The 114070-nt window shown below is 39.6% G+C and overlaps 1 protein-coding gene across 3 annotated transcripts; it reads left to right on the top strand.

Moving 5' to 3' along the window:
* The first annotated feature begins 1205 nt into the window (after positions 1–1205).
* On the top strand, positions 1206–89225 carry JPH1 (junctophilin 1). 3 transcript variants are annotated; one of them, XM_082498984.1, is made up of 6 exons: positions 1206–1683; positions 8327–9083; positions 55094–55212; positions 77395–78056; positions 86584–86679; positions 88544–89225. In XM_082498984.1, the coding sequence occupies exons 1-5, from the start codon at positions 1305–1307 to the stop codon at positions 86662–86664; spliced, it is 1998 nt and encodes a 665-aa protein (XP_082355110.1). In that variant the 5' UTR covers positions 1206–1304; the 3' UTR covers positions 86665–86679; positions 88544–89225. The 3 variants fall into 3 exon arrangements, with proteins under 3 accessions (XP_082355110.1, XP_082355109.1, XP_082355108.1); XM_082498983.1 differs by having other exon boundaries at positions 87235–89225; XM_082498982.1 differs by having other exon boundaries at positions 86846–89225.
* Positions 89226–114070: the final 24845 nt, after the last annotated feature.

The following is a 114070-nucleotide window of genomic DNA, read 5'->3' as shown; positions in this document are numbered from 1 at the left end:
AACCGTTTCAACTTCTGATGGTTTGTGTTAGAATCTGTAATTTCCAATTAAGTTTCTGCTTTTACTCATGGCTACTAACATAGCCATTGCTAGTTCCCCACTTTTCCAAATCATCTGTGTCCAGATAGTACTGCTCCCCATAATGAATAAGCATGATTCATGCTTTTAACAAAATCCCCATTGAAGAGGAACGTTATTTTCAGATTTTCTTCCAGTCCTGACCTATAACTGCAAAAGAACAAAAAAGTTAAGATGCCCCGCGACAACAGCTTTCAGTCCCTTCTCCACTACTCTATTTCTACGCTTCCAGTGTTTCTCCTGTCATTTGCCCTCATATTTTTATCTGATTATCAAGTATCTGGCAAAGGAGCGCTTGGCAGGATTTAGAGCTGTTCAGTCACCATTCAACAGCCGTGGGGCTGAAGGCATAATGAGAGATTCTTTACAAAGTTCCCAGCAGCGCTGTCCTTGGAAGGCCTTGATACCACTCGTGTCCCCGTGCCCTGTGTTTCTCAACCCGTGGAACTGCCACTTCGCCCCTTCGGGAATTTGGGCTCCATATGTGATTTGGACAAAGGGACGAAGCACAACTTGTCGGCTGTGCTCTACAGCCGACACAACTTCAGCTTAAAACTTGCCTCAGAGCTCAGAGAAAGTAAATATAAAAAGTGAAATTAAAAGTCACCAGGTACCACTTGAAAGCGCTCTCCTTTTCCCCCACTCGTTGCCGGCGCTGGCAGGTGCAGCACCCACTCCTCCGGGGACCGGCGCCCGGGCAGGGCAAAGGCGGCGCAGCCCCGGCCGTCCCCCGCCATCCCCGGGGCACCGCACGCCGCGGGGGTCCCAGCGCGGCTTCCGCGCCCCCCCCCCCCCCCGCCTTCCCCCGCCCCGACACAGGCGCGTCCTTGTGCACGGAGTGAAAGAGGGGGAGCACGCGGAGTCCTCCCCCCAGGGGAGGGGGACACCCGCCTGCTCCCGGGTCGCTCCCGGGGGAGCAGCCCCCCACCCATCCTCCGGGGCGCGCACCTGCCCGCCGGCGGCGGCGGCCCCGTCCGGGGGCGGTGCCGGGCGGAGGGGCGGGCAGGGAGGAGCGGGGGGCGGGCGCCGCTTGCCGCCGCCGCCGCGGGGCTGCGGCTGGGCTGGGCGCGGGCGGGCGGCCGGCGGAGCGCTCGTCAGTCGCGGGGAGCGGAGGGGCGGCCGGTCGGTCGGCCGGCGGGGCGGGAAGGGAAGAAGGGAAGCGAAGGGAAGAAGGCGGGCGGGAGGGAGGCGGCGGCGGCGGCGCCGCGCTCGCCCCGCTGCCCTGGATGACGGGCGGCCGGTTCGACTTCGACGATGGCGGCACCTATTGCGGCGGCTGGGAGGACGGGAAAGCCCACGGGCACGGTATCTGCACCGGGCCCAAGGGGCAGGGCGAGTATGCCGGCTCCTGGTCGCACGGCTTCGAGGTGGCGGGCGGCTACACCTGGCCCAGCGGCAACACCTACCTGGGCTACTGGGCGCAGGGCAAGCGCCACGGGCTGGGCGTGGAGACGAAGGGCAGGTGGATGTACCGCGGCGAGTGGTCCCACGGCTTCAAGGGGCGCTACGGGGTGCGGCAGAGCCTCAGCACGCCGGCCCGCTACGAGGGCACCTGGAGCAACGGGCTGCAGGACGGATACGGCGTCGAGACCTACGGAGACGGAGGTGGGCGCCGGCGGGGGGCGCCCCACGCGCGGCGGCGCCGGGGGTGGGTGGGGGGCGCGCCTGCGTGGGCGCGCACGCCGTGGGCAGGGCCCATCCCCTCTTCCCCTCGCCCCGCCCGCCCTCACACCGGCCCCGGGCGCGGCGGCCCCTCAGCGGGGGGGGGGGTGTCTCGCTGCCTTCTCCCGCCCGGCTCCCGGCGCAGGGGAGGGGAACACGCGCTTATCAGCCGTCGGCCTCGCCGCCCCGTAGGCCCCGCTGGCGGCCGGGGAGCGCCACAGGTGCCCGGCGCCTTTCCCGCCCCGCTCTGTGAGGAGCCGCCCGGCCCCGGCCGAGCGGGAGCGGCCGCCCCGGGACGCGGGGCTGGGCTGTGGGGCGGGCGGTGCTGCCGGGCTCGGCGTTTTCTCCCGGCCAGCTGGTAGAAATCCGCATTACGGCTGCCTGCGGGCCGCTTTTCCTTTTCACCCTGCTGAGGCGGCTGCCCGGCTCCCCGCCCGCCATAACGATAACCGGGGCCGGCAGCGCCTGTCGGGGAAGAGGGAGCGGGCAAAGAAGCGGGCCCACCCCCGCACCGTTTTCTCGGTGAAACCGCAATAACTGAAGAAGCCAGCCCTTGTGCCGTGTGAGCTTGGGTAGCTTACTCGCTCCATGCGCTCGGCTTGTAAACAGGGCGCTGGAGGTGACGGAGTGGGCAGGCAGCTTTGCACAAAATCAATGAAACTTGGGTCCGCCCTCATGTCATAACTCGTATCTCATTAAAATGCGGTGGAGTTCTAAGACGCGCTGCTCGAAGTACAAGCCGCGTCGTGAAATTATACGGACCTGCCTCTCGCACTCTCCACCACGAAAAAAAAAAAAAAAAAACCAAAACAAACAAACCCCAAAGCGTTTTCTAGGGCTGAGCTCCCCGGTAAGTGTGCGGATAGAGGACTTGGGCACGCTGCCCTCGGCTTGAGGTTAGGAGCCGTCAAGAAGTCGAGGTTCCATAAGGTCAGTGGGGACTGGACCTTATTTGAATGGTCACAGTTATTGAGCCTCCGTCATTTCGCGCGCCGCACAAAAATAATACACCTGTTATTTTTGAATTCCTCTTTTGCTGCTGTAATGTCATTGGCATTGGTGGAAGTGCCACCTGCGACTTCTGGGGAGTTGCTCCTCGACTTGGCTTGTTTCATTGTAACAGGAAAAACTAGTCTCAGTTTCAGGACTAGAGAGTTGTTGGTTTGTGGGTTTTTTTCCCAGAAATGCTACTCACTTCAGCTTTGAGCAACGTGCTTAGGTAACATGCAAGAAATAGAATACACCAAAATCAGAGGTAATATTCACATGATACTACTAAAGAAGTAATCCATGTATCGGATCTCATGGTTGATGCTGTTGCTGGTTTCTTTAAGGAATTTTGGTCAGAGATTTGTGGTCAAACTTTTAAGAATTGTGTCAGAGAATAGGTATTTTTGTATTAAGCAGAAGAAGAGACATTTACAGTTGGGGGTCCCTTTTTTTCCCTTTCCAAAATACAAAATGTAGCGAATTGAGTAACATTCATTTCCTTCAGAAAATGAAATGTACTGTGGTTTTTACACCTTGAACTCTTTTAATCCCCTTGTTTAGCTGTCTGAAAATTGTTTCCTGGTGTGGAAAGTTCTGATGCTCCAAGTCAGCTATGTGTTTGGGGATTTAGGAAAAAAATAAAACCAAAAAAAAACCACAAAACCAAACAACAACACACACCCCCTAAAAAGCCCATAAAAGATCGGAATTTTAGTTTCACTTTCACCACACAATAGACTTTTCAATTATTATTATATTTGTTTTGGCTAGTAAGTTAAAAGCTGAAGAATAGCTGAATTTGCAGTGGCTATCTTTTTTTTTTTTTTTCTTTCCAGAAAAGTAAATTGCTGTTCCAGTAAATCTTCTAGAAGTGATTTTTCTCAAACTGAAGTTCCTTTTATCTTTTTCTTTAGGCTTCTTGTGGAATTTTTAAAATCTCTATAATACTGATAGTTGGAGGTAAATTCTCTAAATGTTTAGACTTAGACCCCACAGGAAATTCCTTGTCCGAAACAGCATATGAAGTGTGCAGTTTACACTGTGAGATTTTTAGTCCTGTTAACTGAAATCTGTTACCATGGCCCCAGTCTTTTACATGTTGCAGTTCATAAGAACAGAGGGTGTGAAGTCCCATCGATTTTAATGAAAGTATTCTTGAATAAAGCAAAGCAGTACGTCATAGATGTTTGTAGATGTGTTTTTGGTTTTGTGCTCTGGGAACAATAGCCGTATTTGTACACCAGAAGAATGTCTGAAATGTTTTTACAAGGAAACCAGATTTACATATGTGTCTTTAAGATACTGTGAAATATTTGCAGGAAAGCTCTTCCTTTATTATGACCTGAGAATACCAGCATGGGGAAATAACTGTTTAGACTATGCCAATTGCCAGTGTGTTTTCAAACTCACTAAAAAACAGGCCTCTTTTCTGCTATTTTTTTTCTTCTTTTTTTTTTTTTCTTTCCCCAATATGTTGTTTTAAAATGCATTGGTGATATTAGGAGATGTAGTTGCGGGAGGGAAGAGGAACACAAGCATTGACAGTGTTCCTCAGTGTTTCTGCACACAACACTTTGCACGACATGAGTAATATATGTCATGCTGTGTTTAAATGCTTAAAATTGTCACTCAGTCAAATCTCTGAGGAAAAACACTGTGAATTACAAACCATGATCCTCCATTCATTGCATGTGCTTGTGCTAGGCCTTCCAAGTGGCCCATCAGGTTGTTTGCCACCTGGACTTTTATGCCTCCTTTAAACTCCCTAGATTTTTGCTGATTCTGTGTGAATCTCTGAGCCTACCGGAGCACTTTTTTATGGAGGGAATAAGGCCTAATTTGAAACTTCAGTATGTGTAAGTTAGTTAGCAGTTTATGGTCCTGCCAACAATAGCAGTAAGAGGCATCTTGCTGTAAGGTTGTGCCTTGTTGTTCCACAGAGCTCAGTCAGGTGCAAGTGCAACGTTAGCAAAGATCATCATTAGTACATATGTTCGTTGATTTCTAAGTAGTCGTCTTTCTAGATGTATGCTTATCCAACATTTGAGTCAGAAAAGCATGCAAAAATCTTGACGTAACAACAATTTGTGGAACCACAGAAGATGTAAGTAAAGGGTGAAAGCAAGTAGAGTAGTTAATTAGGTCCTTGGCCTCTAAGCTTTATTACACAGCGTAGTTTTAAATTTTAGCTGCAAGTAGTCAATGACATTTACAGCTGTAATATATACTGAGGGTTTTTTGGAAGGGATGGCACAACGTAACTCTAAGGAGACAGGTTAGGAAATTATACCCTACAGCAACTTGCCAACAAAAACAAAAGAAAGAAAAAATAATTTCTCATAGTTCTCAGGCTCAAAATATGAACACCTTTTCAAGGGAACCAATTAAACACCAGATGGACAGTCAGTAGAAGTCGTGGCTGAATATTTCTTCAGTTACAAAGGATACCAAGCCTAGCTTTTCGAAAATTAATGCTGAACAATGTTATTGTTTTATGGTCAAACACAGTTTTAAATTAGCTTGGTAATTACATTGTTAATTAAAATTTTAACAGTTGACCCTTACTGGTACAGTCAATCATAGTATAAGGTGAAACGGGAAAAGGTGTGTTTGTTGATATATCATCCATATTTATATTGCTATATAGGTAAATATTGCATATATTTGCATCTTCATATATGGGAAAAGCTGCTTTATCGCGTCTTCTGTCATATGCTGTAGTATTTAATTATGTTGCAATCTAAATCTAAAATTTCTTTTGTTGGAAGAAGATGATACAGTTAGTCTGATATAGTCAGTCAAATTACTGTACAAGTCCCTTGTGTCTTCATTCTGGACACTGCCCTCCATATACCATTAAAATGTTTTTCCTCTGAAATAGTAAGTTGAAAAATCAAGGCAAATAAGTCAGCTTTCTAGCACTAGTATCAGCAGCCTTTCCCTTAATGGATTTGTAATGATAGAGGAGATAGTTGTTACCTGCAAGACTGCACGAAATTCCAACTAAATATCTTTGATACTTTCTAAGGACCAATTCAGTGTGAATCTTCCATTTCCTTATTGACTATTTTCTCTTTAGAAGAAGCTCACATTGATTTTATTTCCCCAGTAGAAAGAAAAATCAGACAAGTAAATAGCAGCACATCAATTGTCTTTGTTTTAATGCCCTTATGGGTAACATCGACCACTTCCACTTCTTTCTACAGAGTAGTGAAAAATACAAGTCCTAAATGAATTAAGTATTTTTGAGCTTTCCATGTTTATTAATTAAAACAAAATATTAATAAGAAAAAAGGCTGACTTTTTGTACTTTTTAAAAATTCCATACTGAAATAAGTTGGTTCTGGTTTGAGTCTGACACTCAAATAGCAACATGCAGAGCCATAATTATGAGTTGGTGCTCTAATGTAATATTGTGTGGTATAATTAAAATTAGAATTAGATTTATTATTTTTAAATGAAATTAACTGGTGCAGAATGTTAGGCAGATTGTTGTATGTAGCAGTAAGTATACGTAGCCAGATTCATAGCTCCAGTGTATCATTATGATACTAGGGGGATCCGAGATATAATTATGGACAATATGTAGTCATTTATGCTCATAAAATATTAATATATTTCTGGTAAATGTCTCTTTAATAAAGAAAATATTACCGTATGGGTGTATTTTTGCAGTATTTACAGAATACGTCATACCAGTGCTTTGTGCTCATGTTTCTATTTGTTCTTCTCCATATGCTGAGTTTTTTAAAATAATCATGTTTCTAGATTCAGCACCCTTACAACCAGTGCAGCAGTAGGTATCCAGGATACAGAGAATGAGGAAGAAACTAAGAAAGTTGTTTGTTTGTGTCAGCAGCCATCTGTTAAAACAAAAACCTTCCACTTGGTAGAATTTTCTACCAACACAAAATAGTTATGTTGTGGAAACTATCTAGTATTATATAAAAAAGAAAGCACACTTGGCAAATTTAATTGCATGTTAACATTGAGATATAACTTAGCAGAAGAGATAATACCATCAAGCAGTAATTGATAGATAATTGACATGTACATGATCAAAATAGCATGCTTATACGAAGGAGATCAAATCTCAAAGCAAATGAAACGTCGAGCTACCTCTAAAACTGCAGGTATTTCACAAATATTTTCACAAAAATTTAGTCAATCACTGAATTTGACATTTGATGTTTAGTTCCCTGAAGAATAGTTTTTAATTGGTGGTCCAATTAAAGCAGCCCAAAATCAAAGATAGATATTTTAAAGATTGCTTATTCATCCTTCTGTGAGAATATTCAGTCTCAAAATAGCTTTTTTTTTTTAAAAAAAAAAAAAGGCAATGCTAGGTGGGTGAGAGACTTCATTTTGAGGAGCTTAAAGCAGTTTAATGGGAATTAGAGTGAAATGATCTTAGAAAACAAATTATCTTGTATTTGCCAGTTGTGGCATTCCTGGCACCTTCCTTTGGAACATCTGGTACAAATGGCTTTCAGAGACCAGGCACTGGAGTATGTATCTTGTGAAAATGAAAATGCCTTTCGAGAATACAAGAAAAAAATTGTCTGCAGTAGTAATCTGATAATGCTGGGGTTTGGCTCAGATGCAGCTTTCCATGTACTCTGTTACATGGATATCCATGACTTCTCATATCAAATGTCATGTTGCTCTCCCTTATCTTGCTGTTTTTTAAAAAAGTTGCAAAAACAGTTATGGTTGCAACAATGAAATGTATTTATGATAGAATCGTGTGCAATATTCTAGTTTTTATGGCCTTGCCTTTCTTACATACTGCAGAATAAATGAAAGATAAAGAAAGCACTAAAGGATTCCTGTTTCTGATCTTTCTGTCACAACATAATGCAGAATGCAGTGCCATGTGTACGATACTGGGGATACCAAAAAGTGTTGATATCAAGAGTTCATAAAGAGTAAGATATACCGAGGGTTTGTTTTTCCATTCAAGTACATGCAAAAACTTTAAAATCTTTAATTTTACAATAGAGTTTTATAACAGTGGATCCAAAGGCCCATCTGAAGACAAGACAACGTAGTGGATTGTCAAATATGTCCTGACAAAGAGAGGTCTGTAGTCACCTTAAACTCGGGATAACAGAGCGTTTACCACTCCTGTTTGCTCTTACTGTGAGCAGCTGGAGGCAAGAGCCATGAGCGTCCTGTCCTGCTCCCTCCCTCCCAAGCTGACTGCATGTAACGTGGCTCTGCTTCTGCTGACCACCTCCCCATCTGACCACCTTAAAAAAATGTTGAGGGAGTCTCACTGTAGAAATTTCTCCTGAATTTTTTTCCATGGACAGATCCATTCAAAAAATGCTTATGATTACAGCTACTGTGTCTTAGTTGCCAAAATAAATTACTTCAGCTGGGAAAGTGAAGGCTTTGTTAAGAGGAAAAATAATTTATGAGAAAAACAAGTAACAAAATTAGTTTATCTGCTGTGTCTTGTGCTGCGATTTTTCTCCATTTCTTCTTACCAAAACCAGAGCTGACAGCACAATATTGCCTGTAACATACTGCATGTAGAGTGCTAGGTCTCCTACAGCTTCCTAAATTTGATTTCTCCCTATTGCTTTAAAAGGTACATACCAGGGGCAATGGACAGGAGGGATGCGACATGGATATGGTGTACGTCAGAGTGTACCCTATGGCATGGCAACTGTGATCCGTTCACCCCTCCGAACATCTCTAGCTTCACTTCGAAGTGAGCAGAGCAATGGCACTGTTCTGCATGATGTCACTTCAGACAGTCCGGCTGGAACAAGAGGAGGTTTTGTGCTCAATTTTCACAGTGATCCAGAAGCGATGGGCATCAAGAAAAAAGGAGGCTTATTCAGAAGAGGATCCCTTCTTGGTAGTATAAAACTTAGAAAATCTGAATCTAGGTCATCGATATCTAGCAAACGGAGCTCTGTCAGGAGTGATGCTGCTATGAGCAGAATTAGTTCTAGTGATGCCAACTCTACAATTAGTTTTGGAGATGGTGACTGTGACTATTGCCCTATGGAAGACCATGTTGATGCCACCACTACAGAAACCTATATGGGTGAATGGAAGAATGACAAGCGCAGTGGTTTTGGTATTAGTGAGCGTTCAAATGGTATGAAATACGAAGGAGAATGGCTAAATAACAGGAGGCATGGATATGGATGTACCATGTTTCCAGATGGCACCAAAGAAGAGGGAAAATATAAAAATAATGTTTTGGTCCGTGGAATAAGAAAGCAACTTATACCAATACGAAACACAAAAACTAGAGAAAAGGTGGATAGAGCAATAGAGGGTGCACAGCGAGCAGCTGCCATGGCAAGAACCAAAGTGGAAATTGCAACTTCAAGGTATGTTATCGTAAAATAATGTTGTTCATCACTGAATTTTTAGAAACAAAAATGTGTTACAACATATGGGCTCGTATTGTTGAGAAAAGACTAAAAAGTGCATGGGTGTAAATGTTGTCTTCACTGAGTACTTGCTTACCTTTCACTTTCACATGTGTAACTCCATTGACTTTAGTGGCATTACACATATGAAACTTAGAACTTCAACTCATTTGAGTAAATATGTTCATATATGTTCCGTAACATACTGTGAAAATAAATTTCTGTTCTCATACATTTGTGCATTCACTCAAGAGCTGCTGTGTTATGCCTTTAAACCTGTTTGGAAAATAAAACTAGTGAGGAAAGGTAGAGAATGATTTGGGGGATGAAGTGAAGATTGAAGATCTTCCGTAAGCATGCTCCAGTTACATTACTGTGTTGTTGACTTTTGGCGTAGCATCTGACACTCACTGAAGTTGTCCATTTGACATTGAGTATCTTATGATGCGTCTATTTATCTGAGAGACTGGTGTGAACAGTGTAAGAATAATGGTCGAGGCTTTTGTGCTTTGAGGCTGTTGATTTGGTTGCCAGGGCAATATCTGCCCTGTGTGAAGACTCTTTTTGTTTTAGAGCATGTTTCTCCTGCAGTCTGAATTCATCCAGATCTTATGACCACCACTTCAAATAGTGGTGGTCATCTTCTCCCCACCTTCTGCCAAGTGTTTGAGGTACGGGTACCGGGGTACGGGTATTAGTAGCGGGGAAAAAAATGTCATTTTCACTTTGAACTCCTAACCAACAACCAAGCAAATTTATCTGAAATTGAATTGTTACAAATTAAATCAGTATAGACAATTTTAATAGGTTTTACTATTAAGTCTGAGAGCTCTTTAAAAAGCTATTTAATTTTTAATGCCTTCCAATACGTTTCTGTGGCAGTTTCTCTGTTGTTGGTTTTAGTTTGTTTCCTCGGGCAGGCTTTTCTTGAAATATGCTGTGGATCAAAAAAGAGCTCAGAAATGTGCAGAGAAGAAAATCTTCATGCTATTTTAGAAAAAGGATGTCACATTACACTTAGAGGTGAACAACTGATTCCTGATTTCATGTGGTCAGTAGTGTGTGCTCAGCGACTATCCTTTTTCTGACAGTCATAAAGAATACACAAAAGACCAAAAACTGCATAAGTGGGAAAGCTTGAATACATGAATGGCTCATAACAAAAAGTAGTTGAGACACAAACATGAAGTATTTAGCATACTGTTAAAGAACCTTTCTGAGCACTGGTCACCCAAGTAACTAGGGGGTAGCGTATACTCAATTACTTCTATAAATATATGTAAGGCATTATATGGTAGCATACCATATTAGCAAAGCAGATCAGTAATAGCTAACTTCAAGAAATTACTGGATCCCACTCATGTTCTGTCAGTACATAATAAGCCCTAGTTCTGAAAAAAATGAGGGGATGGGATGTAGGGATAGGGGGAGTCACTGCTCTTAGTCCATATAAAACTATTAAAAAGCTGTAGTCTGTGACCATTAGGTTACAAGGCACAGTGTATGCACTTCCTCTTTAAGAAGGGCTGGCGCTGAGTCAAAGGCAAAGAGACCTGATACCTACTCAGGCAACATCAGGCATAAAGATTACGTTAACTTCACTTGTGAGTGCTTGTTGGACTCTCCTAGTAAGGATGACACAACCCTTGCCATCTCTCAAGTTTTCAGAATTGCCTCTAGTGTCAGCCAGTGGGAGCAACATCATGGCATTATGTGAACTAAGGGACTGTCATACTGGCAGAGTCAGTAGCGTTGACTGTCTAAGAGACAGATCATCTGGAGGAGATTTTATAAGAGCACCGAGGAAGAAATTTCAGCTTCAAACAGTTGCTAAATTCTAGGCTGACTGGAGTGGTGCAGTTTCAGGATGAAAGAACTTGCTTCTGTCCCACTGAGACTTGAGCACCAGTATTGGTTTGGGACTGCTTTTTTACCAAAATAATATATTAATAATATATTAATCCTTCAGACAGTAGCATTCCTGCAATGTCTTAGATGAATGTGAGGATGGTGGTCTTGTCTGTTTCCTAATGATGACTACTACACAAAAAGTCCAGGAGGAGTGCTTTTTTTCATTTTCTAATGTGTAATACAAAGATGGTTGCGCCCATGTGGCATAACCTCACTGCACATTGGACTGTAAAACCTTCTGTGTTTCAGACCTGGCAGATGTCACCAGCAATGTGTGCTTACTATAGATTTCCATTCCATTAGTGGAAGAACTCTCTAGCCAGACCTCTTCTCACCCCCAAAACCACCAAATGTCCAGGTTTCCATTCCAAAGACCTAGAAACCCTGACTCTGAGCCAGATACCTTCCTTTTCAACGCAGCTTTGAGTTGTATGCTGTTCTTCCTGTATTGTTTATTCCCAAAATGTTTGCTCAGCCAAATGAAACCAGACCATACTCTCCTCTTCATAGCTCCCTGCTGGTCATGACAGATTTGGCTGGTAGTTTGACCTGTGGCAGATGTCCACACAGTCATCAACAAGACCAACCACTGTTCTGCTTTATATTCCTGATGTCTTCTTATGTCTAAAAGTCCTCCTTAATAATCTGTGTAGTCTTCCTTTATCTAAAATGGCAGTTTGGTGTACAAAGAAAAATCTAAAAGTTGGTGTAAGTGGTGCTTCGCAGAACCTGAATTTACATTGGCTCTCCTGACTCAACCTTTGGGGTTTTGAGGCATTTTTACTGAGAAGTTTTACATGTAATAGCAGCATTTCTCAGAAGACAACAGATCACAAAACTGCATGAGGTATAGAAAGCTGCTCTATCAGGGAAATAGTTACAAGCCTCTGCTACACAAATTTGTATCCAAAACAGATTATAAATTAGCAATGAGTAAAAATGTTTTTAAAATGATAAGGCAGCTTAACAGTCTTGACTGTGTATTATAGTCTTACTATCTATATTTAAGACAAAAGGTGTAAATGTAAAAGTCACAGACTTTGAGGAATTTCAGAAGTATGGTCAATATTTTTCCCTTTTAAAATATTAAAAGGCTTTTTTAAATCATTAGTATAGGCAGTAATTAGTTCAAATTCATCTTTAACCCACTTCTGCTAAAAGCAGTCAGGTTTACTCTATATGCCTTTTTTGGGTTGCTGCCTAAAAGAAAAAGCTGCATTCCAAAAATTTTTAATAAATTCTTTTCTGTTATTTTAAGCACATGTGAAATGCTTCAACCACTGAGAAGATGTACATTTGGAAGAGCCCTTTGGAAAACGTTAAAAAGCCCCAAATGTCCACTAAACCAAGAGTCAAATAGAAACTTGTTTTGAAGATGTCAAATAATTCTCACTGTAGGGATTTTGAACTTTTCATCGCTGTCATGTGTCTTATTCAAAGGAGGTATCCCTCTGCAGTTCAATATGAACTGGAATGACATTAGCCCACTTCTTTCCTAGTATGCAGATCACTTGAGTTCTCATTAAAGGAGCTATTTAGTGTATTATATTAACTTTGCCTTTATCAATACTTATAATGGTATAAACTGTAATGTTTTTGGAATTCATTTTCAGAGTTTGAACATAAACCTACCTTTTAATACTCAGTATCTTGGCTGTTTTTAAATGTATCAGTCCTGTAAGCAAACATGTAGCACTGAAAGCAGAAGGAATGATGTTTGTTTATATACGACTCTTCATGTACCAGATTCTTTCTAGAATAAAGTCAGTATTATGGGTTCAGAATTGAGTTCTCGGAGACAAGGAGGCAGGCCTTTTTTTTTTTTTTTTTTTCCCCTCTTTTCTCCCTTCAGATTTTTTCTGGCTCATGCTCAACAACAATTCTCCTTTAAGTGCTGAGTCTCTGAGGAAAAAACTTTGCAGGGACACAGAGGGACAAGATAAAAGTACAGTAAGAGTAAGAAATATGAATAAGAAGATAGTGTGTGGAGGAAAAGGGAGAAGGAAACCAAAAGAAAAAATTGTTTCCTTGTTATTGTTTTCCTTATACTCCATTAATCTTTCAGGTCATGAAACAAGCAGGTTAAAGAATTGCATCTTCTTTTTTATTTTTTTTTTCCACAGAAGCTAAATACTTTTAATTACTCCAAAGCTGTCAGTGAGTTTTAAGTAAGGTGTACTGTCATAATATGCTGTGGGAACTTTTGACCACAGTAAAAGCAATATTGTAGTGGGTTTTCATTACATGAGTACCTGGGGTTTGGTGAAGGATAATGGTGCCTTTGTGTTACGCGCTGCACAAACAAATTGCCCTGTCTAGAGACCTTGCAGTCTGGGAAAAGGGCAGTGCCCAACAAACAGAAAGAAACGGGCAAAAGACTGTGAAAGGACCCAAGATCAAGATAACAGTAAAATTAATATCTTGCAACTAATAACATAGAGCAGTTCCCTCTTGTTGACTAGCTGTCTTTGCTCAGATAGCAGTGACTAGCAAGCCTCTAGTCAGGAAGACCTTTTAAGGGGAGTGCTGAAGGGGGATTAACTGGTGTCTTTTCTGCAGTGATTTCTTTTTCAGAGTAGCTTTTTTAGACAGCTCACTTTTATTTTTAACGTTTGTGTCCAAGTCCACAGATGCTACGGCTTAGTTTCAGCCTTTATTTTTTTTAATAGAAACTATCAAAACTCTGGTTGTGATCCTGTGTCATGAGCAGCCCGCTTTGCTCTGCGCAGCTGCAAAAGAGCCTCAAGTTGGTGGAGGGGCCGCAGGAGGATGGACCGGGTAGCGGAGACCCAGTATAACAATTCTGATTTTCTTTGGGAGGGAGCCTGCTGCTACAGCCTCGACTTTCTTGGGTCCTTGCTCTCCCTCGCTGTCATAGTGGCCTCCTGGAGCCAGTAGCTGGCTTGTGTAGTGTTCAATGCTGAGGACGATTGAGAGAGCTCTGATTTACCCTGAGGGCTGGGCCCGGGTGCTTAGCATTGGCTTCAAGTCACTGGGCAGCAGCTCCTGCTGAATGGCATGTCTCAGTTGTCCGCCCCAGAGCACTAGTGTTTGCAGTACAACAGTTATATAAGAAATCAGTGCTTATAATTTTCATAACCTTAACCTCAGAGTAAGCTTCAGTATGCTGTACTGCACGTGGTGGGTTTATGTGAAGTGTGTGGTACTGTCAGGAAGGAGCACTGAATGGTTTAGTAGCCAGTTCCTTTGTTGCCTTCATTGCCTTGTGTCTCATCTTGACCTGAACAAACTGTGATTTCTAGGGAGAGGTGGAATTATATGCACGTGGGAGTATAGTTTGTGTCCACACTAGATGGCAGCTGCCAATCATTCCAAACGGCACTGAATTATGTGCGCCACACACAGCTTTCCATGATGGATTTAGCTGACTCTACCAATCTCACTTTACTCAAGAAACTAAACTGGACACTTGCAAGACTAGTGCCTCACACGTCTTTGAGATGCTTTACTTATTATAGCTGAAATATGAACATTGTGTTTAGGAATAGGATCCAACAAATACCAAAGGTATTTATATAAGACTGCTTGCTTCAGTACGAAGAGCTGCCTTAGGTTTAAAACCAAATCAGTTTTAATCACTTTACGACACGGCCTATTTGAAGATAAAAAATAAAATCTTGTGCTAAAACTTAAAATAAGTCTTCAGCTACTATGGATAGTAATTTTAATGTTAATTCTGCATTCTTTAGAGGAAACCATATGTTCCTTGAATCCTGTGGGAGTTATACCACTAGCTTCAGTGGGGCACATTTTCACTCAGATTTCACAAACAACTCATTGGTAAAAGAATATAGTCTTGGACCCTTCCTCTGTTATTTGCTGGGGAATGAATAATACATCTGTTTGAAATATATAAATTGTATAAACATCGCTACACAGATTTGATTTCTTTTCTTAGTATTTAATGCAGTAAGATTACATGCCTGAAAATATGCAAAATTACTCCTGTACTTAAATTTCCTTAGCTGGAAATTTAAGAAAGCCTCAAGTATTTAACTTTTTGATCAAATTACCTATATCAAATACACCTACCTACAGCCATAAGTCTGAATAGGGATATATTTTTTTAGAAAAGGTGGTTCTGGAGTATAGCCAATCTTAATTTGTCTTTTTATCAGACATAGAATTGTTACCTCCAAGTTGCTTTTCTAACTTGTTTAAAATTAGGAGATTGCTAATGTAAGATTGAAAATATTCTCTGTTTTCAAAACATAAATGAACCAACACTGCACCACTGCTTTTAAAATAACCATCTAAGAAAGCCTTTTTTTAATATACCAAACCTGTTTGAAATATTTCTTTGTTTAGATGGGTGAGGATTTTTTTCCCAGTTTCCAGAATACTTAATTTAGGACCTGAAAGAATCTTTACAGTGGCAGCCCAGCAGATGTATGTGAAAACACTAATGCTTTTTTTTTTTTTTTTTAGGATCCTGAGGTACACTAGCAAAAGACTAATTTTTTTTTTTTTTTTAGCCAAACAAGATGAGCTGTTATGCAGATTCTTGCCTTAGTTTTTGCACAGCATCTCAGTTTTGATCTGTATTACAGCAATTGTTCAAAACTTAAGCCGTAAACATCATCTGTCTCTACTGACTTTCAAGAGAGTTTCTGTGATAGAAATAAATCTCTATTTTAAAAAACAAAGTCTGGATCATTTGTACTGGTTAGTCACGTATGAACCATAGTGTAAAGCCATTAGACTTACATTACTGATTGCTATAAAACTATTTTCAAAACCAAAAAAGATATTTTATATTTCTACTGTATTTAGTACAACTACATACATATGGCTAGTAGTACTAGTCAGAGCTTGAATAATTTACTTGGTGTTTTGTTCAAAGAGTATACCAATTAATACAGAACCTTCCCAGCTTCTTTCTTCAAAGAAATAAGAAAACGTGCTGTCATCTAACTGTAAGATTGTTGATCAGTATTCTACAGAGTAGGATGTTTTTCAGTGAGTAACTACAGCAGAAAAAATACTCTTTTAAATGATTTAGTTAATGCCCCCTATGTTGATCTAATTGTATATTTCCCAAATAATAATTGATTAATTTTCTGAAAACTAACGTAGTTCAATGAATAATGCTGTTTGTTTGAATACTAATTGATCAGCGATACATATTATGACTTCTTTCTTTCTGGTGATTAATACATTTTTCTGTTTTATACATCTAATACACATTGGTACATATTTTCATACACTGACTTGCTTTCTTTTGCCTACCTTGCTGTGATTTTCCTCTTTTATTACTGCTCTATTTGTACTTCGTTATGTTTTCTGCTTCTTGGTTCTTCTACAGCTCTCTGCTCTCATTGTCCGGGGAGGCAGACGAACGGTCTCTTTGCGGCTGGTGTCCAGGAGTAAATTTCTCCTTATAAGCTTGTCTCCCCTCAAGCCCATGTAAATGTTTAATGTCTGAAACAACCTATTGATTATTCTTGTTGTCCTCTTTAGATGTTTTGCCAGTTCTGCTATATAGATGTAGTCTCCCAAGAGATCATACCTGAGGTCACCTCAAAGCCACTTACTTTATGTATGAAGTTAGGGTTGTTCTGCCTTGCATGTAACTTTAGCTGAACTTCATTTGCCATTTAAGAGTGACCAGTGAGCTTTGTGCAGCCCTAACACTGACATTCACAAGTTCTGGCACTTAGCTGTTCACACCTTTTTCCCAACATTTATAAACATTGTGGGTTCTCAGGCCTGAGGATATCCAGTGGTGAACCTTCCTAGTTGGTAAAAACGATCAGTTAATCTATGCCATTATATTCCATTTCTGAACTATTTTTTTATTCATTTAAGCATTTCCTCTCTTTTTCTTTAATCTTAATTTCCTTCACTTAGTTTCCAAAGAGTTGCTGGTGGGGAACGATACACTTAGGTCCTACATTAAAAGCAGGGATTGATGGGAAAAGATGGTATTACTGGTTTGTACTTGAAAGCCAGAAATTTCTTTATTAGCATCTGCCTAATATGAAATCAGTTAAATGCAAGTTGTCAGCTGTTTTGTCCTAGGAGTTTAAGAAAGGCATATATTTCTCTTTTCTCTTACCACTCTGAATCTGGTAGGCTGCTGCTAAGGCTTGCTTAGTTACCTTACTGCTTACTGCAGCATCTCCACTTTGTGCTTGCCTCAGTTTACTGGCATATATAAAATGAGGGAGAGGTCATTTTGCTGCTCCTTTTACTTTGCTTTCTGGTTTTGGTGTGAGTCATTACAAAGATCTTTCTTTCTCTGATTTTTTATATCACTTTATAAATAAATGTGATGAATTATGTCAGTCTTACAGCTACGCATAAGGGCTTAAAATCTAAATGTGGAAACAAGCAAGACTCAAAGATTTTCACTGTTGAGGTGGTCTTTTGGCAGATGTGGACATGCATCATAGCCTGAATTTGCTCTTATTTGGAGCTAAGGTTTTCATACCTGTTCATGGTTAGGAACTTGACTTTCATACGGGGAAGAAATAACACCAAGAAATCTTAGTTATGACTAAGCTGAAGTGACTTCATAGGAAGGGACTCTGTGTGTGTATTCAGCCCAAGTTCACTTTTTAAGTTCTGTCACTTACAGAAATTTATGATGTCAATTGTATAAGCATCTTGGGAATATCTTGAAGGCCAAGAACATGTTGCCAAACAGTAAGATACAAAATCTATTTCAGGAATAATAAGGAAACCAAAAGTTTAAAGTGTGAGTCAACAGATGCCAATTGTCAGAATGCTTTGTGCAGATGCAGTGGTGTGAACCATCTTAAGCGTTTAGGAGTCTGTTTCTTGTGTCTTTGGAGTCCTGCTTTTACCTTAACATATCTTCATCAAGGGCTTAATTTCAGTTTTACTAAAAATCCAGTAATTACGCACATTCTGTAATGTTCATAAATGTATTACTATTCATAGGATTGTCTTGTGCTTCAGAGAACAGTATGTTTCTGGAAATTACAGATTAGTAACAAAGGTGGGAATGACATTTGTCAGTTCTGTACATATCAACAGAATAGATAAGCTGGTGACCTTTTCTGATATTCAAAAATGTTTAATTTGTACAGATCTATTGAAGTAATAGTTGATAGTTTCTGGTGAAGAGGCTTTCCCTTTCTTCTCATGGTGGCTAGATTCCTTGTGTAAAACTAATTCGTTTGGGGAGGTCTAATATTGCCAGGCATTCAGATTTTCTTAATGGTGCAATGTAAAAGTAGGAATATTGATTGTTTTATATTGTCAATTGATAATATATTATCAGAAAAAAATCACACTGGATGTTTGTTAACTGGATGTTAACATGTTGATGTTAACAACATCAACACAACTGGATGTTGTTATGATATGGCATATCGGTGAAGAGTCTGGGCTTTTTCTAATGCAGAGGTTAGACCTGTTTCAGAAATAGGTTTTGTTTAAAGACTGAAATGGGACACATGAAAATTGGGGTATATTTTGTATGCTAAAAATTCAGATCACCTGCAAAAAATCTAGTCATATTACTTGTTCATAATTGAACTTTATCAAAAATATAATTTGCTGTACTACTACTACTTGTTATGAAGAAAAGACACTGAGCATTTTGACGTCAAAGTCTGTAGCTGTGATATGCACAGATGCAGTGCATTTCTGATGGAAAAAAACTGCTTAGTGGAGCTCTGGGATGAACCTTTGTTAGCAGAAGGATTAGAAAAGTGGATAGCATTTAGCTTTTGGCTTTGCTGGGTCTGTGGACAGTGAATGCAGAGAGCAATTAGTGAAAATTGTGGTTCTGAGTAAGTTCACCAAGGAGACTGTACTAAATTTGATTTGGTGTTTTCTTTAAATTTTAGTTGATCAGAATATGCTCTAAATGACTTTTAACAGTTCGCTCGTAAGTTCTGACTTTGATATGTAATGGATATTTCATTTGAATTCAACTGCTCTTTGCACTTACGATGATTAAAAAGCTATAAAAGTTGTCTTGAGGTCTGTATAATATGCAGATAGCCTACCTATCAGAAATCATGGAGTTTTCAGAGTTGGAAGGGACCTCTAGAGATCATCTAGTCCAATCTAGAAATCTCTGACACTTTGTTGTACACCTAGTTTTTTGCTGTTTCCAGCAATGATAAAGCCAGACAGGAGTAATTTTGATATAAAAGTATTAAATTTTGGACCAGTATAAAAAAAAAGTCCTCTGAAATGTTGAATTGCACCCTGGTATTTGAGTAGGTGTCGTACGAGCATTGGTCTGGCAAAACCTGTGAGCTGGCTTCCATTTATTTGCTATTTCACAACATATTTAATCAGCTGTTTGTAATAATGCAGGCATTTTTTGTTGACAGTTCAGAGAACACCCTGACTGAGTCTCCATAGGCCAGTCAGAGAAAAGTCAGCTTAAACTATCTTCAGAAGCCTTGCTTGCTTGTTCAAGGTCCCCAACAATTTAAGGAATTCTGTTCTGCTTTCAGTGTATCTATTTGATACTTAAAAGGATATTTTTCTCTGAAAAAGAGAATGAATTTGCCTTGAATTTGCTGGTACATAAAAATGCATATTCGAGTGGATGTATAACCTAGCACTGCTTAATCCGGTCAAGAAAATAGTTCTGTGCACAGAAATTCACTTTGCAGAATTATGGTGACGGTTTCCTCTTGGATTATCTGCTTTTACACTCTCACTGTTACACTTAAAACCATTTGATATCATCTGTCTGACTCTGAACCCATTTATTGTCTTTTCCTTAGTAAAATTAACTCCCGTCTCCAAGATGTTCTGATTTTTCCTGTTCTTTTTTGACACTGAATTGTCTCATTTTGCAAGTAGAAGTTTCAAGGGAGATGGGAATTGAACTTGCTGAGGTGCAAGTCAGCTGAGGAGACAAGCATTTTGTATGCAACTTTGACATTTCCATCTATTAATAAACAAAACTTTAAAGCAGATTAAATAAGAAATTTTAACAGTTAAGTCCTCTGTATTTTGTTTCAGATTACAGTAAAGAGGGGTTTAACTCAGGTTATTTTTTTCAAGGATATTTACTGTTTAGAAAATTGTTTGATGTGCTTTGCCCCTCCTCTTCCCATGCTTGCTGTTTAAATATGTTTTCCTTCCAAGATGAATATGAAGCAGAATATAAGGGGAAATGAAAGCAAGATTCTGTTAATATTCCTAATAGCAAGCATTGTAAACCCACCTTTTCCTAGTTTCATAGTCATATTTTTTTTTTGTGAAAGACTTTAAATATGATATCAAGAATTTATTACTTATTATATTAAGCATTAAACATTACTGCAGCAACAGTGTAGTAAAAGGAGCTGCGAGAAAAACAATGGAAGTCCTGAATTTTTGAGCTATTATAAAATTATATTAGTATCTCTTTATGGTTGCTTTACTGTCTGTTCTCCAAAAAGTACTATTTTTTTCAGAAAAAGGACAAGTTGCTGCAGCATTTCCATGTAGCATAAACTTCGTAAGCCATTCAGAAATTGCCTAGACACTAAATTTTCTATTTGTTTGATTATCTTGACGTGTTATCAGGTTGTTTTGCATTACGAAATTGCTGCTTGAAGCATTTTTGTGAGTTTTCCTTCTTTGTTTTAGCTCTTCTGTTCAATTATTTAGGTATAAGTGTCATCCATTCCCAATCACTGATAAGTCTTGCTTAGGAACGGATACCGTTAAAAATAATTTGAGATACTTTTTTATTTTCTAGAAAATGTAAATTCCTTGTCAATATCCCTGTGTTTTGACCCTGTTATTGCTATCAGCGTAATGCATTTTCTTCTCTTGGAAAGAAATGCATTAGATGGATTAGCAAAGCACTAAAAATATCTTTGCTTAACCACCAAATTATATAACCATCCGATTTCTGTTGGCTGCTGGTCTCATGCTGTGGTGCATTTTAGAAATCTGCATTTTACAGCACATCAAGTGAAAACAGGTTTTGGTTTACATCAGATCTTCTTTCAGAATTTCAAATATATATTTTTTTAATATCATTTTTCATTCAAAATGTTAAAAAGTAGGATTTACTGAAAGCTTCTGATAACTATTGTCACTTCAAAATTTGAAAATGCTGCTGCCTTTATACGATATATTCCTTCTTTTTTTTGGTCACCCAGGGGTGGTATTTCTGATGTTTTCTTTGGGTTTGTGGTTTGTTTTGGCAGAGGGGTATTTTTTAACGAATAGTAATTTAGATCAGATCCACTGCTGAGGGCCATGGTACTCTCAAATAAGATGACTCATTTTTCTAGAAAGCTCTTTACTTATGCAAGGGAAGAATTGGTCACAATGACCAGCTGTAGAGCTTTTTTCTGCAGTTCCTGTATCATTTGAAATAAAGGATTTTCTAGAGTTAATCTATTCCAGAGACCTCTGTAAGGCGAGAACAAGAGTAAAATTGTTTGTCTCCCTCAGATTAATTAAATCTTTGTCATTTCAAGATTTTTCTCTAAATTTATCTTAAAGATCTCAAATGATTTATCTCTCAGTACACTATTCCACTACTTGACTCCGTAAATAGGACTAGTAGTAAGTTGATGCTATAACTCAAAGAATTCTCTTTGCATTGGTGAACGGAGGAGAAAAAGAGGCTCGATTTAAATGCATAGATAGTTGACTGAAATGCTCATCAAAAATGTTTGTGATGAGGTGACTTTGTAGATTGCTGGCTTTTTTAAATTTCTCTGTGGCAAAAAGCTCGAGTATTGCAACGGAACTGTTGCCTGTGGTTGAATTGCCTGCGATAGGGCTGCAAGATTTTGTTCTTTGTGAATGTGACAAGTCCACTTGTATCCTAAGGTCAACACAGTGTCACCTTAGTCTGCAGTTACATCCTTTCCTGCTGTTTGTTTTTCTATTGTGTAGCTGTAATGAAAAAGAAAAAAAAATGAATGCATGAAAAAAGGAAATGATGCCATCAGAGCAATCCCTTTGCATGCAAGGGAAAAGACTCTACATATTATCAGCTGGCTAAAGGGCATGAGAACATCCTGCAAGGTAATTGGGCACTTTTTGTTGAAATACTTTCATATATCCCATTAACTTGTTCAGTGTTGCTCAGAAACAATGCCTGTAGACAGGGGCACAATACTAGGACTTTTTCCCTTTATTCAGTGCCAAAAAAATGCAGTTATCATAGTATACAGCATCATCTTAAAGCTAGCATTGTTCATGTGCTGCTTCTGGAGGAGTATGTGTACAAAGGGTTCAAACTTTCCTCGGCAAGCTTTTTTGTGCTTTCGCCCGTGACATTCTTTGCAAGTGAGTGGGAGAAGTCTATGCCTTTTTCAGAACCTCCTCAGAGTTCATCTGAGACTCATCTCGGAGTCGTGTCTTGAGGAGTACAACTAGAGAGCTGGAGTTGCTACTATTTGTTTCTGATTGAACAACATACTATTGCTCTTCTATTTCCTCTCGCTCCGTTCTGTCTGGAATATTTATCTCCGCACCTTCCATCTCATCTTTTAAGTTGTATGGGCTCTAGGGCCTGTTCATCATATATGTTTTAAATGATTGAAATGATGGAACCTAGTCTACTTGTCATCTTGCAAGTGTTAGCAAAATATACGCACTAATAATAACAGGACCAATGAGGAGATGATTTCCTGTGGGGTTTTTTTAGGACTCTGTTGTTTTGTTTAAATCCAAGAATACAGTCTTCAAAAGCACTGTACTGGTAAGAATAAACAAGGGGTTTTTTCTCTCTCTCTTTTCCTTGTAAATTACAAGGAAAGAAATCCCAGGCTTCTAGTCTTCAAGTCTTTAGTGTCTCCTCAAAAGGAAATAACTAGTCTCTGCCTGTGGATGTTGGGGTGTGTGCAATTGCTGCTAACCACTACCGAGAATGGTATCAAGGCATTATGACTGTCCATTCTGCCTTTCTGCTGCTGAAATATTACTTAACATTTATGCCCAAAGGAAATAGTCATAGTTTTTTATAATTTTTTTTGTTTAAAAGACTTAGTTAAGAGGATTATGTTGAACCTAGTGAATAAAGCAGTGAGTTCAAGCACAGGCATTTTAAAGTGGAAGACCTATGTTCTTCAATAGCAAGAACAAGGAAAGATTGGCATGATTCAGATTCTGGTATTTCTAAGTGAAAGCAGGAAATGGGAGATCCTTGTCATGTATAGGAGTGTATTAATATTATTGATATGAGAAAATTCTTTTCTTATTAAATTGATCTAAAAAATACTGTAAGAGTGGAGAGAATTTTGTGGAATTTTAATATGAAAAGACTCAAATGCTTCCATGTTATAATTTGAAATAACCTGCCCTTTCGTGACCCTGAAGGACACCATAAAGTCCTGAAGGACACCTTTATTAATCCTAGAGGTCAATTATGCAAAAAATGATAATGAAACTATGGTAGCAATAGAAGGTGTTTGTTTTGCTGCTTTTTATTGTACCTTTCATTCTGAAGGAATGAGATGACTTTACATGCTCTGATCAGCAACTCATCGTTGCTGCTACTAGGCTAATTCTGAGGTGAAGAGAAGCTGGAAAGGAGCATACAGCTTGCTGCTCAGCAAATGAAGGGGACAAAATCTGGTCAAGAAGTTTTAAAAAGTTCACCTTACTATTAAAATACTTCCTGTGAAGTTACTCTTTTTAGGAGCAGACAAAACATCACTTTCTAAAGTTTTAACTGAAGAACAGATAAATGGGTTATAGTCCATTTACCCTGTAGCTTTGGAGAATAAAAGTGTGAGCTGAACCTGGCAGGTTTTTAGTTTATTCTTCACATAATCCATCAGTGAAACACTAAATGTTGGCCATGCTGACATCAACAGCAAAACTCCCACTGTTTTCAGTGATAGCAGGACATCACTGATGGAACAATGTTCTTTCTCAGTTGCATGTTTTGTGGGAGTCGCGGGTAATTAACAGGCCAAAGCCAAGACGCTAGAAGTTCCCAGCTGGACCATAAGTACAGAAACGGCCCAGCTACCACTGAAGGAAACCTTTAGGTTCTCAGTATGCTGTCTTAGGTGTCCTATCTTCATGATTCCCAGGAAAACTAAAATTCCGGGCTTATTTTATGAACCTCAAAGAAACTAAAAGAACCTTTTAGTCCTATCCCTTTAGAAACAATGAAGCTTCTGTAATGAATCCATATGTCACATTCTGTCTGCCGTTACTCATGCTGAATGCTATGCCATTCTACACGCTGTCCCAAAAAACTCTGAGATTTGAGTATGGTAAGCTCAATATGAGTAACAGTGACAGATAGAATTTATTCTAGAAAGACAGGTCAGCTCAGTTGCTCAGGATATCGATATTTCTGGAAATTGAGGCAGGGGGGTTGCTTTGAAAATCTTAACTGAGGATACAGTTTTGTGTTTTATTGAGATCTTATTGCAGCCTTCCAGTACCTAAAGGGGGCCTACAGGAGAGCTGGGGAAGGACTTTTTACTAGGGCATGTAGTGACAGGACGAGGGGGAATGGCTTTAAGAGGAAGAGGGCAAGTTCAGATTGAACATTAGGAAGAAGTTTTTCACTTTGAGGGTGGTGAGGCACTGGAACAGGTTGCCCAGAGAGGCTGTTGAGGCCCCATCCCTGGAGGTGTTCAAGGCCAGGTTGGATGTGGCCCTGGGCAACCTGGTCTAGTGGGAGGTGTCCCTGTCTATGGCAGGGGGTTGGAACTCGATGATCTTCAAGGTCCTTTCCAACCTAAACCATTCTATGATTGCTGTACTTGAGAATCTGGTTTCTGGATTTACATATATGTGAGAAAAATTATTAATAGATTACATGGGTTTGCAATGGAAATAGCTGATTATACAGGTTGCTGCTTCTTACTTCTTTTTGCGGTGCAGCTGATTTTGTATTGTAAAGATGTTCAGTGTAGTAGTTAACCAGATAAAAGCATCTTATCAAGCATAATTTGTTTTCCTCAGCTTTGCTTGTTCGGCATGTGTTTCTGGAAGGTCATCTAGATCACAGTGCCAAACTTCCCTGGCTAGGTGCACGTACCACTTACCGAGTGGCAGGGAATGCTAGGTGGCTTTTTGCACGTGCAATACAACAGTGGCTTCCAAGGAAAAGAGGGTGCTGGAGCCATTCAGACAGCTGGCTCCCAGCTGTGCTTTTCCCCAAAGGATCTTTAGAAGCGGGCATGGAATGTGCTGTGAAATTCTGGTTGGGGCAGCCGGACAGCCTTGTGATAGAGGCAGCAGCTCTGGGAAAGATGGTGATCAGGAGTGGGCTGCTACTACTTCCAGAATAATTCTATCAGCAATCTGCCTGTGTGCTACTCTTCCCAGGGTATTTGTCCAGCCGGGAGCCAGCCCTGGGTTTGGTGAATTGGCCTAGTGAGCTGCGTATGCTGTCGGGCCACAGGCTGGATGTTAGTCCAATGGATGTTGTACACAGCAGAACTTGGTTATGTGAGTTTACTTCCCAAGTATGCCACAAACTTCAGTGTAACCTTTCAGCAAATTAGTTATGGTGAGGCTCCATGTTAGAGATATGTGACCTGGCCATGAGTACGCTGTTAGGTTTGTGTGATAGAGAGCAGGGGTATGCGGTGAGCGTAGAAGCTCAGATTCTGTTCAAGGCTGTGACCCTATCGCACTTTCACTGTATTGTGGAAAACCAGCCTTGCTTCCCCGGGCTCTCACCAGCTGAGCTAACTGGCTCAGGCCCAGGTCTGTGCTGATACAACTACACAGCTTCCAGCTCTGGAGCAGACTTGGTCAGTGTTTCATTGTATGTTGTCTATATTCTTCAATCAAGCTTGTGCGCAGACTCTCCGCATGTTGAAGAGAAAGTACTGCCTAATCAGGCTGGTCTGCTCTAAGGATAAAATCTGATGAACACTCGTGTACATCTGGGGCAGTGAAGGCCATATAGCGTCTACTAAAAAAAGTAGGATATGAACTGAGTGCTTTAGCTAACATGATTAATGGCATTGTGCAATACAGAGTGAGTTTTAATAGAATATATTATCATAGTTCCAAAGGAAACTAAATATGTGACATTCAGTGCATCTCCTGTGTTCAAGAGCTGACCTTTTGGCAGTAGCTGTGAAATAATATACAGCACAATCTTGTTAATTCATGCTAATGACTTAAGAGACCCATCACGGATTACCTGATTTTACAACTTAGCGAGTAACTGAAACATGATGACAAAACTTCAGAGCTACACACTTTAACAGTATGTACTCTGATAATTTATTTTGATAGTAGCAGTTTAGTTGTAAATATATTTGCAATATATGAGTTAATGGACACTAGTATCATTAATGAAAGCAACAATGATTTCCTGAAATGACTTCAGTAAAGCAGCCTATTATTAAGTATCTTTAAAGAAACAAGACAAAACTACTAGTTATGAGAGTGTGAGGCCAGTGCAGTGGTTCTGAAGATGTTTTTGAGCGTTAGTAAAAATGTTCTTTTCTCATATGTGTCGTACCATAGAATAAATGTAGCTAAAGGTATTTGGCACAAGAATTGTCCTGACTAGTATAGTAGTACTATGCAGGTATATATGTAGGTAAAAAGTGCATGAAAAGTTTTATTTTCAGGTTGAATTACTTGTAGAGAGCTAAACTGCTAACTTACGTGTATTCTTAAAACAGTAATTCCCAAACTACAGGCTCATTGAACATCTTCTCATATGTTCCAGTAAATTCCTTAGTCTTCAAAATAAAGAGTAAATATCTCCATTATGAAAAAGTCTGCAATTTTTAATGACCTTTTTTTTCAATCTACATTGTGTTTCCATGTTAAGTACTATTAAGAATGCAGTTTCATTACTGGCAGTGTGTTTTTAAATGAGCAAATAAGACTTTTTCAGTCTGCCGTAGAAAATGACACTGAGCCATTTAATATTTGTTATGCTTTTAGTAAAAGAAGGAGTTGAAGCCGCTCTGTATTGGAAACATCATACGCACTTGTTACCGTGCATTGGTGTGTCAGCAGAGAAGTCTGACTAAATAAGGCAATGCATGAGTAGAGCTTATCAGTGTTTGACAGGAATATAGTCCACCAACAGCTGATACAGTAGCCCATCTTTTCTGTGCTATCATCGGCTTCTACGCTGCACACAGATGTATGTTTATTGTCTGCTCGGTTGCTGATTGTGCTCAAAACTTGGCCCTCCACCTTTTCAGTTAGTTTATGCCAGAAGAAGTCATACAAGTGAGCTGAAACCCTTAAAAAGGCAAATGTATTTATATTTGTCTTTATGTAAAAGGGTATGTGGAGTTGTCAGCTTTCAGAGTTTAGGGAAGAAGTGTACTGTCCCTTCCACTTCTTCTCCCACCAAATAGTCTAGAGTGAGTGCATATTGTTTGATAATATAAATAAAAAATAGGAAACAATGCATATGGGTGCCCTTGTGGTACTGCTGTGCACTAAAAATGCTTGTAAAAAGTATCCATAACATTATGAAAACAGGTCCTGACTGATTTTGCCTTCCTCGCTCTGAGGGACTGATACTGCTTAAATGAGTAGCTAAACTCCCAGTGGCCTTTCTGGGAATAGTATTACACCTTGCATGTTTGTAGGTGCTTTTAAAAAAATCCTGAGTAAAATACCCTTAACATTGCTTCAGTATCAGTTTTCCTGTTAAACTGTGTTTGGTTGTCAAATTTTGTCCCTGTGTTGTGCAAGAGTTTGGGATTTGAAGATTTTATGAATAAAGTTATTAGGTCAACAGATAATCTTTAAGATCTGATGGAACCTGGCCTGCTACAGAATGGCCCAAAACAGTCAAACTGGTGACCTGCAAATATTTTTCGATACTGAGAATGAATCTATGGCCTTTTTTTAAGGGATTTCTGAAAAACATCAGACATTAAGTTCTTATCATTCCTTCTCGAAGTTGGTTGTTTTCAAAGTGCCTTTTCATCATACCCAATGCAGTGCTTAAAAAAGCAAACCCTGCGATTTTAGTTGAGAGATCCATCTTCTTCGATTCAGTAGCCTGGCTTAAATGTCCTAATGTGAATTCACAATTCAGTAGCATTGTTGTATGCAATATATTTAACAGAGATGTCTTTCTGTCCTCTGAATCCATGTCTGACGATGGTAGTGAAAGAATAAGCAGTTGATTGGGATGCTTGCCAGTAGAGCACGTGCGAAGGGTTCGCAGTGGATGCACAGTGTAATGGACTGTTTACCATGTGTGTAATAGCTTTTGAACACGGCTTTGTATCTAATGCCCCTCCAAAATAAAGACCACTTTTACAGAGCAAATAAGGACACTTTCAGGCTGCCTTTTTGACACTTTTCTGGTGTCACCAAAATACTCTGTTAGTTTTCTAGAATGTGTCTGCAAACTCCCAGTATTGAGCTGGACGCATTATCATACACCTGCATGAGCTGCATAGAAAGCAATAGGATGTATCCATAGAGATACAGAAGCTGTATATCCCTGAATTTAAGCACAGTGACTATGCAGAAAAGTATGGTAAAGCCATTAAAATTCTTTAGTCATTCAGGGATGCTTTATTTTGAGGAATTTTATTAATGGATTTTATCTTTTTAATTTCAGAAAATACATTTTGCAAATATTTAAATTGTTATAACCATATTAATTATGCAGACTTACATTTTCACATTTTTGGGTTTTTTTAAAGATATTGTAGTCTTTATATTTTATCATGTTCTAACACTGCACAAATTTACTGGCTCTGTAATGAAGGCTCTCACTTTAAGAAAAAAAAAAAGCTTGAAGCAGTTAAGAGCTCTGCAAAACATGCCTTGTACCACGTGAATATCTGTTCATATATAATAGCAAAAGTTTGGCAAGTTATAGTATTATATTATATATTATTAATTATATACTATCATAGAAACTAAACCTTAATCAATAGTACTTGAACTTTAAAAAAATAACCCATTTAATACCTGTCTTTTTAATTGCTAAATGAGACAGCATGATTAGCTTTTGTAGAAGTTTGGTTAATCATGTCTACACTGAAGTTTCAGAAAAGCATTATCTTGGGTTAGAGGCTGTGCCTAGTTACAAATTTTTATCCTGTGTCAACTTTCAATGCATTTTATGGCACATGTGTTTGGCATGCATCAAAGACTAATAGAGAAGGAGCTTAACTTTAGTGTGTCCTAGAGATGTATTCAATCTAGTTTTGTATTGAACAGTAGCTGAAAAATAAATTCTTCTGAGAAGGAAGCTTAGTCATATGAGGTGATCTACCTGACCCCACCCACACTATCATATTTTTCTTTTTAATAATCACTTCAGAATTAAATATAAATGTTTTGACTAAAAAGCCAAACAAGTATCTGAAAATATCCAAGAATGATTTAATCTTAAAAAAAAAAAAAAACAACTTTCAGTCCCTCTGCTGGGAAGATTTGAATTTGAATGTTATTGGCAGAGTATGATGCCCATAATAACAAGAAAAAATGGCAGTTATTAATCGTGGGAAGACATTTTTATGCTGAGGTGAAACACCGAACTTTGCTATGATGAGGCTGTATTTTCAGCATCTCATTAAAGTTTATTCCGTACTTTTATGCAGTTCATGCTTCTAATGACTTCTAAATTCAAACTTTTCTTAGGTGATTTTAACATTATTGTTCATTAGCTAGGATTTATTTTTTGGATCACATTATATGTTAATGAATGTCCGGCACATGTGGTAGTTCATCCATTCATAATTTGCTTCATCAGGATCCAGTGTTTACTATTCATCCTAGAACTCCAGAAGCAGAGCCTGTGATGTGCAGGTGTGACTTCATCTTCTTAAAATGAACCAATTTGAAAGCTTTCAAACTGAAATCTATTAAAAAAATAGATTTTTACTTCCAAAGCTGTAGTTCATAATCCTTTATCTTTTTGCATAGAACAAATAAAAGAAATTTGACACAAAAAAATCTCTTTCAATACATTTTACCACCTGCTCAGGCACATTATTGTCTCTGATGAAACTTTTAAGCTTTTGGTGGATGCTGTTTTCAGGTTGTAAACACAAATTCTGCTTTGGGGCACAGAAGCATTCCTTGAAGGTGCCGAAGTGCTGCTTTGTGTAACTAAGGCTGAGACATGGAAATGGAATATTCTGCTGCATATATTGTAAACTGTGTCTTCTTGTAAATGAGAGGGACAGGTCCTACGTGTATGGCCTGTGTAATAAACAGGCCAAGAACTGTTTTCTTTGTGCAAATCTGTACTTTTCTGAAGCTGAAATTACTCCAGGTGTGTGGTGACTTGCCCTCATTTTCTCATATAAACCGGCTTAATTTGAAATGTTTTCTCTGTTTCTGGTAGTGCTGAATTTATCGGAAGAAATCCCATTGCTTTTGTGATAAAAAGCATAAACTTCTATAAATAAGTAGCTTCCTTGGAGTAGTTTATGTTGTGGGGGGAACCTCCTGGTATTTTTCGTAAGGGCTGTGAGGGAAGATTAAGACACTTGGATAGTTCTTTTAAATGTCTACAGTAGAGGTATTCTCTATGAAGAACTTATTCCTTCTAAGAGGAAGAGCAGTATGCTTCTCTCCTTTGCTATGAAAAGTATGTGAAGTTTGTAAGGGTTGTCTATAGTGTGCTAATACAGAGGGATGCTTTTTCTCTCCTATGCTCAAGTTACAATATACTAAGCAAATATTTATTAACAGACCTTTCAGAGGCAGTGCAATGTCAGCAACTGCACTTGACACATCCTGGGTAACGAGGAAGCGTAGTTGCTTCCTGCAACTCTTGCAAATGCCACCTTTGTTGCCTCATTGTATGGGAATACAGTACATTCCCTCTTTGCTTCCATCCCTGACGAATAAGCCACAATTAAAGACAGTGATGTTTCTCGTGAGCAGGAGCATTAAAGTCAAAATCTGCTCCTCGGCTCTGATTCTTTCCTTGTGTTTCTGAGCAATTTTTTTTAGCACTTAAACAGCTGCAGCACTATCTAGTAATTATGCTTGTAGCTGTGTTGGTTGCTGCTGGGCTTTGCTGAGTGTATGACAAATTATTGTAGGGGGTTTTGCTGCTCTGTCCTGGCATTTCACACAAGTGCAACAGTTTCTAATTACTTCTTTTCCGTGTTTAATCCAGTGCCTTTCTATAAGATAACATTTCTGAGGGTGACGTTTCCTTTGTGGAGCCTTATTTCCTCACCTGCCCGTTGTAGTCCCTTCCAGCCTTGGTGGGTGGTGGCTGGCTCTTCTGCCAGTTCTCTCCATTGTAGAGGTTTTAAATAACCAAGGGAACTGGGGAGATGCTTACGCTATCCTAAATTTGTTCATTTCAAAAGATTCGTTGCATTGTCGTTCTGTGTTTCTGTCACTATTTCTGTTAGCTTATTTGTAGACCCTGGTAAGATTGGTACTGAGATGTGCACCTGTTCCTCTAAATCTTTCTCCTCTTTTGCATCTTGTCCTTTCATGAAAATGCAGGGTGAGAAGGGGTGAGGGAAAGAAGATCTGCCGCAGGAATTTCTCTTTCAGGGTTGTATTTCACTTTCAAGTTTTTACCTTTGTCGCTGTAAGATCATGTGCCGAAATCTTGGCGATGCAAAAGCTAGAAGTTGTTAAGAATATACTCGGGAGTGGGGGTGACCATTCAGCTTGTCTGCAGCTGGCTCCTCGGTGTCCTTGAACAAGAGAGCTCGGGCGTAGGCTGGGTGGATTGTCTTCCTGACAGCAGCCCACTCCTGACTCCTAAGGGTTCTCAAACGCAGCCAAGAGTGGGTAGGGATTTACTGGATGGAAATAATGCAGACGGGAAACATCAGACTGGATGAGCGTGTGTGTCGCACACTGACTACCTCTGTGTATCCAGCAGAGTCATGGTGGTCATGGACCACCACTGCCAAGCACCTTGGTTATGCGGTTCCCGCCCTGCCACTATTGCTCTGTGGCAGAGACGGTCACTTAGCAGCAGTAGGAGAGTGGGCGAAGCCTTTTTCTCTGTCTCACCATTCTCCATCTTCCCAAGTATGGAGAGAGGGGCAGGCAGCGTGTTGTTGCCAGGTGGGCAGGGACAGGGGCTGCATGGGTAGCTGAGGCCCTGGCGTGTCCTTCGGCCATGTGTGGCGCCATGCTTACCTGCCTGGAAAGAAAAACGGGCTTCAAGCACAGCCAATGTGGCTGTGTTTATTCTGGAAGATCTCAACTGTTATGCTGCAGCCATATCTATATCTGTAGCGTTCTGGATATCTGAGTGCTGTGACAGATAATGACTTATTTGCATGCAGTTTTCGTGTGACAGCGTGAGCACCATTGATCCCTTTCCCCCTGGGGTGCATTGCTGCAGCCCTGCTACTCACACTCATGAGTGCTCTATATTGTCTCTTTTCTGTAGTGGGTTTTTTGTAGTATTTTGTTTAGCTTTTGGAAGTGATTAAACCCTTTGTACGTGTAAATCCTCTTTAGGTTTCTGTAGTAGTACTGCTTTTTTCCTTAAGGCACTTTGATCAGCAAGACTGGTCTGGCACCTCCTTCTTGTAGGGAGATTGCTTTAAGAACTGCTTTACCATTTCTTCTGTACTTCGGTGTATCATTCCTGACTCTTTTGAGCTGTGTCTAGAGTAACTAACCAGCTCTGCACAGATTTGCATTCACTTGTAGCTGAATTTCGAGTTGTACTCCCTGCATATCGTAGGTAATGTTAAAAGATTTTTTTGCCAGTTTTGGATTTACCTGAAGTCGTTCATTCTATTGTGGCACCATGTTTTAAGCACAGTGTTGGGAATGGTACTTTCATAGTTTAGTCACATGTCCTACATGTGGTATGTGGTGCAGTAAAAATTTGCTGGGAAAAAAAGTATAAATGATCATTTGTTTTTTCCCCAAATTAGGTACATGAATATAAACTCAGGTCACATTCCTCTCTTTTTCCCTTTCTTTTTGGACCAGCTATTTTTGTAAACCTGGCAGCAGAGTGGCCCACCTTCAGCCAAAAAGGTGGTATCTGATCTCCACAAAAGAACTCTTAAGCCGTTCTCCTGGTGTGTGGGTAGCACAGATTCAAACTCGGAGAAGGCACCCACAATGCAGGTCTCACACTTCCCAGTTCAGTGTCCTAATTACCAACAGAGACACAAAGGACGTGGGATACTGCAAGTAGGAAATACTCATCCGTATTTAAATGCATGAATTTAGAGCTTAAATTCTTGAAAAAAAAAAAATCTGACCTGAAACTTGTTATCACTGAGGCATTTATGTCCAGATGAGAGAATGTATTTTAAATAGGTCTCTTGAGCGTTTCCTTTCGGCAAGTTTAAGCTTCCTGGTGTTTAAACGTGCTGCCTGGTACCTAATCTGTACATCAGACTCTCTCCCATTCACTATGAGATGACCTAAGCATTATTTCTAAGCATTAGGATTTTTACTCCTCGTATCTAAGTAGATCATTGCTGAGCTTCATAATGCTTTGCTGCTGACCACCGTGTAGTGTAAACTGTGAGCAGTTTAAATTTCCCTATTTTACCAAGGCACTTTGAGGATAAAGTGTACGTGCTGAGAGATGGGGTGAAAGTACCCAGGTAAAATAATGAGTGGGTGGGCGAGCTTAGTGCCTGCTTCAAAGGCTGAGTACCTAAACTAGTTAATGAAGACTCCAGTGTCATTCAATTTACTTCAGTAGCTGCTGAACAGTGAGTTCCTTACTGTGCTCTTTTCATCTTAATGCATCTGAATAGTGTGACAATACTGAAGATGACTGAAGTAAACTTTAAGGTGATGCAAGTTACAGTTGTTGAGGTGTTCTTGTGTGCACTGGGGAGGGGGCAGCCGGGCAGGGAGCAGACACAGGAAAAACAGTTAAAGTGTATTTTAATTACACACACCCTTTCTGTGGCATAGGACAAATAACTCCAAAGAAGATTAGGAAAGCATACTTAAATCATACTTTTAAATTAGCCAGAGCAGTAATAGATAATGTTGTTTCGGTACATATGTAATCTTTGATTTCTTTTAACCAAAATATTTATTTTAAAATAAGTTAATAATATCATTTAGGTTTTATTTTAATACATGAATTAGATTGCTGAAAGCAAGCAATTTATATTTTTGATTCATTACAATTTCACTGGGATATTTTATTTCTCAACAAGACAAGATTTTCCATGATACCTTATGCTACTAAGGAAGATTTTTAATTAAAATCATCATTATTTTCTTTTACTGGTACTGGATTTCTTATCATTGCCAATAGGACTAACGTGGTGCTGAATGAATGCTGTAGTACTAATTAATACAATTTTTTCACTGCACGTCTTGCTGAAAGAACAAAATACATAGATGAACTTGGAGATTTTGAACGAATACTGTTTACATGTGCAAGTAGGAAAAGATGATGCACCCTTCCCCCTTCATTGTTAAGTGGTAAATTGTTGCTATGGTGATCGTTCTTTCCATCTCATCAGCTATAACCTGGTTTTCCACATCAACTGAATAGCTGCAAGCAAAGCATGATCTTTATTAATATTTTTTTTAATATCAGTTAATATTGTTTTGCTACATAGTTATTGTCTTGGGACTTAGTGTCAACATCAAGATGCAGTGAATGTAAGCAAGATAGTTCTAATTTTATAGTACATAAATCTGTGCAGTCATTAAAACAATCTTCATATAACTGCCAAGAACTTTAAGTGGATTTCTTAAAGGAAGCTTATTTTTTGTGTGTACAGTTGACTTATTTTTTTCCATAGTAAATACGTGAAAAGCTTGGTAAAGCTCTGAATAAGGTCTCAGTTAAGCAATTTATTGTTTGTTGGCTAAGGTGATGAAAACAAGATAGTTGTAGTAAAATTTCACAGGATGGCTTTATTTTCTTGTAGTGTAAATGGGTATGCGTGGTTCAAATGCAGAGATGCCTGTGCTGTGGTGAGAGTAAGCCAGGTGGCCTGGTGTAGAGTGACCAAAGGGCAAAACAGATGAATATGGTCTGGATGTGGTCCTATACATATACACAACAGATTTGTGTCAGGATAAAGGGCAGAATGAGCGTGTGGGCCATCAAAATAATGCCCTGAAGCAAGAGTTATCCTCTCTCAGCACTGCCACGAGGTTTTTCAGGAAATAGGCCAGATGTTACGGCAAGCCTTGGAGCCATAGGTGGGATGCTGTGGTGTAGCACGATAAACGTGAATTTTTAAATAATCTCTTTGAACTTAAATTGATGCTTTTGAAGGGCAGTATTTGTCTAAACTCATGTATTGTTCATTACAATCAGTCTTCCCTTTTCATGTAAGATTTGAAGCATTTATAAATGTAACTGTATCAAGTTGTGTCCTGTATTGCTAGGAGCAATATAGAGCTAGAGCAGCTATTTGTGTTTCTGATTTTGCTCATATTCCCGTATATTTTAATATTTTTTTTGAGTAACTTTTCCCCCTAAATTTCATCTGCATTATTCCTACCCGTTTTAAATTGTGTGCCATGATAAGTAAAGAAGCAAGATCATATCTGTCTCAAATGACATTTTCTATTTATTACCTGTTTTATGGTCTGGAAGAGAACCTGCACAATAGAGAAGTGTTCTCAAAGACTGTACTCAAGTCTATCATTTCATGTAAAAGCATCCTAATTATCATTTATGAAAATGTAAACAAGAATCTTGCTTTCTTTGTTAGTAGTCTTTTTGCATTCGGTATAAGAAACGGTATTTTTCATGTCTCAAAATATTGTGCTGCCATAGGCAGACTTCCCATTAGATGTTCCTGACCTATATTTGCAGTGAGGGTTGTTTTGCTAAATAATGTCAAAGATCATCTCTCAGTAGAGCAGTCTCTTAAAGGATATGGTTAGAGTTATAATACAAGCATAAGTGCGCTACCTATGGAGGCAAACTAAGAATTGGATTGATCCTTCAAGGATATCATTGCACAATTTAAGTCTAGAGGAAGATATCTTGAATTAGTGAATTGCTTAGATCTTTTGGAAGTATTTACTGCTTTACTACCAAAGGATTAGGATTGGCCAAAATACAGTTCACTAAGTAGCCTGACAGAAACTACTCCATGCAAGTGAGGAATGCCATATTTCCTTCTAACAGCAGAGGATGAGAAGTAAGTTACTGAGAAAGCATATTGTAAAGTTGCCCGAGCCAAAACAGCCATTACAGTGTTCTTGTAGTATCTATTTGCTTTGCCTGACTTTATCAGGTATGGTATTTTAGCTTGTGAATCTGCTTATCTTTGTTTCATAAGCTATCTCGTTGCTGTATTTCCCATCACCAAATCTGTATGATTGTACAAACTGAGCACCTGCAAAAGAATATACCAAACCATGAAGTCCTCACGCATATTTCACAATCGCATGAATAGACCACAGAAAGACTTTGTTGTTATGTACTGATCCTTTTTTGTTAGGGAGGAATGCAAACAATTCCAGCATTTGGAGCAAAAACTGTTTGTGAAAGAGAAGCAGCTGCTCCATGTTTTGTTGTCTCATTTTCCCAAACCTAGCGTTTTCTACAAACCCAGAAATAATTCCTCACTGAACAGGAGCAGAGTGACCCAAGGCTCAGTGGCTCCTAGCGCCAAAAAAAAATAGTTGAATAGTCTTTATACCAAGCTCTTTACTTACTCAACCTTCTCGCTTCCTTACTTCTTTCCTGAAGACTGTAGTTTTAAGTAGGTTTTTAGACTGCAGTACCAGTGAACCAGTACCAGGGATGAGCAGTAAACATGAGACAAGGACTGATCTGAGTGCCGGAATAACTGGCTGAGAGTAGGGGAAGAGAAGGTGGTTCCTTTCATAGAATCATAGAATAATAGGGTTGGAAAGGACCTCTGGAGATCACCTAGTCCAACCCCCCTGCCAGAGCAGGGACACCTTAGAGCAGGTTGCACAGGAACACGTCCAGGCAGGTTTTGAGTGTCTCCAGAGATGGAGACTCCACCACCTCCCTGGGCAGCCTGTTCCAGTGCTCTGCCACCCTCAAGGTAAAGAAGTTCCTCCTCAGGTTTAGGTGGAACTTCCTATACTCAAGTTTCACAGTTTCAGCTGTGCTCTTCTTCAGATTTAAACACACATGAAACTATAGCCTTGCTTTGCCTGGATTTTTTTGTCCTAGACAGTCCCTTAAAGGGATCTAGTGTGTTCCTTTGTTGTATGAGTGTAATCGGGAATTTGATGACCTGGAAAAAATGTATTCAGGCAAAATGCCAGCCAGAGAAGAGAATCCTCTGAACACTAGGACCGTGCACATGGGATCTAGTATTTCTTTCTGTATTATTTCCCTTTATAGTAATTGTGGGTGTGTGTGTGTTAATGCTTCATTTGCTGTTGTTTCTGAAACCATGTACACATTTATATAGTACAAAAAATGGTTCAGTAAAAGACAAACATAAAATCCCAACAAAACCACATTTGCCATAGAAAAGGCCATAGATAACTATTCTTCATTCCACTTGAATGTGTGAAAGTATGCACAGATTGCCCCATTTAATCTTGCTAAATTCTGCTTGTTTTCTGTAGCCAGTATTGTGTTTATTTTACCATCCATTAATTCAAATAGCTAGCTCTAAATTCTCCTGTGTGTAGTGGTAAGTAGACTTTGTGGCTATTGCATGTAAAAAATAATAATCCTAACCTATTTCTTAGTGGTGTTGAAACAGATTAGAAAATACAGCTACAATGATCAACAAGTCCTATATTTGAATTTATTGTTTGTGCAAAAAAGTATAAATCTAAAAAAATTTAGCTTTGATCATCTGAAGTATGAATGTGCTGGCAAGGAGACAGTGTCCTCTCGTTGCCACTCATATAATGAAAGACAGACAAAGAAGCTGTTGGTATAGATTGAAATGTATAGCATCAAAAACAGTTTAAGTTAGAAATTATAAATAGTGCTTTAAAAAAAAACAACAAAGCAAAACAAAAGAAAAACACCAAAACCCCTTTCCATCTGGATTCCTCTGGACCTGGTACAGAATTGCAATTCCGTCTTCTAACCTCAGTGTCAAGGATGCAGCGTTTTGTCTGAGTGAGTATAGTTCCATCCCTGAATTCAGGCACTAGCCTCAATGTTTTTCTTACCTTCATAATTCACAAGGAAAAAGACAAAAATTACCCATATCAAAGATCATATAGGTACCAAGGAATTTTCTAAGGTGTGTTCTTAAATTTTACCAATAAATCTAAAAAATAATCTGAAGATACATTTTTCCTATTTCTAATTTTTATTTTCTTCACCTTGACTTAGTTTCTCTACAGATACTATCAAATACTTTTCATTTCTTCTCTCTTTCCACTGTGTAGCAGCTACCTGCTTTCACAGCTTTAATGCAGCTGATCGTATTTTATTTCCTTACTAACCTGTGTTTGGCTTCTTGCCTTTTAACATTTCTGTTCTCTGACATAAGCCTGCTGCTGTTAGGAGGCAATACCATTGTTCAGGAACTTGCTTAAACAACATGTGCTTTGTTCCTCTTAAGGACTCTGCAAAAATGTCATCTGAAGGATAACAGAGAGAAAAACTGTCAGAGCTTTCATAAATATTTTCATCTGAGATTAGTGACACTGCTTCTGTGTCACATAGCCTTTCATCCCAGGAAATTATGAAACATGATTTGCTCCATCCAAAAAGCATTATAATAAGGGAAAGAAAAATAAATGTTTTAATAAAAAAAAAATCTGATTTGTAGTAAATAAATCAACAGACAACACCAATGTAGAGCTTGTTCTCCTTAGCTAAATTACATTTTAGCTGTGTAAAATTTTCTATATATAAAATATTGTGGATTAACTATTCAAAAATTCTCTCATGCACTTTCAGAATAACAGTGCTTTTTCCTAGTGTGGATTGAAAGTGGATTGAATTTTGCTAAATTGGAAAAGGTGCTTGAGGCAGAAGGCAGCTAGCTTCTTGGATTCACTCCAAACTAACTGGTATATTTTACATGTAAAACAAATCTTATTCTGGAATCGTTTTCATGCGTAGGAAAAGAGACCAGTGAAGAGAATAGATGGAAAGCATTAATTACCACGAAGAGCATTGGACTGTAGAAGGGTTTAGAGATAATATGTTGATTTACTTGAAAGGACATTACGAGAAAGTAGGTATAGCCTGCAAAGAATTATTTTGAGTAATTTTAGTTTTGATGTTGCCAGTACTAAGAGACAAGTAGTGAAGTTTGCATTGATTATTAGACATTATGCCATATTAATTGACCCAAATAACAGATCTTTTTTTCTTTAGTTTATTTCAAGGATATATGGATACCAAACATCTCAAAAAAAAAAAAAAAAAAAAAAAAAAATTAAGGGTATTTAAGTTTCTGAATTCCAAACTTCATGTTGTCGAAGTTTTTAAAGCTTGTGTTAGATGTAATTCATATGCTTTAATGCAGAGATATTGTGGGAGGAAAAGTAATTAGCTGGAGGTGGACACTTCTTTGCTTAATTATCCCATCTCCAACTGGGCTAAATTCAGCTCTGACATACGCTGGCAAAAATCTCATTCACACAGAAGCAACATTCAGTTGCAGCGCTGCAGTACACCATGCTCCAGTCTCACCAGATGGCATTTCTTCTTCAGGTGTGTGTCACTCTAGGTGCGTATGCACTTCAGGCAGGTTAAATTAGGGGGCTGTTTTGTTTGTTTTTAATAGCAGCATACTTTCTGGACCTACACCTAGCGTAGCCTTTTCACATTTCCATGTAGAATAGCATAGTATAAGATGTATAAGGCTTCCATGTAGAAGGATAGCATAGAAGGGGCTTCCTTATTTCCCTCTCGCTGTCAGTGAGAGAATGGTGCGTGTTGAAAATACTTGCTCTGAGCTCAAACATTTCCAAAACCTTTTAGAATATCCAGAATTCTGTCTCTATCCTGATCTGGTATTCTCTGGTTCAGATGCCCTTGCCCAGAAATTCTTAAACTGAGCAGATAAGAATCTACGTGCTTTAAATTTAGTCCATCTTGCAACTAACATACTCTTCCCTGCACAAGGTTAAAAAGTCAGTGTTTCTTTTGCTAGAGAAACTGCATGTTTGGATATTTCATATGCCTGCCCTTATCTCCTGGAATGGAATGCACAATATGTGAGATTCATGACTGAAACTCTGTCTTCTTCAGCAGTTCAAACCTTAAAGTAAGCTCCAGCATTTCTATTGTAAGCAATTAGTGTCCATTAAGTACATCACTGAGCAGACTAATGCCCAACTGCTGTAGCAAAATGTCACAGAATAATAGTTAGCAACATACTGATGCTCTTACAGCCTGCTGAGATAAAAATTTCAAAATGACAGCACTGTTACTCCAGAATAGGTCTCAGTGTTGCTCCCAGTTACAGATAATGAGATAGAGCCACTTGATCTGGTCTATCACTGGTTTTGAGATAGCAGTTAGCCCAAATACAAACTGTAGTACCAAGTGCGCTTTATATCCATGCAATGTTTCTGGAAGAGGTTTGGTTCTCTGGTCTCTGCCCTCCTCACTGAACAGGGGGGCGTTCCCCCATGCTCAGTGTTGTACCCAGCACCAGCCTACTTGGCTTCTTATGGGAGCGTCTTGTTAGTGATACGCAGGACAAGAGCTGGCAATTCAACTGTCCTCCAGTCAACTGCTATCACACTTTTTTCAAGCATTGTCTTTACATATTGGTCTGCACCAGTGAGAGACAAGTGTTCTCCCTGTCACAATCTGAGGCTTTACCATTGAGGAGTGTGTACGTGGAAGAATTGGGTAGCAAGGCACATCGTTAATGTGTCTGGAGACTCAACAGACTGAGGCATGTGTGGATGGTTAACATCTGGGAAGTCATGTCACATCATGTCCACTTCTTATTCATGCCAGATCATCTTCCGCATTAATGAGTGACTGCTGAATTCAGTGAGAACACTGTAGTGGACACCAGCCAGAGAAAGATGTGACTAATTATAAATAGAGCAAGGCAAGAAAAAGAGCTTGAATATATTTACAGTGACTCCAGTTGAGCCTTCTAAGTGGCGTTAGCTGTACAGAGGGATTCTGTCCAGCACAAGCACACCTAAGGACAAAGACCCCCAAAAGATTTGACCTTACTGTGAGGAAACTATACCTCAGCTTTGCTACAGCTGTTTGGCTGACTGCCAGGTCTTGCTGGCAAGGAATCATTTTTTCATATACGGTGGGGTGACACCTTGTTCTCGTGACAACAAAGAACTCAATTTTAGTGAAACAAAAGGGTCTACTTTTAGTCAAGTAGCTTTGAAGGAAGAAATGGACACATTGGATATCCTGACCATTTCTGGCCTGGAGTGTGTAGCTAGCTGTGTAGCTTCAGTGCTCTGGAGGAAGCGGGACATTTTTAGAGCTCATGGTTCTCCAGCATGTAGATTTGGTGCCACGTACTCACCAAAAGAACTGGGACCTCTTACCCAGGGCAGTGGGGGACTGGCACATCTGCTCTCTAACACAGACTGCCAAAATAATTGTCCCAGCATCACAGAGAGTCTTATGGCAAATGCTTCTGAGATGCTGCTGTGGGATTCAGCCTTCCTTTTTCTTTGACAATATTCTTGCTTCTGAGACAATCCAATAGATATAGCAAGAACTCCTAAAAGCTTTCTTTGTATTTCTACCTGTTCTGTGGAATTGCACCTTGATTGTCAGATAGAAATATAGTTTCCATGTTGACTCTTCAAAAAGTGGTCATTTTCTATCCTAGTTTCTCAGCAACAATTTGAATACTCAAAACAGTACTATGCTCCCAGACAGTTTAGCCATTGAAGGAAAAGAGTAAATTGCAAGACTTTATAGCTGGACTTACTTGCACAAGAGTTAGGAAAAGAAACTGATAAAAGCACATTTCAAGTTATGTTGAAGGAGCTCCACAGAATTCCTTGCAAACTAACCCATTACAGTACTTTAGCAAGTCTTTATAGCAAAAGTTTTCTTTATCTCAGCAGGCCTTTCACTGCACATCTGTCTCGCAGAGAGTGAGAATGTTATTTATTTAACAGGATTGCAGAGTAAGTCTCTACTCGTTATCAAGTGACTTCTTTCAAATGAGAAATTGTATTCCACACACATCCCCTTCCTGCCAGAGCATGCTCGAGCCGGAGCAGCAAGACTGCTATATGGAACAGACCTTTGCATTTTATTAAACGTTGTCAGCTAAGCCTAACATGAGGTCAAATTCCATGTCATGTTCTTCATCAATAGATAGAGCTGAAATTCTATCATTTGTTGGGGGAGAGATTTTGTTACTTTGCTAATTATGTAAAATGGCATAATCTTTGAATTACCTTGCACTAACCATTTGAATTATCAAATTCTTCAAGGAGGCATGTGTTTACTTTCCCTGCTCTTCCAGTGACTCTTCAAGAATGTCCTCCATTCCTCCTTTAAGCCCCCAGCAATGTAGGCTTCAGCAGAAGAACTGAAGCAAGACTGAGCCCTTTCCTATTGCTGACCTGCATGTTTCCCCACGGGATTCATAAAATAAGGTACATATTCAGGTGAAGGTGGATCTGTACGGACTCTAAGAAGGACCATCTTATCTTGGTACACAACCTGACAAGATAAATTGTTGTTGGGGTTGTTTAGCCTAGAGAAGAGAAGGCTCCGGGAAGCGGCCTTCCAGTGCCTAAAGGGGGCCTACAGGAAAGATGGGGAGGGACTCTTTATCAGGGAGTATAAGATGAAGGGTAATGGTTTTAAACTGAGAGATGGTAGATTTAGAATAGATATTAGGAAGAAATTCTTTACTGTGAGGGTGGTGAGATGCTGGAACAGGTTGCCCTGAGAATTTATGAATGCCCCATCCCTGGAAATGTTCAAGGCCAGGTTGGATGGGGCTTTGAGCAGTCTGATCTAGCAAAAGATTTCCCTGCCCATGGCAGGGGGTTTGAAACTAGATGATCTTTAAGGTCCCTTCCAACCCAAACTATTCTATGATTCTAAGATAATTCATCCAGTCCACAGGCTTGTTCCAGGACACGGCCTTTCCCAGGATTTATCAGCCCTTTCCCTACCATGATGCATACCCTTGACATGGTGTCGCTCCTTTAATGTCCTCAAGAAAAATAGCAGGCAAAAATCTTTTCCTGTCACTTGCTGGTGTTCAGAGCCATGCAGTTGCCACTAGCTGCCAGCTACATGAATTGCTGTAGTAGCAGCACTTACTCCCGTAGTGTTATTTATTGAAGACATGAAGAGTGTAAAACTTAGTCGTGAGTCATGGGTGTGTGTAGTAATGCCCAGCCCTTCTGAAAGGCACTTCCTGTGTGTGGAGCACCATCACTCAGTGCAGGCAGAGCAGATCCGGGGCTTCTGGCAAACTACGGTGGTCCTGCTTTGCAAAAGGGAGAGGGTTCAGCATGTGGCCCTTTGCTGATACTCGTAAAAGCTCAGAGATCTGCAATTTAGGAAGGTAACTTATTTAAGATACTTTACTGAGAGAGTAAGTTTTGAGGCTCAGGAAATGCCTATCAGGGCACCAGATCTCAAGATTGGGACTTAGTAGGAACAGCTTTTTGGTGGGAAAGGGAGGGCACAATATTGCCTAATAGAGATTCTTGTCTTACCAGCTGCTCCAGTGTCGTCATCATCATCATCATGAGGGTCAGTAAAATCCATGAACCTTTGGATAGATCTGGAAAGCCTGCTAAATCTGTGTTTGTGTGAAAAGAGGACAAGACGATACTAGTATTGATTATTTGGGGACTTACTTCCTCCTTTGTGGCACACAGTAGTATTTACACTAAAATTCTGCTATTAGTGACTCGGCAAATACTTGCTTTCTAGAATAGGTTGGGGGAGAATGCTGGAGCTCCAGACAAGGACTGTAGAAAGGAAAAGAAAGGAGCAAACAGACCTTGAGTAGCTCTGTTCAGAGGGTCTCAAAACAGTAGACTTCATGAGTTTGCAATGAGTTGTTACTCTCACAAGTGGTTGCTGCTAAATATGTAAGATTACAAGCATGAATCCTCAACCTTACCGTGCAGATCTGCATGGCTTCAGCTGAACAAAGCAGCCAAGGACGGTTCTGAGCAGGAATAAATAGGCTTCTGTGAAATCTCTTTCAGCAGTCTCTGGATGCCACAAAAGCCTTTTTGGCATCTAGGCAAGATCATCAGCCCTATGGGGACCAGCAGAGAGCAACCTTCCTGTTTTTTCAGATTTTCTGGTAGCTGACAGGACATGCTGGTGTTTATTCAAATTGTGCATTATTGGCAGTGTTGTAGGTAGCTACAGAGGGTAAATATATACATATATGTTTTGGGTTGGGGTATGTATATGAGAGAAGATTATTTTAAAGCTGCTAACTGTGTTCATCATAAACCCAGATTTTTCATTTCCTTCGTGCTGGAGACAACAAAACCTGTGAAATAGCTGTCACCTGCTTTATGTCTGAAATGATGTGACGATATTTTCAATCTGCAGTGCTCTTCAGTTAAGAGGAATTACGTGTTTACAGATGGAGGGATCATGAAAGTCTTCCCTTTGCTTGTTTATACTGTTCAGTTTCTTAATGTTTAATGTATAATACAAGCAGCTTGATTCCTATCTGCCAACCTGGAGAACAGTCAAATCACATACAACCATCCCTACACTTGAGCACTTGTCTTTTGTGGAGAGCTTAGGCCTTTTGCTAATTAAGCTGTTCAGATATAACGTATCAGTGTTTTGTGTTACTCAAGTATTTCCATGAATTTTTTAACAGTTATCTTTAAACATGTCAGAATTTGTAACAACTGAAAATGGAAGAACTAAGCCCAGGATGGTTTGCTAGACATTTTTCTCTCAATACTGTTTTTCTAGACATCTGGCACCTGATTGGGGAACAGAAATGAACCATGCAAAGAAAGATAAGCCCAATTCTGTTTTGCCTGTCAGACTGCTAAGGACACAAAGATTAAATTTAAGCACATGCACTTAATGCCTTTAAAAGGATGAAAAAAATGCAGTTTTGTTTCCCCACTAGATTTTAATGTCCAAAGATTTTAAAAGGACTGTTAAAAAAAACTTAACATTGCCACAGATTATTTGAATTCATGTCAATATGTTGTTATTTAACAAACTTATTACACACTTAATTACACCACATTATTTTTTTAAGTTATAAATGCATAAATTGCACTATTATATCTCATAAAGAAATATTTTGTTTGCCATTATGTGCTAGATATTTTTTCAAGCCTCCCCAAAATTATTTTAGATTAAAACTTTATTCCATGGTCAGTGTATCCATTCTGTTCCTATTTATTATGACAATTTCAATTCTATACTATTATTATTATTATGAGTAAAAGGCAAAATTAAGTGTGTGTGCGCTACACCTCTTAGAAGAGACAAATAAGCACCAAGCCACTAAGCCTCTAGTTGTGACTTTTTTCTTAGTATATTTTCCTCCATCAAGCACAGTAATGCAGTCTTTGGATTCAGATACTAGACCTATAATCTAATAAGTTACAGACTGCCAAAGTCACTTAGGAAAAGCATGAAGCATACTCCTAGAAGTATTTATGACTGGGGAGTTTATCTTACATTTTTTGAAGCCAGTAAAAGCCACAGAATTTTAAATACTTTTTAACATTTTTCCTGTAATTTCCTGTAATGTAATTTTCATGCAATCAATGTGTTGCAAATTTTATATTTTATAATGTGAAGAGAGATCAGATACTGTTTTTATATTATGTATTTTGCTCTGCAGATACTTTGGTATTCTTTGCTAAAATATCTGCAACACTGTGGACTTCAAAATTTAAAAAAATCTTATCCTTAAAAAACACATCAACTCTGTGTAGAGGAGAGATTAAGAAGTACAGATATTGTCAAGGGTGACGTTTGACATAGTTTTCCTGAATAAGTTTACTGATTAATAGAGCTTTTGAAAGTTTTCTAACTAGAATTATTCTAACAAAAAATAATTTAAAATGTATTGTTTTCTAAAAATTTACATTTGATTTCACATTTTCTGATTTTTTTTATTTTTACAAGTAATTGAAAGTCATAAAAATCAGTAGAACACTGAAAAATATTAATACAATGTTTTAAATGGAGAAAACAGTCCATTTTGATTCAAAAATAATTCCTAGTCTCTTCCTGTAAGCTGTTCTTATTTTTCATCTAGCTGCACCCCTGGGATGATAAATTGTTGTTGCTTTCTTACACACAGGGTCTAGAATAGCTGCCAGGTATTGGTTTTGATGATCGCAGTCGTCATACCTACTATTTTATTTCATTTGTCCCATGTAGAGAACAGTTTAGAAAAAATCACGGAATCACGGAATTTCAGAGTTGGAAGGGACCTCTAGAGATCATCTAGCCCAACTCCCCTGCTAAAGCAGGATTGCCCAGAGCACATTACTCAGGACTGCATCCAGGCGGGTCTTGAAAATCTCCAGAGAAGGGGACTCCACAACCTCCCTGGGCAGCCTGTGCCAGTGCTCTGTCACCCTCACCGTAAAGAAGTTTTTCCGTATATTTGAACGGAACTTCCTGCCTTCTAACTTGTGCCCATAATGTGTGGTGAGGGGGAAGTGCGATGTACTGAACGTACCTTAGAAATTCTCTAAGCAAATGGTCACGACGGTCCATGTGTTTCCATTTCCTTGAGCAGGCTCGCCTTTTCTGTGCACAATCCTTATTACATGGGGTTCTTTTTCCTTGAAGCTCGTATTTTATGATGAAGGGAAGAGAAACATATTTATCTCCTTTTCTTTCTTCACTTAACTATGTCATCGAGAGCAGCTGAAGCTCAAGTCTAGTCTATTTTTTTTATGCTTTCGGCTAGATTCAGGATCTCTCTTCAGTCAACCAATATAATTGGCTTTGGTGATCGGAAACAACAAATTGTTTGCAGATATTCCTTTACCCTTTTCCAAAAACCCTCCTGTCTGCAGGAATTAACATTATGGGGCCAGAGAACCTGAAGAAAACATTGCTCACTAAGGAGACTTGGTAATAAAATAGGATAGGATATAGTCTATCCTATAATATAGGATAGACAAACGCACATCAAGATTTATACTTTTCTCTAGATGGACTTGGCACATGAAAAGACATTGGCAGTGAATCACCATTGGCAAAAATGAGGGGAAAAAAAAAACTATAAGCATAGTATACAGAAGTGTATTTCACCTAAAGTGTAAGTTGCCCCACAGGAAAACTTGCTTTCTTCTTGAAATGGTGCTGCTTATCTTGCTGAAATTGAAGACTTTGCTGTCTTACCAGATTTCTTTGCCAGTGCTAGGGTCAAGTACAATCAATATGAAAGCAAAACTTCATTCATTCAAGCTTCTGCCAGAATGATGGATAAAATTAAATATATCGCATGAAAAGCCAGCTCTGTGATTCAGGGGCAGATTACCTGGCATGCACATAAATAATGCCAGGCTAGTGGGACATCTAAGGTTGGGGAGAGTACCATATAAATGCAACTTCTCTAGGGATGCTTAACAGCAATTTAAAAGCGCTTTTTTAATTCAGACATCCGCATGTGAGTCTTTTTTCCAAATGGGTGAGCAAGAGTGAGGGCCTGATAGACAGGCTAGGGAAACTGAACTATTTATCTCGATTGTTAAAAGCAAATTTTCAGAAATACCTTCTTTTTTGGGATGTTATCCTTCATTCACCTAAAATCTTTCTGAACTGCTGAGTACGGATGTGACTAGTATAAGTTACAGAAACAGGTATGTTGGCACCCCAGAGTTGCTGAGCAGTTCTGGTTGTATTGATGTGAACCATAGAGGTCTAAAGGAGAATGCAAAGAGATTCTGAATCTTGGCATAAGAAGGCAGCTAATTCCTCAACAAACATGTAGATTGGTGTTTGCTATAAGACTATTCATATATTTGTTGGCACAGCAGAGCATGTTCATGCTGACCACTGCAGGAGTCTAACGTCCACATGGTTCAGAGGACCTGTAAATAGTTCAATTTTCTTATTTTTAATTGAGTGAAAGAGGCGCCTCCAATGAGATGATGAGAGCACTTATGTCAGATGTCTGAAATACTTATTGTAAACAGTCCCTAAATCATCTAATCTCACTTCCTGTAAACAAAAGACCGTGCCATTTTTTTCTCAGAAAATGGATTAAAGAGGACTTTGAGTACACTGCCTGATATCATTTTAAAGACTTAGAAAGATCCATCTTTTCCTCTGTAAAATACACCCAAAGCATTTCGGAGTTGACTATGCCAAATTCGGCTTCTAATCGTCGGACAGCTGGTTACGTCTTTATCTGAAACACTTGTCTTCCCGATTGTGTATTCCTCATTTTCTGCTGTCAGATATCTATGTGTACACCATGATAAGTAGTTTCTCGGTGTTTCTTCAATAATGACTAGATATGAGGCTCAAGAAGTTTAAGTTAAAAAGCTTGCTTTTTTAGAACCTCAGTTATTCTGTGGTCCTGACATTTCTTTTTCCTTCTTGAGACACAGATGAGCTGGGCATTGTTCCATTAGTGATTTTATGGATTCCGAATTATGTAGTACAGCAAGAACAAATTCCTGTTTATACTTGATTTTTATCTCTACGTGTATAAAGACCACATTAACCTTCATTTTACCGCAGTGTGTGGGACTAGCCAGCATGGTCTCGGAATCCTTATGTGCTGCTTTCTCTGACAGTCTCCGAAACTGGCTAGATTTTTTGTTTCCCAGTGTTCTGTTTCAGTACAGTTAAATGCAATGGGGTCTGGAGTTGTTTGCATTGAACCTTAAGTTACAGTAAACGGTCTTTTGGGGGAGGTATGGAATCCAGAAGTTGTGTAATCTGTCAACTCTACCATAGTATGTTTTAGCTTGTATTTAGACTTTATAAAAGTAAAATATTAAACAACTCTGAAGCAAAACTCAATTCCTAAGGTAAAAGGCACATATCAGCCCTTTTCTTTGATGTCTTCTATGTTAAGCTTCGAGATGTGTCAGAGAGTTAGCTTTTAATCAATTTCAGTGTGCCTTATTAATTCCGTGTAATTTATGCTGTTGTTTAATTATCTTGCCATAGGGCACAAAATCAGAAACCTTGAAAACAATCCAAGTATGTTAAATCAAGGCAATCTAGATAAGGTATAGGACTCATAATCTTCACATGTGTATTAAGTGTTTGGCAAAATCTACTCTTTGTTAAAGCGTGATGTCTGGCACTCTATACTGTTAGCCTGTAAATCTTTATGGATGTAGATCCAATTTATTTATGGTGTTATTTATGCCCAAGACTGACATCAGACTAACCAGTCATCACCCCCAGGTTATTTTTGCAAGTACTGAAATCAGGTTGGCCGTTTGCCAATTGTAAGGAATTTCCTCGTTTTTTCAGTTGTTGTTAACTAAAGGTTAATCTTTTTGCTGTTCTTCTAATGAGTTTGGACTGAAAAAAAAACCTGAAAAATGGATTTAGGCTGGGAAGCAGGAGTTTTCAGAAACAAAATCAATTGGGTAAGGTGATATGATTCAATGTGCCAGCAGTGTGTACGTAATAGATCTGCTTATGCTTCACTACATGAGACTTTACTAGTGGTACCAAGGTAGTCCAGTTCCTGAGTGAAGTCAGTTCATGAAGAAGGAGTGGCTGGTTGAAACTGAAATCTAGCAAAGCACAAACAAGATTGATCAAGTAAAGCACTTTGAAGATTTTTTTTTAAGTTCAGACTTCTTGATTGAGGACACGTATCTCATTTGGTCAATTCAACCTGTAGCTTAGGAGTGCTTTAAGTTTCTCACTGACACGAAGCCCTTGTATGCGGTATATGTAAGTCAGTCTTTTTCCTCTCTCTGTTTCTCTCGGAGACTTCCATTTTTTGCTGATATTCAATGACCTACCCTCACTTCCAAGGTATATTACAGCAATGAGTTGCTGAGAGTGATGAAGCCAAGAGTTCTCAGGTAGCTTTGCGTAGTAATGCACGTATGTCTTTTTAATCCTACTATAGCAGAATATTGTTTTTCATCCAGTGTTATCACTGAAAGAGGCTGAGGAGAATGACAAGCACGCTTGCGGTGTTAAAAAATGCATAGATGCTAGATAATGATCTAGCATTCATTACTGATGTATAATATCAGAAGAATATGGAAATAAAATGGGGACAAGGAGAAAATTAAACTAGCAAAGAATCTTTCCTTAAAGTTTTCCTCTTCCTTTCTAGCTCCTCTTTTCCTGGAAATGCTATTGATTTCTGTAGCAATTTTATCAGAGCTTCGTTTTGCAGAATTGAGCCTCCAACAGATAGAAAGAAAAGTGAAAATTTTGGAAAGTTTCATGCCTGGAAAAAACTAACAGAATATTATTTGCTTTCCAGAAAAATCACTGAATTTTAGAATTTAGGAAGATGGGATTGTTTTTTTAGAGAATTCCAGTGTCAAAAAGGATGATATGGGCAATAACCCACAATAGGGAATGTTACTCAGACAAACCTGATAGCTGTCATTAATTACATACAGCTCCGAGAACTTCCTGTAGATTTAGCCTTACTGATTTATCTTATAACATGGAAATCTGTTAATAAGTAACATTGCTAAGATTATTAATTTAGAATAATTTGATAGCAACATAATTGTGTTTCATACATTTGGCAAATAGATAACAGAGAAAATTATTTGTATCGTCTTAAGAAATAGAAAGCAAGCTCCTAGAAAGCTTTGTGCTGGAATCACTGTGTTTAATAAAAGCTGAAAATGAAACAAAGTAAACATATGTTGCTTACATTTTTAGTTGACTCTGAATGAGGCAGCATTACAAGTGCATTGAAGGGTACCATGGAAATACAAAATAATCTGGAGAGTAATGGACAGATCTAGATGGCGTTTAAATTTAGATAAACATAATGCATTCCAGACACATGGCATTATATGTAAGCATTGTTGCTGCAGAATGCTAGATAATGTTGTTTAAGCCCTTCAGCCCTCAATACTCCTCCTTCAAGTCACTTTTCAAGCACAAGGAGATAGCAATCTGATTGTAGTATTGCTGGAAGGGAAGACTGCTTGTAAGAAGCCCCTGACTCTGTGCTTATAATCTCTTGAGCTAATATGTTTATCTACCCAACCAAAGACAGAAAAGGAGGGTGTCGGTGGTGTTATCAGTTGTCCCACAGTCTAGAAAGCTTAGGCTTCTGTCAAAATCGGACCCTGATATGAGTCTAAATAGAATTTCTAACAATAGCAAAGTTATTCAGTTAGCCATTGGTCCTCAAGCCCTCACTCACTGGCGATAGATACAGGTAGATATAGGGATTCCACATGCAGTCACCTGGTCCCAACACTGTGTGAGCTATTGGCTGTGGGTTGCTTTTTAATGTAAGTATAGTCTGATTCCTGCCACAGGTACAACTTAATTTTGTTCCTGTCTTGATTGTGTTTACCACCACTGTGGACTCATTAGTTAAGTGGTAAATTGTTCCTCTAAATATGAATTGGTTTTGTTTTCAATACTTTAATTTTATGTCGGCTTGAAAGCTTTCAAGCACATGTTTGAGACTTCACATGGAATATTAATGGTAGGATGATAATTTCAAGTAGATAACGCAGGTGAAAACACATGGCAGTTCAAAAGTTAGTATTATGTTACAATTGCTAAGAATGAATTTTTACAAAGGACTGCCTGTTCACCTAAAAGAAAAATTATTGAAGTCCTTTGCTGTGGGTTAGAACCTGAATGCAGCATTGCAAAGCAGGTCACTTGTTATTTTCCCACACTACTTTGCCACCTGTGGATTGCTGCCTACTTCCCTGCATAGTTTCTATTTTGTTGCTGAAACTTCAGATTGACCCTTCCTGGAGAATGTGTGGAACCACATGCAAAGCCTACTGCAGTCTTTTTCTTGGCTGGGGGAGAGGAAAGGAGACTTCTTTTTGAGTTTTCTCTTCCAAAAGTTCTCATAAAGATTTCTTGTCATGGCAAAAGATGTAGTGCTCTCTGTTAAAAAAAGCAATTTTCAAGCAGATGGTGATCATTCAAATGTGGGTCATTTTGACTTGGTATATCATAGACTTAAATTTCCATGAATAATTACCGATAATAAACACAACTTCAAGACTTTACAGTGACAAAATTTCTCCAGAAACAAAAGTTAAAGAAGGCTTTCCCAAGTTGTGTAAAGCATAAATGGAGCAAATGGGTTCTATTTCAGTGGGGCTGCCCTGCTTTGATAGCTCTCCCTTATAAACATTGTCATTCAAAACTAGCATATTTCTCCATGGTCTCAAACCAGGACAGTCTCTGATAATAACACTCTGACAGTGTGGGGGTCAGCGCAAGGCAGAATAAAACAAGTACAAACAAAACGTAGTGCCAAGCAGCAGTAACTGTAAGTAGGTAATTTGGAAAACATACAGACAAATCAAGTGTGGAAGTCAGAATAAAAAAAATTAAATAGCATCAGAAAAATTGAGTCTCACTTCTAAGTAAGTGTGCAGGACGTAAAAGAAATGTCTGAATATACAGTGCAAATTGAGATAATAAAGTACACAGTGCTGAAGTTAGCCAGTAAACCTGAGCGTCCAAATGTCAAGGTGATAAATAGCAAATACTGCAAATAATGAAGAGCCTGTGTTCACAGGCGAAGCACAGTGCTTCTATTCTGCACAGAAGCACCGGCTCTGCCGGTTTCTCCTGTTCTTTTCACGTGTGCCATATGTTGTAGGTGATGCTCGCTGAAGAGGCCATCAGGGAAGTGTCTCAGCACAGCCACGTGCACACACTTCTGCGTGGCTGGTGAAGGGCCTGCTCGGGACAGTAAACGCCGTTCCTGAGCCTTACCCTCCGGTGCCTATTTAGTTCCTCTTTGCTGCCTCATCTCTCAGCGACGGCGCAGCACAGAGGCTCTGCTCAAGTGTGTCACTGAGACATGCCTTGGCAGCGTTCACATCTGAACAGTCGCTCCTGTTCTGGTCTGCTGGAACTCCTGACTGTCAGTACAAAAGGGGCAGAATAGCAGGAAGTGTGAGTTTAGAGAAAAAAAAAAAAAAAAAAAGAAAGAAAAGGTGTGAGATAAGGCAGGCAAGGCAAGCAGTGCTCATTTACCTCCTGTTCCGTTGGCTTCTTCCTGCGGTGACTTGCTTCTGCCCAGCTTCGTGTGACAAAGTTTCAGTAGCCTGTTACATCACCATTTAATTCCTTCACTGCTTTGATACTGTATGTTTGGACAGGATGAGGGATTTGCTTCCTGCATATAATAATACAGAAAATTCATAGGCATCGATAAATAATTGTACTATCCTGGCAGCATATTTTCCTGATGCTGGTCATTCAGTATACTCGCCTTTAAAATGTCTGTTGTAGTGGTGGCAATAGTATTAGACTATTTTTATATGGGAATAGTCTGATTGTTGTATCATCACAAAAGGATGATCAGTGTCTAGTTTATCTATGTGCAGACTACGTTATTGTCTCACAAAACAATGTCCCAGTGCTAGGATTGCTTCATTAAGTTTATGCTACACAGACATAATTATGCAGGAGCTAAGAATAGCTCATCTAATTGAAAATAATGATTATAGAGAAAGAACGGGTTTGATTACTGTTACTAAGCAAGCACATAGCATACAACCATTCATGAACTGCACGGAACACATATGGGATTATACGGTGTATTTGTTTTGATTAACAGTTTCTTTCCCTCATCCTGAGTACAAGTCGAAGGTGTTACTGCTTATTTGCTCATTATCTTTTTTTCTCAGAGACCCAGAGGGACCTGCGAGAAGACAGCATGAGCTGATATTTATCCAGTAAATTATGACAAGCTAAGCTTTGAAATAACATTCAACATTTATCCGCGCACACATTTTAGGGAGGATGTAACTTAAATAAATCTTCTTCAGGCACCACAGATGAAACTGTCTATGAGGGTTTTTTTATGTCTGTGTTTATACTAGTACCCTATGGGATTAAACATCCTTTTAGAAATGCAAAGTCTGCCATACTGTTAATCTCTTGGTGCTCACTCTGGTTAATGCAAACATTTAATTCTTGCTTCATCTGAAACACATAGAACTCTTCTTTATTCCTTGAAAATAAAATTCAGTTTTTACAGCTAAGTTGTTGAAAGTTTTCATATCTTTGATTGCTGTTGATTAGTATCACCAGGCACATAGGATAGAAGTTGCTGCTGGTGTTGTCCTCTTAACTAATTTTTTTCTTACTTGTCAATTTTCTACTAGGATGTTACGAGGAAATTCCTGAGACCATGAAATTTAATATATCTGGTTTAGAAATGTTATTAATATCTCTAGAGGCTCAAAGAACTCTGCTGGTTTGCCATGTTTAGCTTTCTCTCTGTTCTAATGAACCATTTCATAGCTCTAGGCTATGTGCTAATGCTGTAGAGGCACAGAGAGATCACTGGCATCAGGAATTTTTAAACAGATGACTGTTTAAAAAATGAAGTGGGGAGGGAAGATGGGACAAACAGTGATGCAATCTTGCAGTAACACAAGTATCAATTTACACAGTCTGGAATCAGAGGCACTTGCACAAGCTGTTCTTGAGGCTTTTTAAGAAATAGGAGGAAAAAAATGGAAGCAGAGGGCAGATTACTTTATGAAAGTATTCCAGACTGTCGTCTGGACTTCAGAAAAGTTACCTTGTTTTGTATTTGAAATTCAGTGAGTTACAAGAATTTAAAACTGTTAAATCCCCATTTATACAAATGCCTATTGAAGCATCAAAAGCACTTTCCATTCCTTTCCACCATGGGCTGATTGTGGAAGACATTTCTCAGTTTTTTGGGCCAATGTTACCTCAATTTTGCCCAACAAAAAATTTTGCATGGCTCCCAGCACTGAGCGTTAACTTGGAAATGTAATAGCATTCCACAGTCCACTTGAACACTGTGTATCCTTGTCTTGGAGACCCCTGTTCAGGAGTCAGTGTGGTCGCCCAGTCTGACCTACTGTACACTTCTGTACACATTCTGGTAACGTCTGTTAAAGTTATAATCCCAGGTTTCAATCAGATACTATTTTTTTTCTGTTTAGAAAGCTTGGGCTGTAAATTGCGTAGCGACAAGTAAATGTGATATGAGGATGAGCAGGACTGAAGAACTGAGATTCTGAAATACTTTGCAGTTACTGACAGCAAGTGGGCATAAGAGTGCACGATACAATATAGTGTATGGTATCTGAAGACAGTAGTCTTTTGCTCTCACATTACTGATGGAACTCATAAGAGACTCCTCTGCATATAAACTGTTTTCTACTCTGTACAGAACTGCACATGCAAGAGCTAAAGCTGATGCTGCGGATCAGGCCGCTCAGGCTGCTCGCCAGGAATGTGATATTGCAAGAGCAGTTGCCAGAGAACTTTCACCAAATTTCTACCAACCAGGTAATCAGACATTGTGGGGTTTTTATGGCTAGGTGGTTTGTGGGTTTTTTTGCAGTGAAAGAATTTGGTGTTCAGTTTAAAATTTCATTTCATTTTGAATGTTGTCATTTATACAGAAACAATAGTCACGTGTAGATAATGAAGAGTGTACGTTGCTTAAGGAGATTTTGTTTTCATTTTTTAATCATTTGGTGACTTGCTTTGTATAAAAACAGTCGAGTGTTGAAAAGTCAGTATCAAGCATACAAATTTGCCTCAAATTAATAGCTTCTTCAGGATGATGTCAAAGGTGGACTTCAGAGAACTTAAAACAACAGAAATTTGGGTTATTTCTATAGTTTGTTTATTAGGGGAAAGATCCTTAGCTTTTTTACTGACCAAGGGAATTCTTGACAGTCTTGGTTAGCTAAGGCCTGAGTTCTGGAGAATGCTTTACCATTACACATACATAATCTGTGAGGGTATCTTCCTCTGTTATGGCTGTGGTGCTCTGTGGAACATTAGTCCCATAGTTAAGATATCATAGAGTGGAATCTGTGTCACCTATATCAACATTGCCACCCATTTTCACCTGTCACATGTTTTGGAAAGTTGCTATAAAAAGAAGCAAAGTGATTTTTGCTTTGTTTTTCTGATGTCTTTCCATCAGGTTAGTATTTTTGTGTACTGCCCTTTAGCTTAAGATTGAATAGATAAAATGGAACTCCACTTGCTAATTTAATGTATTTTCATAAGTCTGTCCTTTCTTTCACTTATCACGTGAGTTGAGTCACATCTTGTAATTACTTTTCAAGGACTTGCCTGCACTTGTATGCTAATATAGATTATAGTTCTGAGATTCATTTCCACTTACCTTCATCTTCTGCACATCCTTGTTTCAGCCTCAAAACCCTTTACCCTTAAATGTACTCATATAATGGATGCAGGCTACCATCATGACCCGCAAAATCAAACAGTAACAAAATTCTTCAACATTTTCTAGCAATCCACCTATTTCCTTCAATTTGTAGTATAAATGGCCACTATCTATAACTCGTTACTAAGTCATTACTGTCAGATATCTTAAAGAATGCATTTTCCTCCTAATTCCTAAGTACTTATTTGTAGAGAGCAACCTGTGTAATTTGGGGTTGAATGGGTTTGGGCACTCTTTTTTATTTGTTTAGAGAATAAGTCAAGGGCTGTTCACCTTGTGCAGGTTAGAATCTCCCTTCCCCTTATTGGCCTTGCAACCCTTCTTTGTACTCATCCTGATTTAAATTCATCTTTCTTGAACATGGCTGTCCAGAACTGTAGGTAAAGCTCAACAGAACTATTTTCAGTAGTACGATTTTACTAGCTTTAAAACAGTATCAGTGTGTACCTTTCACTGTTGGAAATTACCTCAATACAGCCTCTCCTGTGAACTTATACTAGTGGCCCATACTTTACTCCTGTGATACCCAAGTCTTTTTCTTTTTTCATTATTTCATCCTTCCATCTACTGATGAACTCCCAATTTATAGCAGCAGTTAATCTTATCAGTCACGATTTAAGAAGTCGTAAGCTTAGCCACTCAAAGAACTACTACCAGGGACCCTGCCAAAGGAAAGCTTGATAGAGAGTAGAAGTAAGAGGGAATTAAAGCATTTGGAATGAAAGCATTTCAAAGCTGCCAAACCCTTGAAATAAAGACATGGCTAGAGTACTAAAGAGAAAATGGGAACATCTCATGGTGTGAAATTTGATACCAAGAAACCCCCCAGATCAAGAACTTGGTAGGTGCCTTTTTTTTTTACTTTCTGCCACAGGATATGAAGTAGCATTGCTGACAAATTGGCTTGAGACTGGGGGGAGGAGGTGCAAGATTATTATTTTCCTTTCATTTGAAACTTTTATTCCAATTACAGAAGGGAAGAGTTTGTATCCCTTCCCCAAATCCAGCTGTATAGGTGTACAGTTATGTAACAAAGTATTTCTCAAAGACTCCTTACGCTGTTCTTTGTGTGGAAGTATCTATCATTTAGTTAGCTACCTATCAAAAGATAAATACCTCTTTTGGAGTCTAAATTTTGAATTCTTTTGTTATTTTCAAGATGGCCAAATACAGTATATTTGTACACATTTGAAAAAAATTGCTATTCCCATTGCTTAAGTAACTTAAAGGTGCCAAGATGTTAACTAAATTTCAGTTATCCCAAATAAGCTGCAGAAAAACACCAGATTTATACATCATTGTGATCCTTTCAAATACTGTCATGTCATAGAAACTTTCCATCCTCGGTGTTCATAATGCCTTTTTCAGATGCATTCTTTCTGGTACTAATTAATTCTGAGACTCACCTGTACACATACTTGCTTATTTAAATATTTCCCAAGTGTCATACTATGAGTTACTGGACAATGTTAGCATTAGCTTTTGTCATTTATGGTAATAAAATGGATAAATATTTTTACATATTTACGTTCACTCACACAAACAGCAGTAAATATCTGCTTTTCAAATAACATATTGAATGAAAACAAGGTAACCATTATTGATTCCTAATAGCAACTTCTTGGTTTTCTTCTGTTGCTTGAGCTTTTTAGTTTTACAGTACCTTTATAAGTTTCTGTTAGTGCTACTGAAAGGTAATGGTAAGTATTGTATCTCAGTCTGTGAAACTATAGTTAAGAGAAAGCTCTCCATTGTGCTAAATGGTCTTGAAAATAAGTTATTATGGGAAAGTGTAATTTTTCTCTCATTGCTTGAACTGCTTAGTACAGTAGGCAAGCATGCTGCCAGCAACAAATAATGTATGTAGTGTATCAACACATCTCTTGAAAGGAGAGAGGGGGGAAAAAAGTGAAATACAAATACCTCTCTGTAAACAAGTTAAGCATTTTTTTGAGTGATCACTACATTACCTGTGGCCTAAGTCCATTTAAATATTTGAAAATCTTTTGATAAAGCTCTTAATTTTCAGGTTCTTAAAAAGCAACCTGGGCCACATATCCTAGTATTACACACAATTTATAATTACAGTGAATATTCATCATTCATTGTACTGTGACAATTCTTACTTCCCAATTACTTTCTCTCTTGTTTAAATTTTATGTTCATTAAGACATTCATCAGAAGCTGCTAAGAGGTTTTAGCTTTGTAATGTAGTTTAAAAGGAGATTGAAAGGAGAACAAAGTGGTAGGAAGCAATGTAGCATTCAGTGGGTAACATCAGTCTGAATCATGAATATTGAGGTACCATAGAAATCTTCAGATTTAGCTTTCCCAGTAATTGATTACCTTAATATTGGCATATAAAGAAAGCAAGTATGATTGAAAAGGTCCGTGCCATAGTGTGAGGACTTAGAAGGTTAAAGGGAGCTGTTTTCTCTAAGCTTGTTGGCACTAGTCTCAGGCAAGAACCTGCTTCTACTTTTGCTGTAGCAGAGATTTGGCTTGTGATTAAGAGCTATGAGGATGGTATATCTTTGCAGAGTCCTACCCATAACGCTGTACGTTTTGTAGATTTAACAAATGTTGCAGTCTTTATAGAGGCCAGACTTTATGGGCTTTTTTATCACTAAATAAAACAAATTTTGAGAAATCCCAACTCTGACCTGTTTGTTTCCTCCAGGCATCACTAAACTTGCAGATGTGTCAAAAGGGAGCATACTGGGACAGAAAACAAATGAAACCTGAGTCATATCCTCATTCAAGGGAGTCATCCAGTGACAGTATGAAATTGTCTTTGCTTAGAGAAAAACAATAAATTCTGGTTTGTGTCTCATTAAAACCTAGAGAAGGGCAAATGACTAATGGGAATGCTGTATCAAAGGTGTAATAGAAAAGAAAGGCTTTTGACACCCAGTAAAAAGGGGGGATATTGTATGACTTACCCATTCACTCTAAATTCCACAGGACACCATCTCTAGGATATAGTCTTGTAAACACACTATCAGGAGGTAAGCTAAAGTATGAACTTGCACAGACTGGACAGCTAAGCCATAATTGTCTGTATTACATATATATCCTGCAGCAAATGGATACTGCTCTTTCATTCAGATTGAATGAATAACGTTTGATTAAATGAAAGAGGGTAAAACTACTTTGCTGCAGGGTAAGAGCAGTCTGGGCACTTTACCATGGAGCAATTAAGGTCTGGAAATTCAGATCTGAATTGTTTTATGGCAGATTATTTGTCAGGCCAACCAGCTGCCAGGCGGACATAAATGGCTTACCAGAACAATTCATCCAGCCTTTGACCTCCTAAACAAGGCATGAGAGAAATCAAGGAGCAGTTTATCAATTGGCACTCTCTAAAGAAATGGATAGGAATTATTTAGGTGAACTATATGAGCAGAGAACAAAGATTTTCTAATGAAAAGAATAAGAATTTGTTGGGTTTTACCAGTATTTTTTCTTGTAATGTTTGGATACTGTTACAGCATCAGTATTAACACGCTGAACATCACTAGCTTCAGAAATAAGCATTTTAACCTTATGATAAGGCAATTTCTAATGTCCTCTAATGCCTTAAAGAGCAACTGTGTTTTACATTCTCTTTTGACCAGTGATGGATGTCTGTAGCCTTGGAAGAAAACACATCCTTCCTATCTTCCTCCTCTCTGCCATCTCCACCTCCTCCAGTTCACAAAATGCAAACTCCATATGGACAGGAAAGAGAGATTTCTGCCTGATTCTAATTAACTGGAATTTACTGGCTAAATGCATGTTGACCAGGCCAGATATTTTTATTTAAAAAGCCAATTACAATGAGCATTTTTCCTGATTAGAGTTACCAGCCGTGCCATCAGTTTGTGCCTTAAAGCATACGGAAGCTCTCTTGTTACTCTTAGTCATACAAGAGCCTGTTCATTTTCTGAAATTTTTCGACATACGGCTTCATCATCCTCACAACTGTTGTTGGGATTCTTGCTATGGCATCTTTTCTCTACTATTTATTGCTTCTGTCCAATTTCTACACAGCTCTGGAGAAGCCAGAGCCTGTAGAAGTATCCTAAGGCACTCCTGTTGTATATAGTAATCAAAGAAGGAAGGTGCATTAAAAGAAAAGGTATCAGTTTCAAGCTTTATTCTTGTTCTTCCCCTTCTTTTTATAACTCTTGTCATACCCGTCTTCACAACTTGACTTCCATATTTATCATCGCTCTCGCCAAGCCTTAGGTACAGATGTCCCGGCCCTTCCACATCTTTCCTTTTGCCGACTGTGAGGCCCATCCAGTGTGCTGGCATTCTGCACCTGTCCTGCCCCACTGCCATACATGCACGCTGGCTCAACCCACTCCCCGGTGTTCCCGAATGGACTGGGGACAAGAGAGCGTGCCTGGGAGAAGGCAAAGGAATGAGATGTTGCAAAGCAGTAGCCTTAATTCTTCAGGATGCTTTCTCAACCTCTCCAAAATAGTTTTGAGTCACATAATCAAATTGCTTGCTTAGAAAAAAAAAAAAAAAAATGCGTAATTAGTTTTGAGCAAATTAACTTTTAAAACTAATAACAGAGAACCAGTTTCCTGTAGAGAGATAAAGCTGTTACAATCACTGTAATTTTCACAGGCTTCCATTAAGTGCTGAGCTAGTTAATTTGCATCTAGATACAGCTCGTGATTGCCTGGTAAAGGCTATGGGATCTGACTCTGAAGCTAGCTAGATAGTCAGGCAACTAGCCTGGGCTACCTTCAGTGCTGTCTCAGCTGTGTTGCTTCTTGAATTCTAGCCTAGGTATACCTATCTAAGCTGCCACCATGGCAGTGTTAATTACAGGTATAATCTGAGAGAAAGAGGTCAGTGCTACCTTAGAGTTTTAATTGCCTCCTTTCTCCTGTTCAAAATTCTTCATTTGCTCCCAAAAAGAACTGTTACTTCCAGGACACAGAACCTGCCCACTGTTGGCCTGCTCCAGCAAATTTCTATATTGGTCTGTCACAGTGTCCATCAGCCAAGGACAAGATGAAGTAGGGTCTATCACATGGGAGTATTATCACACTGTCAACATTTCCATTATAAATCCTATTTATAACTGCGTCATAAATATTTGTTCCATGTTGAAATTCAGCTAACGAGGTCTGTACTGTGAGAACTTTCCTTACAGCACTAATTTTCACTAGAGTATGGTGATCTGTTTTGAAAGAATTTTATTATACTTGTGAAGGCTCAAAGTATGTTGAAAAAGGATAGGTTTCTCATGTTATTTTTTTAACATGTGATACGGGTTACATTAGCACATCTCTACAGCTGTGCTTGTTAGAGTGCCTTGTATTACTTGACCATAAGCAGTTAACACTTGCAATGGGCTTTTTTGCTGTTGTTTTTGTAGGAAATGGGGAATGAGAGATGTATTTCAAAGGGAAGGGTAGAACATTAGAGAAAAATAATCTTCGCAGCTGTGTTCTATGTTTGTCAAGGCCAGAGAAACAGATAGCTAATATACACAGCATTTTATTCAAAGAAAGTCTGCCAGACGTAAGACTTACTTAGAAGTAGAGAGAGATCTGAACAAGAAAGATGTTATTCAGATTATAGACCTGAGTAGTGTAGAGTAATACAGTATTGTTCAGTACAATATAGAAGATCGGGCTGAGAATTTGGAGGAGATGAAGATTTCTATCTATTAGTCTTGTAACAGTTACTCACTCAGATCATAATCTGAACAGGAGTAAAATCTGGAACTAAACCACATCCAGCGTGGAATTGGCAGTTTAATTTTTTGTATGGTGAAATTAAATATGAAGATTGTAAAAAGAGAAGATAGAGAGACCAACAACAGAATAATCTGAGATTATCTATCTTCCTTGAAAGTATAGTTAAAAAGTGAGAGAAAAATGAGGGAGAAATAAAAGGATGAATCATGGGTGTTAAGAGAAGCGTTCCAGAAGAGGAGAATGGCCAGCTGTGTCAGAGGAGGATGAGAATAGAGTACTGATACTGAGATATGACTAAGAAATCAGCAGAGGCTCCTCAGAAAGTATCAGATGAAGAGCAGAAGGTGTTTTGTCAGGGGCAATTGGCAAACTATGAAGACTATGGGATAGATTTGGAGAAGAGGGAGCCGTACATGGATATTGCACAGTTAGAATTTAGAAGGGAAAACTTAGAGCACAGAGGTGAAGGGGGAGAAATGATAGTGAGGTCAGAATGGTAAGTGGCATGATGAGAGATTTCTGTTAAAATACTAAAGATCAAGAATATGTTGGGAGAGAAGCCAGAACAGGATGGAAGACTAAGCAGATCACGTGCCCTAGTTTTAACAGAATTAAACTGATCGTTGTATTTCTATAGTTCTGGCATTTTCAGTGCAGCAGTCAGTTCTGTTAGCCCACTTCAGACTCTTAAGCTTCTCAATTGATTCCATTGCTAGATGTAAGAAATTAATTTTGCTACAAGTGCAATGCAGTTTAATAAATACTGCCATGTTTTCATAAAATACTGTTTCTGAATATTGGAAAATATTGGATTAACCCTCTAGCCTCCAAGAAAATTCGTAAACCCATATATTTTAAATGCAGTAAATTTTGGGTCTCTTTATTTTACTCCTGCTTTTGCATCTTTCAAGTTCATAATTTCAAGTGGTTTTTCTATAAACACAAGGGGATAATAAAAAAATGAAGTCTAATGTTATCATACAGTGATGAATCCCTTTGAAATATCTAGAGCTTAAGTAAAGCTGTAATGCATATATAAATCTGTGACTAGAATCAGTGGAGTTAAAACTGTCTAGTTATTTCCACATTACTTTGCCCATCTAAATCATTCAAATGTAATTTCAGTTGTTTGGTGACATACATATATTTCATGTCTTTCCAGTATTGAGCCCTGTTGGCACATACTTCACAGGCGTAAAAAGTGCTGACATCTAGAACTCAAGCCCTGGGTGCATATCCTAGAGTCTGCTTTTTTTTTTTTTAGTGGAAGAGTGGATGGTTTTCAGAGAAAAACAGTGCAGGCACTGTTTCTTTGACAAATAAGGATTTTAAAAGAGTAAAAAGTTAGAGGGCTTTGGCAAAAATTTCACTCGGTTATTAAATTTAATAAAAAGCAAGATCTTTGTATGGAAAAACAGCTGACAGCTATGCAGGATATTTCTCTCTTCCTCCTAAAAGCTAAATCATCATTTAGTGGTTATTTCAGGTTGCTTGTGGAAGTGGTTGCGGTTTTAATCTGAACCTGTTTGATCCATATCAGTAGAGCAACTACTATAATTTCAGTAATTTCTAATATCTGTGTAAACCTGTATATGTGGACCACAAGGCTGAGGGTTGGTTTGTGTAAGAAATTTTGTTTAAAATTGTTCTCAGTATATGATACAAAATTCTGCAAAGACAATCAAATGCAAGGAAGAAAACCTTCCTGCTTCCTCCATACTTGTATGTGGCCGGAGAGGCAGAGTGTCTAATACAGCTTTGGCAGTCTATTAGCACTGGGAACTAGGATACGTATGTTAAAAGTTTTGGTGTGGAACAGAAAGGCAAACCCATGACTGCTATGCAGGAGGAGAGAATATAGTAAGAGAACAATGAACAATAAATATTAAGATCCATAAGTATTCTGTTTTTAATGTAAAGCATGACTGCCAAACTAGTTTCAATTTTCATCCTGAACTTCATCAAATATAGTGTATTTTCCTGTTTAGTTAAAAGACAAGACATGACAGTTACTAATCTATAATTTTTTCAAAAGGAGAATCAAATGTGTTTAGAACCTGTCTGGTTCCAATAGGAATACTGGAGGTTGTTAATGAGAAGAAAAAAAAAAGAGGAAGTGACAAAGAGCAGGGAGAGAGAAGTCTAATAAAATGACAAGGAATTTTATAGTCATCTCATCAGTCTTCACTAATGACTAGACAAATATCATGAAATATCATGGATGATATGTTGTGTGTTTGTATAATATGGTGAATAGCATATCATTTAAATCAGCAGGTAATAGTGAAGTGGTATGTTGCAAACCTAAGCCAGGACAGAGGAAAACAAAGTTCTCAGTAACATTCCACGTACAGCTGAAAGTGAGCACTACCATTTGCAGCAGTGATCGCTCACCAAATGCAAGCTAGTTCGCACAATTATCATACCTCGTGTTTAAACTGAAGACAGAGACTTGCTCCTCAGAAGTACTACCAGAAGTCCATAAGGGCTGACGGACTCAGCCAGTTGGAGAGATGAGATGTGAACCTGCATCCAGTTGAGGTCAGTTGCCAGACTTCCATGGAGCAGGATGATAGCCATGCACTTGAAATGTGATACAGGAGAAGCAGCAGCTAATACTCTTCCAGGCTGTATATACAGAAGAAGCACGTCATGGAGAAGAAGGGTAATGGTCCCTTCTCTGCATGATCCCAGTGACACCGAATCTGAAATATTGTGTATAGCTTTGGGCATTGTCATATCAGAAAGCTGTGGACGTGCTGGGAGAAATGTAAAGAAGTGTGGATTCTACTGGGTAAAGACACTTATTATGCCACATTAACAGTCTCTTTATATGTATGCAATTCATCTTTTCAGAGAATATGCAGTTGTGATGAGAACAGAATTACAGCCTTTCACTTCTGCCCATCCTTTATGATAGATATAAAGGAGCTTAAAGAACACTACAGCTGCAGTTAACATTTGCTAAATTTTCCAGTGGATTTTTTTCTAGTTTTCAGAAAAATGTTCCCATGATCAGATGATCGGATGATCAGATTCATGTACCGTTCTTAATAATAACAGTAAAACATACACTGACAGTAGACTTCAGTCTCCCTCATGCCCCAGTGCAGCTAAGCTGAAGTAAAGTAGGCTCTAGACTTTCTGTGAAAAAGCTAAAAACTTACCTTCTCAGTTATCTCATATTAAGCAGCCGTCAGGCTCAGAATCATAGAATCATAGAATAATTTAGGTTGGAAGGGACCTTGAAGATCATCGAGTTCCAAACCCCCTGCCATGGGCAGGGACACCTCCCACTAGACCAGGTTGCCCAAGGCCATATCCAGCCTGGCCTTGAACACTTCCAGGGATGGGGCCTCAACAACTTCTCTGGGCAACCTGTTCCAGTGCCTTACCACCCTCAAAGGGAAAAATTTCTTCCTAATGTTCAATCTAAACCTGCCCTCTTCCAGTTTAAAGCCATTTCCCCTCGTCCTATCGCTACCTGCCCTAGTAAAAAGTCCTTCCCCAGCTCTCCTGTAGGCCCCCTTTAGGTACTGGAAGGCCGCAATAAGATCTCCCTGGAGCCTTCTCTTCTCCAGGCTGAACAGCCCCATCTGTCTCAGCCTCTCCTCACATGAGAGGTGCTTCAGCCCTCGGATCATCCTTGTGGCTCTCCTCTGGACACGCTCCAGCAGGTCCATGTCCTTCTTATGTTGGGGACTCCAGAGCTAGATGCAGTACTCCAGGTGGGGTCTCACGAGAGTGGAGCAGAGGGGCAGAATCACCTCCTTTGACCTGCTGGCCACACTTCCGATGAAGCCAAGGATACCGTTGGCCTTCTGGGCTGCGATCGCACATTGCTGGCTCATGTTGAGCTTCTCGTCAATCATCACACCCATTGCTGGCTCATGTTGAGCTTCTCGTCAATCAGCACCCCCTGGTCCTTCTCCTCAGGGCTGCTCTCCAGCCATTCCCCGCCGAGCCTGTATTTGTGCTTGGGATTGCCCCAACCCAGATGTAGGACCTTGCACTTGGCCTTGTTGAACTGCATGAGGTTGGCTTGGGCCCACCTCTCCAGCCTGTCCAGGTCCCTCTGGATGGCATCCCTCCCCTCCAGCATGTCTACCTCACCACAGAGCTTGGTATCATTGGCAAACTTGCTGAGGGTGCACTCGACCCCACTGTCCATGTCGCCAACAAAGATGTTGAACAGTACAGGTCCCAGTACCAACCCCTGAGGAACGCCACTCATCACTGCTCTCCACTTAGACATTGAGCCGCTGACCACAACTCTTTGAGTGCAACCATCCAGCCAGTTCTTTATCCACCGAGTGGTCCATTTGTCGAATCCATGTCTCTCCAATTTAGAGACCAGGATATCATGTGGGACAGTGTCAAACACTTTGCACGAGTCCGGGTAGATTACATCGGTCACTCTTCCCTTGTCCACTGCCACTGTAACCCCTGCATAGAAGGCCACCAAATTTGTCAGGCATGACTTGCCCTTGGTGAAGCCACACTGGCTGTCACCAGTCACCTCCTTATTTTCTATGTGCCTTAGCAGAGTTTCCAGGAGGTTCTGCTCCATGATCTTGCATGGAGCATCATCTCACAGAGATGAGACTGACCGGCCTGTAGTTCCCTGGGTCTTCCTTATTTCCCTTTTTGAAAATAGAGGTTATGTTTCCCCTTTTCCAGCCAGCAGGAACCTCGCCAGACCGCCAGGACTTCTCAAATATGATGGCTGGTGGCTTAGCGACCTCATCTGCTAGTTCCCTCAGGACCTGCGGATGTATCTCATCAGGTCCCATAGACTTGTGCACCTTCAGGTTCCTCAGGTGGTCTCGCACTTGATCTTCACCTACAGTGGGTGGGTGGTTCTTCATTTTCCCAATCCTTGTCTTTGCATTCTGCGTCATGGGCAGTGTGGCTGCAGTCCTTGCCAGTGAAGACTGAGGCAAAAAAGTCATTGAGTACCTCAGCTCTGTCTCTGTCCCAGGCAACCAGTTCTTGCGTTTCCTTACGGAGAAGGCCCACCTCTTCCCTAGTCTTTCTTTTCTCGCTGACATACTTAAAGAAGGCTTTTTTGTTTGTCTTAATGTCCCTGGCCAGATTTAGTTCAATCTGGGCTTTAGCTTGTCTGACCCGATCCCTGGCTGCTCAAACAATTCCTCTGTATACCTCCCAGGCTACCTGCCCCTGTTTCCACTCCCTATAGGCCTCCTTTTTCCTTTTGGTCATGTCCAGGAGCTCCTTGTTCATCCATGCAAGTCTCCTGGTTTTTCTGCCTGCCTTCTTCTTTGTAGAGATGCATTGCTCCTGAGCTTGGAGGAGGTGAACCTTGAATATTAACCAACTTCCTTGGGCTCTTCTTCCCTCCAGCACTTTATCCCATGGCACCATACCAAGCAGATTCTTCAAGAGACCAAAGTCAGCTCTCCCAAAGTCCAGGGTGGTCAGTTTGCTGCGCGCTTTCCTCACTGCCTCGAGCATTCAAGTAGATTATAGTACGTGTGTTATTTAGCCAGGATCATTCACATTAAACACAATGCGTGTGTGTTATCTGGCCTGGAAAAATGAAGCCTTTCCTATATACAGGAGCCATATGCAACACCATGTAATCTTGTCAATTTTTTTTTTAAATTCTGTCAGTATTCATCAACAACAAGTTAGGGTAAGTAAAGCAAGCCCTGATTAAGATTGTTGGTCATGAGCAATTTCTGTGTCCATAAGCTGATGTCCCAGTGAGGTGTTAGAGAGAGGCTGCACAGCATTCATAGGGCCGTCTATCAGGTAGGATAAATCTGTTACATTTTTCTGATGGTAATGAATCCAAAAGTACCAGGGCCTACACACTGTAATCTACTATGCAGATACAATTATGAATTTTGTGCCCTGTTTCACAAATGTCACAGCTACTTTAGTCACCTACTACAGCAGTCACTGAAATGGAGCAGAGATTGGATTTACAGTCAGAATAAATACATTCTTCTTTCTTAGTGCTGACTACAGGCAGTTTTTGAGATTCATTAGTCTATTCTTTCCTGCCTTCAGGTCTTTCGGTGTGTATATGTCTAGTCTATAATGATACATTTAGAAACCTCTTGCGGAAGAAAATCTTACTTTTAGGGATTCTTTTATCCTTAATTAATTTTTACTTATTTATTGGAGAATCCAAAAAATGGAAAATACAAAAATACCGTTTATGTATTATATTCATGTATGTTAATGGTAGGATGACTCAAATTAATTTCAGACTTGGAGGAACTGGTAGGAAGGGAGAGAAGCAGCAGTCTGGTTTGCATACAGATAGGAATTGCACTGACATCCCTGTTTTGTCATCCTACTGCTAGACTCACAAGTTTGTGATGTGGTATATGATTTGGATTGTTTGGTGGAAGTCAGTTTCCTTTTTTGTTGTCATTGCTGTTGCTAGCAACTCAAGCCATGTGCTTGAGTCGAGGTTTTAATATTTTCAGGAAGTTCCTTGCAGCACTGAGAGATAACATAATGCCATGTATTTTTCAACAAATACCTGGGTGAAATGCAGAGAGACTAGCAGTAAAGTCAGGCCACACCAATAGCTCTGTTGTGCTGTGCAAACATCAGAGCAAAGTAAACACGGAGGCATAGGAACTAGCCTTGGGTTTGGCCAAAGTGTATGCGTGTCTCTGTATGTGTGGCTGGTACATCTTTGTTTAGGAAATGTTTGATGTGGGTTTGGAGGAGGCCCCATCATTTTCATTGATGTCAAAACCAAGAAAACAAAGTACCGGCAGGTATTTGGAAGGTAGTGGATAGGTATCCTAGGAAAACTACTTGGAAGTTGCTTACGATACTGCACAAAACTGCTTACTGAGCAGAGATAAAGATGACAACCTTGATACACAAGAATTTGTATGTTTGGGGTTCTTCTGCACGAAACAATAAGCAATTTCTACCAGTGATTACCTATTGTAGGTGCTTATCTTTACTTAGCAAGAAGGGAAGGTTACATTTACGGCTGCATTAAAACCTGCTTGTATTCAGTGATGCTACCTTTTAAAGTTAGTCCTAGGTGGAAGATTTGTGTATTCTAACTTTTACATCACTGAATGATGATGTCGCTTTTCAGGTTGTGGCAATAGGATAATATCACATTATGTGCTACGTGTGTGTTATATTTTTAGGTCATGTTGGTAGTACATGGTTTGAAGGACAGCAGTCTGCCAGATCAAATCACAACAGTTCCATAAAATAAATACATGTAGGCATCATTCTTCGTGATGTTCATGGATCTAGTAAGTGAGTAACTGTTGGCACATGCTAGTTTCAGTGTTGTCTCCAGTGCAGTAGGAGAAGAAATGCTACAAGGAGTAGTGCTTAAGGAAGCAGCAATGCTAACCACAGATTGAGAAGCCCTAGAAGTCTCAGCTGGAGGAAATTTCAGCAAAGGGCAGGTATTTTTAAGGGGGGATGAGGAGGAAATGAGGAGTTGGGAGTTAAGGGTGACTTAAGAAAGATTACAAAGCATCCCAAAGGGTAAAATTATATTTTAGAGTATTTTTGGATTATGCAAAGCATGCAGTCTGCTCCCTTTTGTTTATCTTGTTGTTTGCTTTCCTAGGCAGCCATGGTACTTCCATGCCAGTGGTAGTAAGTCCAGAAAAAAAAGAAAGTATTGTGAGGCAGCCGCATGGAATTTAAAAATTAATCTAGGCGAGATTTTTGTTTTGCCCCTTGCTAGGGAAGCTACTTACTAGCATTTAAAATGTTGATCATACCTCACCAAAATGCAGTTGCCATCAGAGGCTAAAAGCTAAAGCAGGCATCCAGACTTGGGTTTCTTTTAAATCCCACCAGATGGTGTCAACAATCCCTTCCATTTCAATTCTTCTTTCTCTTTTGTGACATGCTTTATTTTTAAACTTTAGGAAATGTGTGATTTTTTCCTGTAAAGCATTCTCAAATACAGTTAAGGGGAGCGATTATCCCAGCTGGCATAACCAACTTCAGATGCAGCCAAAACAGGGCAACAGGGCCTACATATGTCATTTGGAATTAAAGAATTATTAAATAACATATATACGCATCACTACAAGTAGGGCATTTCTTTCTAGGGAAATCCCACCTTCAACTTGACAATCAATCCAGGTGCCCTCTTACTGTCCATGGGCCAGAAATCTTACATATCTTGCTGCATATTGACCCACCCATGAAGCACTGTCCTATTGCTGGGTCACTGTATCCATCAGAGGGATACTGCAGACACCTGGGATGATAACCTCTTAAACTACCATATCTAAGTCAGGCAGAAATGATTGCTCAGAGCCTTATGCCCCTTAAAGCACCTTCCAATATATCCATCAATTTCTCTATGGCTATAATCCTCACCCCTTAATTTCCAGCCCCATTAAGTCGCAGTTCAGTCTGCCAAGATGGCAGACAGGGCTGCCAGACATTACTAAAACCATAATCATGTCTCTGCTCTGCTGAGCTCTTCAACAAATTTTACACGTGACATTGCACAGCCCTCCATTCATTTGGGCTGAATTCAAGCCAGCAGCCTAGCAGTTAAAAAGCTTTTTTTTTCCTGTTACCAGTATAAGCTTCAGAAAAAATAAGAATAAAACAGAGGAAGTACTAATGACATTAATTATAGTTCTCCCCCCCTACACATCTCCACAATGAAGCAATAATAAAAAACCTTGTCTTTCTAAAATTTACTGAATATAGTTATTTGCAGTTTCGTAATGAGTCATCAAATCACTTCCTTTAGCAGACTGATAAATGATTATTTTTATTTCCTTCACCTACAGTTACCATCCTGAATGCTGAGGAATTATTATAAAATAGATGTCCTATCCAGAAAAATGCTAACATGACAGCATTTTGGATGCTTGCAGGAAAAAGATCTTACATTAATTGATCCTGTAATGGGTCACCAGGCTTTCCAAGTTTTATTAATGTTCATCAGAGTAACAAATAAATCTTAATAAGGGAGTATAGATATTGTTGCCAACAGCCATATTTTAGAATACCATTGATCACATCAGAAGATAACAAACCAGATGGTTTTCACTGGTTTATTTCTCAAACAATATATAGCAACTTGTAGTGCCAACATCAAACTATATATTTTCCTTTTTCAGTACAGTGCATTTAAGCACAAAGACTTCAGCCTTTGCTTCAACAATATTGTGCCCTGGATTTGCACTAGGATATAATGTGCAGTAAGAAACTTACTCATCATTTACTATTTCCTTCTCCTGATCTTTGAATTCGGATTCAGTAGACGGTTCTCAGGTTCTCAAGGAAGATTACATTTATGAAGATATCTGACAAACCGAAGGCCAAAGTGCTGTGTTGGCTTTTGATTACTCAGAAGACTTGCACTCCATTCCTAGTTTTGACAAAGGCTTCCTGTGCAACTTTAGGCTATCGCTTTACCAAAGATTTAGCAAAGCTTTGAGCATGACAGTGCTTTATTGACAGCTCACCACTGAATTCAGAGAGATTATTCAGATGAAGCATGCGCTCTGGGTCATGACTTCCCTTTGGTTTAGCTCCCCCATCTCTAAAATGGGCTATTGGTATAACCTTTTTGCTATCTTTTGTATTGTACTTATCGACTGTGAACTTTTCAGAGCAAGAGTTTTGTCTTTTTTATAGAAATGTTCAGTAAAAAGGGACATCTAATCCTGGCAGGTGTGCGTAAAGATTGCAGTAGCCTGCTTGAGCAAATAGCTTTGATCTTGTCACCATTACCCCACAGACAATCGGTAAGCCCTGCAAGTGAAGATTGAGAGTCTTTCTGCTAACAATGTATATATGCAAAAAAAATTAGGGAGTGAAGTATCTGCTTCATGGATGGAATTTATCTAGAAATGCAACATGAATTTTCTTGTAATCATGAAATTATGTAATTTGTTACCTAGGTTAGTCTTCATATAGCACTATATATTTGTTAACTCTTTATGTAGCGGTAAAGACAGTTAGGTTATATCACATAATGTGTACTCTAGTTTAAAAGACAGAAATAAGCACATGCTTACCTAATAATTACTTAAATATTATATTCTGTAAATATTATATTCTAGAGCTTGCATTAGTGGCATTGCAATCCTGTCTTGCTTTCAAAAGATTGATAAAATGGTAATATGAAATGCTTGTTTTTCATTAATTGTAAGAATGGTGAGGCTGTGGGGGACGAAAAAGTGGAGGGAAGTATCATGAAGAAATTATAAGATGTTTATAAAATTATTGATAAAGCTGGTTTTTTTTCTTAAGGAGAAGCTTCCCCTTTTTTTTTTTTTTTTACTGTAAAATTGCACAGATTAAGAGCTTAAATGCTATTTCCATATATTAAGAAAGTGGTTTTGCCAAGTTTTTCATTTTCCCCTGAAAAACAAACAGAGAGGACGTCTGAAGAACAAAATCGGTCTGTACAGTAAAGAACACATCAATGTCTAGGTTTTAAATATAGTTTTTCAAGTTATGATGACCTAATTAAGCATAGTCTCATTGGTAATTCCCAAATTAGCATTTTTGCATTGGATATAATTACAGTATCTCCCATCCTAATCACTTTTAACTGATTTAAAGGTTGTGGCTAGGCCTTCACAAATTGTAGAGGGAGAAGGGGAAGGGGGATCCTCACCTTTTGTGCAGCAGCCAACCAGTTTACAACTGGGAGTACCGATCCACCACAGGGACCGGAGACACCCAGGTGACGAGGCTGCTAGAGTCCTATAGCCTGTATTTGCCTGTTGGGTTTTTCAGGAACCTCCTTCAGTCGCGTAGAGTCCAGGGCTGCAGGACTAGTCATCCTCTGTCATCGTATAGTGAGAGGCTCTCATCTGTATTGCGTAGTGTCTCAGACTTAGCTCAGAGAAACATACTGTCCCCAAATTTTTTGCTGCTCCCAGAGTGAGAGCTCTTGTCCTCATGGAGTTTCTCACAACATTCCCTCTAAGACGGAATGCATCTGGCACTGTGAAAATGTTTTGTGTGGAAATTGTTTTCTGATATCAACAGAATTCCCTGTCTTAAATAATTTTGGTTCAGCGAAAAGCTTTTAAACCTGAGTGTCCACCGCATACTTCCTTTTCACGTCGATTATGGAAAAAGTTGTAATGTGTCCAAAGTTGTACAGGAGTACATGGAAATTTGTAAAAGACTAGGATGCAGTGGATTAACTCTTAAAGAAAATAGTGCTATACAGAACTAAAATGTAATAGACTATAGTATATTTTAGTTTTTATAATACTAGTTTCAATTCATTTTTTTAGCATATTTTAATTCTGTAAATTACTAACTACTGTTACTTTATAGTATTAGAAAACTACAGAAGTGTCCTTGTATTACTTGAAAATGCATTGTCCCACAGTCCTGCCACAAAACAGATTTTTTTATTTGATTGATGTGTTACTACAGAATTCCTTTTTGCCAGTTAAAAGAAGTATTAACTTAATTTTGAGAATATAAAAATCATTATACTAAAATGAGGCAAAAGCTCATTAAATTGTGGAAGTTAGATTTAAGCCAGGTTGCTCGGTTATGCATATTGACTATGGAATTCAGAATTGCTCCTTGAAGGTTCACCAGCCCTACTGTAAGGAATCCTAGTGCCTTCGGCACTTCCTGAGCTCATCCTCATTCAGTCCCACCCTTTTCCCATATCCTCATCTTTTCTCTTTCTCTAAGAGGCCAAAATATGTGAAACTGGCTAGATTGAATAGGCAGGAGTGTGACCTGAAGCTCATATCTATAAATATATATCTACACCTTTTTCCTCACTATCGTAGGTACATTCTGCAATCCCTCTCAAGCTTCAGATTTCGTCTTGCGCTGGTAAGGCACAAGGTCTCTTCTTAGCCATCTTCAGAAACACTGGCTGCATTTTACAATGTCCTGCAAGATGACATTTTCAGACACTGCTTGAGCCACAATCCTGAAACAGCCCCATGCTGCCAATATGTATACCTCACTAGGCCATGGGGGAAAGCACGCGACTGTCACCTCTCTAAAAATGCTGTGGCAGAACCAGGGCAACCTTCTCTTCTCATTTACAGGGCTGGCCATGCTGTCACATCACTTACTGGAGCCCTTCCAGGAGGAAGGACACATTACACAAGAACTCCACAAGAAATTCCAGATTTAGAACAACTATGAGTGTGTTTGCAACTAAACTAAAGCTACCCGTACCTCCCCAGCCATCAGTGAAACGTTGGTCAAGCAGACCAGCAGACAGTGTGAGACTCTGTGTGCATGCATTGCACGCATCCACGTGTGCTTTGGCTTTCAGAGGCTATTCCCCCCAGATACTTGCTAACTCATGCTTTAATGGTGCCATCCAGCTGCTGGCATCACAACAGCTATGTGAGCCAAAGCTGCCCCATGGCTGACCTTCAGCCAGCAAAGATGCATCAATTTTGAACTAACGGTCGCAGGGCCAGTATGCCACCATAAGAAAACACACAGGTTCATCCACAAAGAAAGCTTATCTTTATTTGGTTAGAAAACATTTCTTGGTGCTGCTTTCCAGACCAGGTTCTGCTTAGGCACTCAGACATATCACGTCTAGGAATATATCTACTGGTTCCTTGAACTGCAAACTGAAGAACAGAACTCCCTGTTTATTTCCTAAACAGATACCCCCACTTTACCTTCTTCCCACCCTCAAATCCTATTCTCTTTCTCATTAAGATTAGGCAGCTTAGAAATCTTGTGGGATCCGATGTTAGTGACTCCCCTGGCCCTGATTCCTTTAAACTCATGCTGTAGAGTGTTCTTACGCTGAAGAAAAAGGACTCTGTTGCCCATGTCTGTCCCCTTTGTTAACTAACACTACAAAGTAAGTCCTGACAAGTGTTCTTAGTCCTCAGAAGGGAGTGGCAACTGTGTTCTTGCTGCTTGAGTTGGTGGTTCAGACAGGTGCATAATGTGATTGTACCGAATACAGTGAACAGACGTAAAAAAAGTCCTTGGACAATCTCCAAAGCTAACATCAGTGCAGAGCCAAGAATTTAAATGTTGGAAAGACCTGCCTGGAAAGATTGGAGGCAAGGGATGTATCTCTAATAGCCATATGTGATGTACTGGGGAGTGGGAGGGAGGGCTGCTGTGTTAAGGCAATTGCTGAATGTCTGGTCAGACACCCTCAGACTTAGATGCAGATGTCTACAGCTTTCTCTAATGGGGCTCAGCGTCACTTAGCATCAAATATTGCCAAATACCCAGTAAAAAATATGGCATTGTTAGTCTGTTGAAACTTAACTTCTTTGGGAAGCTCCAGTTTAAGTTTTGGATTAAGTTTTTTTGGTTTTCATTCTAACAATCTCCCATGGAGACATGGGCAGCCAAGACCTGTCTCCCTTCTTGGTTCAGAATTTTCAACACAGTTTAGAGGTCCTGGGAGGAGAGAGGGTCCCTCTGGCCAGCCTTGGGAGGCTTTTAGTTGATCTTAGGAAACAGTGGAGAAGGCTGACGTTTCTGAGGCCCAGACGTGTTCCTTATGAAAGTGCCTTCAGTCAGTCAAGTGCCATCAGATATTAGTAAAAGTCCTATCTTTACATATATTGGCCAGTGGAGAGCTGTCACAGGATGTGAATTTTCTATATAGATGAGGAGCAGATCAAGTGCCATTTGAGCAGCATTTTAAGGCTGAAGAGATGGTATTCCAATTGGGATGCTTTCACCACAGCAGTCTTAAGGAGCAAGCTAATGTGAATGTGTCCAGAGTAATCATTGCAATTTGACAGCTCCATGGCTTGAGTTTAAAGGTTAGGCAGAGCTCTTTGACCTATCCTTTTCTCCTTACACCCCTAACTATATCCCATGTGAAAAGAGAAGAAAACCAAAGTTTATGCATGTTAAAACCCTTAGCATTGCCTTACGCATCTCAGCAAAGATGGAAGGAAATCCCCTACATGACAGAGAATTTTGTGAATGGTGATCATAACTGTAACTTTATATATGGCAACTTTTAATTTGTGTCATGCTGCCTTTCCCTTTTACCAGGAAGATTATAAAAAGCTATAAGAACCAAGCCTCTAGTCCTCTCCCTCTGTGCAGGCTTAACTCCTCAAATCTTCCTCCTCAGATGTCATTTGAGAACAAATCCTGGCTTGTCTACGTCCAGCCTTCTTTCTCAACAGCTCCCTATTTCCGCCTCTGGTTTTAAGAGATGCCAAAAAAGTTGTGATTTTCCTGCTCAAAAGACATTGCATGCCGAGTTATTATTCTTCTCAGCAATGCTTACTTACCAGATGACTCAGTAACTTCCAAAAACTTCATGCTGTTCTTCCTTCCTCTCATCTTAGCGCTGTGTAGTGATGCATATGTTTCTGGCATCTGTAAAAACACTGTATCTGCCTAACACAGCTAGAGACTCCTTTAAACTCAACAGCAGAAAAATGTGTGCAGACATTCTTCTCTGGGCACAGAATTTCTCTATGACAGATAAGCCTCACTTATAGAAGATTAAAAAAATCAAAGGAAAGTAGAGGTGCTAGCAAAGAGAGACGTAGAGAAACAGCTGCAATGTATTTGGCAGAAGCTGTTATTGAACATACAAAAAGATCTTTGCAGTTCTTTGTCTACAGAGCTCTCCAGCTTCTGACTTCTTACGGGACCTGGAATCTGGGATATGGCCTGTAGGAAGAAAAATAGAAAACACTGCCCACAATACAGACAGATTTACGGCAATTTTGTTTCTTCAACAGAGTGTTTGCTCAAGTCCTAGCATTGAACTGTTAAATCAGACAACCAAAACCTGGAGCAGAGCATCTCAGCCAGTTTGGCTTAATGTAAACAGCTGCATAGAAATGCACCTCAATAAATGAGTCTTAGCGGTGAACATGCTCATGGGTGTTTAGCTAGGATTTGGGGGGAGGATATTCTTCATACTGGCTGCTCTGTAAGTATTTTCCTACTGAATGTGAGAGAATTTGTCTTCCGAGCTTCTACATAGAATTGTGTTACCTACTAGAGTGGTTACCCTGGGTCTTCATATGGTAAGTGATCAGATTAGGAAGGCAAAGCCAGTGTGTGAGAGTTCAAGGCACGTATATAGGTACATAAGATAAGCTAACATGCGCACAAAAGGAAAAAATGTGATTCAAGCCCTATTTTTTTGTAGGTTATAAGGGCACGAGAGACATTTCATTCTGATGGTTTTTTGCGTCCATGTCAAACAGATACTATGATCATGAGGGTAGAAGTTAAATAGATTAGGATAATTAAGCAAAACATACCTCAAAACATGCGTCTCAGAAAAAGAATGATAGATTTGTCAGGTAAATCAGTCTTCAGTCCTTCACACTTCACTCAGAGACAATTTATGTCCTATGACCCTTTGCAAAGCTGAAGACAAAGTAACTGAACCAAATTAGTAAGTAGTCCCAGCTATTACCAAAAAGTACAGTAACTTCAACTACTGAGCGATTTAGAGTAAACCCCTATGGATGTCAGTGAATTTTTGATAACACCCACCCATGCCAACATTTTAGCAAGGCAGTCCAGTCTGACATCCCAATGCTTTACCGTGAAGTCTTATTTTTGTTTTAGTCGTAACATTTCTATTACACTATTTTTCAGGCCCTGATTATATCAAACAAAAATTTCAAGAAGGAATGGAGGTGAAAGAAAAATCTGAAGAAAAAGTTCAGGAAAAGCCACCTAGCCCAAAAGAGTCACCTCACTTTTATCGAAAAGGTACTACACCCCCTCAAACCCCAGAAGCAAGTCCAAGACATAGTCCTCCCCTTTCTTCTGAGCCTTCTCCTTCAAAACAACTGAAAAGGCAAAGCTCCACTTCTGGAGCAAGACTCAGTCAAGAAAAAAAGCTTTTGGCCACTGAGAATATAACACCCACAATTAACAAGCCTTTATATTCAAAAGCACCGATGAAGGAGGAAGTAGCTGTGAAACACCAGTCAAAGTTTTCAGCCCATCACAATCCCGTCAGCACAGAGAATGGGGAGCTGCATGATCACTACCATGGCTATTATGTAAAAATGAATCCAACAGTGCTTCCACAGGAGCTCAGGGAAGAAGATGAATATATCAACCCATCACCGTCAACGCATGCACGGATACCACCCTCACAGAAGCCCAGTCCTGCTAGATCTGGGGGTAAGCCAGATGCCAAAGAAAACAAACCTGACACAAAATTTAAGAAAACAGAATTTGCTGCACCAAAGAACCCAGCTCATAATGAATCACATTCAGCAGTGGGAAAAGAAGTAGAAAACAGCTCGGTGAGTACTGCAAGAAACCTTTTCACTTTCACTGCCTTTTTGCCTCTTAGTGCTGAGCTTTGCAACCTAAAGACAGGCAAAGCTCACTTCTGTCAAATCCTCATCTGGATACAGTGTGCTAGCTAGAACCCACTACACCAGAGCGGAGTGAGGAACAGACATTCCAGTCCTGTATATTATCCTTTTTGAAAACTGGGAAGGGATAGTTGAGAGCCAGATACTGACAGAATTTTGAAACATGAATCCCTATTGCATCCACAAATACCTAAGTGTGTTAGTATGTGTATGTATATATATTTGCCTTTTGTGTGTGTGTAGATACGTATTTGCAGATATGCATATATATATATCTTCCCCCTCCCCCCCTTTCAAACAGTGTTCATTGTACTTCAGTGGATAACTGGGCAGTACAGGGAGTTACACTCGCTTTCTTCCCTAGAGGTCTACTTTTGACTGCTGTTGGAGACGGGATGCTGACCTGTGGTCTCCCCAGCCCATACAATATCCCATTTTCATTTTCTTCTCTGTATTGATTGTAGGCTCTGAAAACAGGAAATTTTGCCTCAAAATACAAACTGTTTTAAAATGCATACTTCTAACAATGCTTGCATTTTACAGTGAAATGAAAAATTTTACTGTATTTTTTGTCAGGAAATGGAGAAGGAAATTTAAAACTATACGTTCAGATCGCTGCGAATCTGAATCTCATTATTATTTAGAAATAATAGAAGTATAAATAGTTATGCAGAAAAGGAAAGATGACTAATAGCATATCTATTCCAGGTTAGAAGAAAAGGCCAGGTTATCGAATTGAGAACCTCTGATGATGATAAAATTATTTCTGGGCCAAGAGAAAATCAGGACAGTGTTCATTGTATATCCTTAAGTTAACCTTTAGTGAATTAGGAGGTCTAGATCATTGTCATGTTTCTTTTTTAATAAGCAGTGTTTCTGTGAATCATTTTTGGTACTCTGGTAGGAAAAAAAAAAGACATTATTTAGATGGGATAAACAGAATGACCCATTTAATGAGATCCAGATAGCCTAGCACTGATCTCAGGCAAAACAGTTGAATAATTGACACTAGGCTTCATTAATAAAGGATTTAAAAATAAAGACGTGTGAGAATTTCCAACCAACATGCATTGTAAAAGATCTTGTCAAACAGGCTTGACATCTTCAGGTGTGACAGGAATCATATCCTTAATCAAGAAGGTCACTTGATTTGCTTTTACACAGTTAGTTATTCTAACAAGGAAGCCAGAGTAATGCAAAGGCTAAACATCCCATTAAAATCATTTTTTAAAAACTAACTGATGGTTCTCAAAAAGTAATTGGAAAAACATCAGCAATTGTCCTGGTGAGGTTATTCTTGGATTAATTCTGCTGCTCTATTTTATTAACATTCCTATTAATGATATGGAAGAGGACATAAAAGTTTTACTCATAAAGTTTACAGAAGACGCAAAGACCAGGAAACCGATAAATAAGGAAGACAACAATCTAATAATGAAGGTCACCAATACAAACTGATCCAAATCACCTCATAAGAAAGATGCAAGTATAATTATCCATATGCAGCACAGTAAAATGTAAGAACATATATAGAGAGTTAATAGAGCCTGGCCACGCAGGATCAGAACTGGAAAAGGTTGGTGGATCAGGAGCAAGAGAGGCAACTGAGCATGAGCTCCCTGTCTGCTGCTGTTGTTCAGAGATGTTAATATAATCCTTAGATTTATCAACAGGAAAGATTAAACAAGAGTACATGTGAGTCTGTTTTATCTGGTTTTGGCACTGGTGCAACCACTTCTGGAATAAAATACAGTGTCCATAAATCTGGGATTTAAAATGAAAAAACCCTTAAGGGAAAGGGCCATGAAGAGCTGCAAGAATGATTAAAACATATCTTGCAATGAAAGATTCAAGGCAAAAAAATCTGACACATTAAATCCTGTTCTGTAAGTAGTACACTTTATAAAATAGTTTCCCAAGCTAATAGGCAAATGTATAAGAAGATCTAGCAGCTAGACAGATTTAGACAGCAGTCTTGTTTTAAGTTGCTTTTAATTAGATTAATTAAATGTAACATCAGTTTTCAGATGCCGAATCTTTGGAGCTGTCACTGAATAGTTCGATAATGAGCATTTTGCCAAGATGATATCCTCTAGTTCAGGAGGAAGCTTATATTCTGTTTTGTGCAGATCAAAGTAGATGTTCACAGTGGTTTGGTAATCTGCAAATCTGTATTACAGCTGATATCAGCCCTTTAACCTTTCAAATCTCACAGATATGACTCTTATGTAGGATAACACAGACCTGTCAGGCTTGTAAATATTGAGTGAACATGCACAGAATTTTAGCCTGAATTGGGATTTTTTGTTCAGCTCTGGTGAAAATAAGCGGCTAGAAATAGTCCTTGTATTTCCTACATTCCATCCAAACCAGTTTACAGTTTGGAGCTGAGGGAGTCTTCACCTTAAGAAACCAAGTAGGGCACCTAAACAGCTTATTGACCTTCTAGAATACCCAGGATAAGAACGGTGAACCTATAGCCTGTTATCAGGAAAGGTGGAAGAGTGATGAGATATTGCACATTAGCTACTGTTTGTTTACTGATCTTACATGTCCTCTAGGAACCGTCCCTCTGCTTCACTTGGAACACACTGGTTGCATTATTCTTATTATCAGCATTTCAATAAGGAAGACAGGGAGAGTTTAGGAACTCATTTTTAATATAACAATACTTTAAGATATATGTAAGTGTATGTGTTTTTTCCAAAGATGTCTTCCACATGTGTCTATAAACTTGCCCTTCTAGAATAAATTTCCTACATGATTATTTCTTTAAAATGCTGAAATGAGTAAAAACCCTAAAATAATGAAAGCAGAAAGGAGCAGCCTACTGGCCTAGCGGTCTGAGGGAGAGACTTAATACAGAATGGCTGTTAACGCTGCCTGGAGACTTTTGTTTTTAATTTTCAGTATCACCTTTCAACTTCAGAAAAACAGTAGCCTATTCTGCAGTGCTCCTGAATGGCGTGCTGGAGTTATGGAGTGGCTAACCTAAGAGTGCACAGTTACTGAGGAGAAGCCAGATTAGAGTACTTCTCTATCCCAAACACTTCTCAGTGTTGAGAGATTCAGAATTCTAGGGCTGCATTGAGGAGTTAATTTTTTTTAATCAGTAGTTGCAATTGCTTTATAGTCATCCTGACAAATTATTTTATTGTGGTTTGAAAGTAAGTCTGCCTTAGATCCTGCATGAAAGTTTAAAAATGTATTTTGTGAAGAAATATAAATAGAAAAGAAACTCTCACTCTTACGAAGAGAGAATGAGAAAGATTAGTTTTGGGATACAAAATGAGTATAACATTTATTGAGCAATTTCATTAGTTTATCTGAAAGTGCTGTATAAAATTGTGCCATGCTTTTTCCAGGTTTTTAGTGAGAAAGCCTTAAGAACATAGATACAGGACATAGGATTTTCAGTACTTCCTTTCATGTATTTAAATCAAAGCCCTTTCTCACATCTGAATGAAACATAAACTTCAATTTGGATTGAGAACTTTAAACAACTTCATTTACAGTGACGTCTGCAGAAACTGTTTTAGTAATAAAATTCATGTTTCATATTTTCGGTGAATCTGTTACGTCCTTAAGAATGTCACTGAATATCATCTGTGCAATTAGTTACTAACAGGAATGGTACTGATTCTCTAAGTATCCCTGTTTCTGGCATTATAGTTCAAAAATATCAGCACACTTCGTGTAAAGTATATAAATATGTTTCTCTGTATACTTATTTTCTGATGTTCAAAAATCAAAGTTTAGAATCATTTCAGAGCTCGTAAGAAAGAGCCATGGGACACTGCCACTGTTTTATCAAGGTGAAAACAGGCATGAAACGCTATGACAAAGTCAGTATTCATCAGCTGCTCCAAAATAGGTGCCTCTTTGCAGGCAGTTACTCTAGTGAGAGGTAAATCATGCTCTTTTCACTGAGCATTAAGCGCCTTCAAAATATCTTCTGTTTACCATGTGTAGTGTGCACAGAGACACTTGATCACAAACCAGTACTAACTGTTGTCTCTAATTGCTCGTTACCAGCCTCTAGCCCCACTATCAGCTTGCATGCTCCTATCCCTCCTTGAACATGAACTAATTTGACATTATCTTGGACTTGGGCAAAAAGTAGAATTGAATTGCAAAAAAATACCATCATAGTGTAGTTGATGAATACACATTTGATTTGCCTGATATTTATTGCCCCAGGTCAGGTACAAGCCCAGGAACAAGTCTTCTCTATATCGTCATTTTTTGGTTTTCTTGGTAAGAATTTTTAAGCCACCCAGAGAGTTTAGTCTGTTTTTTACCTGTGTCTAAAATCATTACATTTTGCTGAATGTTACCCAGCGTGCTTCTATGCTCATCTCTTTGTTCACTTAACATCCAGTTAGTAAGGGATAAAGCTACCGTGCTGTTAGAAAAAATAGATCGGTATTTGCCTGATCCTGAAAAAACCTGTGAGCAAGAACTTTATGCTAAATTTAATGGACATTCCTATTGCAATGGGATTACAAGACTAGTCTTAATACTTCCTGGCACTACATTTTAGGAAAATAACTTTCTTCCCTCCCCAAATGACTGTTAATCGTATGGTTATATTTTTAACTACAGAATTGTTTGACTTACTAGAAGCTGAAAGGGCACTTTTTAAGCAGGACTGGAGTTTTTCTACTACAGCTTTAGTGCACCTGTTCTAGTCACTCTTGGACTGTTCAGACTAATTTTGGCTTTTGCTATTTTAAGCTCTTGCAGGAAACTAAAGTCGTATTTATGGTATTTGTCTTTAAAGCATTAAATGTTCATTTCATAGGTGTCTACAAAACAGGTAGTAGCTTATTGCATAATAACCATGTGCTCCACAAATACTGTTAGATCATTTTTTACTATATCAGGAAATTCTGTGGGCTGAAAGTTGTAGTTATCAGGAGAGGAAACTAAATGCACGTAGCAGGCCAAAGAAGATGGGATTTACTTCTTTGTATAAAGCACAGACTCATTGTCATAAACAGATAACACACAAACCAGATAAAATCAGCAACCGAGTTCATAAGGTGTCACTTTCTTCTGTCTTTGTAGATGCGATCTCTTGATTCAGACCATGGCCCCTTGTTTTTTTAGTCTAATTTATCTAATGTTATTGTGATGAGATTGTTATACCCAACCTGACTTGACAGGTGCATCAATAGAGAATCCCCTCCCCTCCACCACACTTAATTCTGTAAGACTGTGCACTAATGATACCGAGTAACTGTTTGAGCTGCAGTCCCAATTCGCCATTCAGCCAAAAGCTGCCTTGCACCTGTCAAGATGCTGTTTCAGGACATATTTCAGGTAGTGAATGAGTTTCTGGCTCCTGTAAAGTCCCCATAGGTCCCAGTTTTTCTTCAATAGTCATAAATCAACTTGATTTCCATGGATGTTGTTTTCAAATATGCAAAGCATTAGACAGACAAATCCTGGGGAATTTTCATGGTATTAGGCAATGGTCTCCTTCACAGTTCCTTTCAATTCCTGGTGCAGTATAACTTTAAAATCTTTAGGTGGGATCCCAAACTAGAAAGGAACTATTGACCTGATTTTGGTCACACAAGAAGTCCCTATTAGAATCATAGAATGGTTTGGGTTGGAAGGGACTTTTGAACGTCATCTAGTCCATCCCCCCTGCCATGGGCAGGAACATCTTTCACAAGATCAGGTTGCTCAAAACCCCATCCAGCCTGACTTTCAAGACTTCAAATGATGGGGCGGCCACAGCTTCTCAGGGCGACCTGTTCCAGTGTTTCACCACCAGAAGGAAAGATGCTGAATCCAAATCAGAGTGGAAATTAATAGTGTAATCACACTTCCTGTTGAGAGATTTGTAACATTAGCATGTAGGTACTCTTCTCGGTTGTCATGAGATTCTGGGATTTTTTTGGCAAAAGAAGTCATTAGATGGGAGGTTCGCTCTAAGGGTGTTGATACTGTCATTCCAAGACAGCAAAACTGAGAGATTCTCAAAGTATCTGTTGTTTCAAGGAAAACATGTTCCTGGTGGGAACTTGGATTCCCTTCACAGCAGAAAAGCACAGAAGTTCCCATGCCAGAAAGAGAAAGAAGAAACGAACCTTGAGTTACACCCTACTGCAGCGAGGCTGCTTACAGTCCTGTGGTCAGAAACATAACGATCCCTGGAGTCATGCTTTCCTTTTATGCCTGTTCTCTGTCACCAAGCATCTCATATTCTTTGGCACATAGTAGCTCACTTCCAGTAAGAAGGAAGGAACATGGTTCCACGTCTGTTCCGTGACCCGATGGTTAAAACGCACCCCTGGTAAGTGGGAACGTTGATTCCAAATCCCTTTGACTAAGGTGACCTTAAACCGAGTCTTCCATTTCCTAGTGAATATTTTAAACGTTGTGCCATTAAGCAATATGTGATGTTGCTGCCAATGTCATTACCCCTATGGCAACGTTTAACTAGCATCCTCATAGTCTCAGTCATTGTTTGAACGTGAACAGCTAGTTCCTCAGCGGGTGAACAGATGCCTCTGAATAGCTGCAACGGGAACTTCACGGCCTTTACGGCTAGAGGTGCTGATTGGGTTTAGACTCCCCAGAGATTTAAGGAGTACTTGACATAACATATTTAGTGACTTACTCAAGAACTTAGCGGTCCACAGCTGGCCTGCCATCTTACTAACTGTCATGGAAAGGTGCGTTCTGGTATAGAAAGTGTTTAATGAGGCTGTTTCAGGATGAGAGCATGTCATGTAATAATGACACAAGTACTGTTCAATAGCTTCCCAGTTACACTGCTGTAGCAAATTAATAATAGCAAGTTCTTACACTTTAGCATTCCAGAAATTATATAGCTAACGTTAGCATTGCCATGAAGCATAATGAACTTCTGCAAGGCATGCCTCATGTGGAAAGTGAAAAAAGTTATGTCATTTCTAATGAAATATATACCTTCTTATGCAAACCAGTGATCCTTATGTAGCTCAGTTTTCTGCAGAGATGTTTTGGTGGGCTTTGTTGTGATTTAGGGAAGTATTGTCCAAGTGAAGAGTTTTTCTGTTTCTACTTACAGTAAATGCGCAGCGTTAACATATAAGCGTATACAAATCTCCGAAAATATTTTGTAGCAAATCAAGTATGTTAAAAGGAGAACGGAAGAGTTGAGAATTCCCTTCTGTTCAGGACATTATTTCAAGTTACTCATCAGAAAGCATCCACGTTTAAATTTTCTTCTTCCAAAACTGCTGAAAAGACTTGAAAACTTTGTTCTCTGTCTTCACGGAAAGACTAAAATTACTTAACAATCAAGTGTTCTAACCAAGTTGAATTCTAGCGAAGAAAGGGATGAGTATTTTGTCTTTTTATTCCTTCACTAAATAGGTCTATAAAATAAGGATTTATGAACACTAATTGTCACAGTAAATCAAAGCAAGTTTGTAATTTTTCAGATGTAAAATTGTTTTTAATCTGTAATGGAAACATTGCTAGGTATGTTAGTGCAGTGGTAAGTAACATTTTTTTCCCCGTTTGGTTGTCAGAAAAGGGAATTCTTTTCATACAACACATTGTCATGCAAAACTCTCTTTCTGTTTTGAAATGGATGAGAATCAGGCTGGAGCAGCACCTCTCCTATGACGAGAGGCTGAGAGAGTTGGGGTTATTCAGCCTGGAGAAGAGATGGCTCCAGGGAGACCTTATAGCAGTTTTCCAGTACCTAAAGCGGGCCTATGGGAAAGATGGGGAGGGACTTTTTATAAGAGCATGTAGAGATTGGACGAGGGGGGACGTCTTCAGACTGGAAGAGGGAAGATTTAAATTAGATATTAGGAAGAAATTTTTCACTCAGAGGGTGGTGAGGCACTGGAACAGGTTGCCCGGGGAAGTTGTGGCTGCCCCATCCCTGGAAGTGTTCAAGGCCAGGCTGGATGGGGCTTTGAGCAACCTGGTCTAGTGGGAGGTGTCCCTGCCCATGGCAGGGGGGTTGGAACTCGATGATCTTCAAGGTCCCTTCCAACCTACACTGTTCTATGATTCTATGATTCTGTAAGTAACCTGCTGTAAGGATGAGGAGCGGTGCTCCAGCTTTTCTAAAGTAGTTCAAATTCTTTTTTTTGCATTATTTTAAACTGCTGCTGGTTTTGTGTTGATGGGTTTGTTTTCATTTGTTTATGCAGTCATAGTTGTCAGATGGTTTATTCTCAGTGGGATTAAGAAAAGTGTAATAATATACTCTCACCTGTATTTATCCAGCTCATTTTCACACAGGCGGTATTCCACTCACCTGAATACACCAGGTAATGGCTGTGTTTCAGGAGCAGAGTCTGTATCTTTAATATCTGGATAGTCTTTCAGAGCAAGGTCAAAACAGGTAGAAATTATCGATAAAGTCGGGTCATGTTCATTGCTGTGCACTGTGGCGAAGGTTGCGTTAATTCTGATATCTTTATTTTATTTTCAGGGCCCCAACTCAGTCATGATCGCCCTGGTAATGCTGTTGAATATTGGTTTAGCCATTCTTTTTGTCCATTTTCTAACTTGATTGGAATTAGGAAAGGTAAGAAAGGTCTTGTTTTCATATAAAAATCACCATATCCACCCCACCTCAACCAGTAAAGATTTAATTTCTTTCCATATTTTTAATGTTCCCTACTTTAATTTTAGCTATGCCTGAATGTGATTCAACATAGTTATTTAATAATGTAACTGTTTTGACCCTTCAGTGAAGTCATGACAACTAGTGGTGTTAGCCCACAGTTCTCTGCAGTTGTGTCATCAGCCTTTTAAATGGCACCTGTCATACTCAGACACAGGGAAGGAGGCTTGGAATTAGGATGGGACGCAAGAGAGATGAAACTTGGAAAATTCAGCCAGGGGCCCAGCTCAGTTTCTCTGCTGATGGCTCGTGGCTTTGGGGTCCTCTGAAAGCTGAAGCAAGCAGCCGTGTTGGAAAACAAACAAAATAATCTGCTGAAGCAGCCCGGCCGGTGAAGTGCGTTGGCTTCTCCATCTGTTCCAGCAGAGTGTGACTAAACTGGAAATGTACGGAGCTGCACTTTTTGTTGATGGAAGCTAACAGCTGCCTTACTATTTTACCGTCTGATGTTTTTAGTGGGGAGATGGGGAAACGACTGCCAGAGGAATGCGGTCAGAGGATTCTGTTGCTGTGGAAGTGATTCCAGCGTTCACTCCTGTCTCATTAGAAGAAATAGTTAGCAGCATCAGTCACCAGTCTTATTCCATTACCTGCTGCTTTTAACATCTCCTGCAGTGGTCTGGGAGATCGAATTTCATTTGCCTGTGCATGATTCTGTTCATTCGTTGTTTACGAAATTTGATGTATAGCCATAACATAGTGTCTGGTCCAGCCTGGAGAAAGCTACCGGTTCTGCCTCGCAGCAGAAGCAGAAAACGAAATCTCTTTTTCTGATCCGAAGAGAAAATTCTTAAATTCACTTTCCTAAGCCTGAAGAGCCTTTTTGCTTTAAGGTTTAGTAAGTAATATACCATGATTGCAAAATTTTAAGATGTTGATGTTAAGTGCTCAAATACTCATGCCAATAGCAAGCAAAACTTTTCATAATAAAAGAATAAGAATCTTAAATTGATATCAGCACATTCTAAACAGGAGGTGGAATATCAGAATAAGCCAAGAAAGATGAGATACAGGGTTTGCATGTTGACTTTTTTCTTTTTTTTTTTTTTTTTTTTTAATTCTGGTGCTGTGGTAATTGGTGATTTGAATTATTATGTTTCAACACTGACGTATTTTGCCAGCAGTTAAAATAAAGTCTTGTCTGAGTGCACATTAATGCCAATGACAGTTAAACTAGCTAATGCTCATAATAAATTACCATAATTTTAAAATACTAGATTTGTGTTGAATACATTCAGGTAGAGCATTTAGAAATGTTAAGTGATTGTTTATCGATTTGATGCCTTCAGTGTCTTTAAAATCCATTTATAATTTTACCTCAACATTTAAAAAGCCTCAATTTTTTTCATTTGGAAAGTTTGTCTTAAGTAGTTTCACAGCCCTTTGTTCAAATGATATGATCATGTTTCTTTTTATGTGCCATTATACTGTAATTATTGTACCCTATATTAATCAAAAGCATGCTTTTTTACTGAAAATATGTGGTGTGATCATTTGGCAAGTAAATATTTTCATTTAAAGCTACAAAACGCAAAGGGCTTGTATTAGGGTTTATTTTATCTCTGTTAGGAAATCTTTCATACGATATAGGTTTTGAACCTGTTTGTAAACTTTCTAAGTGTTTGCATGGTTTAACGGGCGATGTTCTTACAAAGTACATTAGCTATCTTTTGATGCAGCATATTAAAGTAACGTAGGTGTGGACTGACTACTGTGCAGCGAAGCAGCTCCGAGCAGGGCAGTAACACCGTGGTGTTTTTTACAGAAGTATGTTGAGAATCCTGTGTTTTGACCAGTGTGGATAAAGAAGAAAGCAGAAAGAGAGCAAATGAAAATAAAACTTGTATATTTATTTTTTAATAACAAAAGTTTAAATTGTGTTTTAAATTTAGGAAAGTAATTTTTAAATAAGAACAAAATTTTAAAAGTTACTGTGTAAGCCTTGACATAATGGACAAAATGTTCCACCCAACAGTGAAATCACCCCCTGTCTCCTTACACGGAGAGGTAATTTTGTAACTGACGTATTTAATTCCTATTAAATGTTTATTTAAAATACTTTATGCTCTGGAAATAATGGGTAACAAAGCTTATGAAAATGTTTATAAATTTAAGTAAGCATGTTAGTACCATTTATAAATATGTATGATTTATAAGCTTTTTTAAAACAAAGCTCAAACAAATTGTTGGTATTTTTCTAAAATGTGCACAGCTGTATTTTACATGAAAGGCTATTTATAAATGGTTGTTATACTGTACACTACATTTTGGACAGCACAACGAAGCCTGCCAATGTACTTAATAATGTCATTTTGTCTATTTAAAGTTTCTTGCTGTCAAAGAATGAACTCTTTATCCATGAGTTTCTCTATTTATAATTCTTGACCCAAAATGTACAATGTACAGTTTTCACAACTGTATTTGCTCTAATAAAAATAAGTTGGTTATTAATAGAGGTTCAGACTAGTTTTTCCTGTTTATTAGTTACTTTGTTCACTCTTTGGAATCAGTTTTGCTAATGAATTCAATAAACGAAGAGCGAAGCAGGAAAATGGGTGAAGTCCTGGCCCCTTTGAAATCACTGTGAGTTACTGCTTTCAAGAAAACGATTCTGGGAAACAATTTAAAATTAAAAAAAAGGGGGGGAGGAGGGGGCAAGATTCCTTGTGTGTCGTCTTTTATCTTCTGATATAGGATTTTTTTATCTTTATAAAAATAGTATCTTGAATTATACTCCTACTACAGGGATGGTTTAATCAATCTTGTTTTAATCAGTGAGTGACTGGTCCATTAACAGCTGTTCCTGTAAGTGCATCAACAACTTTTTTAGACTTCCCTCCTTCTCAAGGTCTTCGTAAGTTCAAAATTGAGATGAAGTTTGTGAACCAGCGTTCTACATGGAGAAAATTCACCGTTACAGCTGTCTTAAAGCCACCACATTTGCTGAATAAGTAAATCAGCTGAGAATTTTATTTTATGTGATTCCAGTTCAGGTTACTAGCCACCTACTGTACTGAAATCCTGATGTATTAGTTGAAAAGAACAGCAGGTGTTCTTGGTAGTTCCTATGTAATGGAAACCTGTTTTTAGGAAATAATTGTTACTGTCTGACTCTTTAAAATAATTCTACCAGCATGAAGCTTAATTTTAAGAATTTGTATTTTCTACGCAATAACCCACTCCCTAAGGAAAATTTTTGGCTCTTCAAGTAGAGAAAAATACATTCTCAAGAAAAATAAACAGAAATCATTGTAATGCCAGAAAATTTTAAAGTCAAGTTCACTGAAACAGCTCTTCTCTCACATTTTGTGATCCACGTTGTATAACATGTTCAATAATAAAAGTAAATTTGACATGAAATATTTCTTAAGTTCTAGGAATGTGATAATATACTCAGGCATATATAAATCTTAACAGCAACAAGCAAAGGATTTGCCCAGAAATTGAAAAAAAAGTTTTCATTATCAGTCGAGAAATATGACAACTTTCTCTGCCTGTCAGTGCTCATAACTCCCAAAATTCAACATGTATGTAGACATACATTTTTTCTATGGTGTCTCAGAGCAGATGGACGTTTCTTCTCCGAGATGTTTCTACCAGTGGTTTATATCAGTTGTAAACTTACAAATGGGTTTACAGGGGACTGCATCTGCTATGCCTAGGGGAAAAAAAAACCACACGGACACACAACGCGACTTAATGCTTGAAGATTTACTCTGGCATGGAAATTCTTACCCTGCTTCAGTACAAGGAAATTTTTTCCCGGGCAAAGTAGTTTCTCCTGGCACAGTTGTGTGTTTGCCCACAGATACCAGTAGGCAGTGAGCTCTCACCTTTGAATTTGAGGTCTGTTTTCTTGGGCAACTCCCTTTATCTGATTAAACAATGAATATAGTGTGCATAGAAAAACAGGAAATGAATGATGTTGAGGTGCCAAAGGCTGAAGAAAAAAATACTCTGTTATTATTGCTTTTTAGTGTAGCTAATCCTTTCTTTACTTAATATATATAGTCCTTCACCTTCCCATCAGAAAAGCAGTGAGGAATGCAAAGAGTGTGAAATCTTTTCCATTTACATTCCAAAAGGAGGGATTTGGTTTGAAAGCAGAAATTTCATAACATATGACTGCAGCTTGCCTTTCGGATACAGACGTATGTATGAAAAATCATTAATACCACTTAGTTGCTGACTTTAAAAGGAGGAAGCGCCTCTTTACGAGCATTTGATTAAAAGTCTTGAAATAGTTATTTGCTTAATTTTTAATGACACATTACATATCTATTAAAAGCTCTATTAAGATACAGTTACACAATACTAAAAGATTCTGACAATAATGTGCATGCAACGATAAAAGCCTGCAGAAATTCACTACATGTTGAACTACAGTAACAGTCTTAGTTGTTATTAATAAAACATGGTTGTGAATGATATCTAAATTGTTTTACTCATAGCTCATTTGAACCGTTTAGTCGGGGGAGACAGTTCTACATACCGTTCTCCTATGGAAATGTAATTCAGTAAACAAAGCAAATGAAGAGAAGGGGAATTAAATAAGCCTTTCAAATGAAGTAGTCTGCTCGTTCTCTCATTTAATATTTACAGAAACAGGAAAAAAATAGAACTTATGTTAACATGTCTGAACAAGAAGCGGTGTATGGCAACATGAATTAGCTGAGCCATCTACAGTATCCATCTCATTTTTTTTCTACTGGATGCAGAAGCTACAAAATAAGAGATATTACACCTCCTACCATTGTAGGAAGTAAATATAATTTCCATACATAACATCTTTAAGGAAAAGTGTCTATAACGTCAATGGCTTTTAGACTAGGAGGAAAAAGCAAAAACTTCATCTATCTAAAGAGTTTATGTTGTGACCATCGCTGTAACCACTGAACAAATCCCTTACCCCATAAAACCAATAGCAAAAAAAGAAACTGGTAACAGAATGTGTTAAAATCCCTCATGTTTCTTCCATTTCTTTGCTAGAAAGAGAAAAAAAAAAAAAAAACCCAAACAGGGAACAGACAGCATTTTTTTAATCTGATAATCTAAATATCATTGTGTCAATATGTGTTTGTTTCAGCTAATATTTTTCACAGTCACTTGGGACTGGTTATCTAGGAGATTTTAGGTGCAAACTCGTGGTATATTGAGTGCCGTTTCTCCAAGAGGAAGGTGTTGAATTTTTTCCAGTGACGGAAAAGAACAGGATTTTCCTTCTCACACTTGAAATGGTTCTGATTGCATTTTTTCTGTGCTTCTACTGTTTTTTCAGTTATCTTTTATCCTCCACTGCCCACCCACCCCGCAACTCTAGCAAATTCAAGTTACTCTCCTTTTCCCCATACACAGCCGTTTGCCCCCACACTTCAGCCACTTCCTCCAGTAACTCATGCTTTTTCTATTGGGCACACTTGTTCAAGCAGCCAGTTTAGCCAGTTTAGCTCTCTACGGCTATGGAAGCCATCTCTTCTTGCAGTTTGTCACCGAATTGCATGTGTCGTGTCACAATTTTCATTCGGTCCAGTTTTCTGCATACTATCGATGTGTTCTAATTTCAAATCTATACTCACCATCTCCAATATCAGGACAGTGATTTAAACGCTGTATGTGGGAATTGAAGAGAAAAGAAAATGACTGAAAAGTCGATACACAGAGATTTCTAATGGCTCTTTGTAATTCATGGAAACCAACGTAATGCTGTCATCATTGAGGAAAAAGTCTGATATCAACCAGGTTATGAACCCTGATACAAACATCCACAGTAAGACTGTGAAAAAGACTGGCCATAAAGCTGAAGTCGCTTCTCAACTCAGAAGACCAAGGAGTCCTGTTGAGGGTTGCGATTTACTGGGACGGTGTGGTATGATGATTTCTGGACTTGATATACAAACGGGTGGATTGTTAGACGGAATAAAATACACCCTGTGTTGGAAATGTGGGTTTGCTCACTTGCCTGAGCTTTCATATGTCATCCTCCATGCCTTATTCTGATTAATCAGGCAGCTCTATGGCAATTGAGGTGCATACCTTTAGACAAGGATTAGGTTTTACTTTCGGTAAGTGGCTTCAATGTTAATTAAGGAAAAAGCAATAAATGACAGAGGTAAATTATAGGCTTTAAGCTAAAGGTTTTGAACTCTGCTTTTTTTAACGCCGATTTATCTAAATTGGAAGAAAATACAGAATGTAGCCAAAGAGTAGAAATCCAGGTGTTATCTTTCACAATAACAATTTATATGGTAATCCATGACAGTACCTGAATTCCTTTGAGATCAATACATGAATTTGAGAGAGGAGACATGTCTTTCTCGTATTTCCAAATTGTGGTTCGCTGAACAGCAGATTGGCAGAGACACTGTTTTAGACCACAAAAGACATATCTTGGCCAAAAGTTTTGAGAATGGTTACCTATACGTAAAGTTCTCAATCTACACTTAATGACCTAAGTTCTAAAATTTTCCAGCTCCTGAACACCTCACAGTTACTATTCAAAGACATTTGCGGGGAGGGGAAGGGGGGAAGCAAGAGGAAATTGAGTATTACTCTGAAAACTGCAACCTATGAAAATGTTGAATCCGGCCTACAAATATGCCAAAGCTTGAAAGCATTTAGGTCTGAATTTTGGCTCAACCATTCGAGCTATAGGCTCTAAGTGTGGGATTTTGGTCAGAATCCAAATCTGGGTCTGATTCCAAAGGCTCATAGCTGAAATGCTTAAACCGGGAGTGCTTTTAAGGAAGGGAGGGGGGGAAATTTAGTTAAAATCATGCTGCAGAAACTCTGGGTTAATTAAACCATTACGTTTTGTACTTCTGGAACAGTGTCATTAACTGTATTTAACATTGCAATTTTACTATATTCAGGACATGTTCCACAGAAAACCTCTGAAAGTATCATAATTTAAGATAATGGTGCTTAATTACTTACCCACTTTTAGCTGCAAAGTACTTTTATCATGTAATACCACCCAGTCTTCAAAAACATTGTAAACCGCCTTCCATTTTAATTCTGACAGTTCTAGATTTTGTTTAGGCCACTGATGAGAAAGTCACGAAAGGATGGGATCGGCTACCATGGAAACGGTGAAGACAGAAGAGCAGCAGCAGCAGCATTTCACAGGGGCCAGGACTAAAAAAGACATTCTGCAAAGAGAAGGTAATTGAAAGACATTTACATCACAGCGGATGGCTTCCGTGCATTCCTGCCATACCAAGGCAACGCATTCCTGGCATAGATTGCAACAAGCCTCCGCAGGCACCCATGACATACAGCAGAACCGGCAGCGTCAGAAGGATTGGGAACGAATCTTTAGGAACAAGGAGGTACAGACACGTTGACAGTGAAAACAGAAGAGAGTAGAAAATGTGGGTCAAAGGAAGAAAGCGAGGGGAAAGGGGAAAGCGCGGGGGACCTGTGTGTGTTGAAGAGAGGGAAAAGGACTGTTTACGGAGAGAAAAAAATGGGCAATATTGGGCATAGAAGAAACTGAAGGTCGTCAGATAGGAATGAAGAGGGTAGAAGACTGAGAAATAACCGTCCTCGGTACACAAACAGCTGCTCGAGAAAGCTGCTTTCCGTGCCCACGGGGATTAAGACAAAAACAGATGGACTTAAACTGCATGAAAATTGAGATCCAAGTTAGGCATGAAGAAAAATTTTCTAATTGTAAGAATAATGTCTTTGAATTAGATTACTACAGAAAGAGTAGGATTTCATATTTTTGCTCTGGACAAGATTACAGATTGAAAGATTGCCGAGTGTCCATTACGGCCTGTTTTCTGTGATTCTGTGCTAATTATTATGGAATCTGGGCATTAGGCAGAGGGGTGAGGGGAAGGAGCTGGGGGACTGGGGAATGAGCCCTTCTTTATAGGAACACATAAACTACACAGGCGGAAGAGAAACTTAAAGGAGGGCGTACTGCAAAAATAAGGTAGGAGGACGTTAGGACAAGGCAGATGGTAGGAAGAAGAAAACGTGAACAGTAGAGAGTCAAGATGAATGTGAGGATTTTGACTGAAGGCACACATGAACGGAGGGGATAATTGGCCAAAACCCACAAATGCTAAACAGAAGAGGGTGTGTCGTGCCGGAAGGAATACAAGCAAGAGGTGGGCTGGGAAGCTTCAGGCAGTCCTGCAAGAACACCACACTGAAGCACAGCAAAGGTGGCTTAGGAGCCCAGAGAAGACCCAAGAAGCAACACCAAGGAAGCATCAGGTCTTCAGCGACAGCACAGCTGTCCATCCCCTTCATTTTCTCAGCTGAAGATATTCAGTGGACTTTCATACAACTTCTAAATTTTGGGAATAATTGAAGTTATCAGGAGGCCTCCTTTTATTAAATGTTCAGGAAAACGTGTCCGAAACCTGCAGAAAACAACAGCTTGCTGTTACAGCAGGCTGGCTTGAGTTCCACTGAAAGAAGTCAATAAAGCAGACACGGTAGAAGTACACTTTATTGACTCTTGGTCTAAAACTGCTTTACGAAAAATACTTCATACAATGGGATTTTCCCTGCCGTTAATAAAGATGTGGTAAAACAAAAAAAAAAAAAGTTGAACAACCATGGATTCATACAAGCTCCTCATTTGAAAGAACGTTAATGCAAATTTGTAGGCTTACTTCTCTATGAGCATCTCCTCAAGACTACAAAAATGTTGTTGGTATTTACACTGATTCGCTGCTGTACCAAATGTTGCATATGCTCTATAGACTGTGTTGTTGTGAGTCACGCAAGAAATTACGTAACATTTGGAAATACATTCAGTCATCTGCTTGCTACAGAAATATTGCTAACAGATTCTTCACTCTCTTTTATCTCTACATACAGTCTTTATCATCCTTGTTAAGTGTTATTTTCATGCAACTTCCTCAGGGGGAGATGACTCAGCCGGAGAGTAAACTATAATGCTCCTTTGGCACCAACGGCCATATGTGCTGGTAATCAGGTACTGCCGTCCCCTCAGCCTTGACAAAGCTATCTATTGCGTGGGGGTTTAATTGCATTCAGAGTGCTACTCCATGCAACACACTCGTGCAATTGTTAACATGAACAGAGTGAATGGCCATAAAACATGACCGGTAAAAGGCACCGTCATAAATACAGCCCTCCTTCCCAAAAAATCTCAGTTCTCCAAAGCGTCAGCGTTCCCTCGCTGACCATGCACCCTTCAGCCTGCCTCCCGCCTCACCACGCTGAGAGGAAAGATGACCTTTTCCCTAAAGGTGAACAAATGCAGGATCGAGGACAACTTTTAGCCAAGGACTCCTTCCGATAAACAAGACTTCACTCAATCTCCTCTGATTTACCTGAGTGCTACTTAGTTTATGCCCGGTCCCCAAAAGGCCGTGTGGACACCTGCACACCTTTGAGGCTTCGTTCGAGCCCCATTTCTTCATGGAAGGGGGGGGGTGTGGGGGAAGTTGGGCTTTGTGGTTTGCTTTTTTTAAACATACACACACGTGTGCACACCATTGTCCAGTGTCCTTTCTTCTCAGACAGAAAGAAACAGCAGTTTTACTCTTTCCTGCCAGTAGCTGTGGCCATTTCTCTCCATCAAGCAGCCTGAAGGCAGCAAAGACATTTCAGAGATTCAGTGTGGACATGTGAGCTTCATCCTTTACCCAGGAGACGGAGCGCTTCTATGGTCCATTGCTGCCAGACAGGTAAAATACCAGATGCATAGAGCATGTAGCCAGATGTAAAGTCTATCATTAATGCTTGTGGCCACTTTTACAAACATTTTCTTTTGGTTTAAGCACTGAAGTGTTTTTAACAGTTGTTTAAATTGCCAATCTGTAGTGATTGACACAAAAAAAATAAAAGGATGGCTTCAGCTGCCAGAGATAGTGACTGCTAAGATAGGTGTTCAGAACTGTGAGATGCCGTCTTATGAAGGAAAAAAAAAGAAGGAAAAACACTTTCAATTCACCTTACTAGCTAATTGTCTGACATTTCAAAACCCTGTGTTCACCCACCTCGCATTCTTCACAATAAAATGAGAGATATTGAAAACACTGAAAAAATGTATTTTCAGGCATAGGAAGAAGCACTATTTGAATTTATTTTGGATGGAGATGACAAGACCTTTTTGGTCACATTTATGAGTCAGAGAACCTCAAAGACCATTTGTGCACAGTCGTATTATGGCCAGCGAAGCCAAGTGTGTGTCCCAAAGGCTGGCTAGACAGGCTGTACACAAATACCCTCCTTGAGGACACCCTCTGTGTGGTGACAAGGCTTCTTTCCGTTCACTGTTCGCACGAAATTACAGCTGCCAGCCGACCGTAGGTATGAGCTTTAGGGTAGAGGACCTGCGATGTGACCCACAGCTGGACAGCAGGAGGTGGTGGCGCGGCACCTGGGCTCAGCCACTGATGGGCAGAGGCCTCCGGACACCTACGCTCCCCCCACCAGCGCTGGGTCTGGAGCACCGCATCCTGGAGAGGGCAGTGATGAATAATGGCGCGTACGGCAGGTCTGCACATGTGCCCGACTGCCGCAGCTGTGCCGGACCCCAAAAGCTAGGTGCTTACAGCATACCAGTAATATTCTGCATATTACAGCAGAAACCAGTTGTTGCGTCTGGACACCTATGGAGCGTTTGCAGTATTCCAAACACGTGTCCACCAAAGCCCCATTGAAATAGTGTGAGGTACTGATGGTGGAGTAAAATAAACAGGAAGGATAACAGAAAAAGTTGCCGCTCGCAAGACAAAAACAGAAACAAGAGGCGCTTCCGTCCTTACAGTTTGTGCACGTGACTCGGGGACAAGGCTGGAGGCCAAAAGCTGCCCGATTGCGCCTATCGAGTGTCCCTGTGTTGGGAGGGAATGTCCTGAGGAGCTGGCTGGTCACTGACATTTGGAAAATGAATGAATTGTGCTTGCCAGGTGCTTGAGAACAACATTTGGCACGAAGGAGCTGGCATGGCATGAGCTTGCAGGCTGCCCTATTATTTCCTATTCTTCTAGGCCACCTCATTGTATCGGGGGACTAAACACAAGCCCGTTTCAGAGCACATCAAATATTCCAAGGGGGATAGTTACAGATGTATTTACAGCATATTAATTTTATTAACGCATTTAACTAGAGTAGAATTACGTATAGGGCGTTATCCCACATAATAACAGCAGTGGAGACGTGAAGCGCATCTGGAGTACATGCTGTGGGGACACTGGGAAAAGCTGAGGAAAGCTAAGGTAAGCAAATGTGAAAAGTGGCGTTCTGTTGTCCATAGCGGCTGTATGATTGCATCCTCCCGCATTTCTCTTGCTGCCCAGAGCCTAACAAAATGCTTTAGTCACTTTTCATGACAGGAATCTTTGAACCTCTTTGATATAACTCGGTTGTTTCCAAAATTTATGAATGAATTTTGCGGACCTGAGCTATCACTGTTGTTTAGAGACCTGCTCTAGCTAGGAATGGGATAAGCCCCTCTCACCTTCCCCACCCGTAACAGTTCCCTTTTATTTTTTTTTTTTAAATGCCACTCCAATATTTCTAACCTTAATACTTACCACGGCAGAAGTAACTGAAATCAAGCATAAGATGGGGTCCAATACAGCAGTCCGGCACACACTGCTCCAGAACGACCTTTAAATCCTTAGCAATCCATGTCTTTTAAAGAAGACACTGGGTCTTTCCTGAAGAAGAGGCTTTGTTCCTGGAAGCCACAGGTGCTGCTCGGGGCACACCCACATCCGAGACCCTGTTCTCACCTACCTTTGTTGCATTATTCAAGTCACCTAAGATAGAAAGTTCATGTTCTAATTCAGTGGCCAAGGAGATTAACCATTTCTCTTTATAAATTGTAGAAAATGCAATTGCAGTGAAAGAGAATTACTCCATAGCCGGATAGGAGCTCTTACAAGCTGATTTGTGTTCTGCAAGGAAAAATGATTTGATTTTGAAAGAACGTTGACTAGAGACTTTGAATGAATGACACAAGTAGATAAGCCAGACCAGAAACATGAGCTACCTATTCCCTCCTGACAGGCTAAGATCTACCTGTCTCACCCGAGTTAACGGAGTTTTTCCATATTCTTTAGAGAGTCACACAATTTGGCCTTTTGGTCTTTAAAATAAAGGTGAATCAGAAATGTAACATTTTATTACTGAACATGAAGCGGTTCCACTCTACGCTGGTTTTCCTTTTAACTGCTGCGAGACATGGATGCAACAATGTGCTGCGTTGGCAGAGCTCCAAAGAGAAGCAGCAGAAGGGGTCAATAGTAAACATTCACACCATTCAGCCTGGGAGACTTCAAAGGGCTACATTTTCATCCCGCTCGTTAGTGATTAGAAAGTTACAAATGGTAGACTTAACCTTAGCCTTTCCTTCATCTCCCTCCGGCTCACCGATAAATCTCTGATAGTTACTGAAATATACAGCTTGTTTAAGGACACCGAGATGCTAGACGTTGTTTCTCCTTGACTTCACAGAGACTATTCTTGTCAGGATCATATGACTTCAAAATGAATACCCATCCACTTGAAAAGTTCACGTAGACCAAAACATTAGGTGACTTATGTTCTCTGACAAATTTACAGGTTTCACCGGATAGAATAGGAAATTTAAGCTTTTATACCACGTAAACAAAATCAGAGTATGATGAGGGTGTAAATAATTGCTTGGAATCTAATAAAAAGATGATAATTTATTATATTGATTCAATTTCATTAAGGTTGTAATTAACATCTGCTTAATCATAGTGTTACCGCAATGAATGAATAAACAAACATTCATCCAAATGCAGGAACACTCTCTTTTGGGGAGGAAGGGACATATACAGGACATTTTCAGCTTGTTTGCTTAAAGATTCGATCTCAATCAAGATGATTAAACAATGAAATTAAATTAAGTGTCTCAAATTTTGGTATTTCACTACATTCGGAAGATAAATCCTTAATAAATCTGCTCCTAAATGTGCAGCAGAATTCAAGTAGGACTTTGCAGGATCTGCGACTCTGGGCACGTGCTGGGGCAAACATTGGGATGTTCATCCTTGAAGTAGAAACTGAAGCCTTTCTACTAACAAATTTGGGATAGCATTAGCAAAGGGACCTATATTTCACTGAAAGGAGAGAGACGTGAGGTTTTACGTGTTTGTGTCGTTTAAAAACATGTGATACTGATGAGATTTCAATTCTTGAGTAGGCACTTTTGCAGACTTTACACCTTTTCATGGTAACAGGATCTGTGCCAATGTCTGTGCAGTCAAACATGAAGCTTCAAAGCAGTATCCTGATTTTCTCACACCATGCCGGCTGCTGCTTCTGCCTGGGATCCTTCAGCATCCTGCATTTTAATGAAGTACCTATGGAAACAGTCCTACCCAGCAGGACTCCACGTACCACTTCCATTCAAAGCTTAGTCTCTTGCAACACACCATTTAAAGAAAGAGTAATGCAACAAAATTGGCATGTTCACCATTTAAAGGTTAAGTGAAATAGCGACAAAAGCAAGCAGGAAATGTTATTGCGGGGACTCGATATCAAAGAAAACCCCGAAGCAAGAAATTAAAAATGGCTTGCTAATTCGTGTGATCAATTATATATGTTCAATGGCAGGAGAGTGCTGATCCCTCTTTTCTGCCGAGTAACCCTGTGAATATTCTCATTAATCACAGCCTTGCTGTAGTAGGAGTTTGGGTGACCCAAAGTCCCATGTCTCCCTTATCTATTTTTCTGCGTGCCAGAGAGCTCAGGCTAATGCTGACAGCGAGAGTCAATCTCTCTCCCCACAGCCCGTGATGTGGTGAGCACTCCATGTATTTGCCCATCCAAATCTAATGACTGGCTTCACACCCCGACCCAAAGGAGTTGAGTTGCCTAACTTCTCAGATAACTTATTTCACGTGCCGGAGATTTCATTGATTCATGAAAAGAATATAAAGTCAATAGATCTCCATCCTCAAATCACTGTCTTGCAATGGCCACATCCCCTTCACCTCCGCAACCACTATCAATGGACAAAAATTCTCAAGGGTCACAACGAATCAAAGAGACAAGGATAACAAACCCAAGAATCAAAACAGAATATACCTACAGGTATGCCTACCAGGATTAAATGCGTTGGTGGATCTGGGTCTAATTTATAAGCCATTGTACAAACGCAGATACTGTCTAACTGCTCATGTTGTTTAAAACTCTCAGAATCTTAGGCATCAGATGTGTCTGCTTGCTCTTATATTAAGTGAAAGAGTAAATGAGAGGAGTAATTCACTTTCTTTAGGCTTTTAAATAGCTGTAAACATTTCTGTCTTTGGCTTGTTGTGCCAAATTGTCTCAATGCTTAAGTTTGATATTCGTATCATGTACCATACCTCCACGTCTTTTCATCTATCTTCGGCTCCCTTGCTCCTACGGTATCCTTTTATACTTAATATTATCACCGCTGACCGGGTGGTATTAAACACCAGTATGTTCGAGACTATTCTCTATCCCTTTCCTGCTGTGATACAGCATTCTCCTTTGCGACCTGTGTTACACCTCCCAGGGTTCTGACTTATTCTAACGTCACCCTCTGCACGAGCTTTGATTTCTCAGCAGAAGCATGCCCTTCACACCTGCTGCTCGCTACACAGCTCGCTTAGCTCCCTGTGCCCCTCTACCCTCCTCCGGTTACATGGCGCTGAGTTAACTGCATCCCCTGACTCTTGGCTTTCCCCTTTTTAGCTAGGAATTGACAGCATTCTGGGTCAATTAAACCATTCCGGGTTAATTAAACCATTCTGGGTTAATTAAACCATTCTGAGCTGCAGGACCTCAGGGCTTCATCTTCAAACCTCTGAGGGACCAGAGCCCAGTTACATGTCCTGATCTTGGTCTTCGGCTGGTCTTCCAAGAGTAGGGATCGCAGGGAATGTTCATCAAAGGTCTGTGAAAAAACAAGTACAAAAGTGCTCTCTCTCGCTTATCTTTACATCTGTATATATGCAGCACTAACATATACAAATAATTGTGAACCATATGAAAATAATATGCAACAAAGCTTACAAAAATGTTGACTTTTGTGAGGGAAAGGATGACAAGTTGAGATTTGACCAAGCTGGATCCCCTGTTGCAGACCTTCAGCCAGGTACATGTGCTGCTCAGGAGCTGGTTTGTGGCAGTCAAGCCCTGGGCTCACCTAGTCCCCAGAAACAAAGATGGATTTAATGGTGGCAGCTGGAGATGGAGGCAGCGCGTATTGCCATTACACATTAGGATGAGGTGAAAGAGCGACCAGGGGGTTTCTTGTGAGACGCAGGAATTGGTGTTCATCCTCAGGGCTCCAGAAAGTTGGGACAAGCATGCCTGCGTTTTGGAAGTGCGAGCCACAAAAGTTGGGAAGCACATCAGCACGGGCTGGTCAGACCTACGCAGAGCCTGCAGTAATTTGTGCTCAAGGCGTGATACTACAACACCCCAAAGCACTGGAATTTGCACAGCATCCCCCCATGCTCTTGAGTACTCTCTGCTTGCAACTTTGACACTTGGCACTCAAAATCGCTTTGCAAGTCCTGCCACCTCACCTGCAGCTGAGCGAGGAGGCTGTTGCTTCCAGCACCCAAAGCACATTAACAGAACAAGACCATCCGTGCAATGAAACCAGTCAAAGGGGTTCATAACCTCCACTGAGGAAGGGGGCACGATGGGCAGCTTTGGCCAGCAACCTCACATGCGGGCTAAGATCAGCAGGTGTGAGAGCAACCAAACTTGCACAACACCCCTGCCTAGAAGGTCCCACACTTCCTCAGCTACTCATCTCTGTCTCAGTCCTACAAGGGGTTGTCCATATCATCCATGTCAGTGGCGGCGATATTCCAGTCGTGCTGTGCTTCAGCCTTTAAATGGAGACTTCATGCTGAGACTCCCTCCAGCCGAGACACAAGCTAAAGCTATTACAACCAAACTTCAGACACTTCACTTCAGTCAGACATAGGATATACTGACCAATGCCCCCCACCGGCATGAGAGGAGGGTGCTGGGCAGGTCTGCTCCATGGTTACTCATCGCATGCTCATGTTTCTGAGACCTACAAATTTATTTCACGTAGCCAGCACTCATCTATTTTCCATAGTATTTTGAAACTGCCTGGCATCAAAATTCTTGCTATTTATAGTTTTACGTGCAACTTAATATTTATTTCAACCTCCAATAGGGATGCTTATTGTAAATGTCAGCGGATTATTTACTATGCCAAATTAATTAGTTACGTAAATGATTCTCTTTTTAGGGAGGAGACACTGTTAATACTTGTTGGATTACTTGAGCATTATGATCCTTTGAAGTTCTTCAGCGTTTTGGGATATTTAGTTCAGGACCATGCAACTTTAAAGGAACCAGTGCAAATAATATCCCAGAGCTCAGGCGTAAAGTCAATTATTTTGTTTAACTCAGGTATTAACAGTACTTTGGCTCAAATGAACGTGTCAGTTGTGCTAAATTACAATGAAATGCCAGTTAAAGTGTGTACGACGGGAACATTTCATGAATTTATTTTGATGAATGTTATTAGGGTGACTATCTGCTGTATTAATAATGATCAGACAACTAAAATAAAGTACCAACAGCTGTTACTAACCAGCTACACAACAGTAATTTTTTTCCCTTGTGCCCAAAATAAATTTTTAAAAGAGAAGGATGGATACTGATAGATAAAAATTCACTTTTTTTTTTTGTAGTTTAACTGCCTTTGATGTTTTTGGAGTATAGTCACTCACATTTTACTTGCACAAAATCAGTGCATACGTGAATGAATGATTGCACAGAAAATCCATAACTGGCGATAGAAAAAGGTATAGTTCTTTGTGAAATATGGCAGGCTGCATGCTCACAGCTAGCACCACAAATTAAAAAAAAAAATAAATATTGAAAAACAGCAACAACACCCAGCTGCTTGCTAAGCTGGCAAAGTGCACGCACAACAGGGATTTTCAGGTGCAGAGTGCTGGGGGTTTTTTATATACAACAACAGGGAGACCATGCTGACAAATTTATTATTATTGGAGGCCCTGCTAAGCAGCCAGACACGCAGAGCAGTAGCAGAGGCAGGTTCTCTGGGGTGGGATTGGATGGGACTGACTTACTTAATACTTTTATTTTGTACAGTGTATACTTTATTCATAGAGTTTACAAGTAAATAATATTTTCTTCTTTGTTACTGACATGCGGAGTCTATTTGAAGATGCAACTTTTTTTTTTTTCCAGTGTAATTCCTTTTCAGTTGAGAAACAAAAGGTTTGTGTTTTTGTTCAGCAGACTCTGTCAGTCCACTCCACTTTTAGAAACCCCTCAAGAGCAAGAAGGATGGGAAGCTGTAAGGAAACGGCTCCACAACCTGCTTTGCTGCAAAGTGAGGCCAAGCTAGAGAAAACACATCTGAAGGAGCAATCCCCGGTGGGAATGGTTGGGGCAGGTCTAATGATCAGCCCAGAAGAGCACACAAGCAGGAAATTGGGGAAACAGATGGAGCCGTGAGACAGCGAGAGAGGAGAGTGTAAAGCTGGTGAGCTAAGCAAGCGGACACCATTGTTTCCAAACCCAAGAAGTTCTTCTACCGGAAAGATTACAGATTGCAATTAGCATCTGAGCTCTTTGGTGTCCTGAAATCTTTGCACTCAGGGGTCCCACTGAGGGCTCTGGAAGCACAGCTTCCCATCTTAGAAATAATAGAGTTGGCAGGAGATTTTTGCCATAAGATTTATCTGTCTAGACAAATGTACCTCACATAACCAAAACACCATGTAGGAGCTCCCACCTGGGAGCAGACACGTGTCCCTGGCAGCTCCCCTCTCTGCAGCTTCCTTGGTGCTCCCGTGAGGGTTCTGGGCAATGAGCATCCAGCTCAAAAACAGACTCCGGTCCCATTTGAGGACCTGTTTGAATTGAATTCAATTCTTGTGCAGACACGGTGGGAACATGAGAAGTATCTTCCACCGAGGCCCTGCGGGATGACAGTTTATCCATACTGGAGTTGTATGTTCCCTGCTTGTATGTTCTGACCGTTGTTCCTGCTTGCTCGGAGTCATCATTGCTCAGGCTTACATTAGCGTCAACGCAGCTATGGTAGGAAGGCAAAAAAAAAATAATGGGTGCAGTCCTATTGCCTTCTGGTTCGCACATATTCAGAAAAATAGTTAACCGCTACTGGTAATAATTAGTGTGTTTAAATCACTATTACAATTATCATTACTTTATTGATACTGCTTGTTAACTTCAAGCCATCCTGAGGGTCTAGCATAGTGCAGCAGCGTTCAGGAAAACAAACAAGCCACAGGCAGCTCTGTTAAGTCAATTTTTCATCTCAAGGCTATTAAGGACTTCAGAGAAGTTGCATTCCCATTACTGAGATGAGAAATTGGATCATCAGCTGATGTAGTTGATTTGATTGGACATGGTCTGTTCATAGCAATTCTCCATCTAGCTGGAATGAAGAAGAATCCTGAGAGATCTGAAAAGGCCTACTTGCAAATTAACAATAAAAACTTTCGATCCCATGAAGACACTGGTTGGACTTGATGATCTTAAAGGTCCCTTTCAACCTAGACAATTCTCTGATTCTATACTGTGAGTACTTGAACTAAGTTTATAATGCAAAAAGGGGCCAGGTTTATCATTCTAAGACCAACTTATATATTCTACATTCTGGATTTTTAAATACACCTGAATAGGTTTGAGTAGTCCTGCCAATGACTACAGAAAAGTTTAAAGTACGGGCTATTTTCTGGTGTCTCTGTGTTACATGTTTCCAACATATCAGCATAATTTAAAATGAGGTATGCCTAAACCATGTCACCTATATTCAGGAGGAAGGAAGCACGTAACTCAGCTCACACTGCGAGCAGAAGAGAAAATGGAGATCAGCCCATTTTAAAAATAATATTTAGCCAGTTATGCCATGAAAGCAAAAATTGCGAAGAATCACTCTTTAACAGCTACATAAATTTTCAGTCCCTTCAAGACTTACCAAATCTTTCCTATATTGACAGTAATTTACATCCTAAAACCAGAGGAGTGTAAACACCCTTATAATTTTGACAGTGACCATTTCATCAAACACAGACTTACATTTAAGTTCATGTCTATTTGATCTCCTCCTAAATGAGAGTCAGCTAATCAATCTGAACATAATTTAGGAAGTTCTTTAATGTCAACTCAAAATATACAATCTCTCTATACATTAATTATTTAAGAAGTCATCCGTATTGGCCTGCAGTAGATAAAAGTACTGCTATACCAATAAAATAACAAATTTTAATTCTAGCTGCAGAAATGACCGCGCCTTAGGTAAACTCTTCCATATTATATGGTTCATCTGTGGCAGATGGTATTGTTGCATAGAATTATGAGTTTTGTAGTTTGAGCTCTCTTGAAAATCAGTCTGGGATGGAACGTAATTAGACTTCCAGCCAACACAGGTGCCTTTACCCTCAGCTCCCACTTACAAACATGGAGATCGCTGCCAGGAAATCGGGACAGGTTCAGCTGAAAGCTGCTGTCTCTTAACCATCAGTGATGCCATCAGGGTGTCTCACAGAAAACCAGCTTGCAAAGGATCTCAAGGGGTAAGCTGAAGAGGTTCAAGCCCCTTTCTTGCAGGTACAGCTACACTGCACCAGTGGTGCCCATGCTGCTTTCAGGGCGCCTGGTCCCAAACCTCTCCAGGGACATAAATTCCCTTGCCTCAATTAGGCAGCCAGCTCAGAAAGCCCTGTGTGGAAAAAGAAACGTTTGTAATGTCTAAATGCATGAACGTTCACACAATTCAGATGAGATTACTACAAATTCACTGGAGTGAACGCTCGAGCAGAGTAAGATTCAGGAAATCCATGACCGGTCCAAGATGCAAGCTGGTATAGATACATTCTCATAAGCAGGCCTCTGCTACAGACAAGTAAAAAAAGGCCAGGTTTAGGATGATGCTTTCCAGCAGGTTGCATGGTACAGTGAACAGGAGGTTCTTATCAAAAGGTCACAGGTATTATTTCTTCTGTACCTTGTGACAGAGCAAATTTGGCAAAATGTTGATCCACATTTATTCTGGGCTTGTGCTTTGAGAAATTTACTTTTCCCTAAGGGGTTCAACTTCTTAACATTTTCTTTCTATATTCCTCGAGCTATTCTATATAACACACAAAGCGAGCTACTTAGTAAAATATTTCAGATCTTCATGTCTTATTTTAAATGAGAATACTGCGTAGGAAGAAAGGGGAACAGATGCTGAAGATACAAAGACTCAATCACTCCTAGCTGAAGTCTGACAGTTGTCATCAATATAGATCTCATGACGCTGCTCCCAAAATGGAGGGTAAACACGTTAGCTGAAATTTTTCTGTATGTAACATGAGTGATATTCTCACAGCAGTTTCGACTTAATATGATATTCAGTATTTTCTGACAGAGACTGTTACGCAGGATGCTGGGAGCTTTCAATCTGTTGATGCATTCCTTCTGGAAGTGGGTGTATTTAAGTGATAGGCATAAGGGATAGACAAAGGCAGAAATCTGAATAAATTGGTCTCATAACTGGGCAGTGCTGCATGCCCAGTGCGAAGTCTTTTTGCACACCCAAATCACAGACACGCTCTTCCTACGAAGCGCCGCACGTTGCTACTCCTCTTTACAGCTGACCTAGACAAAAATGTGTTGTCCTTGTTCAGCAGCGCCCCTGCGGACACAAGCAGTGTATCACCCAACCAAGAGGAATCAAAATCCCGGTATTGCCAGGCTGGTGCTTTCATGTTCAGAATAGCACCAGAGAAATGAAGTCAGCATCAGCGTTGCTAACTGGCATCAGCAAACCAGCCTCTTTGGCAGACTTTTGCTGAGTTTTTATACTGAACCTTCTTCTAGGCCTGTCTTTGGCAGTACGGTTTATTTAGTAAGATACAGTACCTCCTCAAAATAAAGCAGTGCCTCGAAACTAGGCATTTTTAGTGTCCTTCACAAATAAAAAAAAAAAATAGAAATTTACCTCTATTTATGTCTAGAATAGACACTTCTATCAAAATCGTATCTACTAGGCAGGCATCCTAGAGAAAACGCAGATGCGCCCTGGGTGTGTGAGTGTGAACACAACCATTAAACAACCCATTTTACCACAGCCCTTTCCGTAGTCACTTTGAAAGTTGAATTGTTGAACCAAATTAACAATCTGAGTGGGACAGCAGGTAAGCATGTTCCCGCTTTATAGAACTGTGATCAGACTTATAGGTCACGTCAATGCTCTGGGACATGATCGTTGGCTGATTTGTGGGGTCTGGCAGTATCATATAATGGGATTTTCATAACTGTCTCTAAATAAACCAAAGATAACACCCACCAAGCAAAAAAAAAAAAAAAAAAAAATAGAGAGTGAGTGCTGTTTGGCAAAGTAAATCAATGTCAGATTGATTTCTAGGTGCACGCTGCCAGCTTTCCACAAAAGCCTTTACATTACTGTCTTTCTGGAAACTAATAGGAGCAATTCAACAGAAATGGGAGCTTTATCTCAAGCCAATTCCAAAAGGCACAATCTCCCACTGATATCGCAATGTGTTCATCTTTGAATCCCAAAAACTAGAGAAGAGTGGGATCAGCTTTAGTTTAGTCTTTGGGAAAAGTAGGAGAATTTAGGGGCGAAAACAGTTCCTCCCCTCTCCAGGTCTGGTCAGCTGTCTACAGCACCGCAGCCCGAGCAGTCGTGGCCAGGCAAGGTGGCAGTGGTCCTTCCAAAGACAAAAAAGACAAAAGAGAGGACTTTCCACCAGGCAACTCATTCTAAGAATCCAAAACGCCTTTCTCAGGATGGGGTGAAACACTCTCCAAATGCATCTCTCCCTTAAGTGGACACTCTGCAAGTGTCCATCCACAGTGAAATATAAAACCAGGAGTTTCTCCTGACCACATAGGTTGAAAAAACCCCCAACATTTAGGATCCTCATCCTTGCTTACTATTGTAGGCACAATTTTCTGGAGGTAAATATGAAGTTTTAAGAGAAGCTTGTAGGGGAATGGCTAGGCAGCATGCTGGGGTCATGGCCACTAATGGAACAATCAGCCCTGTGTCTGTGGGAGCTTGGTACCCTACACCTGGCCTGGAGGTGGCTGGAGAAGTCCAACTGTCAAACCTCACATCAACCTCACAGGCAGAGCCCTGAGAGTAAGGCTTTGGACTCCAGCCTTCTTCTTACACTACCTATATGTCAATCACCCAGCTGTCAGCTCGCATTTTCCTATTGAGAGTCTTGGGATATTTCATATGCACGGATATTTCACTCATATCTGCTAGGACTAGGCACTAGACAGTGAGACTTCAACTCCTGAAGCTGCTCAATTGCACTAAAAAAAAAAAAAAAGGTTGTTTATCTCTTGTGGTTACAGAGAAAAGACAGGAAACATGGTATTTTCAAGCTCAAAATCCAGGAAGAAAAAAGAATCCAGGATTTTAGTGTATTTCGAAATGTCATTATTTTAATGTTCTGATTCATGCATTTTGAATGTCTAGGGATGGCAATTCTATAATGTAAATACAGACTTTTAGCTCACAGGCTGTACAGCTGAAAGGAAACCAATTTAATCTGCTAAAAAGAACACTTAATATGTTTCTTTAAAAATGTGGAAATAGTGTCTACGTTCACATTTTGCTGTCAGACCAGCGCAACTCTGACATAAACAATGAGGAGTACATCCTGAATTCAGCTTTCACTTCTTGATGCATTATGTTCATGTCTCATAACTTCCTACCAATAATTAAAATGCCAAATACTGTATTTATTTCTTAATCCCACTGGTTTACTGTTTTTAAGACTGAAGTAGAACTCCCACAGATGTCAGTAAGACCAGCAAAAAACAAAGTGTTTTCACAACTAGGCTCAAGTGTTTAAAAAAAAACCCTTTTTTTATTCCTTTTTTTTTTTAAAAAAAATGAGGACTGCAGTCTTTCTTTAGAAAGATTATGATTCACTTTAAATACCAAAAACCCCTACCTCTTTATTCCAGAGGCTTTTTTTTTTCCTGTATTACAATTTCCCAAAACATTGAAATAAATTGGTATTTAATCTGGAGATTTCATAGTCAATATGTTAACAAAATCAGATTTCTAATACCATCTCAAAGGACAGAGACAATAATGCTTTACTTTGGTCTTCTCATTTCAGAGCTCCTGAGCTTCAGAATACACAAATATCCTGCACTTTATCTGCATCCCCAGTGTTACAAAACAAAGTTCTGCAACTTAATAACAATAATAATGAAAACAAGCCTGTCTCTCCGTAGTGTTTCCAAGATTCCTGATAATCTGGGTGTCTTTTGCATCACCCCTGAGCTGACACTTTGCAAGATCACAGCAGCTCTCCAAACATCTCTGTTTCTGGTAGCTTATGCAAGTTTGACACACAGATAATAGATCAACTTCCTTTTCCCCATGTGCATGTTTTGCCCTTAGCAGCACTGAATTTCTCCTGCCTTTTTTTACTCCTTACTGCGAGATTTTGCTGTGGCTCATCATTTTTTTTTTTTTTTTTAGAATATTCTGGATAATTTGGGGTTTTTTTTGCCACCGTTATGACTGCTATTATCTCCATTTTCTCATAAATTTAAGAATATATTGAGGTCCTAGTGGTGTCCCACCGCTAAGCTCCCTTCACTGTATAAACTGGTTGTCTACATAGTCTCTGCATCCCAGATTTAAAACATTTTGGTTTGTTTTATTGTTTTGGGGTGGGGTTGTTTTTTGCCAAAAAGAGGATCAAAAGTTACTTGCTAGTAAATAAAGATGCGGTGCCATCTTTGGTCTGCCTGTCTATTCCCCAAACCCATGAAAACTGGTAGAGTTTTGAAATCGAGAATACACCACCAGGAAGCAGATGGGGAGTTGGCTGTAATTTTCAAGACTTTTCCTGTTCACAAAAAAATACTTTTCTGTTCCATCTCATTTATGCTCATAAACTTGCAAATGCTTCTGTTTAGATATTATCCCCAGAATACAGAGCACACAGAGAGACAAGAAGCACCTTTCCCTGTATTTAAAGAGAAAAATTTTGGAATTCCCTTTACCAAGGGGGTTGCAGCATTAACAAGCCCAAGAGCTCACTGAACTTAATTGGTTTTTTTAACTTGCTGTCCACCAACACCTGGGAGTTCAAAGACTGCTGTCAAGGGGTCTGAAAGGATTATTCCCAGTAGAGTTCACTCTATGAAGTCTGGCCCAACACTGGAAAATTTCAGGGGGATATAAATCTAAATATAATAGATTTATTTGGGGGTCTTAAACAGCATAAATCAGAAGACAGGCAGAAAAAAGTGCTAGGATTTCTATTCACCCTTAGAAATAGCTAGTGGTAACACCGAGTAGATAGAGAGTAGATAAATTTAGGTAGATAAGGAGAAACTTGTGGCTTGGAAGAAACGTTCTCATTTTGCTTAAGTCTCAGCTCTGGGGTTACGCTGCTTGAACCGTCAGAAGAAGCACTAGGGACAAGTCAACACACGGGAGGGACAGAGCTCTGCAGTAACTTGCAGAAGCTCAGAGGGTCGGTGGCTGAGCTGAGAGCAGACATCATGCTTCCAGTCTCCCCCTCAGTACCTTCCCAGTCCTTCATTTCCTGGGTTTTTCTGCAAAGTCCACGAGTTGTCTTTTTCAAGGCAGCACGTAGGAACCCAGGAGGCATCAGTCTTGGAACAACCTGTTGCTGGGTTTCAGCTGCTGCCCGCTAGCTCTGCTGGGGACGTAGCTGGTCTGTTCACCAGCAACCTGCCTGTCAGCCACAGAGAAAAGCAGCAAAGAAGAAAAATAACTATAAGGAGGAAGGGGGGAGGATGGAGGGGAGGACTACGGTATTTTTTCTATCTGGTATAAGACAGCTATTCTTTTGAAACTGTTCTTTATAACCTCTGAAAAATATAAAGTGACATGTAAGATGCAAACCTTTTCTAAGGCTACATTATGAGAAAGTACAATTAATTTAAGTTGGAATTGGAGTCTAGTCCTTCTCTTGAGCTGTGAAAGCAAGAAAACCCAACCCCTAATTACTGCATGCTGTTTCTGCTGCAAGAAATACCATGTGTTTTTTTTTCAAAATAATTGATGGTTTTGTCATTCATGTAACCTAAGACTTCATCCAGTCGATGAACCAATTGTTCAATTGAACTTAATTAAGTTGTCTCTTGACTTCCCAAGCTTGTCAGTTGAATAAAAACATGCTTGGCTTCTTCCCCGTTCACAATGGGGGCTTCCACTTATTTCGGTTTCAGTAGCAGTACATTTCTAATGCCTGGAGACACATGTTGTAGGAAGAAGGCGATGCTTTGCAGTTCACTTACTCCAGTGGAGTTTGATGCCATCACATGAATCAGAGAACTGGAAATCATTGATGAACTGAGAGTGGATTAAATTAGCGTTCTAACAAGCACGTTTCTCTGTGAAAAAGTAAGCCAGTGCTTTCTACTTAGGCTTAAAATATAGGAGAAAATATCTTCCTGAGAATGTAACACTATAAATTTGAGAAAAAACAAACTAGATTTAATGAAAAAGTTGCGATTAGTATCTAGAAGAACAGACAAAATGGCCCTTCAGTCACTCCCGAACATTACCACTATTTTCCAAAGTAAACACTGTAATTTAGCAGTTATTAGATGATGTGGCTTATGCACCACTGATCACGGCAGTCCAACCGTAAGCCTGACCTGTGCAACATGCACAACACAGTGGGACAAGCGAAGCTGAGACCTGCTAGTGAGGGGCCTGAGCTGGTTTGGGGCACTGCTGTGTGCACAAGCCCTACCCCTGCCCTCCGACCCTGGCAGGACCAATGTCCTGCACACACGTCCACCAGGCCATTGGCTTGACCTCCTTGCAAGAGCCAGGTGACCAGTGGGGAGGCCCATGGCACCAGTCCTCAAAGTTTGATGCCCCTTGTTCACGTGGGATGATACCAGGATAAGCGGGTGCGCAAGGGACACCTCAGGGGTCAGGAGCCCTCTCTCCTTCACACATACCATTCTCTCATGGCAGAGGTGAGAATGAACCAATCGGTTTTATTTATGGTAGGACGTTTCCATAAGAAGAGCTGTCTGCTGAGGACAAGAAGAGCTCAGCTGATACGTATGTGCTGACTAATACCAGCCCAGGATCTGGCTCGGAGCATCTTGTCTAACATTTTCGATCAGTCAGGAAAGAAGGAGCTTTTTGTACTCATCACTTCATCGCACCAAGAGTACAGGCATTGTTCAAACCAGTGCTGGTGTTCTGCTAGGCACTGGAGACACCAATAAGAGAAGGTGAAGAGCACTCCACAGTTCAGTACAGCTCAGAGAAAGTCCTGCCCACGCCACTGCGAGCGTGAAAGAGATTCTTGATTATTTTGTGGAATATTGTTTTCTGTCCTGTGTTGAAGGAGCAGTCAGCAGTCTGCAGGAGGGACCATGACCTGGCGCTAAAATATGATCTCTATCACATCTGAAGTCAACAGTATTGACATTTTGCAAACAAGTGAAATTTGGAGGGAGGAATTAAACAATTTCACAACAGAACTCACTGCCTTCTATACCACAAACAAAGGCACTGCCCAGTTTCTGTCCTCCCTCTGCATGCGTGAACCATACTCCATGCAAATTAGGAATAAAGGCAGAGCAAAGAATTCGTTCAAATTCAGGCTTTGTATATCAAAGTGACTCTATTCTAAGTTTTTCCCAAATATCAAAAGATGCCCATGTGGCATATAAACAACCTAAAAATGGTTCAGAAAAATGAGAATCTTATTCACTGCAGCAAAATAATGGTAACACTTCAGAAACTAACAGATGTCTATAGCTCAGTATTTTAAAATTTGTTATTCTGTCACAGTGACATTTACAGTATGGTAACAATAATTCTATAACTCAATCAACTTGAATTATTTTTATTTTTAGCATTTGTAATGTACATAGTCTTACCAAACACTTTTGATAAATAACTGGTAAGTACTTCTTTACCAAAATAACAAATTATAGATCTTTAAAAAAATATACCTCAGTATATGGGTTTCAAAAATAAGTGGCAAAACTTTTCTGAAAGAAAATATAGGAAACCAGTGATTCATCACAGACATGATGGGTCTGCCATGATGGTGCTACCATGGCAGCATTGCCAGATCTTTTTTTTTATCTGAAGCTCTAAATTTTAGGTTCTCTGTCTTTTTTTCTTTTGCATAAGAAGCTAACTTTTCCACTGACAATTTCAGATAAAAGCATTGCTTCTCTCTGCAGTCATTTACCAAAGAAAGATTTTAAAGACTCGTATTTTAAAGACTCAGGGCATCTAAGATGAGGCTCAGGG

Source organism: Vanellus vanellus, assembly GCF_965231255.1.
Source record: "Vanellus vanellus genome assembly, chromosome: 2".
In the NCBI taxonomy this organism is placed as follows: Eukaryota; Metazoa; Chordata; class Aves; order Charadriiformes; family Charadriidae; genus Vanellus; species Vanellus vanellus.
Note: the sequence above shows the minus strand (reverse complement) of the source record. Positions and strands in the feature narration are given on the sequence as shown.

Excerpts from the sequence above, each read along its gene's own strand:
- JPH1 (XM_082498984.1), top strand. The coding sequence starts at position 1,305 with ATGACGGGCGGCCGGTTCGACTTCGACGATGGCGGCACCTATTGCGGC. Across the intron at positions 55,213-77,394 it reads ACCAAATTTCTACCAACCAG|GCCCTGATTATATCAAACAA; the intron begins GTAATCAGACAT and ends ACTATTTTTCAG. Across the intron at positions 78,057-86,583 it reads AAGAAGTAGAAAACAGCTCG|GGCCCCAACTCAGTCATGAT; the intron begins GTGAGTACTGCA and ends TTTTATTTTCAG.